At 36.6% G+C, this 144,179-nt stretch overlaps 2 protein-coding genes, 1 long non-coding RNA gene and 2 pseudogenes across 11 annotated transcripts; 4 read left to right on the top strand and 1 right to left on the bottom strand.

Annotated features, from left to right (window-relative positions):
- Window positions 1-33,130: 33,130 nt before the first annotated feature.
- Window positions 33,131-47,069, bottom strand: LOC129059500 (uncharacterized). The gene is made up of 4 exons (XR_008525442.2): window positions 46,660-47,069; window positions 39,058-39,126; window positions 36,425-36,518; window positions 33,131-33,316 (listed from the first exon to the last, which is right to left on the bottom strand). It is a non-coding gene; the product is annotated as an uncharacterized LOC129059500 (long non-coding RNA).
- A 67-nt stretch (window positions 47,070-47,136) lies between these two features.
- On the top strand, window positions 47,137-80,775 carry CCDC112 (coiled-coil domain containing 112). 7 transcript variants are annotated; one of them, XM_054555831.2, is made up of 11 exons: window positions 47,137-47,582; window positions 59,176-59,297; window positions 64,347-64,468; window positions 67,076-67,165; window positions 68,062-68,137; window positions 68,525-68,915; window positions 72,508-72,921; window positions 74,342-74,437; window positions 74,761-74,814; window positions 75,145-75,263; window positions 80,212-80,775. In XM_054555831.2, the coding sequence occupies exons 1-11, from the start codon at window positions 47,466-47,468 to the stop codon at window positions 80,252-80,254; spliced, it is 1,644 nt and encodes a 547-aa protein (XP_054411806.2). In that variant the 5' UTR covers window positions 47,137-47,465; the 3' UTR covers window positions 80,255-80,775. The 7 variants fall into 7 exon arrangements, with proteins under 7 accessions (XP_054411806.2, XP_003780600.4, XP_024103496.3 ...); XM_054555830.2 differs by having other exon boundaries at window positions 47,343-47,582; window positions 59,155-59,297; XM_054555834.2 differs by having other exon boundaries at window positions 47,537-47,608.
- On the top strand, window positions 47,929-55,084 carry LOC112133401 (uncharacterized; annotated as a pseudogene).
- A 169-nt stretch (window positions 80,776-80,944) lies between the features above and the next one.
- On the top strand, window positions 80,945-83,487 carry LOC103890695 (small ribosomal subunit protein uS5-like; annotated as a pseudogene).
- Window positions 83,488-83,607: 120 nt separating this feature from the next.
- PGGT1B (protein geranylgeranyltransferase type I subunit beta) lies at window positions 83,608-142,666 on the top strand. Of its 3 annotated transcripts, none has more exons than XM_054555836.2 (10): window positions 83,608-85,413; window positions 94,793-94,911; window positions 107,996-108,063; window positions 111,579-111,730; window positions 113,067-113,199; window positions 118,526-118,571; window positions 127,566-127,750; window positions 133,933-134,041; window positions 138,329-138,411; window positions 138,605-142,666. In XM_054555836.2, exons 1-10 carry the CDS (start codon window positions 85,274-85,276, stop codon window positions 138,632-138,634), a joined length of 1,065 nt encoding a protein of 354 aa, XP_054411811.2. In that variant the 5' UTR covers window positions 83,608-85,273; the 3' UTR covers window positions 138,635-142,666. The 3 variants fall into 3 exon arrangements, with proteins under 3 accessions (XP_054411811.2, XP_054411810.2, XP_024103396.2); XM_054555835.2 differs by having other exon boundaries at window positions 138,329-138,492; XM_024247628.3 differs by having other exon boundaries at window positions 138,329-142,666.
- The last annotated feature ends 1,513 nt before the right edge of the window (window positions 142,667-144,179 follow it).

Here is a 144,179-nt window from a genome sequence, read left to right as displayed (position 1 = left end):
ATTGTGAACATGCTGGACTAATAGATGATTCATGACTCACTCACTGGGCAGATTAGAGTGAGACAGTGCAAGATTTCATCATGCTACTCTGGACAGCATGAACAGTTTGAAACTTAGGAATTGTTTATTTCTGGAATTTTTCTTTTAATATTTTTGGACCTTGGTTGACTGCAGGTAACTGAAATCACAGAAAGTGAAACCCTGGATGAGGAGGGACTACTGTAATTTATATGAGACTGTAGTAAGTCAGTGATGCGTAGTATAATCACTAGAGTAACCACTAAATGAATAATATTTTTAAAACACACACACACACACCAGGAAGTAGAGGGGAAAAAATAGAAAAATAAATTTTTACTCTGTTCAACACAAGGCACGAAGGGGGAGAAAATGAAACACTGAACAAATGAGACAATTGCCAAAAAAGAGTAAGTTAGCAGATTTGATGAAAACATATCAATAATTTTTTTAAATTCCTGATCAGTCATATACTACTTATAAGAGACGTATCTAAAATATAAAGAACCAGAAAGGTTGGCAGTAAAAGAATGAAAATGGATTTACCATGTACACACTAACTAAAAGCTAATATAGCTATATTAATATTAAACAAAGCAGACATTAAAGCAAGCCAGTTATCAATTTATCGCCTCTCAGCTCCAAAGTCACCCTGAGATATGTTTTGCCACAATGGACAGAATTTCTTTAAGCATCTCTGCTTTTTTTAAAATTTAATTTTCTTTTATTTTAAGTTCCAAGATACATGCACGGGACATGCAGGTTTGTTACATAGGTAAACGTGTACCGTGGTGGTTTGCTGCACCTATCAAGTCATTACGTAGGCGTTAAGACTCACATGCATTAGCTATTTATCGTGAAGGCATCTCTCCTTTTTAAAGAGCATGATGTTAACTAAGCTTTCTCAGTGGACAATCCTAGAGGAACACTGCAGGAGGGAGGGCCTCTCCTGCTGCTTCTGGCTGCTCCACAGCAGGTCAGTGGTATTACGGTGAGGATATTTGGTAGAGCTCTGCCCCAGCTATGTGCCCAGAATGCCCGGTCCCCTGGTGACCTTGCAGCCTCAGCTTGGCCTAGGGATAACCTGAGCCACCAGGCGGCTCACCTGTGGCCTGGAAGATTTCCTTTTTCTTTTTTATTTCCTTGTAGGAAAACTTTTAATGAACAATTGACCATTATAGATTTTCAGCCTTAATATTTATTTTTTCCTATGTAAAACCAGATAATTAAAACAGCCTATCTCAAGTATGCTAGAAGACCATAGTATGAAAAAGAATAATAGTCATGTTTGCTCCTACTAGAGGGTTTCTTTCAAGGCCCCACTCCTTCCACATATCCACACATCCAGTTGCTGATCCCCTGCCCTGCCCTGCATTCCGAAGAGTTGCTCCCTGTTTTATCCAGTGAAATCTGGACTCCTTCCAAATTTGTCCTTTCTTGGATATTCTCCAAGCCCTAGGGTACCTTACAGGGTTTCTGCATATTTTATAGTCACTCTTATCAGAGCATAAAAGTCTTTACCAAGTCCATTCACTTTATTAAACTTCCACCGCTTAACCCACTGATTGGACTCAGCCTAATACGAAGGATTATGTCAAAGTGATGAAAGATCGTTCCACCAGGGAGATAGAACAATCCTAAATTTGTATTCAGGTAATAACATAACTTCAAATTATACCAAGCAAAAATTGCACTAAAAAAAGAAATTAACTAATTTATAATTATAGTGGGAAATTTAACATACCTCTCAATAATGGATAGAATGAAGCAGAAAGTAATATCAATAAGGATATAGAACATCTAAACAGCATAATTAACATATTTGACCTAATTGACATACATAAATAGTCCACATAAAGGCAACAGAGTGTGCATTCTTTTCAGGGAAACATGGAACATTTATTCAAATTGATAATATGTTAAGCCATAAAAGACACTTCAACAAATTTTTAAAATTTTAAAGGATTGAAGTCACTTATAGTATGCTTTCTGACCATAGTAGAAATAAGCTAGAAATCAATCACAAAAAGATAATTAACAAATAAAGATAATGAGAAAATAATACTTTGAAAATCAGCAATGCTCTTCCAAATTAGGGTTAACCTTGCGAGGGTTGGGGCTTATTCTAAACAATGCTGCTTTTGTTTAGTGTAGTTCAAAAACATTTGCATTGAAACTATCTTTGGATGTATTGGTGGACTCACCCATACTAAAAACACAGACTGATTACTCATAACTTGTTAATTTTTTTGCAATGTCAGATACTATTCAACTAGATCTATGCCCCACCCCTGGCCCTTATATCACAATAGTTAACACTGAGTGACTTTTGCATATTTACAAAAATGAAATACACACTTAAAGTATGACCGTTTGGTAACGTTAAGGATATTTTTTAAATGCTCTGCTTTCTCCATCTGGCCCCTCTATACCTCAGTGTTCTCACGTACAAAATAAGGGGGGTTGAACTGGAAGTTGCTAAGGGCTTTCTAACCCATAAGATTGTATGAGTGGATGAACTCTGTGTGCAAATATTCTATTTTAATAAGTACGTTGACGCCTGAACAACACAAGTTTGAACAGCATGGGAAATACATGCAGATTTGCTATCCCTGAGACAGCAAAACCAACTCTTCCACTTCCTCCTCCTCCTCAGCCTACTCAACATGAAGATGATGAGGATGGAGACCTTTATGGTAATCCACTTCTACTTAATGAATAAGAAACATATTTTCTCTTCCTTATGATTTTCTTAATAACGTTTTCTTTTACTATAGCTTATTTTATTGTAAGAATACAATATACAATATAAATAACATATAAAATATGTGTTACTAAACTGTTTAGGTTATTGATAAGCCTTCTAGTCCACAGTAGGTTATTAGTAGTTAAATTCTGGGGAAAAATCATAAGCTATATGCAAATTTTTGACTGTGTGGGTTGTTGCCACCCCTAATCCCTGTGTTGTTCAAGGGCCAACTCTGGTTGTGTTATAATATGTTACCTGTCAAAGCCATCAATTTAACTAGAGGTGAATGTAAAATCTTCATTTACATTGATCCTTGGTTGAGAAAAAAAAATTAAGAGTCCATGTCATTTTTTTTTCTGAAGCAGTGACAAATGCTTGAACTTTGAGGTGACTGAGGGATGAAAAAGTAAATTTTCCCTGTACAGGCATCTAGAAGGTACTGTGATCATGTGAAAATGTTGATGATGATGTTTAAAATATTCCTGGGATGAACTCAGAACTGGGTCATGTATGTTCTCAATATGGTGTAAATGTGAGAGGCTTTTCCTGGAACAGATTTCTGGTCATCTAATCTGACTTCAGCAGTCATATCTACCACCAGTCATCTCAGTAGATAATTTGAACATCATATATATTCCATTATATTTTCCTTTCCCTATATTAATATTATTCTTCAGCTAGATGAGTATGTTTTTAGTAGGAGTGAGGAGAACTCTCAATGAATACAATAAAGAAACACCAGTCTCTTTGGATTTTTTCTTGGCATTTTTAGTCTTATTTATTATTTCTGATAAAAATGACCAAGTATTTAAATGCAGCCTTTTACAGTTTGCAAATAACTCTTCTCATATTTATTTGGTACTTGGGAACACTGTGATGCACTAGAAAAATCGAGATGTTTAAGCCAGGAAGACTTGACTTTCAATTCTACTGTGGCTATGTACTTGCTCTGACTCCTTGGACTAGTTATTCAATGCTTCAGTGAATGTTTTTGACTGTAAGTAGCTGAAATCCAGTCCCAAACCAGCTTAAATGAAAAGGGAATTTGTTGTCTATTAATTGAAAAAGCCCAGAGAGAGAGCACCGCTGTCTGGTCATCTCAATCTAAAGGCTCTCTCCATCTTTCTGTGACTGCCTTGATTCTGCACTCCTATGTGGGTAAGCTCCTTCCTCTGACTGGGAATGAGATGGATATAGCAGTTTCAGGCATCACAGCTGCACACCGAGTATAACAGTACTAGTTACTAACATATTAAAATACTTTGGTACTAGTTGATAATTACCCATTGCCCTGAACCTGATGAGGGTTCCCAATATCCAGCCACTGTAGCATCCCCCGAGGACTTCCTTACAATCTAGTACATAAAGAGGCAATATATAAAATTCAGGAATCCAGGTAATATATGGAAGCAGGAATTTCAGACCCTGCTTCAGTATTATGTTCAGCACTTATTCTGGTAAGTATGTATCAAATATTGCTATCACCCTGCTGACACATATCAACATTCAGATGGAACAAGAGAGCCTATCTTTCCTTATGGCCCTATGAAAGAGTAAGAAAACTTTCCCCAATGTCTCTAGTACACTGTCTCCCAATTTCCTTTGCCCAGACTAGATAATGTTTCATTTCCTGAACAAGTCCTATGGCAAGAAGAATGTCATTCCCTTAGGCTCACCCCTTAGTCTAGAGGAGGGGACAACTGCTTTGCTAAGTGAGAGCATATATTTCTCTATGGCTCTATGAAACAGCAAGAAAACTTTCCGCAAAGTCCCTAGTACACTGTTTCCCAATTTCCTTTGTCCAAACTGGATAATGTTTCATTTCCTGACCAAGTCCTATGGCCAGAAGAATGTCATTCCCTTAGGCTCACTCTTAAAGCTAAAGGAAGGAACAACGTCTTTGCTAGGTGAGAGTAGATGAGACAGAATACAACTGAACAAAGGGAAATGGATACTAGGAAGGCAACCAACAATGTCCATTTTTTGAATCTCAGTATTATCATCTATAAGATGAACATACTGTTGTATAATTCACAACACTGTTATAAAAATTAAATGAGATAATATAGTACATTACTTAGAACAGAGTTTGGTTCATTGATTTTATAATAGGTGCTCAATAATTTCTGGTTAACAACAATAAGCACAATAATAATAATATTGCTGTTGTGAAGAACTGTGAAGTAAGTGGCTGAGACTTTATACCTTTCACTACCTTAACAAGTCAGCCTGCCATAGTTTAACAGATTCTAGAAAAAGACACAGCACACTTGGGTTAGAGATAAAGAACTTTGTCGCTCATACATAACATTAGCAATAGCCAGAGTATCAGCATCTTTTTCCCACCAGTTCCTTGAGCCCCATTTTCCACAGGGTGATTCACAGACTGTCGGGTGACATCTGCATATGTAGAGAGCTATATCACAGGAGAAGAACCCTTCAATAGACTGAGTTTATGTCCCTTCAAAATTTGTTTGTTGGAATCCTACCCCATAATGTCATGGTATCAGGAGGTGGAGCCTTTGGAGGTGATTCTTTGGGAGCTGATTAGAATGGAATGAGTACCCTTGTACTTGTAAAAGTGATCCCAGAGAAATCCCTTACCTTTTCTGCCATATGAGGCTATGATGAAAAGACAATGAAGAAGTGAGCCCTCCAAACACTAAGTCTGCTGGTGCCTTGATCTTGGAATTCCCAGCCTCCAGAACTGTGAGAAATAAATTTCTATTGTTTATAAGTCACCTAGTTTATGGCATTTTTTTATAGCAGCAAGAACAGACTAAGATGGAAGGCAAGTTTAAATCTTCTTACTTGTAGCATTTGACTAATTCTCTCCTAATGTAAGATTTACAGTGTGTATGATGTGTTGGTGGGGGACAAAATGTTCCTGGACCCACATCCACATAAGCAACATCTTAATAGATGATGTGAAACTTATTATGTATAGTCATTATCCAAGTCCCACTCACAGTTAAGTGTTCACCAATAATTGGCACAGCTCCGTCTGGAATGTCTGAAGAACATTAGTCTGTTTAGGCTGCTGAAGGTTAGCATCGGTTCTATCTTATGCATGTAAAACCCAAGACAGCTCTCAACTGGAACAAGATAATGTGTCCTCACCTTAAATTAAATGGACACTTAAGGCTTGAAAGAGTAAGAAGAAGGGAGGATTGGGGATATCCAGGAAGAGAGAAAGAGACTGTACAACAGGTAGGGCCACAGTTACTGAATCCTATTTACTTAATAATAAATGAAGAGATATAAAGTTTTCTGTAAATGTACGACAGGAATGGATGTCTACTCAGGTACCATGGCATGAGTTGAACTTTGCACCATCAGTTCTTGTATATGGGACTCCAATGAACTTTAGAGCCAAACAGATATTTCAGCCTCTGCTGCTTACAGGCTATGAGTGTAAGCAAGTTTCACAACATTTTTCTTACTTAACTGAGAAAATAGGGATAATAATAGCACCTACTGCATAGGGTCATTATGAAGAGTAAATTCTGAAAAGTGCATACCATAGAGTCTAGTACACATCATCAGTAAATGGTAGCTGATACACTTGTTTAAAAAACTTTAGTAGTGATTGACTTAATGATATATTGGGGAAAAACTTGCCCTGTCCTCCTATCTATATTTCTTGCCAGACACATGTAGGACAAAGGGTCACTCCATAAACCATCTGTGAGCTTTCAGTTGATCATCAGAATAATGAGCCATCCCCGAGACCAAGTGCCACCCCTGGGCCAACTAAGATCTCCCTGGGTAATGCGTCAATCCATTTCCCAGACTTTGTACAGCCATAGAGATGGTTCCCAGCTCCAGGAGATAGGTATAGGGTGTGATAATCAAATTACAGAAAGTTGGAGATTCATTCTGGTTCCACCTCTTATGAGGCTGACTTTACATTTCATCAATACCTCAACAAAGAGTTGTTGTAATATTTAAGGAAAGCATGTCTATAAATTTCCTACTTAGCACAGTTTCTTGCACATTATGCATTTGATAATTATTTATTCCTTACTTTCCATCCCTATTGTATTAAGGTGGAACAGATGTTGTCTCCAAGTTATTATGAAGCTGTCACTTTTGAGGGGCTAGGGAAGAGGAACAACTTCAGCAAACTTTAAACATTTTGAACTTCAGTGGGCATAAGGATCACTCAGGGAGCCTGTTAAAAACGCAAGATTGGCCCCACCCATAAACATTTTGACTAAATAAATCTGGGGTAGTGCCCAGTAATCTGTATTTTTAACAAGCTCTCTAGGGGAGTCTTCTGATGTAGACGATATTGTAATCACAAATTGAGAAATGCTGTCTGTGTCCAGTGCTGTTTTAGGCTCAGCTATCTACCTCATATTACTTATTTCTATTTTCTTTTTACCAAATTACACAATAAAAAATTGCTTTTAAAAATAAGATATAGAAAAATGGCAGAGAGGGTCATGGCCAGGGGAGTGGAGGGCAACTCTTCTCTTTTCACTTCAGAATCCTTACTTAGTTATCAGCTGACATATAAATAAAAGATGCATTTTCCAATGACTAGGAGACCCTGTCTTGGTTTTAGAGAAGATGAATGGAGGAATTTTCTGACTTTAAGGACACAGAAATACATGAAAGAAAAGGCTTGTCAAAGAATAATTAAAAGGATTTTTACTAGATAAAAAGAATATGGTTCATTAATATGGTCAGTGAGGACTCAAGTAATTATACGAGTAATTTTTATATGTTTTCAGGAATGAAAATTGACTCCAAGGTTCTAATTATGTTAAACCACAACATCAATATTTGCTGGATTTGGGAAGAGAAAAATCATGTGCAGATAAAATTAATAATGCCTTACCCTCTTCCATGATGTAATTAATGCACATGGAAGTAGGGGATGACTGTCAGTTCTTTTCTACAATGTAAGTTTGGGAACAACTTTGGCATGGTTGCAAATGCCCAGCTGGCTATTTCTAAGAAATGAAGTATTTGTATGACAGAGACTCTGTGTTCTTAAAGGAAGTTCCCTATTCATTATTCAGATCCATGCACATCCCTGGAACAGGTTCAGCAACAGAAGTTTCCATGCTTTAAGATGATGAGATATAAATAGTTTTGTAAGGTTGAACACCAAGATCATCTCATAATATTGAGAATGTTGCAATGTAGCTGTGAATCAGGTTTCAAGTTGTTGTACCATTTATTGGAAATAAAGAGTATACTTCTTTAACTAATTCATCCCTCAAAGGTCTAATGAATTTAATTGCTCCTATTTTGAGCCTGGCTTCAAACAGCACACCCATTTAATCTGGCTATATTTAAAGGAGGTGGGGGGATCATTAAATCACTTAAGAAGAAAACATTCAGAAACACAAAACTGAAAACAATGTTATTCTTTCTGGAGTCATCTTTCAAGAGAAGTGACCTGGAGGCCTGATATCTCCAGGCCATCTTACATTCGAAGGTGAACATGAAAACAGTAAAATAGAACGAATGACTTCTGGAACCAGGCGGAGGGAAGCTGATCTGCAGCCCAGAGAGGGAACAAGAGCCTTTCTACTCTGTCTCCAAAATAGACAATATCACACTTCCCATGCCTTCCTCCACAACCTTCCCAAATGCCATCACAGAGGACAGTTTGTACATGATGAAATTCAGAAAGTTTCCTACAATATTTTAAATGAAGAAATCTTTTTGCCAATTGTTTTCAATCTATAAAATAACTGAATTTCCATGCATACCTCTTCTTCTTTGCCTTCACATAGATATGCTGTCCAGCCATGTGTCCATCTTTTGCCTCCCACCCTCAGACTTCTTTGAACAAGAAGAGGTTACACTTTCAACCCTTTCCACTGTGGTCACTTACACATTTAACTTCCTACTCCCTCTGTTCAAAAATTATCAAAGGAGAGTGATGAAACTCAGAAAGCTGTAACACATCTTCAAGATGCACCACAATTACTCTATGCACTCATGAAAAGCATTGGATTTGAAAAGACTGGAAGAATAAGTAGCTGGTAGTTTAGGAGTGCTTATCATATGACTAGCCTTGTTCTAACTTATTTAATACCCACATCAGACCTATGTTTATTGTATTGATTTTACGGAGAAGTAAATCAAGGAGAAAGAAGGATAAGTAACTTTTCCAAGGTCACAGTTGCAAGGCTTGGAGCTAGGATTGGAACCCAGAAGTATGGTTATAGAGTCTGTGCTTCTAGCCACTATTTAAACAAGATTAACCGAACAGTTAAGACCTTAAATGGACTATGATGAATCAAAGTGGGGAAGCATAGAGCACTGCTGCTCTTCCTCAGGAGACCCAGCTTCACCTCCACCTGAGAACCCTCTGAAGTAGCTGACAAAATGTTAGGTGAGTCTCCTCAGACCTGGGCTCTGGAAAATAGGCCTCATTCTTTCCTAAAACCACGGGGTTCTAAAAGAGCAATTGTCACCACACTGAGCAGAAATGCCTCTAAGAGGATGCTTCATTGCCTTCTTAGGTGTCAAGACCCCCACCATGTATGTCCGGGTGGGGGAGGGGGTCACTATCTTCTGTCTTGGCTCCATGATCTTGAGCCTTCAGTCCCTAAAGCTGAGGTGCCAAAGCTCTACCTCCTCCATCCCTCTGGTTGGGCAGGAGTCTTTCTGAACTTTGAGGACTTCATGCAGATGGAGAGATTTTTCTCCTCTGCACAAACAGGACCCTCAAGACCCTAGTTGTGGCAATGAGAGGTGCTCACCAGAGAGTAAGAAGACACACTTCTGTTGGGACCTGGTCCAAATGGCTCTTGGGTACTCACCAAGTGACATAATCATCTTTCCTGCAGTCCGTTCTCTGGACACCTCCTGGACCACAGGTTCCCCTTTTTAAATATATCCTAGGATCAGATTCCAAGTGTAGAAAAGTGTGATAGGCTATAAACTTTTAATCATATATATGATCAAAAGTGTGTGTGTATATATATATATATCTATACTCCGAAAAAAAATGTACCGCTGATGCTTTTTTTCTACTTTTCCTTTCCCGTCTCTGTCTTTCTCCCACATAATGAAGACTCAGGGTAACTTCTGCTATTTGAGATAGCAATTTATTTTGCTTGTCTCTCCTCTAGTGTCTTAATAATAGTTCCTCTGATAATTTTTAAACTTAAATACAATGCAAATTTTGCTTATGTTGGACAAGTAGAAAATCATTTTTGCAGAAATAAAATCAAACAAAAAGTGCATATTTATATTTAAGTATGTTCATATCAACATGACAAAGAAAGATGATAAGTATATACCCCAGGCCATGAACATTTGTTATCTCAGAAAGGAGCATGAGAACAGAGGGGTAGCAATGGTAGTACTTTTATTATTTAGGTTTTATTTATGTATCTTTTTATTATTTCACTTGTTAAAGTAACATGCATTGTTTTCTAAATTAAATCAAAATAGAGAACATTTTAAAAGGAAAAAGTAGACTTCTCTTTCCAGGAAGCTGAAGTAAACACATTTTTCCCTATTCCTCTCATTAAGCGTAACTAAAAACTTTGGACATTATGTATAAAAGGAAAATAAAAAGACTCTAAAATGTAGAGAAAAGGCAGATCATCTAGGAACAACAGGAACACAAGAAGAAATTTAGTGTTGAACTCCTTGGGTTTTCCTTTTGTTTCCCAGACTTGGAACTGAAGAAGACAGCCACCCAGAAAAGTCAATGTATATACACAAAAAAAGGCCCAACAAAAGCCTGTTCTGTCTACCAAAGGACCAGGAAAAGGACAACATAGCAAGGCAAAAAAACTGCTCCCCTCCAGCCTAACTGTACAGAAAAAACTGTGGCTCCCTCACCCATACCAGCAAATATTGAGTGGGGTGCCCAGACTTCCACCTTCCCCAGGCTATAGTGAGGTTGTGTCAAAAAAGGCCAAGAAGGAAGCTGAGACTTTCATCCCTGCCAGAATATAACAAGCCTCTCCCACCATGATGTCAGTTGAGGCCATGTGGAAGCCTGTAATTCTACACTCAGAGGACGGTAGCAAGACATCCTCCTCCTCCCTGCTGGGCTAGTGTCAGAAGAGGCGTAGTGGAGAGTCAGCACTTTCAACACCACCCAGTGGTTTTGAGGCTAACCCTTTATACTTCCTTAAGTGGCACAGTATCAAGGGAACTTCTATCCCTCACAGCTACAGAGGCATCAATAGAGGCCTCATGGGAGTCAGAACTTCCACCCCTATGTAGCAGTAATGAGGAGCACAAATTACAAGGTGTCAACAAAAGCCAAGAGAAGAACCTGAATTACCCCACCCAGCAGTAATAAGGTAGCAACCCCCTTTCACTTTTGGAGCAGTGTCTGGAAATCCAGATAAAACACAAGGCTTAAATAAGATCCAGAGCCTTGTAACAAAATACCTCAAATTTCCACATGTCAATTGTACCAAACAGAGTTCAAATTCAACGGAAAAAAAAGCCAACACTAAGATGACAGAGATGTTAGAATTAGCTGATTACATTTTAAAGCAGCCACCATAAAAAAATGTCTCAGCAAGCAATTACAAACATGCTTGAAACAAACAGAAACTTAGAAAGTGAAGCAAAGAAGTCTGGGTGTGGTGGCTCATGCCTGTAATCTCAGAACTTTGGGAGGCTGAGGTGGGCGGATCACCTGAGGTTGGGAGTTTGAGAACAGCCTGACCAACACGGAGAAACCCCGTCTCTACTAAAAATACAAAATTACCCGGGCATGGCGGCAGGCGCCTGTAATCCCAGCTACTCAGGAGGCTGAGGCAGGAGAATCACTTGAACCTGGAGGCAGAGGTTGTGGTGAGCTGAGATCGCGCCATTGCACTCCAGCCTGGGCAACAAGAGCAAAACTCTTGTCTAAAGGAAAAAAAAAAAAAGGAAGTGAAGCAATGAAATAGACAATGTTAAAAAAAAATAGAAATTTTTAAAACTGAAATGTACAACAACATAAGTTAAAAAAAAAAAAAGAACAACTCAGTGAATCAGCTCAACAGCAGAATAGAGGAAAAAGAAGAAAGAATTGGTCGACTGGAAAATAGAAATTAGCTAATCTGAGCAACAGCAGAGAAAATATACTTTAAAATGATATTTGAGTAGATGAATATCCCAATTATCCTAATTTGATCATTACATATTGTGTACTTATATCAAAATAACTCATGTATCCCAGAAATCTGTACAATAATTTTATATCAATTTGAAAAAGAAAAAAAATGAACGGAGCCTTCTCCTCTTTAGTTTTCTAAATTATGTTTGAGGATTGAAGCAAAAATTATAACATTGTCTGGTATGATTCTAAATGTGTAAAACGGAAATACTTAAAACAACTATAAATGAGGAAGGATAAAGTCATGTAAGGTTTCTACATTTCATTCAATCTAGTAAAATGACGGTACCAATAGACTGTGATAAGTTACATAAGTAATGTTACTACTTACAGCAATGACCAAAAAAGCTATATACAGAGGCTCAAAACACTAAAAAACACTACAAATATCAAAATGGAATTCTAAAAATTTTTCAAGTAATCCACAGGAATATAGGAAAAGGAAAATGGAAACAAACCAAACAAAAAGGAAAAGAGAACAAAGAGGAAATAAAATATAGAATGGCAGACTTAGGTCTTAAGATATCAATAATTACATTAAATGTAAATAGTCTAAATATGTCATTTAAAAGACTGGCAGAATGGATTTAAAAACATGACTCAACTATATACTGTCTACAAGAAGTTTACTTCAATAACAATATAGCAGATTGAAAGTTAAAAAAAAGTATCACCGAGAAAGATACATCATTTGAACATTAGTCAAAAGGAAGCAGAAGTGACTATATTAACATCAAATAAAGTAGACTTCAGAGCAAAGAACATCATTACCAGAAACAAAGAAGGACACTTAGAGTAATCCACCAAGAAGACATATCAATCCTAAATGTGTATGTACCCAAAAAAAGAGCTGCAACAGAATCTAATCAACATTTATAGAACATGCCAACTAGTAACAAAAAAATACCCATTCTTTTCATGTGCCAACAGAATGTATACTAAGCTGGAGCACAGTGAACAAGTTCCATCAGTATTCTCAGGCCCATTCTGAGTCAAATAACAGACCTCAAAATATTTAAAAGGATTGAAATAATACAGAGTGTATTCTCTGTCCCCAGTGTTATCAAACTAGTGACCAATACAAGAAGATAAGGGGAAAATCTCTAAACATTTGGAAAGTAAGCAACATATTTCTAGATAATCCACAGGTAAAGGAAGAAGTTTTAATGGTAATTTTAAAATTACATTGACCTGAATGAAAGTGAAAATACAACATATAAAAATTTGTAGGACACAGCTAAAGCAGTGCTGAAGGGGAAATTTGCAGCACCAAATGCCTACCTTAGAAAAGAAGAAAAATCTCAAGAACCTAGAAAAAGGGGTGTAAACAAACCCAAAGCAAGCAGAAGGAAGCAAATAATAAAGCTATACAATGACTAAGCTGGTAAAAAAAAAAAAAAATGCTTATTTTTTGGATAAGGAGAAAAGTATTGTTTTTGGAAAATGAAATTAAACTACAACACTGAAATATTGGAATGAACTTAAGCTAAATTCTGAGGATTTGAGCCTGGCTTCTAAATTTGCATATACATTTCTAATCTCTATAAAAGCTCCAGCATGAAACCATATTGGTCAAGGAAATCAGCAAGTGCCAGGCAAAAAACTATGAGTTATGCTCATTTTTTTCACTCTCATTTATTTATTTATTTATTTATCTCAACTTTTATTTTAGATTTAGGGGATACATGTGCAGGTTTTTTACATGGGTTTATTGTGTAACGTTTGGGGTATGAATGATCCTGTCACCCAGGTAGTGAGCACAGCACTCTATAGGTAGTCTTTCGACCCCTGTTCCCCTCTTTCCCCCACCTCCAGTAGTCCCCAGTGTCCATTATTTCTATCTTTATGTCCATGTGTACCCACTGTTTAGCTCCCACTTGTAAGTGTGAACATGCAATATTGAGTTTTCTGTTCCTGTATTTATTTACTAAAGATAATGGCCTCCAGCTGCATCCATGTTGCTACAAAGAACATGATTTCATTCTTTTTATGGCTGTGTAATATTCCATGTGTATATGTACCACACCTTCCTTCATCCAATCCACATCGATGAGCACCTAGGTTGATTCCATGTCTTTGCTATTGTGCATAGTGCTGCAATGAATGTACAGGTGCATGTGTCTTTTTTGTAGAATTATTTATTTTCTTTTGTGTATATCCAGTAATGGGATCACTGGGTCAAATGATAGTTCTGTTTTAAGTTCTTTGAGAAATCTCCAAACTGCTTTCCACAATGGCTGAACGAATTTACATTCCCACCAACAGTGTATAAGCGTTCCCTTTTCTCTGCAGTCTCACCAGCATCTGCTATTTTTCGACTTTTAAATAATAGCCATTCTGACTGATGTTTTTACTCTTGTTCATGAGATTCATCGTATGGTTATTTACCTTACTGTGACCTTGCTGAAATGATACCTCCTCAATTCTAGGCCAGTGTGTTCTAAATGATACTTAAAGTAACTGCTATCACACATATTTGTGTGTGTGTGTGTGTGTGTGTGTGTGTGTGTGTGTGTGGTTTTAAGGAGCGCAGAGTTTAAAAGGCAAGAAAGAAATGGGAAGAAAGAAAGAAGAAGCTCCCTTGTACAGAGACAGAGGGAGGGGGGCTCCAAAGCTGAGAGACAGAACTCCACACTTAGCTAATATCAGCCAGCTATATTCAATGGCTGGAGGAAGCTGTGTCTGATTTGCATAGGGCTCAGGGGATTGGTTTGACTAGGCATGTCACTCACGTAACCGGCAAAAAAACTGGCCCTCCTACCCTAGCCTTTTAATATGCAAATGTAGGGCACCATGATGTTCCACACACGTGGGGATATGTGGGGGTGGCCATGCTGCCAGACACATGTGGGGGCAAGGGCAAGAGGACAGCTGTGGGAATCGCCATGTTGAGTGGACCCAGTTTCTTTTCTTTTTTTTTTTTTTAGAACAGAAAGAAAACTGTTTTATTGCACAATTAAACTTGAATGTGACATGCATCATAGTCAGTCTGCTTAAGAGACTGCAGAGACAGAAAGATGGTCACCAAAATTAGTCCACAAGTAGAAGAATTTACAGCACCATGTCATACATAGTTCATCCTAAATTCACATGGAGATTGAAGAGGCTATCTGTGTATGCTAATTGTTTATATTCAATGACAAAAAAACTTTTCACATCTTCATAACAGGAGGTAGTTTAGGAGCTTGAATCCAGGTACTTGCTGAAGGTAGGCTTTCACTCTGCTACAAAAATGGTTGAAAAGCATTCTATCCTTTTGGCTATTTACATTTTAGAGCAGTGGCTCTGTGCTCCATGGCATTGGGCTACAGCACTCCTGCTTGCTTTTTCCTGGTTGCTAGTGTCCTCTCTTGACTTCTATCATCTGCCACTGAGGCACAGCTTTGAGCACAGTTCAGTTTATGTGAACCACATTTCCCACAGCAGCACTCTAGTGTCACATCAGAGAGGAAAGCCTGAGCTGCAGGAGGAGAGCCTGCAGGCCTCGTGGGTAGAATTGCACCTTCACAATAATGGGAATGTGACCAGTGTTTCAGCCCCGTTTACCCAGTTTCTAATGACTTCCATTTGCATATTAAGGTTGCTAGCCCAGCCATGCTGGGTGGACCCAGTTTCCAACGACTTGCATTTGCATATCAAAAGTTGCTGGCCCGGGTCTAAGAGCCAGGGCTTTCATGCTAGAGAAGAGCTATAAAAGCATTTTCCAAGGACCCCTTTTTCCTCTCTACCTGCCTAAAATAATTTCTTAATAACTCCTACCTCATTTCCTGTGGAGATATCGCCCTAACGGCTGTTAGGGGGTTCTGGGCGACAACTCTATCTGGCTACTTCCTGCTGAAAAGGGGCATTGAATGGGGAACAGCATCTAAGACTTCTCCTGGGGTTGATCTAAAGGTCCTCAGAAGAACGGCGTGTCCATGTGTGGTTCAGTTTGCAGCACCATTGGGAGTTTGATTGATTCTAGGTGAGAAGAAACAATTCGAGTTACAGTATTGAGTATACAGGGTCCAAATATTAATACAAGATATACAAGCAAGAGAGGGATTAAAAAAGGGGTCAACCAATTCCATAAAGAAGACTGGAATTCATTAAATGAGGATTGTAGCCACTGGGGGCTTAAGTCGGCGTTTTCCCTGAGCCTGTCAAAAATTTTGATTTGATCTTTTAAGTACCTGTAGATTTTCCTCTTCTTTACTAGAGGTGTTAATCTAGAAGCAACATGTTTCATTTGAAAGTGCACAGGTATCTCCTCCTTTAGCCATAAGGACATTGAAGGCCTGTCTATTTTGCGTTACTACCGAGGCTAAAGAGACTATAGATTGCTGTCGTGCCTCTATGGCCCCTACAGTTTCCTTCCATCCTCATTGCATCATAACAGAGATATTAAGTATTGATCTTTCAAGGAGAGGTATGTCTGCAGACCAGAATAGACCTCTGGCTACAGAATTTCTCATCCATGGATTTTTCTAAGAAGGGATTGTCATGTGCATGCCCTCCCCAGTCTGCTCTTTCAGTTAAATCTCCATATGAGGGCATAGAAATGATAGGTCTTTTTGTCTGGTGTATTCGAGTTAGTGCAGTTTCTAGAAAAGAGCCTAAGTTAGGGATGTCCCCAGATGATGCTGCCATCTCAGTAGAACTTAAAAATAATAAGTCAGGAACCACTGCAACTATAGTACAAATTCCCTTCCACTTTCTTGGGAGGATTAAGTGTATCCAGGAGCCACCCTGAAAATATAGCCCTGTTCCTTGAAGAGATGGTTTTAAGTTGTGGCTTGTGAGAGACACTGGCAGATTTTTCTCATATATCAGAAGTTTTCCTTCTTTACATATAATAAGGACATCTTGGGATAAGGATAACCATATTTAGGATAGTCACTTACAGTGCCATTTGGAATTTGACATGCCAAATGAAAACAGTCCACCTGACAAATGGAGTTTCAAAAAATTAGAGACATAATATGCCCTGGCCAATATCTCAGATGATCCTTGTGGCAAGGGCTGTCGGTCCAGATGTCTCCAATTCGCCCACAGATTTGTAAGCTGCTACTATTAGCAAACATCATACAAGGGTTTGGAGTTCCATGAGGGGGCATGTTTGGAAAGGCCCATGTGTTATTCTTTACATTACAGTCAAGGTGGTTATTTAGAGCATGCCATTCCCATTGAGACTTCCAACCAATGGGAGCAGCTAGATTCTGAAAGCCCCCTACTAGGGCTTCCGATAGTTGTAGATTATGCTCATTGCATTCTCTTCCCCAAATCTTTGAATTTCAGCAATTACAAGTGTGATGTTACAATACTTGAGATCTCCCAAGTATGGTCCTTTCCTGTTACTTCTAAAGCAGAGGGAGGCATTTGCTATTACTTGGTCCACTTTTCCCAGCCTGAGGGTATCACACATATTTTTTAAACTATGATACATAATGAGACTAGGAATAAGCACAGTAAGGAATAATGCATTTACCTGAAATCTATTAATTAGAACTTTATTAAGTCTAGCACTTTGGTTGTTTGCAATAGTTGGTTAACTCTATGTTCTTAAAACTTTAATTTTTTAAAAAAAATCACACAATACATAAGTATATTCTATTTCTTCAAATTCAATCTACATAGAAGCATGTTAAAAAAGAATGTAATCATGGCTAACAGTTTGATATATATATATCCTTCCAGACAATTTTATATATATTTACACAAATATGTACATATATTTATAGATTTACATATAGAAAATTAACCACTGGAATTTAAGATAAGCAGAATTAGACTTTTAGGGTTAATTCTACTACTTTTTAAAAGCTTTTTTAAAGCTTAGCACAATATCATAGACATCTGTACATGCTAGCACAGGATTTTAAATGCCAGTAGTTTTTTTATTTCCCACTGTTGTAAACATATCACATGATTGTATCATAATTCATCAATCCTATAATGAATAACTTACTCATACTGTTTATGCATGTATACATGTATTTTTCTAGGGAAAATATATAGAAATTGATGTTTTCGTACATTGTCTCCAGTAAGTCACAAACTCCCCATAGTGTGTGAGTCTCATTTCTTCACATCTGGAGTCCAGCATCTCTGTGCTTGGACATATCAGAACAGCTCCCACCTCTGCAGCAGTCCTCCCCAGCAGTGGTCTGGGCTGCTGTGATTTCCTTTATCAACCCAATCCTAAGTTCTTTCTGTTTTTCAGGTAACTGTCAAAATTCCTAGTACATTAATGGCAGTCATTCTTGTTTTGTGGCATTATATGCATTTATTTATTTATAAAATATGTATTCTGTTAATTGAAAGGATTTGGAGAGGTAGGCATATGTGTTCAGTCTATCTTGTTCTAATCTCTTTTCACTCTACAAAAAGGAAAGATGAGTGGATCAGAATAGTCAAAAGAGAGAGACTTGCTAGGAATCTTTACATAGAAACTCTCTATGGAATCTTCCTCTTTTTAGGACCTCTGACCCTGAAAGCTGCCAGTGGGCTCTGTGAAACATCATCTGTAATGTTAGTTTTTCTGTTGAATGCCTCCAGCTGTGGGTCATGGGGCAGAGGACATAGATTTTTATATCATCCCAATGGATTAATGGCTCAAAATCTAATCCTGGCAGAGTGTCAAAGACTCACATCAGAAACGCAAGGGTGAAAGTTCTTTCTCTTGAACATGCATAACTTTGGGTTTGTTTTTTAAGTGTTGAATATATTTATCATATTCTTTTAATCTAAGAAGCCAAAAGAAAACCGCATGGTATAAAAGAAAGCAAGCCTCCAAAGGATACCAAATTATTTTGGAAGCAATAAAATCTACTTTAAAAGATTTGCCTATTTTAAAAAGCGGCTGGATGACCTCATGTTCCATATGAAATTCTCAAATCTGGACATAACCATTGTGTTTTCTATTTAAATCCCAGTACAAAAGCCAAGCAAATGCTTTGTGCAGCTTGTTTGTGCCTTGAACTGCCTCTGCTCTGATATGGTTTCACCTACTTGAATTAGGCAGGAAGGTTTCTGGACACAATATCACATTGAAGTCTGAATCTCAAAAATGTTGTGAAGCTGAGGGATTTTTTTTAGCCTGGTTTCCCAGTTTGGGCAGTCTTTTGCTTCTTTCTCCCAGCTGTTAACAACTTTCAAAATTTTAATTAAGATTTAGGTGCAAATGACAGACTGACTATAGTTTAAACTTTTACTCCTTTAAAAACACCTGCATTTTAACATCAATGCTCTAATTGTGGAATCCTGGTGTTAGCAAGCAGATGAGGAGCAGATGAGGTGGGACCCGTTGGGCACCTGGGACTTCCAAGTACTCAAGTAAGTGAGGTGTAACCTCCTTCACCCTGCTCACCTGGGTACCACTTCCATTTTCTCAACAGGACTCTCATTCCATTGCAGCCAAAAGGATAATGGTTTTGTGCCTCCTAGGTTCAGAGAAAAAACAAGAGTCAACAGGGCTTGGTGCAGGAGCTTTTTAAATATGAGCCCTTCAGGGGCCTCCATGGGAGGGAAGTGGTGAGAACAGGTGGGACTTACTCCTTCCCTACTTTATTTTTCAAAGAAATTCCTTGCTTTTCCTTTTTTTCAGTGTAAAATGTTTGACAAGGGGTTTGGGCCAAAAGAAAGGTGGAAAACAAAGATGGAGGAGTGGAAAGGATCTGGGTTGTAATCCTTGCTTCCTGGAGCTCAGATAAGTTCAATATGCAGTGGCTAGAGTAAGCCTCGGTGCTACATTTGGCCAGAGAAGACTGTACCCTATAGTTGCCTCCCAGCTCAGCCTACACATTTGTAAGAGAGAGAATGTGTCCATTCCATCTTCAAGACGGGAAAGATAATACAGATGAGAAAGACTCTTTCAGTGAACATGGAAAATGACTGTTGTAAATAACATGTTATATTTTAACTCCTCAGTCCTCAGTTTCCTCATCTGTGAAATGGTAATGCTGACAGTGACCTCACAGAGTTGTTGTGAGGATTGAGTAACATCTGCAAAACTCTCTGCCCAGTGTTTGGCCCACAATCAAGTGCACGTCAGCCATTGTCATTAAGTATCTGCCTTTCTGTATCACTCTCCAGTCTCTTCATGCATGATCCACTGCCTCCCAGCTAGACAGGAAGGGTTTGGGTGGCATATTTCTTATCCTAAATCTTTAAACTCCCATCTCCCCATGGCCCCCATTACAATGTCTGGCATATAGTGGGTTCTCAACAAATATTTGTCATTTGAGTCATGGATATTGCAGTTGATCATGGACTCTTTTCTTCTGCAGTCCATGAAATTGTGTCACCCGTTGTCCTAGTTTCTGTTTGCTCCTTATATATAGAATCCTACCTTTATTTCTAAGCACTTTCTGACTTTTTTTAAAGTTCCTGAAATTTGATCTTTTGATCTACCTACATACAATATAAAGGAAGAGAAGAGACAAAAATCAAGTTCTTCTGTGGTTTTTAAATTTTACTTTGAGCCAATCCAATAAGAGCTTCTCCTCTTAAACTGTATGATATTGGAAGAATCTTTTGGTTTCACCTTACTTATATTCTCTATTTATGAAAAGAGGAAAAAAACACATTCTGTATACCCTTGGAGTGCTACAGCTTTTTTATAAGATTGAAGAGGTAAACATCAATAAAGATCAACTACATAAAGTATATTCAATAGCAGAAAAACACTAAAAGGATTACATTCTCTTCCTCTATTAGGTTAATTTTACGTTAAAAATAAATCTCTAAGATGAATTTTGTAATTTACCAAGTGGTAAAATAAACAACTTGATTGAATTTTAAAATACACATAATAAATATTGCAGTTAATATTAAATAACAAAAGTGTTTTATTATTTAACATATACTTTAGGAAATAAATAGAAATAAAATGGTACAGTCACTCTGGAATACAATTTGGCAGTTTCTTTAAAACAACATGCACATACCATATGCTGTGGTTTGAATGTATCCAGCAAATTCCATGTATTGGAAACTTAATCCCCAAGTTTATATGATGATTAGAAGTGGGGCGTGGGGAGGTGATTAGGATTAGATAAACTCATCAGGATGGGGCTCTCATGATGGGACTGGTGGCTTTATAAGAACAGGATGAGATACGCGGGCTACCATACACACATGCTCTTGCCCTCTTGCTATGTGATGCTTTCCACCATGTTGTGACACAGCAAGCAGGCCCTCACCAGATGCCAGTGATATGATCTTGGACTTCTCAGCCTCCAGAACTAGAGGAAACAAATTTCTTTTCTTTATAAATTACCCAGTCTTAGGTATTCTGTTATAGCAACAGAAAACAAACTAACACACCATACAGCTCAGCAATTGCACTTTTGGACATTTATCTCAGAGAAATGAAAACTCATGTTCACACAAGAACCTGTACATGAATATTCATAGCAGCTTTACTCATAACATCCAAAACCTGTAAACAACCCAAACATCCTTCAGTGGATGAATGGTTAAACAAACTGTGGTACATCCATACCATGGAATATTACTCAGCAATAAAAAGGACAAACTATTGATATATGCAACAAGATAGATATATGCATAAATCTAACAGGAATTATGCTGAGTGAAAAATGCCAATATCGAAAGGTTACATAAAGTGTGACACCATTTATTGTAACATTCTTAAAATAACAAAATTATAGAAATGGAGAACAGATTAACAGTTGCCAGATTAGTGTTTAGGGAGGGGAGACTTAACTATTAAAGGATAGCATGAGGGAGCCTTGTGTGGATGAAACAGTTTTGTATCTTGATTATGGTCATGGTTATACTAATCTACACATGTGATAAAATTGCATAGGACTATGTACACACACACACACACATGCACAATTAAGGACATATAAAACTGGTAAAATCTGAATAAGCTCTGTGTGTTTTACCATTGTCCCTTTCTTGGTTTTGATGTTGAGCTACAGTTATGCAAGATAATACAAATGGAGGAAGCTGGATGAAGGGTACCCGGGACATCCCTGTCTACACACTTTTTGTAACTTCTCATGAATCTATAATTATTCACAATAGTTATAATAATTATAATTATTTCAAAGCAAAAACAAAAAATAATAAATAGAAGTTCTGCACAAAATACATTTCCATTGCACACAATAGTGTTTTTTCAAGCGACATATATAGAAAGGGAGCCCTATGGAAGTACAAATGATGTATACAGAGTGAGCACTGAGGGACTTTTAGATTCAAAAAAGTAATCCAAAGGACTTCCTCTTTGACTTAGCTTCTTAACACAGATGAAGTGGATTTTATCATAAAAAGTATGCTCTCTAAAATAATGTTAAACTTTAATTCCAAATGTTGTTATTAATCTTTTAAAAATCAAAGAGTTCCTGGCATGGCTGTTAAATAACACATACTTATCCATATTTTTAGAGAAAGAAAGTGAAGCATAAATGTTCTCACTATATGCATACAACATGCTTCAGAATTTCTGTTATCACAGAAATTCTTAATTCTCCACAATTCTCTGTATTTCTTTCCCTTTTATTGGGTCCTCGAAATAATCACATGAAGTATATAGAGGAAAAAACATAAGCAGAAAAACCACAGCTGATAATACTACCATTCTTCTAGGAACTGCCAAGGCCAACACACATACCCAGTCACAGGTGTTCACTGTAACCCAGAGACTTCAGGTATTTCCTCAAATATTATACCGAAAGGACACACAAATGCGGAGTGACTTGACAACTCCTCCAAAGCACGGTGCTGATACAAGAATTGTGCTGTCGGTTCATTTCATTCCCCAACATTTTATTCTCTAACAATCCTATGAGGTAGACATCTTACAGATAAAGAGACCAGATAAAATAAATGTGTCAATTAAGTCTACGGGTGACTAAGCATGGGCTAGCCCTGGCCCAGCCACATTCACAGTGAGTCAGTGCTTGGCTTCTGGAGCCACACTGTGTGAGTGTGAACCTCAGCTCTACAATGTCTGAGCTACACTGACTGGGGCCAGTTACATGACCTCTCTCAACCACAAGTTCCTCACCTGTAAATTAAAAATAATAATAACAATCAGGGTATTTTGAGGATCAAATAATTTCATATATGTCAGTCATGTAGATCAGAGGTCATCAAACTATGTCCTGTGGGCCAAATTTGTGGCCAAATCCCACAAATCCCACCATCTGTTTTGGGAAATAAAGTTTTATTGGAGCACAGGCACATTCATCCCTTACATAATATCTGTGGCTGCTTTCTCATTACAAGAGAGTTGAGTACTTGTGACAGAGATCATATGGCCCACAACACTGAAAATATTTACTATCTGGTCCTTTACAGGAGAAGTTTGCTGACACCTGATGGCTTGGCGAAACCGAAATGCTCAGTGTTTACTATTGTTCTTACTATTATTATAAAAGTTCACCCTGATGTCTTGGAGAACAAACCTGTCCCATCCATTAAGAGCCTGATACAGTCATATTCCAAATAGTTTATCCTTCCATCATAATTCTGAAGCCTCTCTCTTAGAAAATCCATACATGTTTTAGGCCTGTGTCATGAGGGCAGTAGCTTGGTAGAATAAGGCTTCTACTTTCTGGGAAAACTACAGAGTCACTTTAATTAATCATGTATAGCTGACCTATCAAAAAGTCTTGGTTTTTGGCACAGTTGTAGCATGGCTTTTCCAGGTGAGACAAACAAATATGTTTGCTAGGAATGCACGAAGCAATGGGCTGATTTTTCCCCTATTCTAGGTCATTCTGGGCATGTTCTCTGAGGATAGGAAAGGTTATTACCTAAAAAAGCCCTGCTATTTCTGGAAGTCAAGTGTAAAGATAAAAAAGAATAACGAGAGAGATTATAAACTAATCTGGATTCATAATAAAATAAAAATAATAATTATTTTACTGACCCAGGTAGAACTACTGGTTTAATTGGTGTCAGTGCAAAGTACAAGGCTAAAATGGATCTATTCTCCATACAGTATGCAGAGTAATCTTTGAAAACACAAATTGGATTGAAAACACAAATCAGATTAGGTACCTCTCTTGACTAAAATCTTTCAGCAGCTTCTTATTTTAGCATAAAGTCCAAATTCCATGATCCTGCTCTATTTGCTTCTCTGACCTTAATCTGCCATTCTTCTCCCCTCACTCCGTTGAGCCAAGCTCATAAGCCTTCTTTCATTCCTAGCACATGCCAAGCATGCTCTGCCTTCGGATGTTTGCATCTGCTTTCGTCTCTTCTCTCTGCCTGAAAGAGTGTGTCCCTACATCTTCACAGGGCTGACTCCTGTTCACATGCTGGTCTTGGCTCAAATGGCACTTCCCCAACCAACCTTCTCGCAAGACCACCCACTCACATTCTCCATCACATCTTCCCATTTTATTTCACTCATAGCCCTCATCACTAACTGAAATTATCTTGTTTCTTCATTTGCCTCCTTAATCTTTGTCTATCTCCCTCCATCAGTACATAAGCTCTATGAGAACCTGGAATATCTTCTTTTATATAATAGGTAGTTAATAAATCATCATTCAATGAATGAATGTATGAACCAGCAGGATTTTTACCCTACAACTATAAAACATGTCTGAAGTAGAAAATAAGAAATTTTTAGAGAAAATTAATTTAGATCAAAGAGCAATATGCAGTCAGAATGCAAAAAATAAGTGTCAAGTAGTAGAACTATTCAGAATGTGCTTTTGAAATGCGTTCTCCTACATGGGTCCTATCTCCTGTCATTTAGGCAACATACTTGGAAAGTCTATGGGAGGTATATTTTAACTAGTAATTACATTCTTTCTCGTCAATCTTCACCTACCTGCCGTTAAGGCCAACAAAAAAAAAATGAAATTCCCAAGTGCTGAGCTCACTTAGATACCTGGGGGTAATTTTTCCCTTCAATGTCTCTGGGATCATTGTTAAAAAGTCAAGTCCCTCTTTCAGAAGAGAACAAAAATCACTTATAAACACTCTTTTGAACATTTCGTTTATAGTTCCCTTTGTAGTTTTTAAAAAACACATGAGAAGCTATTAACATACAAAGCCTAGTAGAGAAAATAGCCTTGTACCTTAAACTAGTTCTCCAATATTTTCACAAAAAATAAAAATAGACTTGTCACATGGAAGAAATGATGTCATTTATCCTTGGAAAGACCTCTAACAGACATTCATCTGTACTGTTACTAAACTTAGACAAACACTCCACAGCAGAACGACAGACCTAAACAGCCCCTTAAGTTACCAACACACAGATGAACTAAGGCTGCTGTTCAGCAGACATCATATTCTTCAGGATCTGCTCCTAGGACAAAACATATCTCATGCATTAGGCAGTAGCACATGGATATTATCATTAAAAATGGACTCATGTGTACATACAATGTAAATGTATGCAGTTCATACATGTAAAAGGTTCTAGATTTAACTTTAGAGATGAAAAAGGAGGAAAGTTAAAATAATTTATTGAATTTACAGAAAAACTCTCATTACATTTAAATGAAAGACACTAGCCTGAATGCCAACCTTATTTTCTAGCTGAGACATTATTTTTATAGTTGAGTAGTGAAAATCTTTTAATCCATTTATTCAATTAGGTCTTATTAAGTACCTATTATGTACTAAGTGAAATTCCAAGATTGCACAGAGCTTATGTACTAGTGGAGGCAAACAGACAGTTATAAAGCAAGCGAATAAATTTAATGCAGATTTAAATCTGGTGGTTCTAAATGTCAAGCAAGATGTCTGAAATAATAGTCCTGACCAATCTTTAATATTCTTCGTGTAGATTATTTTATACCTATCTGGACAGATCTAGGAAACATTAACTCTAGCAAGAATTCAGAATTTCATTAAGATACAGATTCCAGTGAGATATGTGGGGCAGATGAGAAGTATGTCTTCTAGTAGGATTATATTTTTATTGAACTGAAAGAGGATTGTACCCAGATTTTACTGAAACAAATTAAATATTGGATATTTGTTCTAATCGTGTAACAAAATGCATTTTCTAAATGGAGTTTATAAAATAGCTTTTACCTATTTGGTGGATAAGAAAGATTAGTGTTCATGGAGCGACACGTTTTGTTGTTCGCATGGAGAGCATGCCCTGAGACCATCTCTAAAGAACACACACATACATAGGAAGACTCTGGGCTCTACCTGTCAACTGCACAGTCTCTGCCCAGTGCCAGGAACCATTACTTCATTTAAACCTTGCGAACAACCTGACCAGGCAGGTAAGAAAACAGACAGAAACTCAGAGAGTTAAGTGACGTGTGAAGATTCACATAGCTAGCAGGTCAGTGGGAGAGCCTAGATTTTAATTTAGGTCTGACTTTAGAGTCCATAAACATTCAACCACTTCACGGGATCTCTCAGTTGAGAAATGTCATTTAAATATAAATCTGAATCTAGACAGTATTATGGTCCACTTGGCTATTTTCCTAAAGTGAAGTGCCTAGATCCACTGGACAAACTCCAGAGCATTTGAAGAACTCATTTTGACAATGCCCAGAAAAGATATTTGGTCTTAGTGCTTTTGTTTTTCACTATGAGCCTTAATGCAAAAGAAGTATTGACATTGAAGCAGATTTCTGTATCACAGGAGGGCTCCTGGACACTTAGGAGGCATTTACACTAAAGAGGCTTCTAATTTAAATTTTTAACTAGGAATTATTTCAAACAAACAAAAAATAAAGCAAAATAACGTAACAGATGCCTATGTAACCACCTCCAAGATTAAGGAGATGCTAACTGTTGGGGTGGGGTTGGTGTGCATTTTAATGCACTCTAAGGTTTGGGAGCAGGAACTACTCATATCTCTTGCTGTTTTCTTCCTTTTGAGAGCATGCTTGCCCACAGGGTACATATGTTCTTAATTGCTTTCTGCCATGTGACAAGCTACATTTCAAAGGCCCCTGTGTGGGAGGGCTAGCCCTGTTGGTGACTGGATGAGCACTCCTGTGTATTTCTATGGGTCCAATATTTTGAATTCCAGATCTGAGCCACATTTGCATCATCTATTTAGCTAGTAATAAAGGTGGCATTTTGTTGTCCACCTGTCTGACTTTGACTGCCTTCTATTTGGTCCAGAACTTAGGTGAGAAGAAGGGTGCTATTTTGAGGGACTCCTCAAATTCCAACATTAAAATTTGACCATACTCAGAACTCTCCTTTTAAAAATGAATAAAAGTTAACATTATAGCTAAAGCTTTCTTCCATCCCACACCTCATTTTCTTCTTCTTCTTCCCCTAGGGCTACTCACTAACTTGAATGTATCCTTCCTATACATGTTTTGGTAATTTTACTGTATAGTGTTATGTCTGTAAACAATCTTATATTGTTTTATGTGTTTTACAATTTTGTAAAATGGCATCATCCTGCACACTTCCTTTTGAAACCCACCTTTTTCACTCCATGTTATTGTTCAAGTTTTTCCATGTTGATACATACATAGATCTGGTCATTTTAACTACTGTATAGTATTTCATCATATGAATAACCCACAGTTGTTCTTTCCCATTTTATCCTCAGAGTGAGCAACACTACAATTAATTTTATTGTATGTTTCCTTTTATCAGAATTTTTCAGTAGTAGATATCTAGATGAGTTAACAAAGACTAGCTGATGTGGTAAATAAACTCTGAAATGTCAGTGGCTTAACATAATGAAAATTTATTTCTCACTTATGTAAAGCCCAAGTTGATGTGGGGAACAGGGAGAGACAACCGTTTCACACGGCCATCCAAAGATCCAGTCTGAAGGATGTTCTGTCCCTTTTCAAGATCAGCCTGTTTGTCAACATCCAGCCAGAAGGTGAAGAAAAAGCGAAGATACACCAGCTTTTCAATCTCTCTGGCTCAGACATTTCACACATTACTTCCACTTACCTTCTATTGGTGAGAAACAGTAGTACACTTAAATGCTATCCAGCTAAGAAATATTGACACTGATTGGGCAGCCTCATTCCCAAGACAACCCTACCTGTGGAATGGGGAACATAAATGTTTACAGGATAGCTGACCATCTCTGCCGCAACACCTAAAAGTGGTATTGCTGGTTCTTTCAAAGAAGAGTTATTCACTATAAAGTTTTTATTCTCTGGCCTTTTCCTTGTACTAAAGGGTGTTGTTATAGGCTTGTGAGGTTCTTTGGCAGCAGAAATAGGTGGAATCACTACTAGCTTCTCTTTGTTCTCATCAAATCTGCTGGTACAAGGAAAGAGAGCCATTGTTGGTTGTTAATTGTTGGTGGTGGGGTGAGGGAAGGGTAACACAGCAGACTCCTCTCATTGTCACTTTCCCATACTTTGAATAAGACTTTGACAGAGCCTTCAATTACTGCAATGCTTGTGATCTCATTAGAAAAATCTTATTAAATCTAAAGGAATAGACCAGAAGAATATCAGATTGGTTTTACCAAAACATTATGCCAACAAAAGTTCCAAGGGCAGATTTTCTGAGGCCAATATAGCTAAAGAACTTCTTGGGCTAGGACAGAGATGTAGCTTGGATTCTTCCCCTATCCTTCCAAAACTCTGGCTTGCCTTTAGACCCTTGTGTACTCTCTGGTCATCTAACTGAGTGAAAACAGGAAACACAATCCTATTAAAAAGACCTGGGGATAATGTAAAACTAATCCTACACATATTTAGATGAAGTAAGAATTGGTGCCAAGAGGAGGGAAGGTATTTGGGAAAAATGGAGTTTTAAGTCTTTCTTTTAAAAAGAGGCTTTAAAAATACAGGGAAAACTAACAAATATCTCACTTTTAGCAAAGTACCTTCCAATCACCTATAGAAAGTCATTTTCTATAGAAAATCCCTCTTCCCACCTAAGTTCTGGACCAAATAAAAGGAAGTCAGAGTCAGATAGATGGACAACAAAATACTTTTCTACAGGTGATTACTATTTGACTAATTGCAAACGCTGCCACAATCTCTAATTATGGGTTGACATAATTAGAGTTGACAATTACATGAGACTAAGGAAAAAGTAACATAACTACAGTTAAGCTAAGAGATTGTCAGGCTCTCTCTTACAAATATTTTGCAGCCATAGTTGTGCTGATACAGAACTATCTCTAAGATATTTTTAAATTTAAAAAGCATGTGTAAACAGTGTATGTATTATGTAAATATTTGTGTAAAAAGAAGATATATGTATATATAAATGCCTACACATGTATTTGCTTATGTAGGAAACAATATCTCTAGAATTATTTTTTAAAAAAAAGAAATCTGTAACAATAGTTACTTCTAGAGAAGGGAATGGATTTCAAGGCAGGGAGGTCAACTAACTCATCACCATACACTCTTTTATGTTTGAATGTGCTGTATAAATGTGTGCATGTGTGTGTGAATGTGTTTGTGTATTTATGTTGAAGCATAGAGACGTACAGTAGTCAATTCCACACCCTACTGAGAATAGAGTTTCAAATTAAGGATTCAAGTCTGGTGAAAGTAGACATAGTTATCATCTGAAATTAAAGGGGAAGAAAAGCCAAATATTATAAGGCCTATCCTCAAATTGTTTTAAGTTAATGCTCCTCAATCTAGTTTTGGCCCCAAACACATTGAAGGATCCACATTGTTCAAGAACAGCCACTCCTCTTAAAGGTGAGTCTCAGTTTAGTGCCACATACTTTGTAGGTCTAGGACATGTAGCCTTAAACTTGTTCCAGGGGCCATTGGCAGAGAGGGATGGGAGGAGTAGAGTATTCCCAAAAATGTAATCACAGAAAGGTTTGCTTTAAAGGAACATATCCTTATAAAATTATTAAACATGCTTTTGAACCATTATTGTTTTTGTTCCCCTATTATAACTAAGATAATTTCTACATATTATTTCTCTCTCTCTCTCTCTCTATATATATATATATATGTGTGTGTGTGTGTATGTTCTGCTTAGTGCCATCTTGCCAGCAAATGCATTTTGCATTAAAATGCTTCTGATCAGCCTCAGCTAAATCCAACATAGGATCCTGTTTCTTTCCCAACCTAATCTAAAGGGTAGCATATGAAAACCTTGGGGAAGGAGAGGGGCAATACTATCCTTTGGTGATTCTGATACCAAGTCCAATTTAACATCTATACTTACTCATTCAGCCAGCCATTCTTGGTGAATAAATTGTTCAGAATCAAATATTAAACTGGTGGCCCATTGGGTCATTATAGCCTTCTACTTGAGGGGGAAATTAAACTGAATCAAAGAAAAGTTTCACGAGATTCTTCTCAATGTGCTAAAAGGAACAAAAACTACCATAACAATTCTAAGAATTTGTGATCCTAGTATAATACAGCCATGACTTACTGGGACATAAGTGAACACTTATAGAGTGACACTTTCCAAAGATTCTTGTGAGCTTTTACTTAAATTTTTCCCATAAATTTACTAATCACCCTTATCAAAAGGAAATTCATGACATAGCTCAATGCTAAGAGTCCAGGGAACAAAGTAAGGGCTGGAAATAGTGACCTGGTTTCACTAGAAATTGCAGGAAAGTACTGGTTTATAGGTCACTGTTTTTTTTTGTGCCAGAAATGTCTGACTAAATTAGGTTACATCCTGCAGGCCCTTCACCTGTCTCTCACGTAAATAACATTACCCAAGGGTGTCCTCTCAGTCCTACTCATGACTGGCACAAAGACATTTCAGCCCACATAAATTACCTTTTTTCTGGTTTTGTGCGAAACTTGGTTCCCCCAAATGGTTGTGATATGAAAATTGGCTTAAAGCCAAAGGTGAATGATAAAATAAAAAGGGCTCTAAAAGGGTACTTCTACATCTAAAATTCAAGAATTCTATGATTCTAGGATATAGTATAAAAATTAATGGAATCTGTTTCACATAAGCAAGCAGATTTAGGATTAGAAGCATGTCATAACTTGAAGGCAACCCAAAATTTATTTTTAGGCTACATGAATCTTTCAGAGTTCTTGATTTCAGACAATGAAAGAAACTCCCTTTAGCTAGTTTAGGCAGAAAAAGGAATTGTATTAAAGATTTTAAGCAGTTCTTGGAATCTCAGTGAGGGCTACAGAATAAACCATGGCTGCTCTGAGGCTGGGAGCCATATGCAAGTTACACAGCAGGATGGTTCCAGGGGGCACTCTATTGCTGCTGTGCCTGGGCACAGACAACCCAGCTTTTGCCCCGAGTGGTGGACACTGGAAACTCTGGCTAGAACCTCTGGCAACATCTCTGGAAGGTGGAGCCTCTCCCTCTATCTGCCATGATGGATTCTGTGAGGTGCCTCCCTCACTTCAGCATGGAGGTCTCAATCAGATGGGTCTAATTGGCAGAACCTGGACCCTAGATCCTCAAATTGAAGATGTCAGGAGAGTTTCTGACTTTATCTTTGAAGAACGGACTCTCAGAATCAGGAAACTCTCCAAATATAAAATGGGCTCAAAGGTAATGAGTGGCAATGCTCACTTCAAGTAGTATAACCTTAGCTTCCCCTGGGGACCTGGAAAGCCCGGGTCACATCTTCCTGAGGAGTTAATGCCCATGGGCAGACTCTTGACCAGGGGCATATGTAGAATGAAATGGACTGGCAGATAAATTGTTTTCCCTTCCTCTCCCCTGATGAGCTGCCTTGAGATGTAGAGTTCATTTGGCCTTACTGAGCACATCCCATGAGATGGAACATGAACTATACTTGTTGCCAACAAGAGGCTGACTCAAACTTCCCTCATGTTTGCCCCCTTTCCCTCACTTCTGTTTTCCTGGGAATGTAACTCCCAAAACAGATAGCAGCACATAAGCCTTTCCTTTAGGCTCTGGTTTCTACGGGTGCAAAAACATCTCATTGCAGATGCAAAGTATTCTTATTAGAGCCTTTGCCTGGTCTCTATGACAAGCTTCAATTATTTTTCCTAGAAAACTAGTAATAGAAGCTCATGACAATTTGTAAGACTGCATTTGCCATAACTGTCGTTCATACTAAAAATTTCTTTTCTACTATCTCTAGTTTTGTCTTATGTGCAAAGAAAGAATTATTTATTGGGGGTTCAGGTTGTGAGAGTGAGGGGTAGATGAATGAACTGGTCAGCTCTCTCAAATTCAATGAGAGTTTCCTCGCTGCTACATCAAATGGCATCATGCTTTGTTATAGCCATGCTGAATTTCTTCTAGTTCCCTAAACAAACTATTGTATATCATTTCTCTGTAGTGAATCCCTGCTGAAGACCCCCTCCCACAACTCTAATTTATACCAAATTGCATATTCCTATAATACCCTGTGCATTGTATTTATTTGGGCCAAACTGGACTTCAGCTATTGGTCTATTGACCTGTCTTCCCTAACAAGATAGCTGCTTGAGAGAAAGGACCATGCCTCATTTGGCTTTGTAGCCCTAGCAGCAAGCACTGTAACTGGCACATAATGATTGTCTGATTAAAAGCTGTTTGAATGAATAAATAATGTTTATGGAATAACTGAATTACACTAGTCAGGGTCCCTGTGCCATGTTGTGGCAGTGGCTAAAAAAAAATCTATCCAGCCGGGTGTGGTGGCTCATGCCTGTAGTCCCAGCACTTTGAGAGGCCAAGGCGGGTGGATCACGAAGTCAGGAGATCAAGACCATCCTGACTAAGGTGGTGAAACCCCGTCTGTACTAAAAATATACAAAAAATTAGCCGGGTTTGGTGGCAGGCACCTGTGGTCCCAGCTACTGGGGAGGCTGAGGCAGGAGAATGGTGGAGCTTGCAATGAGCCAAGATCGCACCACTGCACGCCAGCCTGGGCAACAAAGCAAGACTCCATCTCAAAATAAATAAATAAATTAATTAATTAAATAAAATAAAAAATCTATCCAACCCTTCCCTGGATTGAAGAGTGCTTCATCCTTCCACCCACCTGTGAGATACAGTCAATAATTACATTGAGCCATCCCAATTGAAAAATCCTGTAATTTCCCTAGGAAAGAAGGCTCAATGTCATGTTTTTGGTTGATTCCTGAGTGAGTGAGGATAATAAAAAAAAATTACTATTGAAAAAAAATAAGTGAAATGTATATACCTAGGACTTGCCTTAGATGACCAGTGTTTTTGTCATCTCCATCTCACTTCACCAATGGAACAAGAATAGTTATTAAGAAATGACATTTAACTGTTCCCATATTTAGAAGTTCTCTGTCCCATATATCTGAAGCTGACCCTCATTCCAAATACTTGTCCAAATATGTCCTAATTTTTAGTTTAGAAAATATATGCTTATTTATTTTTTCATGGATCCGTCTAACAAATTCAAATTTATGCCCAAGATGGGCTGTCTCAGGCACAAATATGCAATAGTAAATGGAACAAACATCATCTCTTGTAGAGTTTGCATTTGAATGGCGGAGGAGTATAAACATTATGATCTGTATTCAGGAAGTCTTTCCTTCAACAAATATTTATTAAGTGCTCCTATGGACTCCGTGCTGAATAGCAGAGATACAGGGGTGCCCCATGGAGGTTGTTCTCTAGAAGGGAAAGAATATTAATCAAATTATCACACAGATAATGAATTATGACAACTGTTATAAAGGGAAAAAATCAGATTAGATGGGGTCCAAATCTAGATGTGGGCGGAGGTGGCCAAAAAAGGCTTCCCTAGGAACTGACATTCGAGTTGTGTCAGGAAGGGAGGGTTAGAGGCTCCCTCCAGACATAACCACTAATACAGGCTAAGGGATGCTGGCATGTTATGAGAGCTAAAAAAGCCTAGGGTAGCTAGAGAACCAAGAAAGATGGAGAGAGAAGCAGGAAAAGTGGTCAGAGACCATATCATGCAGGGTTTTACAGGTCATTTAAGAAGTCTGTTCAGACACATTAGGGAATAACTAATGAAGGCTGAATGAGATTGCAGGCAAAAATTAGTTCGTGAACTTCAAAGTTGCTAGTATCTATTGTTTTGATTTATATTCTGGTATTGAGGTGTTTTTTTTAAAAACTATTTGTATCACATAGAAATGTGTAGCATTAAAAACTATTCTAACCATTTTTGCTAAAAATAATTATTAGATTTAGTATAAAATTTTGGGAACAATCCATTTAAGAAACTAAATGTCAGTTGACTATATTTGTGAGTCTTAATATGAAAGTAAATGTTTTTATTTATCTGCCAGGATTTCAACTGGTTTGCTCTTACTTCTATTACTGATATACTATAACAAGAACATTCTAATTTTCATGCCTAAAAGATGAAAATATTTTTTTCTTTTGGAAAGAATCAAATATGAACTGTATGTTTCTACTGTTGCTCAGGTGACATCTGGTGGATAAAAACTGAAATGCAATTTTATATAGTTTAAGAAAAGTGAGGTTCTCAAATTCCATTGGTAGGAAGTCATTAAAGAAGTTGAGCCTTACTGATTGATGATTAATTTTGCTTATACTTTTGGCATCCTATTATTCTCAGTAAGTAGAAATTGTGATATGAGATTTGATAGGAAGAACACTTCAGTGCTCTAGTAGATTTGGTAGGCTTTGGGTCCTGCTCAAACCTCTGGCAATAAGTAGCTAAATGGCCTGATTTAATTTTGTCTTTTTAGGAGTTTTCAAAGTGAGTAAACAGATCAGCTACAGATGGGACAAGAATCAAATTAATATCTGACTTCTCATTGACAATAGTAAATAGGAAAAACAAGAGAACAATATCTTAAATATTCTGAAGAGAATTTTTACTCTCTCTAGAGTTCTCTGCTGAGCCAAACTCTCCAATAGATGTAAAAATAAAGGCATTTTGAGATATGCATGGGTATGAAAATTAACCTTGCATGAGTTCTCTTTGAAAGGATTACTATTTAAAATGCTATCTTTATCATTTACTCAATTGTCAAATATTTCTAGTTGGGGAAAGTGAGTGTATTCCATTAAGTATTTATTAGAGCATGTCCCTCACTGTTATTGGTTTATTTTTCCTGAAAATTTCTGGATTTTTTCTTTCTTTTTATTGTAAGCTATAGACCAGCTTGTCTACTTAAAATATTTATGTTTTTGTTATATTCTTTCACATATTCAAAAACCATTAACAGTGAGCAGGCAGGCAAAGTCCTTTCCAGAATGGAGCTTACATTCAGTTTTTGTTTTTGTTTTTCACTATGTCAAATTGGGTCTTTATTTCTATTATGTTTTCTAACTGCTTGTTGTTTGTACAGATGAAAGTGATTCATTTTTTCACACTAATTTTGTACCCATCCATTCCACGAGTTCTCATATTGTTCACAACAGATGCATAATTGAGTTTCTTGGGATTTCCAGGTATACAATGATCTGTAAATAGTGATATTGTACCACTCTTCCAATGTTTATAACTCTTATGTCTTTGTCTTGTCTAATTGCATTGGTTAAACCTCCAGAACTACACCAAATAATAGTGATGACTGTAGATACAATTGTCTTGCTGCTCATTTTAATGGCAATGCTTTTAGTGTTTCCTCATTGAGCAGACTGCTGGCTTTTGGGAAATATCTATCTTTCCTCTTTTATTGTGATTTTTTAAAAATCAAGTATGGATGTTGAGATCTATTGAATGCCTTTTCAGCATATTTGGAGAAAATCATGCATAATTTTTTTCTCTTTTAATCATTTTTATCAAATTTCAGTTGCAGAAAACAGAAGAGGGTTTAATACAGGGAATTGGCTGCATATAAATCAGTAGAAAGCTGGAGGAGCAGGCTGTCTAGTAGTAGCTCCCGGAACCACACTGCAAAACTGGCCCACCCAGGGATCTGCCGCCTCTGTCACAGTCAGGAAGTCATGCTCCCATCCCACAGCTCGTGAGCATGTCATCTTAAGGTGATCTTGGAATGAGAGCCTGCCACCACAATTCTTAGCTCAGGAACACACCTTCTTATCTTTCACCTCTGGATCAGAAAACGGATAAAAGAACTACCAGCTCCAGAGTCTCACTGTGTCTGCTACAAGCTACCCCAGAAAAATGGCTGCCTCAGGTGCCACCAATTGTATTCTGAAAACAAGTTTCACACAAATGCATCTGTCTGATTGTCAAACGTAATTCACATTGAAGACCCTGGCTGCAAGGGAGCCTAGGAAATGAAGATTCTGAACTTTCCAGCCTTTATGGTATAGGATGTCATACAAAAGAGAGATTGGGGTAGATAGTGAATGAACCATGTTACTATACCCAACCACTTATTAAAATAGTGAATAATGTTAAATCATTCTTGAGACCATAGGGAAAAAATTCTTTTTCCCTTAATTATTTTAAGGTGCTGCTGGATTCTGTTTGCTAAAACTTTGGTGAACATTTTAAAATCAGTATTCATAAGTGATTTTTGTGCTGTCAGTTTCTAGTAACAAGTGTATGCTACTTTCATTAATAGAATTTGGAAGCTTTCCTCTTTTGCCTCGGCTCTGGAACAATTTAAAAAGCATTAGATGCCAGTCATGGTGGCTCACGCCTATAATCCCAGCACTTTAGGAGGCTGAGGCAGGTGGATTGCTTGAGGCCAGGAGTTTGAGACCAGCCTGGACAACATAAGGAGACCCCATCTTTACAAAAAAAAAAAAAAAAAAAATTAAGAAATAGCTGGACATGGTGGTGCAGTGTCTGTAATCCTAGCTACCTGAGGTGGGAGGATCGCTTGAGCCCAGGAGTTCAAGGCTGCAGTGAGTTGTGATCATGCCATTGCACTTTAGCCTGGGTGACAGAGCAAGACCCTGTCTCAAAAACAAAAAAATAACATTAGAGCCTATTTATTTCTTCCATAAAGAATCTGTAAGATTAGCCTGTGAAGCCCTCTGAGCCTGATGCTCTTTAGGAGCCTACCTCCTTGACAACTGTTCTCTTTTTATTTTTCTTGGACATTTAATATTTAATGTTTATATTTTTAATTCATCAATTTCAGTAAATTGTGTTTTCTTAGAAAAAGGGTTAATTTCACCTAAATGTTCAAATTTATTTGCAGGCAGTTGACGGAAATAGGCTCCTATGATTATTTTGTTTTCCTTTGTATCTTTTTATTATGTACTTTTGTGCTTTCTTAATTTTATTCTTGACCAAGTTAGCTAGTAGTTTATCCGTCTTGTTAAATTTATTCATTGGGATTACCATTTTTCTTAGTTTGATTTTATTATTTTCTTTTATAATTCATTTTTCCTTATCTCCTTTTTGGCAGCTGTTTTTTCCTCTATATTTTTTAGGTGGGTAGTTAATTCATTTACTCTTATTCTTTTGTATTTATTAAAACAATTATTGAAAACCACTGTTTCTTCTGGGGGTTGCTTTAATTATACTCCATGGATATTAGTATGTAGTGTTATCAATATTTTCTAATTAAGCTGCAATTTTGGTTTTGATATCATCTTTGATTCTAGATTTTAAGAGAGTTTTAAAATTCCAGATAATAGGGTCTTTTTGTCTTCTCAGTTGATTTGCTTTGTGATCAATGAAATATATTCACATTATTTCTGCTTTATGGCATTTACTGAGGATTTGGGGCCTAAATTTTTGTGAAACTGTTAGAAAAGAAGGTATAATCCTTGCTTTCAGTGCATAGAGTCAATATGTGTCAATTAGACCTACCTGATAAAACATATCACTTAGTCTACTCTATATTGAAACCCCACTCTTTATACCCTTCTTCAGGTAGTCTCCCCACAGCAGCCTTAAAGAAGAAGATCAGCAATTCTGTGACAGGTGTCTAACAGCTATAGCTCCAACCTCTGCCAAGGGAGTGAATACGCCTGCCTCCAATATTAAGAACCAAACCTAGCAGAAATATTGATAGGAAGAGAAAAAAAAATCAACAAGTCATTACCTCTCATTCATTTACACTGACTGGCAGCCAGGTCAAGCACATGCTTGCATATTTATATGCATATTTGCATATTTATTTGCATATTTATACAAAAACAAACCTCCCCAACTACACGCACTTTTTTGCTTTCTCTTTTGATTCCACCAAAGTTTCCACCAGGCACTTTCCTCAGACTGACCTGTAATACCCTAAGCAGTCTCAACATGGCCTGCTTCCATGCCCAAATCAGGGTGGGACATCCACCTCCTTGTATTTCTCTGTAGTAGGCAAACTGGTTTGGTATGTGCAGTCTTAATGCTTAGTAACAGCCTAATGTTAGTTGATTTTCCTTCCAACATGAACAAGCTATAAAATGTTTCTGTGCTCCAGATTACACCCATCACTAGACATTTCCTTTTTGTTATATTTTATAGATCCCAGTTAATGTTAAACTAACAGTATCAGTTGGGATTATTATATCTCAGACTATGTATAACAAAAATCCAAAAGCAGTGGTTGAAAAAATAGTTAGTTGCTTTTCTCACATAAAAAGCGATTAGAGGTAGTCAATACAGCTGTTAAAATTAGTGCATGATAATTGTGAAAAATTCCCAACATTACGTAAGTCCCACCCGTCCACTGATGTTTTATCATTTCTTGAAGTACATTTCTTATCTTCTATATTCTTGAAGTACATTTCTTACCTTCTGTATTTATATATAGGGACCTGGTTTTTATTTAAAATTCTCAAGCAAGAGTAAATAATTTAAAACTTATTTTGTACCTATGAGCTAGAAGTTTCTGAGAATTTTCCTGTAATCCAAGGAAATATGTAGAAAGATGATCTACTGTATGCATTTGATTTTCTAACTGTAAAATAAATGACTCTATAATATAATAACTGGAATAATTTTTAAATGGTAGGTTTGTGGTCAATCATATAGGTTTGAATTCTCAAATAAAGATACTCTATTGGGACTAAGTGGTGTAGTCATAAAACTATCATCCACATTGAAGATTTTTTTATTTCTCTGAGGATGGTCTGAGGGGCATAAACTGGATACTATCAGCAACAGAATAATCAACATCCATTCAAACACAATTGATTGTTTTGTTTTCTACTGGCCTCCAAGAAATAATTATTTTTCGAAAGAAGAAAAATAGACTTTGAGGGTTTGGTGGTTTAGGAAAATAAGTATTAATGATAAAGGCAGGTTGATGGTTGATGATTGGTTCTGCTGTATTTTAGCTATATTGTCTTAAAAAAATGTATTAACTAGGCTCTCAAAGTTAATTTATTTACACCAAAAGGAGATTATCAGTGTTAATAAGAATGTTTGACATATAACAGGCAATCAAAAGTAGGAATTATTATTTTTTAAATAAATATTTAAACTTTTTCCTTTTAGTATACCTGCCCTCAAACTATCTTATCTTAACAGCTACACTTGAAGACTCACGGTTGTTGCTGCAGCTGTTACAGTTGTTAAAGAATCCATCTTTTAGGCCCATCCTTGGGGAACTGTAATCTGTTAGAGAGTGTCTGGTTAGGGAACTCTAACATTACCAAGGAATTGTAAAATAGAAGCTAAATGACTGGGAATTATTTAAATAACTTTCTCTTTTTCATATCCAGAAATATAGTTTAAACAATAGAATATTTTATATGGAAATAGTGAAAAGTTGATAGAAGACATTCAATTGTTTTTACCTGAGAGAGAGAACTGTGGAGGGAGCTATCACCCTATATGTAATATCGCTTAGTTTGCATTGTGATTTCACTAGTCAGTGAAAAACAATTTATTCCTGCCTTGTCCATTTATACTGGTGAATTCTAGAGGGCACTGTAAAATCATCCATTTGTTGGTGTATTTGAAAGATTAATACAAATATTTTGTTATAATTAAGCCTTATTTAAAAATCCAGTCCCCAGGCATACGAAGACATTTAATTTTGTGTAACTCTCTGGAACAATTCCACCCATTTTTAGCATATTATTCTGCGACCTTAGAATGAATCAAAACTGTCTCACCATCTGTTCAATTTGCAATAGTGATCCTTATGTAAAATATTTGAAAATCACTAGTTGCAACACTGGGCAACAAGTTCATTAATTGGGTTGAACTTGTTTGGTTATAACTGGAAAATAGCCTCTTTTTTCTTCTTACTGATTGCTTTTTAAACTTAATCTGATAGATATCTCTTCCCTCTCTCAGATAATATTTTAGGTGGAGCCCATATATTTTCTGATCACCTTGAGTACTACTCATTTTCAGGCATTGAAACGTCAGCGTTGCCTAAATCGCAACCATCATATCATGTCCAACATAAAGCTTTTCCTTATTCCTGACCCAGAATCAGTAACCAGCAGTGGAGAAGAGAGGTAGAGGCTCTTCTTTCACTCTCCTTGACCTACCCCCTTCCTGCATTCTACACTCTGCTACTGAATACTTCAGGATCAAGGAAGGTTTGAGAAGCTAATGAAAAGTCAGGAATTGGTGACAGTAAATGTAGAGTATTTTTTTTTTCCAAAAAGCTGACAATGAAATGGAATAGAAAAAATAGAAGGCTGTGACTTGACTCACATATTGGTCATGAAACAACACTGAGTTATATGGTGCAGATGAGAGCCAGGCCTAAACAAAGTGATTCTAAAATGTTGAAACTACAAGGCTGGGCAAAAGCATACCAGAATAAATGTGAACAAAAAGGAATCACCAAAGAGTGATTTTAAATATAAGATTGAATTCAGGGCAAAAATAATTAAACAGGAAGTATACTTTACAATAATAACAGGTGTAATCCACAATGAAAATATAAGTTATATGTTCTATACCCTAAATAACGCAGCATCAACATTCATTAGAAGGACTACAGGAGATACAAGAAGAAAAAAAATAGAAACATAAGTATCAGAAGACTAAGACAGATTAAGAATTCAAAAAATTAAGTGAAGATTGGGAGGGAATACAATGATGTGCAGTAAAACTGACTATAAAATATTTTCAAATAGTATTTTAATAATAAGTAGACTTAGAGGAAAAATAGGCTTGTTCCCAAGCCTATTTTTATGAACTTTATGAACCAAGAAACAAGAACAATTAAAAAGACAGGTTGGTATGGCAGGCAATGCTAGCAACTAACCCACTCATGCTCATAATAACCCCAATAAAGTATATTTTCAGGATGCTTCATAGCTAGGAGTGGTTGTATGATTCAGTTATAGTCAATGATACCTAAGTGGAGGGCATTGGGTAGGAAGGACTCATAGGAAAGCTTTTTTAAATGTGGCAGTTCCGCTGTCATCCTCCTTTTGCTCTTTGCCTTTGTAGCAACACATTGCAAATGTCCTGCCTCTGAGTTCACCCATCCACACTGACAGCCTCCACCTGTGTCCACGCTGTTTTGCTTCTTGACCTAACAGCTTTCTCTAGAAGCTTGTTTAGCCATTGTATGGGCAGCCTATAAAAGCTGGTGTTTACTGTCCCCACAGCAACGCTCAACCAGTGAGGTTTGGGATTTGGTAGATAGATAACTCAGCTTTCCCACCCCTTAGTAGGGAAACTCTGAGGACAGTCCTATAAGATTCTTCAGAGGTCCCCAGCTGGAATGAGGCCCAGTTGCCCACAGCACTAACCACTAAAACACTCTGTGTTGGCTTTTCTCCCTTTCCTATTTCACTTTCTCAACACTGTCACTTGGCTTCTTGAGATCACCTCCCAAACAACCTACCTCCTGTACCCAAGTCCTTGTCTCATGATCTAATTTCATGAGAACCCAAACTATGACAGCCCTTTTCCTTCTTCCTGTCTAGAATGTAAGTCTGAGAATTGGATAGAAAGAGATAGCATGATATCTATTTTCAGAGAGTAGATACTATAAATGGAAACCCTAAGATAATCATTCTAAAAATAATATCAAAATTAAGAAAAATGATCAAAGTAGCAATAAAGAAAAGCGATTGTCTTTACATATTCAAAGAAAAATAAGCTAGAAGATATAAAGGAAGAGGAAATCCAGCTTACAGTTTCAGTAAATATTGTTAAACTCAAGAATAAACTTAAAATCTTTAATTTTCAAAGATGCAAAAGTGGACTAGAACAAATGTAAACAAATGTAAACATGCTTTGTTCGTGGATAGGACAACGGCACCTCATACACATATTAATTTTTTCCAAGTTAATAAATTTAATGTGATTCCAATGAAAATGTCAAGCTTTTTTCCCCAAAGTAGACTATTGATTCAAAGTGTCCATGGAAAATGAGCAAGCAGGGAAAGCTAAGAAAACTCTGGAAAAGAAGAATGAGAGAAACTCGTCTAATAAGCTATTAAAACATTTCATAAAGTCCTTATAATTTAAAAAGTATCTATTCATTAATACATAAGTAGACAGATGCAATGATAGAAGAGAATAGAAAAATTCAGGAGAAATAGGACAATTATATATGAAAAGTTAAGAGACACCAAAAATTATCACTAAACATATACTTTTAAAGAATAATGTTGAAATAACTGGATAGTCATTTGGGTAAAAGTAAAAACTGGGTCCATATTCCACACTGAATATCAGAATGAAATCCAAATAATCCAGATATCTAAATGTGAAAGGTGAAACCACAGAAGAAAACAGGAATTCACTTCATTATAAACTTGGAGTGAAAAACGCCTTTCTAGAGATGATTACAAATCCAAAAGCATTGAAAAAAATTATAAAAGACTGACAAATTTGACTATATAAAAATAAAAAGAACTTGCTCAAAGCAAAAAAAAGGAAAAGTCATAAAACAAATTTAAAACCTGAAAGAAATATTTGCAATTTATACCACAAAATATATCATAATCTCCTAATTAATAAACAGCTCTTAAAAACTGGGAAGAAACGTACCAAATACCAGTTGGGAAAAGATGTAAAGAGACAGTTAAAAAAAAAAAAACAGCAAGCAATTGTTCTTAAACTTATGAAAAAGGCTGACCTTCCTCATAATAACATAAAGGCATACAGACATCCCTCAGCAATATTGCAGGAAATATTACACACAAATTTAAGGTTTCCAAGTGCATACAAAAGTTATGTTTATACTATATTGCAGTCTGTTAAGTGTGTAATAACATTACATCTAAAAAAGCAATGTAACTACCTTAATTTTAAAATACTTTATTGCTAAAAATGCTAGCAATCATCTGAGCCTTCAGTGAATTATAATATTTTTTGCTGATGGTCTTGCCTCTATGTTGATGATGGCTGCTGAAGACTGGGGAGGCTGTGGCAATTTCGTAAAATAAGACAATGGAAGTTTGCCACCTCAACTGATTCTTCCTTTCACAAAAGATTTCTCTGTAGCATTCTATGCTTTTTGATACCATTTTACTCATAGTAAAACTTCTTTCAAAATTAAAGATGGAAGAATGGTCAATTGGTGGAGTAGTCAGAATACACACAACATTTATTAAGTTCGGCATGCCTCATGGTGCCCCAAAACAATTAAAATAGTAACATCAAACATCATTGGTCACAGATGATCATAATAGGAAACAAGTTTGAAATATCGTGAGCATGTTTTGAGAAATACCATCACATTACCAAAATGTGACACAAAGATGTAGTGAGCAAATGCTGCTGGAAAAATGGCCCAAATAGATTTGCTTGACACAGGATTACCACAAACCTTCAATCTGTAAAAAATGCAGTGCCTGCAAAGCACAATAAAGTGGAGCACAATAAAAACAGGTATGCCCATATTAAAATTACTGAGAGATACAATTTTTCATCTCTTTAGATTTTCAACAATCCAACAACTTAAATACTAAGATCTCAAGTAATAAAGAAGCAAGCACCCTCACACATTGTTAGTGGCAGTGCAATATGGTACAACTCCTATGGAGAGGAATTTAGCAATATCTAACTAGGTTGCATTTGCATTTAACCCTTGACCTAGCTATTCTACTGAAGATAATCACTTTCCCAAATATGGAATACTTATGAATCATTACTTGCAACAACAAAAGTTTAGAAATCACCTAAATATCTATTAGCAGATGACTGGCTGAATAAAATAATAGAGGATTATGCCTTTAATTTTTAAAATTTAAGAAAATTTCTGTGAACTGACATGAAGCAAGTTCCAGTATATATTGTTAAGCAAAAATTTCAAGGTGCAGTATATATTGTTAAGCAAAAATTTCAAGAGTATAATACATGTGTTATCAGTTGAATTGTGTTCTCGAAAGAGATATGCTGAAGTCCTAATCCCTGTTACCTATGAATGTGACCTGATTTGGAAATGGGGTCTTTCCAAATGTAATCAAGTTAAAATGGGGTCATACTGCATTAGAATGGGCCCTAAACCAGTGACTGGTATTCTTATAAGAGGAAAGTTTGGACACAGAGACACAGATATGTGTTGTGCAATGATGGAGGTAGAAACTGGAGTAATGCTTCTACAAGCCAAGGAGTCTCAAGATTGCTGGCAATCAGAAGCTAGGAGAGGGGCATGGAACAGATTTTCCCATTAAGCCCCCATGAAGAAACCAGACCTGCCAACACCTTGGTTTTGAACTTCTGGCCTCCTACACCATGAGAGAATAAATTTCTGTTGTTATAACCTACCCAGTTTATGGCACTTTGTTATGCAGCCCTAGAACACTAATATAATATGCTAGATGTTTTTGTAAGAAAAAAAAGAAAAATAAAAATTTATTTGTCTATTTACCTTTTTTTTTTTTTGCAAATGAAACATAAAAGAACCAGAAATTAACACAATTATTTACCATAGAGGATTAGTTGAAAGGCCATGGAGAGGATATGTTGGGGAGTAAGACTTCTTTAAACATACCTTGTCATAGTGTTTTTACTTTATACATGTTATACATAACTTACTTATTTTTTAAAAAAACTAAATTGAAAGGAAACAAAACAAAAAAGGAAACATTGAAATTGAACACAAATGTAATCAAAAGAACTGAAATATATATCAAATTGATTCCATAGCACATAGAGAAAAGGGTGATTTCAGAAAACTTCTGAACACAGTGCTCTAGATATCCAATGCAGGATATACTCTAAAAACAACAGGAAGTGCAAAATGATCTTAGGCTTCACTTTATTTTTAGTGGCAGTATTAAAATTGTAAAAGACCACTCAACTCAAATCGTTGGTTGACTTGTTTTTTTCCAAGGCTGCAAGATAATTCTGGACTAATAATTCAGACAGTGCTATAGTAACAGGGCTCATTTGGATAAAAGGTAATACAAAAATTAAAGAAGTTTTACCTTCTCAATACACCCAAGCGACTTACTTCCTCCTACTTCATACAGGGGTGGCGAGGTGGGGCCAACCATCTCCTCCCTCCAAATCTCCCAACTACCTTGTGCCGCAACCCATGTATGCAGGACTCTCTGGCCTCCCCATAGTCCCCACCCACTACATCCCTGTGTCAGAAGAGTCTGTGCTTCTATCAAAGACCAAAGCTCCCACTTATGCTCTGGACTCCATCAGCCTTACTTTCAAGAGGGTCTGACTGCCTCTGTCCTGCAGCATCAAACTTCTGTCTCCACTAGATAATTCCCAGCAGCATGAAAAAGTCCTTCTACTAGTCCCTACCTTGAAACACAACATAACAACAAAGACCCTCTTTGATCACACATCTTCCCCCAGCTACCACTTCATTTCTCTGATCACCTGCGCCACAAAATCGATCAAAATCATAGCGAAAAACACTGTTTCTACCTCATCACCTCCATTATCTCCTCAATGCAGTCAGCCAGGCTTTGGTCTCCCCACCCCATAAGCCCATGGCCTCCCTGTTGCCAAATACAACCATCATTTCTTTGTTACCCCTTCACTCAGCCTCTAGGCAGTGAACCACAACAGCTGACCATTTTCTCTTCCTCCTCTTTCTTCTTTCTTCTTCTTCTTATTTCTCCTTCTTCTTCTCTTGCTCCTCCTCCTTCTCCTCCTCCTCCTTCTCCTCCTCCTCCTCCTCCTTTTTCTCCTCCTCCTCTTGCTCCTCCTTCTCCTCCTCCTTCTCCCTTCTCCTTCTTCTTTCTTCTCCTCCTTCTTCTTCTCCCTTCTTCTTCTCCGTTGTTCTTCCTTCTTCTTCTTCTCCGTTGTTCTTCCTTCTTCTTCTTCTCCCTTCTTCTTCTTCTCCTTTTTTTTTTTTTTTTGAGACAAAGTCTCACTCTGTCACCAGGCTGGAGTGCAGTGACACGATCTTGGCTCACTGCAACCTCCAACTCCCTGGTTCAAGCAATTCTCCTGCCTCAGCCTCCCGAGTAGCTGGGACTACAGGCACGCGCCACCACGCCCGGCTAATTTTTGTATTTTTAGTAGAGTCGGGGTTTCACCATGTTGGCCAAGATGGTCTCGATCTCCTGACCTCATGATCCGCCCACCTCGGCCTCCCAAAGTGTTAGGATTACAGGCATAAGCCACCGCGTCCCGCCTCTTCTGCAAAAACTTCCCTCCACAGACTTCTGGTTTTCCTCCCTTCTCACAGATCTCTCCATATCAGTCCCCTTCTCCTCTTGTCCGTGGTCACCTTCTTGGAGTGGCCTAGGCTTAGTTCTCAGACTTCAATTTATACTCACCCTGGGTGAGCTCATTCAGTCTTATTTCAAATATTTTCTATAGGAAGGTCAAATTCGTATCTTTAGCTCTCTCTCTCCTGGGCTCCAGAGGCATTTATCCCGCTGCCTGTTTAATACCTGTACCAGGATGGTCTCTGGAGTCAGGCTGTCTAGATAGGTATCCTACTCTCTACTTGTGTGGCCATGTGATCCTTAACTTTATCACTGAAATGGAGATGATGATACTACCTACTTCATGAAGTTATTTGTGAGGATTAAATGCAAAAGTGCATATAAAGCACTTATAACAGCGCTGGCACAAAGGAATTGCTCAATAAATACCTATGTGTTTACTTGTTAAAGGTGAAGGAACCTTACCTATGTGTCTAATTCAACAATGAATTCCCAAGGCCTACAACAGCGCCTGACATATGCTAGGAGCTCCATATTGACTGACTGAATGAATCGATTTCTATAAAGGGGGAAAAGGTAGTACCTACAGAAATCAGCTCAGTTGCCACAGGTTGTCTTGACTGGAAGCGTCATCTGTGGCTTTTTTCCAACTTCCCAGCACTGTATTTTTGGAATCTGTCTTCTCATTGACCAAGTCCTAGGAATGCAACTGTGGCATTCCTGCCTCTAATATCTGGTTCTGTGGAGCAAGCTGGGTTTTTTTCTTTAAAAATCTAAAATATGATTTATTGTTAGAACCCATTGATAACGTTTTTCATTTAGACTCAGTCTCAGCAGCGCTAAGTAGAAACCTAGAAAGCGTATGTATATTAGGTAAAAATATGTATATATTGACTATAACACGAATAAAATTTAAGGACGATGTAAGACAATGAATTTTCTTGACAGGTATGGGACTGGGCTGGCAGAGCCGGTTAAGCGCCCAAAGGGTATATAAACCCGCGACAGGGCAGCGCGCAGCCCCCTCCCGCCCCGCCCCACCCCACCCCACCCCACCCCAGAACCCCAAACCCGCCCCTCCCCGGCATCCCGGCTCGGCCCGGCACCTTGCCCCTCCCTTGCCCCGCCCCTCCCCGCCTGAATCCCGGCCCCCGCCTCGCATTTCGGCCCCGCCCTGCACCCCAGTCCCGCCCCTCCCGCGCCCCCACACCCCTGCACCCCAGCATCTCAGCCCCGCCTTGCATCCCGACCCCGCCCTACATCTCGGCCCCGCCCTGCATCCCGGCCAAGCCCGCAGCGCAGGGAGCTGTCTGCAGACGCCAGGGTGCGCCTGCCACGAATCCCCAGGCACCGGTGGCCGCCGCGGCCCGAGCAGCTCGGCGGGTAAACATGGCCGCACTGACGACGGTTGTGGTAGCAGCTGCGGCCACCGCGGTAGCCGGGGCTGTGGCAGGGGCGGGCGCGGCCACCGGGACCGGCGTGGGAGCGACGCCAGCGCCTCAACAGGTAAATCCAGTTGAGGTAAACAACAGGTAAAACCGAGAGCTGCTCTGGCGGCAGGCGTGGGGCCGAGGGGCTGCAGGCCCTGGCTGAACAGGTGCCCTCTGCAGCGCCAACGGGAGACGGGAGGCGGGAGGCGCGGCGTTCGCCTCCCCTGCTCCGGGCCTGGCACGCGCCGGGCGTTGCTCTTTGTTGGCTTGTACGTTTAACAGCTTTTGCAGAGCCGCCTCCATGTGGTTTCGGAGTCGAGGAAGACCTGGGTGGGAACCCGGCTCTGCCGCTTCCTAGCCGCGTGATAAGAACATATGCTGTCGGCGACTCACTTTCTTCTCTAAAAATTGGGAATAGTAACATGCATCTCCCGAGCTTTGGACTAACGTTATGTCTGGGGAGCCCCTGGCACAGTGCTTGGTTGCAGGGGGACTCTGTGCTCAGTAATTGGTGGCAGCTCTGTTACTGTACCGGCGCTGGGAACACAAGGAGAAAGACAATATGGGATGGTCGGAGGCAGAGGTATTTCCAGTGATCGGCTTAGGACCCCTTTCTAGGTGGGGAGGACCAGGTATCTTTGTTCAGATGTTATCAGCTCAGCGAGACTTTCCATGATCTCCCTAAACTGATACGCGGCACACCCAGTCCCTGTTTCTGGTTTTATTTTTCCCCATAGCACTTAGTACCATATATTATATTACATATTTTGTTTCTATTGTTTATGTTTCTCCTCACACCCCTCACCCTCCCTCGCACCCGCATGAGAATGTAAGCTCCTTGAGGGCAGAAAGTATTGGAAATTTTATTCTTTATTGTATTCCCAGCACCAAGAACTATGCCTGTTGTGTAGTGCCTGGAACGTAGTATGCACTTAACTGAATAATTTGTGGATCAATATAAACCTGAAGGAAGGCTGTCGTGAGCTGAGGACAGGTTCCATCTTTTTCCTCCTTTAAGGAAATACAGCGTCTTTACTCGTAGACCTTCAGGAAATTCCACCTACGGCAAATTTTCTCACACATCCTCTATAATTCTCTTTATTATTCTAACTCTGGCCCAAGTATCTCAGGAAAAAATATAAAATATATAAAAATACATAATACATAAAGTATTTTTAAGTACTATGCTCAAAAAAATGTGTGACCCCATGTTGTTGGCTTTCTCCATCATTTTTCTAAATTCTTGTAGCAATGTTTTATCTTCTGATCTGCATTTCTTGCGAGTTGCCTAATGTTGTTATTGATGCACACTTTTGTGGTGTTTGCCTTCTCAGGGGTTGGATCAGATCACCTGTGGAGCTCTTTCAGATGTTTTATCAGTCCCCTAGAGGATATGTAGCAATGTTTGGAGACATTTTTGGCTGTCAGAGTGGGGAGCAGGGGGGTGTTGAGAGGCTGCTAGCATCTAATGGATAGAGGCCAGAGAACAGCCACCCATAACAAAAATCATCTGGTCCAAAAGTCAGTAGTGCTGAGATTGAGAACCATGGTGTATACTTTCTTACCACTTTAGTAGGGAAAGCAGAGCCTCATTGTTGAGAATCTACCTCAGCATAGTTAGGTAGAATTCTTCACGTGTGTTTGGGCTTTTTTAAAAAAACAAAACAGAATTACTGCATGCTATATTGTGATAATGTTTAGGAGTTTACATGTTATCCATTTTTGTACTTCCCCCAGCATCCCACACGCACATACCTATACACACAAATTCTACAGCCTAACACCGAACTTGAATATTTGTCATATGATTAAATGAACGAATATTCCTACTGATTTTAACCCTGAAACCAACTAGTATTTTCTTGAGAAGAGATAATTTTCCTGGTGGCAATCTCATGATACTAGAGATGTCTACCAAAATATCTAAAGTTCCTGTCAGCTAGGGCTTCTGTAACAAAATGCTACAGACTTGCTGGCTAAAACAACAAAAGTTTATTTTCTCACAGTTCTAGAAGCTAGAAGTTCAAGATCAAGTTGCCCTTAGGGTTGGTTTCTGGTGAGGCCTCTCTTCCTGGCCTGTAGGCAGCCACCTTCTCACTGTGTCCTCACATAGTCTTTTCTCTGTTACAAGAGGAGACAAAGAGATCTCTGGTGTCTCTTCTTATAGGAACACCAGTTCTATCAAATTAGGTCCCCACCTTAATGACCTCATTTAACATAAAGGCCCCATCTCCAGATAGAGTTATTTGGGGATCAGGCCTTCTACATAGGAATTTTGAGGGAACACAATTCAGTCCATCACAGTTTCTTTAAATTACTTTGGAGTAATTATCTCTGAAGTTTTAAAACTATTTTATACTGTATTTTATTTTACAATATCCTCAGGGCGTGGAATCTCATAAATTCCTCACTCATTATGAAAAGTAACTGTGTTACTTTTCCATGCTTTTTAATATTTGTGTATTATTTGTTCATAACCTCTCTTAGCTATTGCCTTTCAAAACTGAAGACCACAAATCTCTATCCTCCTCTCCAATGTCATTTCCTTCTTGTTACCAGCTGTTCTCTTGATCATTGTAGTTGTTGAATTATGACTTTTTTGAAGTATCTCTAACAGCATCACATTAGTGTGATGCTGGTTTTATACCAGCATAAGGCTCTGTCTTCTGTTTTGTTTCTAAGGTCCTTCCCTCTGATGACCTGAATTTTATGTTCCTTGGCTGCCTGAAATAACCCTTCAATAATAACTATTTTCACCCGTGACTATGTAATCTTACATCGTAAAAGGGACTTTGCAGGTGTGATTAAGATAAATTAAATACCTTAATTATCTGAGTGGACCTGGTGTAATCACAAAGGTCCTTATAGGAGAGACGCAGGAAGATCAGAGGCAGAAGTGGGAGATGTGATGATGGAAGGAAGAGAATGGAGTGATGTGAGGAAGGGGCCATTAGCCAAGGAATTAAGGTGGCTCTAGATGCTGGAAAAAAAGGTAAGGGGGTGGATTCTTCCCTGAAGCTTCCAGAATGAATGTAGCCCTACTAACACCTTTGTTTTAATTAACATTATTTTCAGTTGACAAATCATAATTATATACATTTATGGGGTACAATTGATGTTTTGATATATGTATACAATGTGGAATGATTAAACCTGGCTAATAATTAACATATCTATCACCTCACTTATTTTTTCTGGTAAAACATTTGAAATTTACTCTGTTATTTTGAGATATACAATACATTATTACTGAGTATGGTTAACCTACTGTGCAGTAGATCTCAAAACATTCCTCCTGTCTATCTGAAACTTTGCACCGTTTGATCAACTCCCTATTTCCTTCCTTGCCCTCCCCACCAGCATCTGGCAACTATTGTTCTACTCTGTTAGATTCCACGTGCAGTCTAAGTGAGATTATACAGGATTTGCATCTCTGTTTCACTTGGCGTAATGTCCTCCAGGTTCACACTTTGATTTTAGACTAGACCTCCAGAACTATAAGGCAATAAATTTGTGTTGTTTAAGCCACTGCACTTGTGGTGAGTTTGTTACAGCAGCAATAGGAGACACCAGGAAAGACCTAAGAAGCTCTCAGTCCTCATCCTTGTTTGTCTTTGAAACACTGTGCTGGCAGAAAGTAAATACTAAGGTAGGGTTGTAAACTGCCTGCCTGCATGTAGGAGGTATGCTTCAGCATGCATACAGACCCCCTTTCCCAAAGGTAGCAAAGGCTAGGACACATAGTGGTTTAATGCATCTAGGGAAATCTCTGACCAATTATTGGCTGACAACTGAGCTAACCAACCAGAGATTTCACTGCCACACCTGACCAAGACTACAGACTTTACAGAATTAGTTTAAAGTGACCAAACAAACAGCAACAAAACAAACCCTGCTAAGGGGAGAGAATCTCATTTTTGGAGTTGTCCATTATATTATTTTATATATCCAGTCTTTAACAAAATTATGAGACATGGCAAGAAAGTATGGTTCACACATGGGGAAAACAGTGAAAAGGAACTGTCTCTGAGGAATACTGGCTATTGGACATACTAGGCAAAGACTTCAAAACAGTTATTTAAATATGTTCAAAGAACTAAAGGAAACCATATCTAAAGAACTAAGAGAAAGTGTGGGAATGAGGTCTCATCAAATAGAAATCTTTAAAGAAATTAAACATTTAAAAAAGAATCAAGTAGAAATTCTGGAGTTAAAAAATGCAAGAACTCAAATGAAAACGTCACTAGAGAGACTCAGCACCAGATCTGAGCTGGCAGAAGAAAGTATCAACAAACTTGAAGATAGGTCAATTCACATTATCCAGACTGAAGAACAGAGGGAAGAAAAGAATGAAGAAAAATGAACAGAGTCTGAGATCTGTGAGATACCGTTAAGCATACTACCATGTGCATAATGAGAGTCCCAGAGAGAAAGGAAAGGAGAAAAAAGGAGGAAAACAGATATTTGAAGAATAATAGACTTCCCAAATTTGATGAAAAACATTAACCTACATATGGATGGAGCTCAATGAACTCTAAGTAGAATAAACTCATAGAAATTCATATCTAGACACATCGTAATAAACCTGCCAATAAATATGGACAAAAAGTCTTGAAAGCACCAAGAAAGAAACAGTTCATTACATATAAGGAATTCCTCAATAAGATTAACAGCTGTTTTCACATCAGAAACCATGGACACCAAAAGGCAGGGGGATGACGTAAAATAGAAAAAGACTGCCAGCCAGTTGTTCTTTGTACAGCAAAATTATTCTGTAAGATTGAAGAAGAATTTAAGACATACTGAGGCAAACAAAACCCAAAATAATTTATCATTAGCATAATTGCCCTACATTAAAAGGAGTCCTTCAAGCTAAAATAAAAGGACACTAGACAGTAACTTGAATCCACATGAAGAATAGTGTGAATAGAGTACTGCAAATATATAGGTAAATATGAAAGTCAGCATAAGTGTATTTTTGTTTGTAACAAATGTTTTTCAGAAAATAGAGGAGGAAGGAACATTTTTAATGAACATTTCTGATTCTGTAAGGCCATTATTACCCTGATACCAAAATCAAACAAAAACATCACAAGAAAGAAAAATACAGAATAGTATCTGTTATAAATACAGATGTAAAAATACTCAACAAAATACTATCAAACATATCTAAAAACATGAAAAAGATTATACACCATGATCAATTGCAGTTTATTCCAGACGTGCAATGTTGGTTTAATATATGAAAATCAATTAATATAATACTACATATTAATAGAATAAAGGGCAAAACTGCATAATCATCCCAAAAGAAGCAGAAAAGCAATTGACAAAATCCAACACCCTTTCATGAAGATAGGTCAATTCAGATTATCCAGTCAATAAACCGTCAGTAGAAGAGAACTTTCTCAGCCTGATAGAGGCATCATTAAGTAACGTATTACTTAATGATCAAATATGGAAAGCCGTCTCCATATGATCAGGAACAAGGCAAAATTGTCCACTCTTACCACTTTACTCACTGAAAGTTCTAACTAGGGCAGTTAGGCAAGAAGAGCAAATAAAAAGCATTCATATTGGAAAGGAAGAAGTAACATGATACTTATTCACAGATGACCTAATATATATTAAAAATTCTAAGGAATTCACACACACACACAAAAAAAACTTACTAGAAAACTAATAAACAAGTACAGCAAGGTTGCAGAATACAGTATCAATATACAAAAGTCAGTTGTATTTCTATACACTAGCAATGGAGAATTCAAAAATGAAATTAAGAAAAAATACCATTGATAATAGTATCACAAAGATTAAAATACATAGGGATGAATTTAACAAAAGAAGCATAAAACTTATGGTCTAAAACCTATAAAAATTATTCAAAAAATTAAAGGAGACTTATATAAATGAATACTTAATGTTTATGATTTTGAAGACTTCATTTTGTTAAGATGGCCATAATCCCCAAATTGATTTACAGATTCAGTGCAATCTCTGTAAAGATCTTAGCTGCCTTTTTAAAATTATTTTGCAGAAATGTACAAGCCGATCTTAAAATTAATATGGAAAATGCAAGGCATCCAAAATAGCCAAAACAGTCTTGAAAAAGAAGAACAAAGTTGAAGGACTTACACTTGTTAAATTCAGAATTTAACTTCAAAGCCACAGTAATCAAACTGTGGTACTGGCATAGGGATAGACAATAGACATATAGATCAATGAGAGTCAAGACATAAACCTACAGATTTACGGGCAGATGATTTTCAAAAGGGTGCCAAGACAATTCAATAAGAAAAGAATAGTCTTTTCAACAAATGTTTGGACAATTGAATAACCACCTACAGAAGCTGAACTACCTCACACCATATTTGAAAAATATCTAATCTGATCAAAGATCTAAATGTAGGTCTAAAAAACTTAGAATAAAACACAGGCATGAGTCTTCATGACCTTTGGTCAGTCAGTAGTTTCCCCTGTGTGACACCTAAAGCACAAGCAGCCAAAGACTAAATAGATACGTTGGATTCCATCAAAATTAAAAAACTTTTGTGCTTTAGGCCACGTGCAGTGGCTCATGCCTGTAATCCCAGCACTTTGGGAGGCCCAGGCAGGAAGATCACTTGAGGTCAGGAGTTTGAGACCAGCTGGCCAACATTGCGAAACCCTGTCCCTACTAAAAATACAAAAATTAGCCATGCTTGATGGTGTGTGCCTGTGGTCCCAGCTACTCAGGAGGCTGAAGCAGGAGGATCACTTGAACCGGGGAGGTGGAGGCAGAGGTTGCAGTGAGCCAGGATTAAGCCACTGCAAAAGAACATTATTAAGAAAGTTAAGAGATAAGTCAGAGTATGGGAGAAAATACTTGCAAATTATATGTTGATAAGGGTCTTACATCTAAAATATATGTTGAACAAAGTTACAAGAAATTTAGTTCAATTGTGATCGAATTGGCTTTTATTTGCGATTCATGAATTGGGGCAGCATCCCATTCTATAAAATAGAGTAAGAATTTCCACAGGGCATGACAGAACAGTGGGTTCTGTAAAGTAGGAACAAAAAACCCAGAAACAGTAGAAAAAAGTGGGGATCTCAGCCGCTGGGGTGGCAGGAGGAGTGGCAACAGCCAGGTAGCCCAGCTCCACAGAGGCTGACACACCAGGGCTTGCAAGCACTGAGCACCAGGCAGGCGCCTTTCCTGCTGCCAAGAAGCCCAAGCGGAAGGGTCAGCTCAGCAGAAGGGGAAGTGAAGGAAGAGCCCAAGAGGAGTTTCTTGCAATTGTCATCTAAACCTGCTCCTACAAAAGCAGAAATTAAGCCAAAAAAGGCAGTCATGAAAGGATAAACCCTCAGACACAAAGTGCAAACCGAAGGGAAAAGGGGAACAAAAGGAAAACTGGCCAAAGTGGCTAACCAAGAAACTAAAGAAGACTTACCTGCAGAAAACAAAGAAACTAAAACCAAAGGGAGTCCTGCCTTTGATGAAGGCTGAGGGAAAGAAGCCAAGTCTGTCTCGCAATAAAATGAATTTGGTTAAAAAAAAAAAAAAAAAAAAAGGAAGCCAGTCTGATTAATGTCGTCTACTGTGTCTTAGTAGTCCCCGTCTCCCTCCTTGTACAATCCAGAGGAATATTTTTATCAACTATCTTGTAAATGCAAGTTTTTTAGTCACTCAGGGAACAATTTTAAGAAGGAGGGAATCCCACCTCGTCCTGTTTTTTAAGTGTAAATGCTTTAAGAGGTGAAATCATTCGCTGGTTGTTTATTTTTTGGTACAACCAGAAAATAGTGTGGAATATTCAATTATGGGAGGCTTTGACTGTCTTGGGTGTCAGCATAGCATTTCATAGATAGGGGGTTAGTTCTTATATCTTCTAATACTAAGCATACTAAATGGCGATATGGAGTCACGGTCCTGCATTTAATGTCTTGAACATTTTAAATTACTTCCATTCCCATGTCATTTTTTAGTAGAATTGTTTCCTTATAAAAACCACTCTTTGATCATGGCTTTCCCTGTCAGAATTGTGTGCACTCTGTGACATCTTTGGTTATGGTAGTCCTATATTTTCCTAATAACATTGTTAGTGTGTTGTGAAAGACTGAAAATTAGAGTTTGTAGTGTATATGGTATTAAATTGGTTTGTAGTGTATATGGTATTAAGTTGCTGCGATGTATTTAACAGCTTATCAACATGTGAAGATACTGGTACTTGATCACCTCTTAAGGAAAATTTCCCTCCAAATTTAAGCTGGAAAGTCACTGGAGTAACTTTCAAAATTACATGGTGGCTGGGTACGGTGGGTAACGCCTGTAATCCCAGCACTTTGGGAGGCCAAGGTGGGCGGATCACCTGAGGTCAGGAGTTCGAGACCAGCCCGGCCAGCATGGCAAAACTCTGTCTCTACTAAAAATAGAAAAATTAGCTGGGCGTGGTGGTGGGCGCTTGTAATCCCAGCTACTCGGGAGGCTGAGGCAGGAGAATTGCTTGAACTCGGGAGGCAGAGGTTGCAGTGAGCCAAGATGGTACCAATGTACTCCAGCCTGGATGACAAGAGCAAAACTCTATCTCGGGGGGGAAAAAAAATGGCATTTTAGATTTTTGGTACCTATGTTAAAAATTGTGTGCAAATTGAAATGTGTGTGTACTGATTTTCAACACAACGAATAAAATCTCAATTATGAAAGAATATTTTGAAGCAAAAAGAAAAATAAAAGAAAAAAGCAGATTGGAGTTGAGCACAGTAGCATACGCCTGTGGTCTCAGCTACTCAGGAGGCTGAGACAAGAGGATCATTTGAGCCCAGGAATCCAACCTGGGCAACATAAGAAGACCCTCAACACTTTAATTTAAAAAAAAAAAAAAAAAAAAGGAAAGAGGATTGGTTAACATCTGTTTACTTCAGGTAACTTATGAAGGTAAAAGCGGAGAGGCTTTTCTTATTACTCGGACTCAGGTTGACTGGACCCTTTCTGATTGGTTGCTGTGCATCTCTTGTTTTCAGGAAAAATTGGTCAGTTGGGGAAATCTACCTCTTTCCTCAAAGTTTCATTTTGATCATATGGCACTTAGCATGAGTGACTCTATTTTTATTTTGTCTGGTCTGTTGGGGCCTACTGCAGGAGCTCTGTTCAAAACAATAGCCTCCCATAAAAGTTGAGTAACATAAATAACTGTTACAATTCAACAATAAATAGACAACCAAATTTTTAAAAAGGGAAAGGATTTAAGTAGACATTCCTTAAAAGAAGTGGCCAATAAGCACATGAAAAAAATGCTCAACATCATTAGTCATTATGGACTAATCAGAACCACTGTGAGAAATCACTTCATACCCATTAAGATGACTGTAATGAAAAAGACAGATAATAACAGTTATTGGTGAGTTTGTAGAGAAATTGAAACCCCCATACATTGCTGGTGGGAATGTAAAATGGTGCAGCCACTGTGGAAAACAGTCTGGCAATTCTTTAAAAAGTTTAAAATTTTGGGGCTTCAAAGGCATTATCAAGAAAGTGAAAAGACAACTCAGAGAATGGGGGGAAATATTTACAAATCATATGTCTAATAAGGGACTTTTACATCCAGTATATAAAGAATGCTTCCAGCTCAACAGTAAAAGGGCAATCCTTTTTGTTGTTGTTGTTGTTGTTGAGACAGTGTGTTGTTCTGTCCCCCAAGGCTGGAGTGCAGTTGTGTGGTTATGGCTTACTGCAGCCTTAATCTCCTGGACTCAAGTGATCCTCCCACCTCAGCCTCCTGAGGTGGCCTCCTGGTGGCCTCACACCACCATGCCTGGCTAATTTTTTTTTTAATTTTTATACAGACAGGATCTTGTTATGTTGCCCAGGCTGGTCTCAAACTCCTGAGCTCAAGCTGTTCTCCCACCTTGGCCTCCCAAAGTGCTAGAATTAGAGGCATGAGCCACCAGGCCCCACTATGCCACCCAATTTTTCAAAATGGGAAAGTAAAAAAAAATAGTTACTTTATGATCCAGAAATTCTGCTGCTAGGTATATAATGAAGAGAATTGAAAACATATATTCACATTAAAACATGTACACAAATGTTCAGATTAATTTGGCCAAATAATGAAAACACCCCAATTGTCCATCAGCTAATGACTGATGAGTAGATAAAGAAAATGTGGTAGACCCATATAATGGAGTATTATTCAGCTGTAAGAAGGAATGGAGTATTGATTCATGGTACAACATGGAAGAATCTTGAAAACATCATGTGAAGTGAAAGAAGTCAGACAAGGCTACACATTGTATGAGCCCATTTATATAAATTCTCCAGAATATGCAAATCCATAGAGTCAGAAAGTAGATTAATGGTTGCCAGGAGCTGGGAGGAAGGGGAATGGGGAGTGACCTCTAATAGGTATGAGGTTTCTTTTTGGTATGATGAAAATATTCTGAAACTGGATAGTCGTGATGGTTACAAAACTTTGTGAATACACTAAAAACCACTGAATTGTACACTTCAAACAGACATATTTTATGGTCTGCGAATTACATTTTGACTTAAAATATATTTCCTAGATTTAGATTTGCTACTTTGTTCTTTTTTGCTCCAGGAAATTTGAAGCCTTGTTTATTTTTCCCCTCATCCCCCACAACCCATTTTTATTGCTCAGCAATCCCTCTCGGTGATACCTCCAAAATACATTGAGTCTTCTTTTATTTTCTATCAGCCCAGTAGTCCTGGACACTGTCATTCCTTGTCTCTATAGCTGTACTAGGTACCTCATTGATCTCCTGCTTCCAGTCTTGCCTCACTCCACCCCTACACCTCCCATCAATTTACTCTCCAAAAGAATAGCCAGAAAATTGTTCTTAAAGAGTTAAATGTATCATGGCATTTCCCTGCTCAAAACTCTTCAATAAAATCCAGACCCCCTAAGTGACCTAAAATGTCTGTATGATCTGGCACATACCTGCCTCTCTACTTTCATCTCCTACCAAGATCTGCACCATTACTAATCTCATGACACAATTGGCCTTTCTCTGCTTGAACTCAGCAAAGTCTTTCATGCTCTAGGGCTTTTGCTCATGTGGAACCATTTGCTTAGAACACACTTTCCTACTGCTCCTGTCATGGCTGGCTTCAATCTTCCTTAAAGTCATCCCCTCAAATAGAACTTCTGTGACCATTGTAACTGAAAAAAGCAAACCCTTGCTCCGCTTTCTCCATCTGAGCCCTAATATTTATTTTCTTAATAGCGTTTATTGCAGCTGGTGGAGTTTTCATTTTATTGCTTGTTTACTCTTATCTCTTTAAATCTGTTTTTCCTCACTAGACCTTCAGACAGGGGCCATATTATTATAGATCATCATTGTTTCCCTAGTGTCTAATGTAGCCCGTGTCACTTCATAGTGTTCAATACATATTTGTTAAATGACCAACTGAATGAATTAGATTATTTTGCAAATAATCCCTGGATATTTAACATTTCTTACTCAGTTTAGCATTTTAAGATAGATATTCCTTCATTTGATAGATACTCCTTCTTCCACAAATGTACTTTTAAGAGTTAAGTGAGATTGGCCCCAAAATTATCCTTCAAGAAACTCAACTATTGACATTTTATCTCTCTGAAAAAATTCCACATTTATGTCTTACTATTTTCATTACTGTTAAGTTTTTCTTGTTCTCAATGCAGAGTGATGGCTGTTTTAGTACTTCAGGTGGAATTCGTCCTTTTCATCTACAAAACTGGAAGCAGAAAGTTAATCAGACTAAGAAAGCAGAATTCGTACGCACAGCAGAAAAATTTAAAAATCAGTAAGTATAAGAATATAATCTTCAAATAACATTACTAGCCATTTTATAATGGACAATAAAAAATTAATTCTACTCTACCCTACCTAGGCTCACATTAAGTTATAAAATTGTAATCACTAGCCTGTCAAATATAACAAGAGAAAGACGGGAGGTATGAAATAATAGGCTGTTTAATATAAAGTTAATTGTAAGTAGAGTTATTTCAATTTTCTTTATTTTTACAATTTTGAATCTGTGTATTTCAGGGGAAACAAAATAGCTGTTTCTTTAGATTTTATGTAACAAATAACAGACTTAATCTATTTTCACTTTGTAACTAAACGCCTGGTAAATGTTTTTGAGGAAGTGAATCGTTTTTGTGTTTTTTATTATGTATGTATGAAAGTGTTTTATAATGTTTTATAAATGACGAACATCATATATTTAAATTGCTCTTCTTCCTGTTTTACAAATGAGGATGTTGAGGATCATAGAGGATAAACATCTTTCCATAGGTTACATGGTTAATAAATGGTGTTTGAGGGACTCTTAGGCTGGCTCCAGCCACTCTGAAAGCCATTGTTCTTCTTACTAACCAGTGCTGTTCACCACCAAGCCTATTTGAATATGTGGGTGTGATCTCACTAAGGAAGACAGTGAATCATTTTAATGAAAAGTCTGTGCTCTTACTTTTTTTTGAGTGGCTTTTTAATTGATCTCACTTCCTTGGTTTCTGCTCCTTTCAGATCCATTTTGCCCCTTATGACCAAGCTATTTGAGAAGCTTCCATTTATTTTAAATTTTCAATATATATGAACTTTTTTTTTAAACAACCATTGATATTTATTGAATGTTCAATGTTGTCAGCAGTACCAGCATGTAAATATGAGGAATGTTAAAAAGAATTAGAACTCAAGGCACCCCTTGAGTTGAGAGCTTTATCAAAACATTGCTTTACCCTACAGTTGAGAGCTTTATCAAAACATTGCTTTGAACCTACATGGTATCAATTTGCCAAAGGACATGAGAAAAGGAGCCTATTATAAGGAATGGTCTCTGGATCAGAATTGGTGGCAGTTCTCTATTTAGAAATTCTACCAATGAAAAAGTGTACTGTTAGAATTTTAAAAAGCTATACCATATTGTAGCTTTTGGAGACTAAATTCTCATTGCATTTATATAATACTTTTGTCTTTTCCCCCAACTTTATTGAGGTATAACTGACAAATAAAAATTATATATGTTTAATGTCTACAGTGTGATGTCTGGATGTACACATACATTGCAGAATCATTACCACAATCAAGCTAATTAACATATCCATCACTTCACATAGTTATCTTGTGTGTGCGTGAAGGGTTGAGAATATTTAAGATCAACTTTCTTAGAAAAGTGAGCTGAGATTTTCATTATGTTAAGTGAAATAAGCCATACACAGAAAGACAGACAATGCATGATCTCATTTATATGTGGAATCTTAAAAAAGTCAAACTCAGAAACAGAGAATAGAATGGTGATTACCAGGAGTCCGGGGGTGATGAGGTGGGAGTGGGGATAATGGGGAGATGTTGGTCAAAGGGTACAAGTTATAAAATAGCAAAAATCTGGAAACCTAATGTACAGCATGGTGACTATAGTTAATAATAACGTATTGTATGCTTGAAGTTGCTAATACCTATATGTTTAGTATTCAGAATTTGAAAAAATACAATTCTTTAAAATTTCTAAAATGCATTACTCTAGATAGAATTAGATTTTAGGTTAGAGGTTCTGTTTTATGTTTCTTTCTAGATAGGGTAATGTCCACCAAATGGTTAATATCCACAGATGCAGCAACCAGTGTGTTTTACAGTTCTGAGCAGGCTTCTTCATCTGTTTTAGGGCATTGGAAAAACTCACTGAAAGAATATTAGAAAAACTCATTGTAAGAGTGTTTCTATCTAACAATTCACATAAACACAAACAAAAAACCACAATCTGTAATATCATTTTTTTAAATTTTTAAAATACGTAATATATTTACATGGTTCAAGAATCAAAACAAATCAAAGGGTACTCAGTGGAAAGTCTCAGTTTTACTCTTCATCCAAGCCACCCAGTTCCTTTCCACTCAGATAACCCACTAGTTTTAGTTTCTTATGTATCCTTCTCCAGATATTTTATGTGTTTATAAAGAAATATAAATATATATTCAGATTTTTCCTTTTTTGTATAAATGGTAGCATATTGTCCACATTGCTCTGCATTTTTTTAAGTGTATATCTTAGATAACAAGGAATTGTAGATTTTGCTAGGCACAATAATGGCATTATAGTTAGATAAGTCAAATATCAGTACTCTAGAGGCACACACAAAAGTTTGTTGGGGTGAAATTGCATAATGTGATGGATTTACTTGAAAATACTTAAGCTAAGCTAAGCAAAGCAAAGGTAGATGTAATGGATTTACTTGAAAATACTTAAACTGAGCAAAGCAAAGATAGATGGATAGATGAGAGGTAAAACTGCTGAATCAGGGTGAGATAAAATTCATATCATATGATGGGCATCAATTTACCATTCTGTACTTTTGAATATGTCTAACATTTTCCTACAAAAACTTTGTTATAAAAAGAGGTTATCTTAGAGATCTTTTCCTGTCAATACGTAGAACAGAGTACGACTGTATCATATTCCAGTATATGAATGTAATATGATTTATTTAACTTGCCCATATTTATGGACGTTTAGGTTATATTCAATCTTTTTTTAATAACAAACACTGCTGCAATTAATTACCATACCCACACAGGTCAACATTATTTGTTTGTAAGTATATCTTTAGGATAAATTCCTAAAAGGAAATACTGGGTCAGAGATAAATGAATTTGTAAATGTGATAAATATTGCTAAACTGCCCACCGTAGACAACAGTTCCACCAACGACGTATGAGAAGACATGTTTTTCTCACAGTTTTGTTAACAAAATATATTAAATTTGTGATTTTTTTTGCCAATATTATAGGTGTGCAGTGTTACTGTGATATAGTTTTAATTTGCATTTCTTCTATTGAGGAGGTTGTTTTCATTTTTGTCAACTTGTCTCCATTAATTAGCATATTTTGAATATCCTTATAGGTTAATATTTCTAATCCAGGAAAAACAGAAAGTAAGTTGAATTTCTGATGAACTAAAAACTGTTGAGTGATATAAAGTTGAAGCATATCCCGTGTCCATGGCAGACGTTTCTTTTTATCATAGTAATTTTCCCCATCTGCAACCAGAGCCTAGATGAACTTCCCAGTCCTCAACCCAGGACTCAGTCCATTAGAGTTGCCAGGTGGGACTGAAATCTATTTCATATCTTTATCTACCCATTATTTCTTCTCACAAACAGTAGAAGCTACCTAAACACACATGCTAAGACATGATCCCCTCAGCCTTTGGAGCAGTGGTGGGCTCTGGGGCAGTCTCATCTGTCTACCCCCATGTGTCTTATGAATATTAAATTTTTCTCTATGGGCGGTCAGATGCAGTGGTTCATGCCTGTAATCCCAGCATTTTGGGAGGCCAAGGCGGGAAGATTACTTGAGGTCAGGAGTTTGAGACTAGCGTGGCCAACATGGCGAAATTCTGTCTCTACGAGAAATACAAAAATTAGCCAGGCATGGTGGCAGGCGCCTGTAGTCCCAGCTACTTGGGAGGCTGAGGCAGGGGAATTGCTTGAACCAGGGAGGCGGAGGTTACAGTGAGCTGAAATCTCACCACTGCACTCCAGCCTTCGTGACAGAGCGAGACTCTGTCTCAAAAAAAAAAAAAAAAAAAAAATTCTGTATGTGTGGCAAAGTGGAAAAGATTGGGAAACTCTACGGTATAGATAGTTGCCTCTCAGGCTGTGTGAATTAAGTAAATGGCCAGCGATGCTCCACCACTTATTAAATCCAAGATTAGTGGAGAAATATTCATATTAATTTCCACCTTCTGGGAGAAAGAAACACATTAAGAAAATTAATTTTGGCTGGGCATGATGGCTCACGCACTTTGGGAGGCCGAGGTGGGCAGATCACTTGAGCTCAGGAGTTCAAGACTAGCCTGGGCAACATGGCAAAACCCTGTATCTATCAAAAAAAAAAAAAATTAGCTGGGCATGGTAGTGCGCCCCTGTAGTCCCAGCTACTCAGGAGACTGAGGTTGGAGGATTGCTTGAGCCAGGGAGGTCAAGGCTGCAGTGAGCTGAGATGGCACCATGGCACTCCAGCCTGGGTGACAGAGCCAGACCCTGTCTCAAAAAAAAAAGGTAACTTGAGAATTAATTTCTTTGCCCAATCAAAAAAGTTTCTCAGTAGTGTTTTATTTTGTTTTTGTTTTCTCTTAGGGTGCAAACTAACAATGAGAACTCCTTACTGTTAGATAGACTAAATTCAAGGGGCAAAGATGTGCTGAAAGAAGCCCTGAAGTAAATGTAGACAATAGTCATTAAATACCCGAAATTTCCTGTCTTTGTAGATGGTTAGTCTCTTGAAGTTTTAGTTTTATTAATAATATTAATAACTTGCATTTCCATAGTATACTTGTACTGTACAGAGATCTCCCACATATATTATCTCATTTGATGTGAATAATAGCCCTATTAGATAGTGGAGAGCTGTTATTATTCACGTTTTAGTGATGAGGAGGTTCATACCTGGAGAGGTTAACCATCTTGGCTAAGGTTACAAAATTAATAGTATCTACTATTGAAAGCAGTTGTCAGCAGTGATGGCCATTTTCAGGCTCCAGTGAGACTGAGTTGGAATCAATAGTCAAAAGCTTATGCATTTTCAAAGCAAATGTATATCCACATTTTCTTAAATTATCATTTTATGATTTAAATAGCAGTTCAAATTATAGTTGTTTTTGATTGAAATTAACTCTTCTAGCTATTATTTTGACTAATGTTTTGATTCCTTAGCCTTATTAACCAAAGTAATTATTTTTATTCCATAGATGAATTAATCCAAATATAAAATACTGATTATTGAGTGTCTTCATATTTTAAACTACTAAGAATATATTTAAATCATATTTATACTATTTATTTCTTTTCCTAAAGAGTAATTAACATGGAAAAAGATAAACACAGTCATTTCTACAACCAAAAAAGTGACTTCAGAATTGAACATAGTATGCTAGAAGAATTGGAAAATAAATTGATTCACAGCAGGAAAACAGAAAGTAAGTTGAGTTTGTGATGATCTAAAAACTATTGAGCGATATAAAGTTGCAGTTTTACCCTGTGCTTTGTCTTTGTGCATTGACTGTGTTGTGTTCTCTATCAACAGAGTCAGTTCTCTATTGACTGTGTTATATTCTCTGTATTTTAGTTGGTAAAATTTGTCTTTTAGGGACATGTGTTTATTCTTTCGGGTCACTATTTAGTCATACCAACTGGATTGTTTTCTGTTGTATGTTTCTTCCAATTTAAAAAGAAAGAGAGGATTTGGGGGATTTTTTTGGTTGACACACCACCAAATGCTATTAAAATTTCTTAAAAGCAGAGTGATTTCTGGGCTGTCTGATGTTAGCTCATTACCCTGGCATTGTTGAGTGAGCCCTGGACTCAGTAAGCATCCACAGATTCAAAGCTATAATTAGTAGTTGTATGAGGTGATCAAGTCAGATAATTGCATAAACCTGGGTTTCCTTGTCTACATTCTAAAACTTGTCATTTCTACCTCAGGAGAGCCTTACTGTGCATCTGATGAGATAATATACAAAAATGTACCTTATAGATAGATTGTACATGACTGTGTTCTTTTGTTTGTTATGAATATTAATCATCGTCAAGAGTGTACTGAATGTTACCCTTAAAGAATTTGAGAATATTTTGTTTCATTGTAGCGTTAGATTCTGTATGTTATAAAATCTTTATATTAAAAAAGCTGCTTAGCATTTCTTAAAGGAAAAATAATGGTTATCAAATAACTAAGCTTTATAAAATATTAAGACTTACTATGTAGAGATGAGACTGCTCGTGATACTCCCTTATCATCAATTAAAATAAATTCCTAGTGATTTTTTTCTTTCAAAATATAAGGTTGCACTATTTTTTAAAAGAAAAGATTACACTACTTTAAAAAGTTATCCTTTGTCAAGCAGTGGCAGGAATCATTTTCCTTCTTTGATACATTGAAAAACCTAGACACCCAGATTCAATATTTCTTTATTTCCCTCAGTTCTTTTGTAGACAACTGGGAGGCTGATTTTTCTATGTCTCGGTAATGCCAATAAGTAAAATTTTGTGCAAATTTTAGGTCACTTGATTTTCCCTTTATTATGGCAACTTTATTTGTACCAATCTATTTCCCTTTGTTCTATAGTTTTGCTCTTATTTTTTTAAGTTATTTTTATAAGTTTTGCTCTTATAAAGTGTAGTGTTACTACATTTTATGTTTTTCCTGTCTAGGAGAGTAAAGAATGCTTGTCTTAGCATAAAGATAGAGAAGTTTTCCCTTCATATATTACAGCTAAGCAGTAGAAATACCTATTCCTTACCTCAAATATCATACCTCAATTTTAGCCTGCATTTATGTCATATTGTACTTAAATGATTTGTCTATATATCCAAATGAATAAATAAAATAAAAAGATTATCAGCCCTGTAGTGATATTTTGGTAGCTGATCAAACTAAGGCTAAAATGAAACAACAAAAAACACTTTCCTAATTACTTTACTAGGGACGTTTCTTGACCTAAAGTTCAACAGTAAGACCCTACAAAGTAAATTACAAAAAGTTTCTGCCTTTATGGAATTCTTGAATTTTAATGAAAAACACAGAACAAGACAAAGTTGTCATATACGTATTAAGAGGTTTATTTTGGATATTCACACTGACTGCAAACCTATAGATAAACTTTTTCTTAAAAAATAATTACTTTTAAGGACTTTTGTACCAAGCCTTTGGTGCTTCGTGCTCATTTGTGGAAAAGTTGCAAAAACAAAAAAGAGAAGGGTGCATAAAGTACCCCAAGATAATAAAATAATAATACTACTATTATAAGAATGCAAATATTTTGACATTAGCCTGGTAATTTAAGTAAATATTAAAGTAAGATTATTCCTTCAGAAAAAAATATGAAAGAAGAATCCTTTGTGCTGATAAAGACGATTTGAAAACATCGTTGACACTCTCATTTACTTTTCAGGCTTTGTCGTGGGCCTAATATTTTACTCCAGGCTGGTCCTTTGATTGAGCTTGGCAACCTGTGGCGTAGTATACCACTGAATGATACCCGAGGCACCTCCTCAGGGCCATGCCAGTGATATCAATGAGTATCACCTGCCCCTTTCCTAGAGGATTTAGTTGGATGAAATTAATTCTCAATGGGAAGTTTCTCAGTATTCACAGAATTAACTAAATAGTTTTAATATTCCCACAATAGAGTTAAGACCAAATTCTATTTCCATAAATTATAACAAATTAAAAAGAAATGAAACACTATTAAAGAGCAAAACAAACTATGCTGAAACTGCTAATATTTACATCGAACACAATGTCCAATAACTCAATCTACACAGAGGGGGAAAAAAGACATTTCCTTAGCATGGGTTATAGTAAGACTTAGCCCATTATGCTTTTAAATATTGGAAGATATCGAAAGATGCTTTATTTAGAGCAAAGGTGCTTAAAGTATTAATGTTTTGACATAAATAACTATCTTTTGTTCTTTATTTAATTGCTCTTGGCTTTTACTAACAGTGATCACTCTTACATATAGAATCCTGAATTGTAACCACATTTGTCACATAATTATTTTTAAGTGCATACTTCTTCCTCATAGGAGCAAAAATCCAGCAACAATTGGCCAAAATACATAATAATGTAAAGAAACTTCAGCATCAGTTAAAAGATGTGAAGCCTACACCTGATTGTAAGTAAATTTAAATATTATAATCTTTCTTATGTGTTAGTATTTTCTATTTGGCATTAATGGAGCTAAATTCTACTTTATTGGTTAGGACTTAATAAGTTTATTAATGGAGCTAAACTCTACTTTATTGGTTAGGACTTAATAAGTTTATTAATGTAGCTAAACTCTATCGGTTAGGATTTAGTAAGTTTACACTGGAGAACTATAATCGGGCATTTCTGCATATATCTGTTAAAGTATTATCAAATCCTTAGAAATTATAAGGTAGGCCGAAAACATACTAGTGTCATTTACAGGATTGGGAATCTATGTTATACAAAGGTTTAAAAACAGCTAATTAAGGGGAAAAAAGATTGATTTCCTTAATCCTGTCCCAGCGTTTTCCCTTCATTTGCTTTTTGAAATAATTATCTTTGAGAGGCATTTCTAATACATAAGGAAAGGTTAAACTGATTTAGGACAAATGCTAGTTTTTGGAAAAAAATCCCACAAATTATATCCCTACCTCCTTGCTTACTGTAATATTCATTCCTGAGAATCAAAGCAACAAATTAAAGGGCTCAGGGTGTATGGACTTAGGAATCAGACAGGTGTTGGGTCAAACCTTTGATCTTTCACTTGTTAGCTATGTAATTTTAGGCAAGTTACTTGATATCTCTGAGCTTTCATTCCCTCAGCTCTAAAATGGAGATAATTATGATATGAGTATATAGGGAAAATGTCTGTAATCAGAAAAAATAGCAATCATAAAAATTCACTTTTGAGCACAACTTTCTTATGCCTTAGGCTAAGAAATATTTTAAAATTAGGGGAACATTCCTCTTTTTCTTCCTAATATTTAACTTTTAGCCATATGGGAAAATGGCACAAAATAATTTTCCATGTTTCTTTTACAGTTGTTGAGAAGCTCAGAGAAATGATGGAAGAAATTGAAAATGCAATTAACACTTTTAAAGAAGAGCAGAGGTTGATGTATGTTTTAAACTCATTTTAATATAAAATTATTGACCTTTATTTTTTAATAACTGGCCCCAGTAGGTTTTTGCATATAATGCATTCTGTTATTATGTATTTGAGTCTTATACAAAAGAAATACAATATCTTTCTTGTTCTCAGTTTTAGGTGGCTTTTCGTATTTAAAGTGAAATTTTATTCATATTTAGTTACTATAAAATCCCAAATAAGAATTTGAAAGATTGTTTTTATCTCTGAGGAGACTCTTTTAAGGCTTAAATTTATAAATGTTAGTAATGTGAAGCGGAGAAGATGATATAAAGAGTCTGGTATCTTAAATTTGATGGAAAATGAAGAGTTAATATGGATTGTCTTCTTATTCAAACTTTATTTTTAAAATTTTAGATATGAAGAGCTAATTAAAGAAGAGAAGACAACTAATAATGAGTTGAGTGCCATATCAAGAAAAATTGACACATGGGCTTTGGGTAATTCAGAAACAGAGAAAGCTTTCAGAGCAATTTCAAGCAAAGTTCCTGTAGACAAAGTAATACCAAGTACTCTTCCAGAAGAGGTACTAGATTTTGAAAAATTCCTTCAGCAAACAGGAGGGCGACAAGGTGGCTGGGATGATTATGATCACCAGAACTTTGTAAAGGTGAGAAACAAACATAAAGGGAAGCCAACATTTATGGAAGAAGTTCTAGAACACCTTCCTGGAAAAACACAAAATGAAGTTCAACAGCATGAAAAATGGTATCAAAAGTTTCTGGCTCTAGAAGAAAGAAAAAAAGAGGTAATAATTATAATAGCTATTATTCATTCTGTGTTTCTATGTTCTAGGCACTGTACTAAACACTTAACATGTCTCATTAACTTTACAGCAATCCCATGAAGTGTGTTTATAGTTCCCCTCCCCCGACAATCTAATAGAAGATGAAACTGAGGCATTGAAAGTTAAGTAATTTTGGCCAGGCACAGGGGCTTACACCTGTAATCCCAGCACTTTGGGAGGTTAAGGCGGATGGATCGCTTGAGCTCAGGAGTTCGAGATCAGCCTGGGCAACATGGCAAAACCCTGTCTCTACAAAAAATACAGAAAAATTAGCTGAGCATGGTGCCACGCACCTGTGGTCCCAGCTACTTGGGAAGCTGAGGTGGGAGGATTGCTTGAGGCTAGGAGGTTGAGGCTACAATGATCTGTGATTGCACCACTGCACTCTAGCCTGAGCGAGACCTAGTCTCAAGAAAAAATAAAAATAAAAAAAGAAAGTCAAGTAATTTTACCCAAGTAATAGAACAACATTTGGACTTCCTCATAGCCAAACATGTCTCCCTCACAAATAACATAATGGGACAAAAAGCCTCTGATTATGGGTCCAGTCCTCTGTATCCACTTCTCAGAAATGTGAGCAATCCAGATCCACTGAGACTTTTGAAAAAAGTCATCTTACCAGCAAAGGCCACATTGTTTTGAATAGAAAAATCAAGAGGCAGTAGAAAAAATGCTTTGACTAGTAAACATTTCTTTGAGATTTTTAAACTTCAACCATATTGCTTATTTTAAAGACTCAGAATGTTAGCTACCCCAGAAAAAAAATAACGCCTGATTGTGGCAGATACCTAAAAAGGTCCATTTTTACAAAAATATTACTCTGGCTTTCCATCAGATCAGGATTTCTTCACCTTGATACTATTGACATTTGGAGCTAGATAATTCTTTGTTGTGGGGGCCTGTTCTGTGCATTATAGGATGGCATCCCTGGTTTCCAGCGAGTAGATGCTTATAATATCTCTTTAATTGTGATTATCAAAAATGTCTCTAGCGAGATGTCCACTGGAGGGGAAAAATAGCCCCTAGTTGAGAACCACAGTAAGTCAGAGTCATTTTTTTTTTTTTTTGTAGAGTTCAGCGATGACGAAGTTTGACTTACCTGGTTTAACAAAAAGGTTGTGTTTATTCCATAGATGGTATACCTAAGGAGTATTAAAGAAATAATTGAGTCCATGTTTAGTCTAAAGTTTTAGAGGGAATAGCTGCATTTTTGTTGTTCTTGTCATTCCCATCCCTCCCTCCGGCAATAAATTGAATGTAGGGAAATTGACTTCTCGGGTTTTAAGAAAAATGTTTGAAACATAAGTCATTTGGGCTTTTTTCCCCAAGATACTGAAAACATGGGATTCTCAAAGTGGTCCCTAGACCAGCAAAATCAGCATCACCTGGGACCTTATTAGAACTTAGCAGGCTCCAACTCCAGACCTAATTAGAACTGTGAGGGTAGGGCCCAACAATCTGTGCTTTACCAAGTCCTCTAGTTTATTCTGCTAATGAAAACCACCTAAAGAAACAGACACACTGATTCTTGTGATAAAAGTAAACCATTCAGATTCTAGCTTATTTTCCTTGTTCCCATTTGCTCTATTTCCTGATATTTGGTGACTGATATATCATCAGTTTGATAGGATATGAGCAGGATGTAGGAGTGAGATAGAAGGGTTTGTGAAAGTGGAGGTGCCATTTACTGAAGAAAGGCATGTTGGAGGAGGAAAGGGAAGTTTGGAGGAAAATATCAGGAGCTCAGTTTTAAATCTACGGAGTTTTAAGAAGTTGAGTAGGAAATTTACCATTTTTATCTCCCACTTCCTTTAATATATCCTGTGTTTTTAATAAGTGAAGATATTATACTGACATTTTCAGACATGCTGTGAACTTTCTGGCCTGAATGCCTTTGCTTATCTTGTTCTCACTTTCTGGAACCTCCATTCTTTCTTTCCCCCTCCAATCCCAGCTTATCAAAATTGGCCCAGATCAGATGTTGCCTCCTCCTTGCCCACCCAAACATAAGTAACTTCCCTCAGGATTTCACTAACACTTACACCTTTTATATGATGTGTTGTGGTATGCCTGTGTTGAACTTCACCTAGAACAGTGCTGCTCAGACTTGGTCCATGGATTAAATATGGGTTTGCAAACTGTTACTGGTTTACAGTGGGATAAAATAGTTGCACCAGAATTAACTATGCAGTGAGCACTGTTTAGTTCAATTGACTTTTTTTTTTCCATAGAAAATTTTCACATTGAAAGAAGCAGTGCATTGATTTGCCTTTTGACACAAATTCCCGATATTTTTGCAGACTGGTATTTTGAGTAGCACTGTACTAGATGGCATTTGGTATAGTTTTAATATTGTTTCATTGTTGCCATCATATTGCCTTGTATATAGTATATATACATACCATAAAGATTTATTGAGTGGAATGAATGATATATCATAAAGAAAGATGAGGAAATAGTTTCTTGACTTGGAGGGAAGGTAATTCAGTGAATATGCCCTAAATGGCATGGAGAAGCCTGCTAGAATTTGAAATAATTTTTACATACCCATATGTAAAGACAGCTCTGTAGCTATTGAGCTGTTTTATTTATTTATTTATACATACTTCAGAAGCACTATGTGCCAGACGCTAACTCATTTAATCTTCATAACAACACTGTGCAAGAAATACTACCTACCACTTTATAGATGAGCAAAATGAGGACAGGGAAGTTTAGTGGCTCATCCAACGCCACACCTAGTAAACGGCAAAGCCAGGATTTGGTCCCAAATAGTCTGGCTTCAGTGTTCATGTTCTTAACCACCCTACTCTTTAATTCTTCTTCTGATATTTGACCAGATAAAGATCACTCAGAAAGTATTCTAAGTCTAGAAAGAGAATTTGAAAGCAGAAATGAGATGATTAGAGGAAAGGGATGTTGCCCATGAAAATAAAAGAAGCAGGTAGGCCTGGCACGGTGGCTCACACCTGTCATCCCAGCACTTTGGGAGGCCAAGGTGGGTGGATCACCTGAGGTCAGGAGTTCAAGACCAGCCTGGCCAACATGATGAAACCCCATCTATACTAGAAATACAAAAAAATTAGCCGGACATGGTGGCTGGCACCTATAATCCCAGCTTCTTGGGAGGCTGAGGCGGGAGAATCACTTGAACCTGGGAGGCAGAGGTTGCAGTGAGCTGAGATCGCGCCACTGCACTCTAGCCTGGGCAACAAAAGTGAAACTCCGTCTCAAAAAAAAAAAAAAAGAAGCAGGTAAAGAGGAGAAGGATAATTCATGAGTTATAGTCCTTGTGAACTTGGTGATTAAGAGAGAAAGAGGAAGGCCAAAAGGATAACCCATTATTCAGAGTTTTAAGAGACAGCAATTTTTAAAAAACAGAAGTAGAAAAAAATCGCATTGGTTAAAAATAAAACAAAGCTGAAAAACCTAAGCATCCAGCATCCTGCAATCAATATTCTTTCTAGAAAGATGGAATTGATGTATTTTAAAATACTTTTGGCTATTAAAAAACTTTTTTCTCTTGCTTTCTTTTTTTAAAAAAATCATTTAGTCAATTCAGAGTTGGAAAACTAAAAAGCAGCAAAAAAGGGAGGAAATTTTCAAGTTAAAGGGAAAGGCAGACAACACACCTATGCTTTTTCATAATAAACAAGAGGATAATCAAAAGCAAAAAGAGGAACAAAGAAAGAAACAGAAATTGGCAGTTGAAGCTTGGAAGAAACAGAAAAGTATAGAAATGTCAATGAAATGTGCTTCCCAGTTAAAAGAAGAAGAAGAGAAACAGAAAAAACATCAGAAAGAACGCCAGCGCCAGTTTAAGTTAAAATTACTACTAGAAAGTTATACCCAGCAGAAGAAAGAACAGGAAGAATTTTTGAGGCTTGAAAAGGAGATAAGGGAAAAGGCAGAAAAGGCAGAAAAAAGGAAAAATGCTGCTGATGAAATTTCCAGATTTCAAGAAAGAGTGAGTAAATCTATTTCCTAAATAATTTTTAAATGCTACACATGGAGGTATTACTTCCAAATTCAGTTCAGCAAAAATTGAGTACTTGTATATTGGACCTGTATATAGCATTAGTATACCAAAATGAGTAAGCCGTGCTCCCTAACTTCTAGTAGGTTATAGTCTAGTGGGAAAGATATGTGGAAGTAGGAGATTCCAGTATAATGTGTTAAAGAGTGTGGTGATTGAGGTATGGACAGAGTACTTAGGAGGGAGTACAGGGAGGGACACTACCACAGCTATGAGTGGCAGAGAGAAGGTAATACTTAGGTTGAGTCTTGAAGAAGGGAAGGAAAGACGAGGTCCTTCCTAGCAGAGGCAACAGCATGAATAGCAGCTTGAAAGAGTGTAACAGTATGGTTTGTGATGGAAACTATTAACACTTCAATATTCTTAGGGCATTAAGCAGGAGAGGGGAACCAACAGATGATGAGACTAGAAAGGTAGCCATAGGCAAGATTGAATGATTTGTCTTCTCTGCCAAACTGGCTGGCTTTACCATATTGATGACTTGCTTATTTGTTCATTTCCCCACCATAATGTAGGCTCCATGAGGGCATTAGTGGTGTGTTTGCATTAGTGGTGTGTTTTTTTGAGCATCCCTGTACCCTAGAGTTAAGTGCATTGTAGATGCTTGTCTTCTTAAAGGAATTGTGATTATTGCTGGGTGGTCAAATTAAAGGTGATTTTAAACAAACATATACAAGAAAAATGCTAATAAAGACATACTGGCAGAATTCATTCCAAAAAGTATTAAGACAAGGAAGGGGACTTTAAAATGAAAAAGGGTGCAAATGAGATATAATTTATGAATTGTTATGTGCATCAAAATATATAGCAGCAATGTTTGTAAAGCAAAAACTAAGGGAGGTACAAAGAAAAATAACAGACAAAAACACGGACAAAGCACATTAATACTGAAAATTTTAGTTCATTTATTTTAGTTCATATATAAAAATCTTCCTAAGTAACAAAAGTTCCCATTCCTCCTCATACACCCCAAAAATAAGCAGGACACATAATAAAAGAAAAAAATAAAACCCACAAAACAGAAAATATAAAATAATAAGAGAGATCTGAAATCAGACATATACCTACATTGATGAATGAAAATGGGCTTAACTCACCTATTAAAAGAGAGTTTTAGGTTGAACCTTAAAGTAAAACAAGAGATGCCTAAAATAAAATAATACAGAAAGGATGTGCATGTGTTACCATTTATATTCAGAGAAAATAAAGCTCTTAGTTAGGCTTTGTTGGAAAGAATTAATATTGAAGGAATATTGATAGGTAAGGTAATTTAATTTTACTTGTGAACAACTAAATTTTGAACAAATTCTAGTTCAAATGCTTTCTTAATGCTATGGGTTTTTTTTTTAAGGATTTACATAAACTTGAATTGAAAATTCTAGATAGACAGGCAAAGGAAGATGAAAAGGCACAAAAACAAAGAAGACTGGCAAAATTAAAAGAAAAGGTACTCTGCACCGAGATTATTTTCATTGTTATTATCCTAATTCCTTGATTTGTAAGGATACTGACATCAAATCTATTTCCTTTATATCTCACCTTATTTCTATAACATCTACTTTAAATTTCATACTTATTTACGTATTAGGAAGCATAACTTGGTACAATTTAAGCAACCATTATTTGAATTCTGTCATTTTACCTTATGAGCACCATTTTCTTTCACTCTGAATTATTGTTCCCCCTACTTGTCATTTAAAAATTTGTTTCTATATGAACCTCTATTTTAGATCAATGGCAGCTATGAGCATTGCTTAATCTCTCTTGCAGTACTCAGAGCTAAAGATGTTCGTGACCCTCATGGATAAAACGGAAGACTTATTGGTAGTTACTTATCCTAAATTTGTTGTCTGGCTGTATCACTAGCATACTTAGCTGCATTACATTTCTCTCATAATAGAAATAGAAAAATAGGAATAGAATAGAATAAAATAATAGAACTAAAAGAAATAAACTAACAGTTTATGAATAGATTGATGTAGTCTAAATTTTCTTTTAGCTATATGAGCCCAATGAGAAGTTTATTGAGGCTATTAATGGTTTTATTAGCCAATATCAACTATGTCTTTTAAAACTGCACTAAGGCTTTTACTTATTTACTAGTACAAACTGAGTTCGTATAATTAAATGGTACTATTTTACTTCTGATTACAGGTTGAAAACAATGTTAGTAGAGATCCCTCTAGGCTTTACAAATCCACCAAAGGTTGGGAAGAACGAACCAAAAAGATAGGACCAACGGGCTCTGGGCCACTTCTACATATCCCACATAGGTAAGAGTTAGAATTGGTGTTCATTTAGTAATTTAATTGCTGCATGTTTAAATTTTACGCACTTACTATATGTAAATTATATTTTTCATATATATGAAGATATATATGTTTATATATAAATGATTTTTACCTAAATCTTTTTTATATAAATATATAACATATATTTATATAATATATAAGAATATATAATATATATATAAATATACATATTTTTTCATATATATATATAATATATATATATTTGCCTTTCAGGTCACTTCTTTTTTTTTTAAAGTAAATTTAACCACAAAGGTTTTGTTTTGTTTTGTTTTCTTATTATTATTATACTTTAAGTTTTAGGGTACATGTGCACAATGTGCAGGTTAGTTACATACGTATACATGTGCCATGCTGGTGTGCTGCACCCATTAACTTGTCGTTTAGCATTAGGTATATCTCCTATTGCTATCTCTCCCCACTCCCCCTACGCCACAACAGTCCCCAGAGTGTGATGTTCCCCTTCCTGTGTCCATGTGTTCTCATTGTTCAATTCCCACCTATGAGTGAGAACATGCGGTGATTGGTTTTTTGTCCTTTCCATAGTTTACTGAGACTGATGGTTTCCAATTTCATCCGTGTCCCTACAAAGGACATGAACTCATCATTTTTTATGGCTTCATAGTATTCCATGGTGTATATGTGCCACATTTTCTTAATCCAGTCATCATTGTTGGACATTTGGGTTGGTTCCAAGTCTTTGCTATTGTGAATAGTGCTGCAATAAACAGACGTGTGCATGTGTCTTTATAGCAGCATGATTTATAGTCCTTTGGGTATATACCCAGTAATGGGATGGCTGGGTCAAATGGTATTTCTAGTTCTAGATCCCTGAGGAATCGCCACACTGACTTCCACAATGGTTGAACTAGTTTACAGTCCCACCAACAGTGTAAAAGTGTTCCTATTTCTCCACATCCTCTCCAGCACCTGTTGTTTCCTGAGTTTTTAATGATTGCCATTCTAACTGGTGTGAGATGGTATCTCATTGTGGTTTTGATTTGCATTTCTCTGATGGCCAGTGATGGTGAGCATTTTTTCATGTGTTTTTTAGCTGCATAAATGTCTTCTTTTGAGAAGTGTCTGTTCATGTCCTTTGCCCACTTTTTGATGGGGTTGTTTATTTTTTTCTTGTAAATTTGTTTGAGTTCATTGTAGATTCTGGATATTAGCCCTTTGTCCGATGAGTAGGGTGTGAAAATTTTCTCCCATTTTGTAGGTTGCCTGTTCACTCTGACGGTAGTTTCTTTTGCTGTGCAGAAGCTCTTTAGTTTAATTAGATCCCATTTGTCAATTTTGGCTTTTATTGCCATTGCTTTTGGTGTTTTAGACATGAAGTCCTTGCTCATGCCTATGTCCTGAATGGTAATGCCTAGGTTTTCTTCTAGGGTTTTTATGGTTTTAGGTCTAACGTTTAAGTCTTTAATCCATCTTGAATTAATTTTTGTATAAGGTGTAAGGAAGGGATCCAGTTTCAGCTTTCTACATATGGCTAGCCAGTTTTCCCAGCACCATTTATTAAATAGGGAATCCTTTCCCCATTGCTTGTTTTTGTCAGGTTTGTCAAAGATCAGATAGTTGTAGATATGTGGTGTTATTTCTGACGGCTCTGTTCTGTTCCATTGATCTATATCTCTGTTTTGGTACCAGTACCATGCTGTTTTGGTTACTGTAGCCTTGTAGTAGAGTTTGAAGTCAGGTAGTGTGATGCCTCCAGCTTTGTTCTTTTGGCTTAGGATTGACTTGGCGATGCGGGCTCTTTTTTGGTTCCATATGAACTTTAAAGTAGTTTTTTCCAATTCTGTGAAGAAAGTCATTGGTAGCTTGATGGGGATGGCATTGAATCTATAAATTACCTTGGGCAGTATGGCCATTTTCACGATATTAATTCTTCCTACCCATGAGCATGGAATGTTCTTCCATTTGTTTGTATCTTCTTTTATTTCCTTGAGCAGTGATTTGTAGTTCTCCTTGAAAAGGTCCTTCACATCCCTTGTAAGTTGGATTCCTAGGTATTTTATTCTCTTTGAAGCAATTGTGAATGAGAGTTCACTCATGATTTGGCTGTTTGTCTGTTATTGGTGTATAAGAATGCTTGTGATTTTTGAACATTGATTTTGTATCCTGAGACTTTGCTGAAGTTGCTTATCAGCTTAAAGAGATTTTGGGCTGAGACAATGGGGTTTTCTAGATATACAATCATGTCATCTGCAAACAGGGACAATTTGACTTCCTCTTTTCCTAATTGAATACCCTTTATTTCCTTCTCCTGCCTAATTGCCCTGGCCAGAACTTTCAACACTATGTTGAATAGGAGTGGTGAGAGAGGGCATCCCTGTCTTGTGCCAGTTTTCAAAGGGAATGCTTCCAGTTTTTGCCCATTCAGTATGATATTGGCTGTGGGTTTGTCATAGATAGCTCTTATTATTTTGAGATACGTCCCATCAATACCTAATTTATTGAGAGTTTTTAGCATGAAGCATTGTTGAATTTTGTCAAAGGCCTTTTCTGCATCTATTGAGATAATCATGTGGTTTTTGTCTTTGGTTCTGTTTATATGCTGGATTACATTTATTGATTTGCATATATTGAACCAGCCTTGCATCCCAGGGATGAAGCCCACTTGATCATGGTGGATAAGCTTTTTGATGTGCTGCTGGATTCGGTTTGCCAGTATTTTATTGAGGATTTTTGCATCAATGTTCATGAAGGATATTGGTCTAAAATTCTCTTTTTTTGGTTGTGTCTCTGCCCGGCTTTGGTATCAGGATGATGCTGGCCTCATAAAATGAGTTAGGGAGGATTCCCTCTTTTTCTATTGATTGGAATAGTTTCAGAAGGAATGGTACCAGTTCCTCCTTGTACCTCTGGTAGAATTCGGCTGTGAATCCATCTGGTCCTGGACTCTTTTTGGTTGGTAAGCTATTGATTATTGCCACAATTTCAGAGCCTGTTATTGGTCTATTCAGAGATTCAACTTGTTCCTGGTTTAGTCTTGGGAGGGTGTATGTGTCGAGGAATTTATCCATTTCTTCTGGATTTTCTAGTTTATTTGCGTAGAGGTGTTTGTAGTATTCTCTGATGGTAGTTTGTATTTCTGTGGGATCGGTGGTGATATCCCCTTTATCATTTTTTATTGCGTCTATTTGATTCTTCTCTCTTTTCTTCTTTATTAGACTTGGCTAGCGGTCTATCAGTTTTGTTGATCCTTTCAAAAAACCAGCTCCTGGATTCATTAATTTTTTGAAGGGTTTTTTTGGTCTCTATTTCCTTCAGTTCCGCTCTGATTTTAGTTATTTCTTGCCTTCTGCTAGCTTTTGAATGTGTTTGCTCTTGGTTTTGTAGTTCTTTTAATTGTGATGTTAGGGTGTCAATTTTGGATCTTTCGTGCTTTCTCTTGTGGGCATTTAGTGCTATAAATTTCCCTCTACACACTGCTTTAAATGTGTCCCAGAGATTCTGGTATGTTGTGTCTTTGTTCTCGTTGGTTTCAAAGAACATCTTTATTTCTGCCTTCATTTCATTATGTACTCAGTAGTCATTCAGGAGCAGGTTGTTCAGTTTCCATGTAGTTGAGCGGTTTTGAGTGAGTTTCTTAATCCTGAGTTCTAGTTTGATTGCACTGTGGTCTGAGAGACAGTTTGTTATAATTTCTGTTCTTTTACATTTGCTGAGGAGAGCTTTACTTCCAACTATGTGGTCAATTTTGGAATAGGTGTGGTGTGGTGCTGAAAAAAAATGTACATTCTGTTGATTTGGGGTGGAGAGTTCTATAGATGTCTATTAGGTCCGCTTGGTGCAGAGCTGAGTTCAATTCCTGGGTATCCTTGTCTTTCTGTCTCGTTGATCTGTCTAATGTTGACAGTGGGGTGTTAAAGTCTCCCATTATTATTGTGTGGGAGTCTAAGTCTCTTTGTAGGCCACTCAGGACTTGCTTTATGAATCTGGGTGCTCCTGTATTGGGTGCATATATATTTAGGATAGTTAGCTCTTCTTGTTGAATTGATCCCTTTACCATTATGTAATGGCCTTCTTTGTCTCTTTTGATCTTTGTTGGTTGAAAGTCTGTTTTATCAGAGACTAGGATTGCAACCCCTGCCTTTTTTTGTTTTCCATTTGCTTGGTAGATCTTCCTCCATCCCTTTATTTTGAGCCTATGTGTGTCTCTGCACTTGCAATGGGTTTCCTGAATACAGCACACTGATGGGCATTGACTTTTTATCCAATTTGTTTATTTAAAAATAAACAGTAGATAAAAGTAAAAGTAGTTCGGGTGCAGTGGCTTACACCTGTAATCCCAGCACTTTGGGGGGCCGAGGAGGGCGGATTACGAAATCAGGAGTTTGAGACCAGCCTGGCCAACATAGTGAAACCCCATCTCTACTAAAAATACAAAAATTAGCCAGGCATGGTGGTGTGCACCTGTAGTCCCAGCTACTCGGGAGGCTGAGGCAGGAGAATCACTTGAACTTGGGAGGCAGAGGTTATGTTGAGCCAAGATCGCGCCACCTGGGTAACAGTGAGACTCCATCTCAAAAAAAAAAAATAAATCAATCAATAAAGTAAAAGTAGTACCTGATGCCCTGTTAGATATTAGATTCATGTTAGTAGATGCCATTTTCTGCCTTTTTCACATTAATATTTATTTTTATAAGGAGAGTAGTATTGAAAAAGAATGAATGAAAGATTGATTAAGTAGATTAACTGATTGGTTTGTCTGTTAATCAGTTTGAGAGCTAGAGCCAGAAATAAAACCTTAATGAGGGTTGCAAACCTACATGCCCATATGAACCAGCCAAACAACATGCATGGTAGGTTATATATGTATTTTAAAGTTAGCATTTAATCACATAGGGTTTTTTTCTTTTAATTTCCTATATATTTACAATTGCTTTTCTCTTTTTCTCCTTAGGGCTATTCCAACCTGGAGACAAGGAATACAGAGAAGAGTATGAGATAATGAAATTGCTACTCAGTTGATAAGAATGTTAACATACTAAGTTATACCAGGGAGAGAGTGACTAACCATGTTCTTTAAATATCGATAGCTTAGTCAGATTGATTATTGTGCTATATTGTGAACTGAGAGGTATTAAGTTTCATGAGGCTTTGTCATTAGTATTCCTGCTTCTACCAAGAAGGTATTTAATATATGTGTTGGCCTATTATTGATGTAAAAGTTATTTAAATAAGTTAATGTTAGAAACATTATTCAATTTAAATACTGAAAACATGTCAAAGAGATTTTGTTTTTGTCATAGCATAGCAAAATAAATTGGAACAATCATACAATGACATTTTTTAAACTAAAATTTTGTAACTTTTATAACTTGGAGTTAAGTTAGCTTGAGTAACAAAAAGGTAAAGTGGTTTTTGTTTAGAGTTATGAAATGTTAGTACTTTTTCTATGTTTAACAAATTGGCAGTTTGTCAGTTATGACATTTTTGTGTAATAAATATTTTGTATTTGTTTGAAGCATGCTTTGTTTTATATAGAGAATATTTATTTTAAAAATATGTCTCTCATATACCCTATTAATTGTATTATTAATATAATCTTTTTGGTTTCCTTCAGCAATTCCAAATTTTCCTTCAGCCTTTCTGGATTTCACAGATTTATAAAATCTTTGTGTCTTTCACATCTTCCTGGCTAATGCAGTTTTCTTTTCTGCTTCTGTTTGCCTCAAAGTAGGAAAATTCTTTGTTCTGAAACATCGTCTGAAATAAGCCAGCTTTAGAATACTGTAATTTCTCTTGATGGCACTTAAAATGTTTTAGGTGGGGCATGGTGGCTCATGCTTGTAATCCCAGCACTTTCAGAGGTCAAGGTAGGAGAATTGAGGCCTGGAGTTTGACACTAGCCTGGGCAACACAGGGAGACCCTGTCTCTACAAAAAAAAAAAAAAAAAAATTTTAATTAACTGGGTATGGTGGCACACACCTGTAGTCCCAGCTACTTGGGAGGATAAGGTGGGAGGATCACTTGAACCCAGGAGTTCCAGGTTGCAGTGAGCTAGGATGGCACCACTGTACTCCAGCCTGGGTGAGAGAGAGAGGCCCTGTCTCTAAAATGAATGAATGAAGGAATGAATGAATAAGATCTTTTAAAGTTGTTAGATTAACATATTTGGCCAAAAGAGTTAGTTCTTAAATTTCTAAACTTTTATACATGAAAACACAATGTAATTGAATACAGTTCAACTTTTCATATTATAAAATATTCCTAACGTTATTTAATTTGTTCTCGTAGGAAAGATACTATATACATAAAAACACAGGAAATTTATTTCTTATAAATCTTTTTTTATCTTAGATAATCTTTATCTTTCATTGTTTATCTTTCATTGTTAATGTGATGCATTTAGGTTAAATGACTCAGTTGGAAATGTACTATGAGTAGCGGTCAAAATCTTTTCTTATTTTACAGTTAATATTCAAAGTAGATGGCTTCCAAATTTTAGAAACTGAATTCTGATTTGTACAGTTATTGGTGCAGAATGAGAAAATTGACATAAAAGATCCTTAAACAGGAGTGCTGGTTTTGTTACCTGTTTTCCAAAACTTTTTTGTAATGATTTGAAGTAGTTCAGAGATAAAATATAGAGGCTGAGTGCAGTGGCTCAGGTTTGTAATCCCAGCACTTTGGGAGGCCATGGTGGGCGTATCACTTGAGGTCAGGAATTCAAGACCAGCCTGGCCAACATGGTAAAACCCCATCTCTACTAAAAATACAAAAATTAGCCTGGTGTGGTAGTTCACGCCTGTACTCCCAGCTGAGGCAGGAGAATCACTTGAACCCAAGAGGCGGAGGTTGCAGTGAGCTGAGATTGTGCCACTGTACTCCAGCCTGGGCAACAGAGTGAGACTCCATCTCAAAAAATAAATACATAAATAAAACATAGAGCAAGATGAGGAAATTAAAAGCAAAACTGAGAAGCTACAAGATACAGAAAATGTTTCTTACATATTGCTTTTTTACGTGTTGCTTTTTGTTGCACTGAAATGCAGCTTTCAAATTCCTGTATCTAAGGTAAGCATTCTGGATGATGTGATTCTCATGGCTTTGTTTTTTTATTTTTATTTTTAAATAAAGAAAAGTATGGAAGTTCCTCTGAAGAAATCAGTTTTTCTAGCTGAATCTGAAATAAATGATGAATTTATTATATAGATCCTTTATATAAAAGATGTAAGATAAACACAAATATCTTCAGTTACAGAGTTCATAGAAGTTACAGGTTCATAAACAAGATGTCAAATAAATATTTCTTATACTGGTTTAAAAAGTACATTAGCTTTTTCTCTGAGAAAACACCAAATCACGGATGATGCCGGTGCAGCAGGGAGCCTGGGAGGCCCGGAGGCCCCAGGGTCCCTGGGATGGGGAACTGGGGTCTCGGCCGGCCCTGGGATGGGGAACTCGGGTCGCGGCCATGGACGGGGCCGGGGCCAGCCGCGGGGCTCGCCGAGGCAAGACCAAGGACAAGGAGTAGATGCTTGTCACCAAGCTGGGCTGCCTGGTCAAGGACATGAAGATTAAGTCCCTGGAGGAGATCTATCTCTTCTCCCTGCGCATCAAGGAGTCTGTGATCATTGACTTTTTCCTGGGGCCTCTCTCAAGGAGGAGGTTTTGAAGACATGCCAGTGCAGAAGCAGAGACGCACTGGCCAGCACACCAGGTTCAAGGCGTTTGTTGCCATCGGGGACAATGGCCACACTGATCTGGGTGGTAAGTGCTCCAAGGAGGTGGCCGGTGTCATCTGCGGGGCCATCATCCTGGCCAAGCTCTCCGTTGTGCCCATGCGCAGAGGCTACTGGGGGAACAAGATCGGCAAGCCCCACACCATCCCTTGCAAGGTGACAGGCTGCCACGGCTCTGTGCTGGCACGGGTCATCCCTGCGCCCAGGAGCACTGGCATCATCTCGGCCCCCATGGCCAAGAGGCTGCTGCTGATGGCTGGTATCAATGACTGCTACACTTCAGCCAGGGGCTGCACTGCCATCCTGGGCAACTTCGTCATGGTCATTTTTGATGCCATCTCTAAGGCCTACAGCAGGCTGACCCCTGACCTCTGGAAGGAGACTATATTCACCAAGTCTCCCTATCAGGAATTCACTGACCACCTCCTCAAGACCCACAACCAGAGTCTCCGTGCAGAGGACCCAGGCTGCAGCGGTGGCTACAACATAGGGTTGTACAAGAAAAATAAACTGAAGTAAGCCTGGAAACAAGAAAAGTACATTAATAAGAAATATAGAAAAAGCACTAAAGAAGAAATATTATAAAGTACCCATAATTCCAGGGTAACTTTTTCAAAAAACATACCTACATATTTTTAAATTGTTACAGTCATATAGTACATATTAATTACAATGCTATAATTGCATTACACATATTTTCGTACATTTCTACATAATTCAAACATTATTGTGTAATGGCTAAATAATATTCAATTATATAGATGTTCTATCATTCCCATTCTGTTATGTATATGCCAAAAATCTTGTATGGATAAAATCACTCATGGAAAGCCTTTTACCAACCTAGGAGGCATTCTATATTATCTCTGAATGAGTCCCACATCGCAAATTTTTCCTCTAGATTTGGATCAGATTGCTAGTCCTTGAGCTGAGAATCAGATGAAACATTTGGCTTCCCTAACTTAAGGGCCATGCTTATTAGAATTAATTTTCTGAGAATGTATACAGTGTCCATAGCTGATTTCAGTAAGTTAAACGTGTATAAGACTCCACTTTAAAAATCTTCAGGCATTTGGGGGTATGTGTGCTAAGTGAGAGATCTTAATTGTAATAACAGTGGAAACTCCAGACTGGGCATACCTGAAGGGCAAGGACTGTGAGCTCCGTATTTGTAGGGAAGTACAGAGGACAGCCTAGAATCCGTCTCTGGCTGTTTGTTAATGCGGTATTTTGTGAAGACATGCAGGAATACCTGTGAATAAGTAGTTAATAGTACCAAAAATTATTCAGAGCAGTTTGGATTGTTGAATAAGTGTAAGAATACCCCAGCCCATAGACTATAAGAATTACATTTTCTAAGAAAGCTAACAAAATTATACCCCAAATTTTATTAGCTAAGTTGATTACAGGGAACCTAGTTTAGTTATATTATTGGGTGGATCCCCCCACCCGCTACTGAGGAATGCCTCATGAACGTTTAAAGGGCATAGTATAACGGCTAAACAACTTAAATCCCTATTTTAGGAAAAAAGAACTAGAAGCATGTTTAATGTTTTTAGAATGCAGGTAATTGGAGAAGATGTTGAGTTTATTTTGCTGTTGCAGATTGATGCACCATTGATTCTTGATAACACGTCGACTCAAGGAAAGTAAAATCTGTAAGATTTGTAAAAGAATGACGCAAGCAGTCATATATAGGTATGAATATCCATGTTGTATATGTTTGGGGGCATTATACACAGATTTTTAAGTGATTCCTGGTATCCAGAAAGGATTAAGATTAGGAAAGTCCTGAACTTTTGTAGTGTCAATAAACATTTATTTCCGCTGGTTTTTCTTTTTGTTTCCCTAACCGTTCAGCTTAAAACTGGCCCTCCAAAAATCAATGTGTTAGCAAGTTTATACTGAACCATCCCCGTTTTCAGATATACCATCCTCAGGGAATTGTCTCAAAGCGAACTTGATGCTTTTGACCTTGCGCTTCCCAAGATAAAAATTCTGACGGAGGGATTTGTGGACTGGATTTTCACAAGGCCTGCGAGGTGTTTACAAGCTTCAAGGGCTTTGAGTAGAAAAGGTAGGGTCATGCGCTAGCTAGGGAGATATCGGAGAGAGGAAGTGCTGCACAGGACCCAGATGATAGCGGTTTCAAATACTGGCTTAGTCTGTGGCGGGCGCAGGTCCCCTCACCCGGCACCTCTGGGTCAGCACAGGAGGGTTCTTTCTCTCCGCGGGCACTGATTCCGGGTCGCGGCGGACGTCGCTTCCGGAGCAGCATGGCGGCCACTGAGGACGAGAAGCTAGCAGGGAGCGGTGAGGGAGAGCGGCTGGATTTCTTGCGGGATCGGCACGTGCGATTTTTCCAGCGCTGCCTCCAGGTTTTGCCGGAGCGCTATTCTTCACTCGAGACAAGCAGGTAACTCGTGGCACAGTCAGCCAGGCTGGCACAAGGCCCGGGCCCCAGCGGAAAGGCGCGGCAGAGTCGGACCGCAAACTGGGCGCCGGAAGGGGGCTGCGCGGCCGCCCACTTGGCACTGACTGGTTTCAAGAGGGCTTGAGGTTACCCCCACTCTCCCGCCGTACGGTGGGAAGGTCTGGAAGGCTGTACGTCTAGGGCTGTAGAATCTCCAGTTTCCTCCTTTTTCACTTCCCTTTTTTTCTGGCAACTCTGAGCTGCTTTTTTACCCCCTCCCATAGCCTGTCACTTTGCCTCATTACTTCCGAGTGTAAAAGGAAAAGGACAAAGTTTGTCGTCGTATTTTTAGATGAATACTTCTGTGCATCCTTGTCCTCTGTAAAGTCATTAACTCTTAATAGAGTGTCTGTATGGTGTTTTATGTGTAGGAGCGGCAGAGAACGTCTAAGGTCTTAGAAACTTTATGGGAACTATAAATCTAATGGTAGGCGAAAGAGGTGCGGTGTTGCGTGAAGCAGCCTGTTAAAAGTATTGCAATAGCTGAAGAGTGTGGTGCGGCAGAGGCTAAGCAACTTCATTTACTGTAAAAGCTGGGGATGAGAAGAAAGAAAGGAGAAGGCGATCTTTGCTCCGCATTGCTGTGTTTTGAAGTGAGGCTCAAAAGCTGCTTGAGACTGGATGGGAGGAAAGAGCAGCTTGTTTTTGCTGTGTTCTCTCCCCACGTTTTCTAAATTCTGAGTTGCTGGTGTATTTTGAACACTGCATGACCGGATCAGTTTGGGGAGCTTTGCAGATTACTTCTGCACACTTGGTCAAGAACTGCATTATGGTAGGTGCCAGAGTACAGCTGAACAAGACAAGCATTTGTATAGAGTTCTGTGCTATATGTTAGTGTAGTGGTCATAGAAGTATATAGACAGGCATGTACATAATCCAGATTTCTTTAGAGAGGCCTTCGTTAAACACCCTTCCTGAAGGGACCACTTCCAATGACCGCCTTACATTACGTATTTATTGGTTTATTTGTTTAATATCTTTCTATTACACTGGATTATAAACTTCACAAAGGTAACATTTTTGTCTATCTTGTTTATCTCTGTAGTTAGGACTGGGCTGCCCTGTCCAATCTGGTAGCCACTAGCCACATTTGGCTATTTCAATTTGAATTAATTAAATCAAATTAAAAATTAAGTTATTCTTTTGGTAGTAGCCACCACATTTCAAGTGCTCAGTTGCCATATTGGCCAGTGGCAATTGTTTCTGTTTCAACATTTGCAACAGCTTAGTCCTTTTGGTCAGCATTGCACTAGGACCTTAAATAGTACCTGGTATCTGAGAAGCACTAAGAAGTATTTGTTGAATAATGTGAGCTGAGCCCTGAAGGATGAACAGATTCTTACAAAAGAAAGAGTGAAACGTTTATATTCTTTCCTCCTCTCATAGGTGTTGATCTATTAGCAGAGCCTATACCTTCACTGAAAGTTTCAGATTTCCAAACTGAAAGATTATGATTGTAGTGATATGAGATGTTTTAAAATGTTGATAAATCACTTATATCTTAATAGGGATTAATTTTATGTGAATTCAAAGCGTTTGGATAAAAAGTCTTCCATCCTGTTTTTGTTATTGATACATAATGTGCATATTTATCGTATACATACACTGTTTAGATACATGCAGTGTATAAGTCCTGTGAGCTGATTAAATTGTGATTGTTAAACAGTTGAACTTTGCTTGCATCTATCACTATAAGTCTGTGATTGCATTTTCAAAATGCCAATGTGTTTGGCCTGTTCTATAAAATTCCAGCTTGGACAAATCCATATAGAATAATGCACATTGGCATTAAACTGTGTAATTCTGTTCACAGCATAAGTAAAACAGCACAAATTTTCTGACTTATTTAACTTTAGTATGAGCATACGATCGACACCAGGTGTTATATAACACCTTGGTGCATTGGTTAAGCAATATTGTATCCTTTATTGTCTAATGTTTGTCACATGAATAGAATTTGTACATCATTTTGGTTTTCTTATAGCCCACTTAACCACATTTAAGATAACTGCATATGTCAGTTTCTGTAGTGATTTTAAGTTTTTCTCTTTCCTAGCTCACAGACTTTATTTTCTTTAGCACTAAGTTCTTTTGTGGTGCATGTGATTCATAACTGACTTTAAAATGCTTGTGAAGAAACTCCAACGTTTTCAGCAGAGGTGACTGGTCACAAAGTTTCTGCTGATTTTTAAGACAAAACAGTACATTGGGCAAGCCACAAGTCTTACCTGGTATTGCAGTTAAATTCCACAGTCATTCATAGAGTGCCTCCCCATGTGTCTAGATACAGGGATACAGTGTTAAACTAATGATTCAGGTGTTCCTCTGTTCGTTTCTTTTTACCAATAGGTATGAAAAAGCTTTGAGAAGGCTAATATTAGACTGGATATTTAGAAACTTATTTTCTGATTCACCATTTTGGCAAAATTACTCTTATTTTCCTGTTTCTTTTAGCCTGACCAATAGGAATAATTTTTACTTTTCTAGGGACAATGACTTTATGAAAATAGAAAGTGTATTGTCTGCGGTTTCATCAGAGATTTTTCTTTTATATTGACTTCTTAAAATGATAGTTACTAGTTTATAATCCAAGGGTTGGGAGCTTTATCAATTATCAGGTTTCTTTGGTAAGTAGTTTAGGGAGTTTAGTGTGGTTATGAGTTATTGTTGCCATTTGTATTTGGGTAATAGGAATTAGAGTAGTCAAAGTAGTGACAATTTTCTGTTATTTTTACAGTCAGCTGTTCTAGAAGAAGGGTTTAGGCAGTTAGCTTTTATTTCACAAAGCATTTACAGTCTAGCTAGTCTTTGTATTCTCATGTCCCTGTATTTTCCCCTGTGTATCCTGCGTTGTAACCTCTCTGCTGCCTCCCATTCTGCAACTACGTTGTTCTTTCATTTCCTCCCTTACCTTTTTTTTTTTTTTGAGACAGAGTCTCACTCTGTCACCAGACTGGAGTGTGGTGGCGCCATTTCTTCTCACTGCAGCCTCCACCTCCTGGGTTCAAGCGATTCTCCTGCCTCAGCCTCCCAAGTAGCTGGGACTACAGGTGTGTGCCACCACGCTCAGCTAATTTTTTGTATTTTTAGTAGAGATGGGGTTTCACCATGTTGGCCAGGATGGTCTTGGTCTCTTGACCTTGTGATCCGCCCGCCTCGGCCTCCCAAAGTGCTGGGATTACAGGCGTGAGCCACTGTGCCCGGCCCCCTTATCTTAAATATATCACAGTCTAGCAGTACATCTTTCAAAGTGTAGTGGTAGGAGACTCTAAGTAATGACTTGTATGTGCTTATAAAAATGCACATACCTGGGCCCCTTCCCAGACCTTCATTGGATTTTGTGTGGGCCTTGGGAGTGTGCATTATAACAAGCATCTCAGGTGGTTCTAAAGCAGGCTAAAGTTAGAGACTGTTTGCCTTATAGAAGAAACAAATACACAGTTATTACAGCAGTGATTCCCAACTCTAATGTGCATGTGAATTACTTGGGGATCTTGTTAAAATGCAGATTCTGATTGCATAAGCCTAGGTCATTGTATTTTTAGATGAATACTCCTGTGCATCCCTGTCCTCTGTAAAGTTATTAACTCTTAATAGAGTGTCTATATGGTGTTTTATGTGTAGGAGCAGCAGAGAACCTCTAAGATCTTAGAAATTTACTTTACGGGAACTGTAAATCTAATGGTAGGTGAAAGAGGTGCGGTGTTCCATGAAGCAGCCTGTTAAAGTATATTGCAATAGCTGAGGAGTGTGATGCTGAGTGTGAGCCGGAGATGCTGCATTTCTGACAAGTGCTCAGATGATTCTGATATGGCTAATCCCCTGACTAGACAAAATGATTGTGATATTCTGAGGGCATTCTGGAAGTACCTAAGTAGCTCAACCTGAAGAGAGACAGGGACTAGAGAAGGCTTCTTGGAAGAAGTAACCCCAAAGCTAAATCTTAAAGAATGTGTTCCAGTGTTTTGTTGTTGTTGTTGCAAATGGACAATAAGAAAAATAAAGCTGGAGAAGTGAGTGTTGAGCAGAAAACTTCAATTAGTTCTCTAGTAGTGGTTCAAAATGTAAAGGGATATGGTAGGAATGTAATCTGAAGAGGTAGGCATGCATCAGATCATGGAAAGCTTTGTGTGCTTGCCTAGAAACATGAGTTGGATATCATGTAAGTGACAGGAATAGTCATTTATATAGTCATATATCACATGGTACAGGACCAGAACCAGGGAGACCAATGAGGACACTGATGTGGTAGTCCAGGAGAGAGATGCTGAGGCAGTGGAAGTAGGGCTAGAAAAGAGGGGATGAAGAAAAAGGAGGAGTCCCAGAATTCTTGAATTGGAACTACCATCTGGTCTGGAGAATGAAAGGCAAAAGGAGCCAGTTGAGAAAGGAAGAAGATGATTTATGTAATAGCACTTAACATGTAACCTCCTTAAGGTTAGGAAGCTTTATTCATTTTTGTCGTGACGTCTAGTATGTAGTAGGTGTTCAGTAGATGTTTCTTATTGAAAAAGTATGATAGTAGAAAAACTATTTTACAAGTTAAATAATTCCACAGATATCTGGTAAAAGTATTTACCAGATGAATCAGCCATTGAAAAATAATTATAAATGAAGAATAATGCTTAAAATTCCAGAATTTGTGCAGTCTTTCAGTCATTTGTTTCAAAGTATTATGGCAGCATCTATGTGCTAGTATTTTAACTTCATGATTAAGTCTAATGTATCCTCTAAGGCTCTCTCTTCACTGACATGGTTATCAATTTTATTTGTGTTCTTATTTCTTAATGTAGATGCTTATTTATAATTTTAGGTGCAATATGATGTAGTCATAGGCCCATCTGGTATCTAGGCAGGAATGTAGTCTATTGTTTAAGACACTTGGTAAAGGATGGGGTTGCACAGAAAGGTTCAGGACAAGGGATCCAAAGTTTGGGAATCTAGTCAACTCTCATAAATTAGTGTTTTCAATATATTTCTTATATCAGCATGACTAAGTTCTTTTTTCCACTGTCCAGACTATAGACTGTTTTTCATTCTTTTTTTTTTTTTTTTTTTTTTGAGATGGCGTTTTGCTATTGTTGCCCAGGCTGGGGTGCAGTGGCACAATCTTGGCTCACTGCAGCCTCAGCTCACTGTAACCTCCACCTGCTGGGTTCAAGTGAGTCTCCTGCCTCAGCCTCCCTAGTAGCTGAGATTGCAGGCGCCCACCACCACGCCTAGCTGACTTTTTGTATTTTTAGTAGAGACGGAGTTTCACCATGTTGGCCAGGCTGGTCTCGAGTTCCTGACCTCAGTTGATCCACCCGCTTTGACCTCCCAAAGTGCTGGGATTGCAGGAGTGAGCCACTGCGCCCAGCCTTGTTGTTGTTCTTATTTAATCTTTGGGGTATGCGTGTTCTTAAGCCTGGAATATTTGACATCTTTTGGAGACACTTAGGTTAACCCTCTTGTCTGTGAATTGATTCTTTGGTAAAGCGACTTGATTGGGGGTTAGGGGATGTTACTTTTTCATCCTTGTAAGATAAACTTCTTTTACATATTGTTCAGAGTGGGAGAAGAGGGGCGAACAGAAAGATATTGTTTGCTTATTTACACTTCTCAGGCTGCAGATTCAGATTGAGTTCTAGGGAAAAGAAGAAAGAGAATAAACAGATATTCTCTGAAAGAAGTAAAAATGTAAAAATAACTTTATTGGCTTGATTTTAGGTGCATGTGTTCGCACAGTTACCCCTCTATACACCTGTGCTGAGTCAGGTTGCCCAGCAGTTTATTCCCAAGTAGAAGTCATCTAGGAACCATAAAGCCCTACATTATACTATTTCTCTCGGAGGCCCACAGCCCAAAATTCCTTTGTGTTTTTTGTGGCTTGTTTTAATTCTCTCTCTTTCAGTTTTAGGACTACTTGAGAATTCTGATGTGATCGGAAGAGGAATGGTTTCCCAGACTATTTTAAAGGGGGCCAGATATTTGCCCCAAAGTGACTTATTGGTTCTGCCTGCCAAGCATTTCTGATGAGACCTCTTTTTATAAACATAAGCCATTCACCATAACTCTGTTAATCTCATAAAACTTATGGTCTCAACCTAAGTCTTCACCTATGAGTTGAAAATGCTGGACTTTCAGGAGCCCTTAATAATTATGTATGCAAGATTTTAAAATACCATCACATGGCTGATTTCTTGTATTTGATACGTACATATAAAGTGCATTCTTATCCAGGAGCAAATAACATGACAAACAGATCATTCAGATAACATACAGATAAGAGTATGACCTTAAAGCAGGTTTTCTCAACCTCAGCACTGTTGACATCTTAGGCCAGATAATTCTTGGTTGTATGGACCTGTCCTGTTCATTGTAGACATTTAGCAGCTGCCGTACCTTTTACCCACTTAATGCCAGTAACTCCCTCCTCCACTGTGACAACCAAGAATGTTTGATTATGATATATTATGTTAGGGGCAGTGTTCCCAGTAGAGAACCACTGTTCTCGAGCAGTGCTTCTGAAACCTGCCTGCACATTAAAATTACCTGAGAAGTTAAATACAAAAACAAACCCAAAAGGCCCAGACCCCACCTTACACCCATAGATTGGATTGTGAAGTAGGACCTTGATCTCTATGTTATGTTGGTGGTGTTTTGGTCGTTTGTTTTTAAGCAGGTTCTAATGAGCAACCAGGTTTGAGAAGCACCCCTGTGAAAGAATACCACTTTGGGACTTAGACTTCTTGAGTAGTTTTGATTGTCTAGTGTTGAAATTTTAAGTAAATTACTTGAAATTTTTGGGCTTTAAATTCTTCAGTTAGAAAATCAAAGAGATGGACTAGATCATTTCTGAATTTCTTAATTTTGAAAAAAATGCCAACTTGTTTTTATAGCCTTTGCATAAATTCTCTTACTACATAGCTTTTACTGACAGGAAGATCTTTGTTTTATCCATTATCCGACCTCAAGTCCTTCATGTTTTCCTCCACTTTTGTCTCTGTCTTCTTTTTGCCCTTTTCCTTAATAATGCTTTAATAAACTATATTAGTAGATGCTTAATTGTACCTGACTATAAATGTAATTATTTACTTTATGTATTACATCAAAACCAAAAACCCTGTTAGAGCTCTCCAGGAGGGTTGGATGTAGTATTGCAGGTCCTTTATTAGTTCAGTAAATATTTGAGTGCATACAAACAAAGTGGACCTTATCTCATGAGACATAATTACCACCAAGGGCAGTGATTTTCACACTTTGTTGCTATTATGTAGAGGTTTTTCCCATGTTCATTGTGTTTGGAGAAGCACATTCCTCTGGGGAAAATGGTTACAACCAAGAGTCTATAGAAAAGGCCTGTAGTGTTATAGACTGTGATTAGATCCTAAAGTCATTGTTACTCTTGTCCCTCCAAATCATGGCAAAGACCAATGATAATGGCTTCCATTTATTGAGTGCTTATTGTGAGTAGGTAAGCACAATAACTGTATAAGGTATAGTAATGATTAAAATAATTATTGGAAGCTGATTAGAAAAGTTTAGGTATCCTGCCCAGAGTCATATGGTCAGTCTAGTGAAATTGGCCAACTTGGAATTTGACTGCAGAGTCTGAGCTTTGAACTACTGTGCAACACTGCTTCCCACATAAAGGAGTTCCACTGCCCTTAATATAATCCTGATCTTACTTAGATAAATTACCTCTCTAATTCAAATAGATCTCAGTGTGTTGTTAGGATTAAATTGAAATAATATATGAGAAATATCCCAGCTCAGTGTCTAATACATGGTAATAGTCTCTCAATAAGATGTTTCCCAAATATTTATTGTTCTTAAGTGCACCCAAATCTCTGTAGTTTTAGTTTTTGCCCTTAAGCTTTGGTTGGAATTAAATTACTTCTGATATCTCCTCCTGTTATCTAATGGATGCTGCTAGTCTTTTTCCACCAGGGATCAGAGAGATAATTTGCCGTAAAAAAAAAAAAAGAAAAGAAATCACTATTTTCTCATCTCTCCTAAAGATAGTACAGATTGAGCATCCCTAACCCAAAAATCTGAGAGACTCCAAAATCAGAAATGTTTAAGCACTGACATGATGCCACAAGTGAAAAATTCCACACATAAGTACTTAACACTAACTTTGTTTCATGCACAAAATTGTTAAACTATTATATAAAATAAGCTTCGTGTGTAAGATATATATGAAGTTTAAATGAATTTCATATTTAGACTTGGGTCTTGTCCCAGTGGGGTATCATCTCATTATGTATATGCAAATATTCTAAAATCAAAAAAAATCTGAAATCTGAAACAGTTCTGGTCCCAAGCATTTCAGATAAGGGATACTCAACCTGTAGTACTATTCTAGATAATACTATTCTAGATGCACAGGAGAGAAGTAAATTTATTACATACAGTGGATACCTCAGGGCATTAAGGCTTAATTCTTTCTTAGAATCTTCATTGAAAAGGTTACAGAATACATCAGGTAGCTCTGCTGTAAAATTTTAGACCAGATAATTTGAAGTGTTAATTTATTACTATTAGTCATATGAATTGTTAGATTATGGAAATGATGTAACAATACTCAATCAAGCTATACTAGAGACTGCTTCTCAACATGAAAGGAATTATATATAACGAATTCTTTGTGTTCAAAGCAATCAGTAAGATACTGATTTTTATATGAAAGCACAGGTTTAGATTTCTGATTTATAGTGTACAGTCTTGGAGGGGGAAGGTTTTGCTCTATAGTTTTTCATTCTGCCAAAGAATGCTCCTCTCTGGGAAAATACAGTGTAAGTACATTTGTATTTTTTTAAATGTTTCGTATTTCTCAAAGCTTATTATAAACCTTTTCCCAAGGAGTCATGTTATTTGTTAACACCTTTGAATTAAGATATTATTCTCATATTCCTCCAGAATTAAATACAAGGTGTAAGTATAATTGATTCTGACAAATTAGTGAAAATTGACATTTTCGTATATTTCTAAGTCCTGTACTGTTTGTGCTGATTAGTTGTAGAGAATCCTTTTTTAAATCTACTTTAGCCTTCAATTTGGTAATATTCTGGCTTCAGTGGGTCTTGTTTGTTTCAATGGGGTAGGATTGGTTTCTTAACACCCAAATGTCCCCTTTTGAAAAATTGAAATAAAAGGCTTGACTGATTATTAAGTTACAAGAATATATATATATATATATTTTTTTGCTTTTGCAAGATGGAAGTATTGTTTAAATTATTGGAAAATTAAAATGATTTTATTATTTTTCTAGACCAGGAAGACTTCAGACTTAAGTGGTATGATAGTTAAGATAGAATTTTACATTTTTTTCTTTTAGGTTGACAATTGCATTTTTTGCACTCTCCGGGCTGGATATGTTGGATTCCTTAGATGTGGTGAACAAAGATGATATAATAGAGTGGATTTACTCCCTGCAGGTCCTTCCCACAGAAGACAGTGAGTGAGTTTTTAGCATTTTATTTTTAGTGTGACTAATTGTACCTGACATAACATGTGTTGGACTAGAAAATCTTAGTACTTACTTGTATACTGTTAACATATTTTATTTATCTGTGATTTCCTTGTAATGCAGCATTGCCATTCTGTTGAAATACAATACTTAACAAATCTGATCATAATCTGTTAAGAAAACAATTTAGAGTTATCTGGAATTTAACAGAGATTCACAATTGTGGCACCATACTATGTTGTATACTTTCACTTTGATGACTGCTTGTTGATTATTTATAGTCAGTATTTATGTTTGATTAGTTCTGTAGCATTAACTCTGTTTTTCATTCCCAACAATTCTTGTCTTTTCAGTGAAAAACTCTTTGCCATCAAAAAGTTTTCTTTCAGTTTCCTGGTTATTTTCCCTCCAATGTTTCATTAGCATTTTTAATGGTTTCTTAAAGCGCTTATGTATGCTTCAGTCATTTTTACACTTCTTAACACTTAAAAACTTTTGATTAATTAAATGAATTCTCAGCGTTCATAAATTACATAATCAACTGCAAATATACAAGTTTTTATAAACTCTGTTATTCACTCTATTAAGTATAAAATATCTAAGATAGATATAACTTATACATGTTATAAATTCTAACCTTAAAAACATCAAACAAACTCCTAGAAAATCATGCTTTTTTTTTTGTTTTTTGTTTTTGTTTGTTTTTTAGTGGTCACCACTTAGCTGTCTTTAAAGAGTCAGCATTTTGTGGTTCATTGGTTGGAGTAATCATATGTAAATCTCATCCAGTGAACTTTGGAGAAATAATAAGCTAAAACTTTACTTAGAAAGATTTTCTCTGTTTGACAGATGATCTTGAACATAGTTTGTGGGCTATTTTATTCTTGAAGTTCATAGTGTTTGTTTTTATATAACTTTTAAAATCTATGCCTATTTATAAAGTCTTATTAAAAAATGATTAAGTATTTTGAACTAGGTCTATCAGAATTAAATATATAAATATCTAATCACTTTTTTACCAGCCCCAATGAAAGCATGTGTAAGAGTTTGGTCAATAGTTACAGATCTAGCATGTTGACGAGTAGGATTTATTGAATTTCTACTAAGAGTACTACTCTTCTAAACCTGTAGAGAAGGGCTGTGACAAGTTGCAAGTTATGGTCCTCATTTTCCAGGAGCATGTGGCTGAGGCCACGTCTTAGTCCTAGTCATTTGCAAAATACATGTCATTTGTTGTTTTCCCTTTTTGCCAGGATGTTTTTTAATAGTTTAAGTGAAAGTCTGGGAGTTTTTAAACAGTTAATTATTAGACTGAGGTATGGTAGAATTATTACAGATTGTGCTTGGTTTTTTTTTAATTATAAGTACATGCCCAGTTTTTAAAGAAATGTATCTTACATGGTACAGATAGGAAATCATATACACACTGTGGCACATAGGAAAGCTATTCCCTAAGTTCTTGCCGAAATATATTTTTATATTATTTTTAAATTAGAAGTTTACTGAAACTCATACTCCTGAAATAAAATAGCTATTGTCTTTATAGAAAAGGATGGACCATAACACTTAATGAGAGAACTCAAGCTGTAGGTTATAGTTTCCAGACCATTGGTCACTTACTCACCATGCTTCCTACTTTCTGTCTTTTCTTCTATGTCCCCCCACTTTTAAGGATTATTTGGTGGCTCTGTGATTGAGAAATTTTTTGGTCTGTTCTTTAATAAGTGTTTAGTTCCCCCTACCATTTTATTTGTGAAATGAGTTTTTTATAACACTATTATATCTATGTTGTTTTAAAAAGCTACATACTTCTTCTCATTATTTAATCTTGTGTTGTGAGAGATTTGCTGTTACCTGGAGTTTCATATTATCCATAATAATTTTGTTTCTTACATAATCAACAGAATGGCTAAAAATGAAGAAGGTGGAAAATAACAAGTGTTCACAAAAATGTAACAAACTGGAACTCTCATTTGCTGCTAAAGGAGTTTTACAGCTGCTTTGGAAAACTATTTGGTTATATTTACTAAAGCTGAACATATGTATGTTCTATGACCCAACAGTTCTAGTGTATACTCAGCAGAAATTAAAACATGTTCCCCAAAAGATATGTTCTAGCATGTTTATAACTATTTTTTATAAGAGCCTAGAACTAGTAATTATACAGACTACCCATCTTCAGTATAATGGATAAAGTATACATTAGCATATTCACACCATGGAAAATGATACAGTAATGGGAATGAACAGTCTACAACTACATTCAGTTATTTGAATGAGTGCCACAAGCATGTTCTTGAGAGAAAGAAGTACATTGTATATCGTTCCATTTTTACAAAACACAAAAATAGGTCAATCCAGTCTGGGCATTTGGGGAGTACTAGAAGGAAGTGGGAAAGGCTTCTGGAGTGCTAGTCATGTACTTTTTCTTGAGCTGAGTGCTGGTTATACAGGTGAGTTTATTTTGCAAAAGTTCATGGAGGTTTTTAATTATTACAGGAGTACTTTTCTTATGTTTATTATACTTCAGGGAAAGTTTAAACATTTTTTGGAGTTAGAGTTGCAGCTCACCACTCCTTTTGAGAACCATCAGAATTCTCTTTCCCATTAAGCTGTCAACTCCATGGACTTCACTGGTTTGAAACCCACTGCCAGTTTTTTTCTTTAGTCATTGCTGCTTAAGTTACTTAAAATATTTTTGCCTCCACCTGAATTGCAAACTTCTGGAAGGGAGACAAGTGAATGTGTCTTCTATTTCTTTTCCCTCTCAGTGCTTATTGTGTATCAGTAGTTGTTAGATCTGTTAAATCACCTTCCCCTTCTCCAACTTTTTTCTCTTCCTCTTTTATATATTTTCACTTTTAGCCTAGGACCTTGTCTGGCTCTTCAAATATTTTCTAATTCATAAAGCATTTGCAAACTGATAGAATATGCTTTCTGCAACTCATGGGTTTGTATTTGTCCTACTTCGAGATACCACATAAAATCTAGGGAATTATAACATCTAAAAATGTTAAACAAAACCTGGGGATTATAAAGCAAAAATTTGATAGATTTGACTAAATAAATATTTAAATACTTTATGTAGTAAAAGATAAATAAGTGATGAATTTGCAGAAAATTCTGGCTTGTATAATATTAACATCGACTATAAAGAAAAAGATTCAGAAGAAAAAGATACATTATCCTTTAGAAAATGACAAAATGTATTAAGTAGTTAACAAAAGAAGTACAGATAGTCAATCAATACATAAAAAGATGATTAACCTTACTAGAAATCAGGGAAATTCAATCAAAGCAATGTTACAAAATAAATGTTCATCAAATGTGAAAGTTATGTAAACTATGGCCCAGTAAAGAATATTACGCAGTAAACAAGGTAGAACTCTATATATATACTGACATGAAACTGTCTAGCATATATATTAGATATGAGTTTTAAATTTCTTTTCAAAGAATCAATATGTCAGTATGTTCAGTTTTTTGCCTTCTACTTTATTTATTTATTTATTTATTTATTTATTTATTTATAGACTGAGTCTCACTCTGTCCCCCAGGCTGAAGTGCAGTGGCGGGATCTTGCTCACTGCAACCTCCGCTTCCTGGTTTCCTTTTTTTTTTTTTTTTAATGGTTAAATCTTTTTTTTTTTTTTTTAATTATTATTATACTTTAAGTTTTAGGGTACATGTGCACAATGTGCAGGTTAGTTACATATGTATACCTGTGCCATGCTGGTGTGCTGCACCCATTAACTTGTCATTTAGCATTAGGTATATCTCCTAATGCTATCCCTCCCCACTCCCCCCACCCCACAACAGTCCCCAGAGTGTGATATTCCCCTTTCTGTGTCCATGTGTTCTCATTGTTCAATGCTCACCTATGAGTGAGAATATGTGGTGTTTGGTTTTTTGTCCTTGCGATAGTTTACTGAGAATGACGATTTCCAATTTTATCCATGTCCCTACAAAGGACATGAACTCATCATTTTTTATGGCTGCATAGTATTCCATGGTGTATATGTGCCACATTTTCTTAATCCAGTCTATCATTGTTGGACATTTGGGTTGGTTCCAAGTCTTTGCTATTGTGAATAGTGCCACAATAAACATACGTGTGCATGTGTCTTTATAGCAGCATGTTTTATATTCCTTTGGGTATATCCCTGGTAATGGGATGGCTGGGTCAAATGGTATTTCTAGTTCTAGATCCCTGAGGAATAGCCACACTGACTTCCACAAGGGTTGAACTAGTTTACAGTCCCACCAACAGTGTAAAAGTGTTCCTATTTCTCCACATCCTCTCCAGCACCTGTTGTTTCCTGACTTTTTAATGATTCCCATTCTAACTGGTGTGAGATGGTATCTCATTGTGGTTTTGATTTGCATTTCTCTGACGGCCAGTGATGGTGAGCATTTTTTCATGTGTTTTTTGGCTGCATAAATGTCTTCTTTTGAGAAGTGTCTGTTCATGTCCTTCACCCACTTTTTGATGGGGTTGTTTGTTTTTTTCTTGTAAATTTGTTTGAGTTCATTGTAGATTCTGGATATTAGCCCTTTGTCAGATGAGTAGGTTGCGAAAATTTTCTCCCATTTTGTAGGTTGCCTGTTCACTCTGATGGTAGTTTCTTTTGCTGTGCAGAAACTCTTTAGTTTAATTAGATCCCGTTTGTCAATTTTGGCTTTTGTTGCCATTGCTTTTGGTGTTTTAGACATGAAGTCCTTGCCCATGCCTATGTCCTGAATGGTAATGCCTAGGTTTTCTTCTAGAGTTTTTATGGTTTTAGGTCTAACATTTAAGTCTTTAATCCATCTTGAATTCATTTTTGTATAAGGTGTAAGGAAGGGATCCAGTTTCAGCTTTCTACATATGGCTAGCCAGTTTTCCCAGCACCATTTATTAAATAGGGAATCCTTTCCCCATTTCTTGTTTTTGTCAGGTTTGTCAAAGATCAGATAGTTGTAGATATGTGGCATTATTTCTGAGGGCTCTGTTCTGTTCCATTGATCTATATCTCTGTTTTGGTACCAGTACCATGCTGTTTTTGTTACTGTAGCCTTGTAGTATAGTTTGAAGTCAGGTAGTGTGATGCCTCCAGCTTTGTTCTTTTGCCTTAGAATTGACTTGGTGATGCGGGCTCTTTCTTAACTTCGTTGTAAGGCAACCTTTTTCAATCACCTGCCCCACCCCGACTCATTCCGATTACCTGCTCCACCCTGACTCATTCGGGTTATCTGCTCCACCCTGACTCATTCTGATCTACCCTGACTCCCACCAAACCACTCACCTTGTCTCTCTCTTTAAATTAGCCAATCGAAATAAGTTTAGCCTGTTTGGTCTAACCCTAGCCAATAGGGGAACGACACAGCAGCAGGGGCCACCTGCGTCAGGTATGAGAACCTCTTCCCCTCCCTTGTCCAAGTGTGCACTCACCATTGCTCCATCTTTAAGGGCACACCCTTCTATAGAAGTAAATCGCCTTGCTGAGAAGAGAAAAGAAAATTTTATATTTGAGTGCTATTTCTTTTGTGGCACCAAAACTTTACTTATAATATATATGATTAAGTGATAAATTTAAAACATATACAGAGGTGCTTTAACAATCTGTGTATGTAAATGTACAGGAAAAACTCAGAAAGCATACACAGAAAATCTTCGTGGAGGGGGAAGTAGATGGAAACAGAGGTGGGGGATGGCAAGATAGGATACTTTACTGTTTTTCTACGTATCTGAATTGTTTGAATGTTTATTGTAAGTAAATATGTTTCAGTATTTAAAGTTTTAAACTAGAAAAATACTTAGCTTAACCTCTCTTCAAATCATACAAAAATAAAAACTAAAAGTTCATAGTTACACATAAATACTGATATTTTTGCTAATGGAAGAAATAATGCAATACATTATTTACTATTTTATAATTTTCAAAGCACTGCCAAATACATAATCAGATAGATTTATTCTTCACCTAATTGGCCTGTCCCAAGAAGAGGAAACTGAGAGGCAAAGTGATTCAGAGACCTGTCTGAAACGTCACACAGATGATAAGAGATAGAATCGGATTGACGTCTGGCACTTCTGACTCCAAGTTTCAATGTTGTTTTACTGTTTATATATATGGGTCCCTAGTGGAGACAATCATATTTGGCATATAAGGACATTGTGAATATTTAATTAAAATTAACCCTGGCCTCCACTTAACTCCAGGATTATAAAGACCCTAGTGGTTTCCTAGTAATAAGTGTATGGTGAGACCACTGGAGGATCGGGTCCTTCTCATTAACTTCAGGAGGGAAGTATTCGGGAACACAAGGGGTCAGGTTGGGAATTGTGTGTGCCCTTCTTTGAGGGCACAACCAGAGAATTTTAGACTTAGAACAGAGTGAGGACTATTACAGTCCATCATTTTACAAATGAGGACATTAAGGTTCAAAGAGATTAATAATTTGTCCACAGTAATACAGCTAGTTAATGCTAGAGACAAGATTAGAATGCAGTTTTCTAGTCCTTTGGATATTTTACTTATATGTGCTGATTCAGTGCAATAGGTGCTCTGTTTACCATGCATGTTTTTCTGTGCGGTACAGATTTTTCTCATGGGAACTCGGAGACTGTCTTATAGCTTTAAAGGAAAATCTAGTATCTGTTCCTTAATAGATCCCATGAAGTATTAGGATTAAGTGTTTGGAAACATAGATAAGAAGGTTCAGTATTAAAGGGTAAAACGTTTAATGCTTTTATTTTTTTAGTGGATTCTTCAGATTGCTCACTTTTTAAAAAAATAACACAGGGAAAGTAAGTATGGTTTCATGTGGCTAAGTCAAGCATGTTGCATATTTTAAAAATTATAAGTCATCTGTTTTGGAAATATTATAGATCAAGACATTTTGGCAAAAATAGTTTTACAGTGTTCATTTATATATCCAGCTTTCCCAGGTCAGATGTCTGGTAGACCATTCCACAGACCTTTTCACAGTTCAGCTGCAATTCTGAATTCTCAATTTGCTATCTTGTTGAGGGAAATATTATTAAGTCTCTAATCTCTGTGAAAGAATATCTCCTGTCTGCCTTTTCTTTAATTGGTGTAGGTCTATTTCTAAAAGAAATCTGTGAAATGTGGAAAATAGGTATATTTAAAAATTTTTTTTTAGCTATTGAATGTTTCATTTACCTTGTCTGGTACTTTCTTGACATCCTTAAGGAGTTGTGTAAGGCATGTCTTCTTACTAGGAAATTGTGTTTCTTGAGATTTATGCGGAATTATTTCTCTATCCATAAAATATAAACGTTCATTTTAAAATCAGAAAGTAGCCACATTCCTCACTTGAATTCTGTTTTCTTAGGGCAAAAACTTTTAAAATGAGGATTAGAAAGTTAAGAACATGAGCAAATCAGTTTTGAAATATATTTAAGAAGCATAATCATCATTAGTAGTATGGTGATATTTTGGCGCACGAGCTGTCCTAAATATAATTTTGAATGTAATTTTTTATTTCACAATACAGTTTATTGCTTTTTATGAAAAGCAACTCCCCTGATTAAGATGAACCTCTTTAAACTCTCAAACTTTTATATTCCACAAGTTTATAACCATTTTTTAAAGAATATCTAAATGTACTATCTTTCAGTGCTTGACATATAGTTGTTTTTATGAGCTTAATAGTAAAACACTAAGTTTTAAAGTGACATATGACTCAGTCATCAGGCAAGAGTCAGCTTAATAAATTTCTTTCATGTGCAAATGTGCAAATAAATGAATTATTCTTCCTTATAGTTGATAACTATAAATACATTATATTATCTAATAACATACCTCCTGCATACTTACACATAAACACACACACATATTACATCCATGTACATACTCCCATTTTTGCTACCTCTCTCATCTACCCAGTTTTCATTTTTCTTAAGTAACCTCAATTTTTATGATATAGTGCTATCTAAAGTACTTCTATTTAGCAGCATAAACAAGTTTGACTCTGTAGTTCTACAAAAGTATATTTACCAAATCAGTAGTTCTTGATTCTGACTATGTGTCAAACCGGGATTGTTTTTCTTTTTAAATACAATTTTCCAGGCCCTATCCTCATGCTTTTTAGCAGGCATGGGAGGGGAGATGCAAGAGGCATCTCTGTTTTTTCAAAATGGGCAATTGATTCTGATGGACAGCCAGACCACACAAATAATTTTCAGTTTGTTTTGCAACTGTTAAATAGGAACACTAGATGGTGCTGTTTGATAACCTGGAAAGAAATTTATACTGTACCCAGAGTATGCATTCAGTGATAAATTTACAGTGAATTGTGTGTGTATACTTTCTTAATTATCATGAAAAGGTATGCTTACTAGAATTCCAAAGGAAAGCACACAAGAGCAGACAAATATTGACAGAAACCACAAAAGAGTACCTAATAAACTTTTTTAAGTGGTGAATTTTTTTTTTTTTTTTTGAAATGGAGTATCATTCTGTCACCCAGGATGGAGTGCAGTGGCGCAATCTTGACTCACTGCAACCTCCACCTCCCGGGTTTAAGCAATTCTTCTGCCTCGGCCTCCCAAGTAGCTGGGACTACAGGCATGCTCCACCACACACGGCTAATTTTAGTACTTTTAATAGAGATGAGGTTTCTCCGTGTTGGTCAGGCTGGTCTGGAACTCCTGACCTCAGGTGATCCACGCACCTCAGCCTCCCAAAGTGCTAGGATGACAGGCGTGAGCCACCGCGCCCAGCCTAAGTGGTGAAAAATTTTAAGTGGTGAAAATGTTACCTCCTAATGAGCATCATTTTTTAAAACATTAGGATTTAAGTGTGTGACTGATAATTTAGTGAATGAGTAATTTTCTTGATTTCTTAGTTACTTCATCTTAGCTTTCCATAAGAAACAGTAGAATTCTCTTACTGTAGAATAAAGTATAAACTTTAGAATAAAGAATAAACTTCTTTATCCAGTTTCATAGTCCACAGGTGATTAAGAAGAGAGCAAAAAATATTACATTGTCTTTTCCCTATACTGTGACTGTGGTGCTTAAGATCCAAACACTTTTTTCATGACAGTATACAGTCTTTCTGGAAAAAAAAAGAAAAACATTTTTACTTTAAAAAAACTTTCCTTGATAAATTGCAACAAAAGCTATTAATTTCTTCCTATTTCACTTTTGATAAAGTATAATGAACTGATTTTGAATGGTTACTGTTTATTCAGCCTTGTTTCACTTTGCTAAGTACAATCTAAACATGTCCTTTAACCTTTACAAGAAGCCTGAAATATATTACTTGCAATATGTTATTGTTACTAGTTCAAAAATGGAAAAAACTGGCTCAGAGAGGTTGTTAATGCCTATAGAACTCATTGATAGGAAGAATAGGATCCTGAGTTTGATTCCAAGTGTCCATGCCATGATCTTCTAACCTTATATGGTAGTTTTAAGTATCGATATTTCTGCTGCTTTTCAGAAAAGTTATTTATTTAATCAGGCTAAAAACAGAAGTGAGCAGAAATGTCGTTTATTGATTTACCTCTAAGAAAATGAATAAATTCATTTATTTCACTCAGAAGCAGATATTTTATTGAACCACTACTATATGTCTGCCTCTATGTAAAACACCTGACAGAATTGTTTAAGTTGATGGGGGACTCAAGAAAGGTGTCCAGTTGCAAGTATAAATTCAGAACTGACAGATGGTATCAGAGCTGTCTGCCGTCAAAAGTAGAAATGGGATCACATTTTTATGGAGGACTGCTAGCAAATTAGTAACTTGAAAGGATACCCTTTAAAAAAGACAATCCCAAGAACAAAAAGAGAAAAAAAAAAGATTTAAAAATTTTTTAATCATACAGGAAAATTTGCCTTTTGATATTGCCCCTTATCCAACTAGAGAAGGATTAAAAGAAGTGGTGATAAAAGGATAGGCTGGGTGCGGTGGGCTCCTGCCTATAATCCCAGCACTTTGGGAGGCCAAGACAGGCAGATCACTTGAGGTCAGGAGTTCGAGACCAGCCTGGCCAACACGATGAAACCCCGTCTCTACTAAAAATACAAAAATTAGGCGGGTGTGGTAGCGCATGCCTGTAGTCCTAGCTATTCAGGAGGCTAAGGCAGGAGAATTGCTTGCGCCCGGGAGGCAAGGTTGCAGTGAGCCGAGATGATGCCCCTGCACTCCGGCCTGAGCAGCAGAGCAAGACTCTGTCTGAAAAATAAAAAGGATAAATGAATTCATAACTTAGAGAAAGATAACTTTTTATTTTTTTTTAAGTATAGCATTATGTACAATTTAGAATATGAGGGCTGTGTTAGGTAGAATTCTTTTTTTTTTTTTTTCTTTTGTGAGACGGAGTCTCGCTCTGTTGCCCAGGCTGGAGTTCAGTGGCACGATCTCGGCTCACTGCGAGCTCTGCCTCCCAGATTGGCGGCATTCTCCTGCCTCAGCCTCCGGAGTAGCTGGGACTACAGGCGCCCGCCACCGCGCCCGGCTAATTTTTTGTATTTTTAGTAGAGACGGGATTTCACCGTGTTAGCCAGGATGGTCTCGATCTTCTGACCTCGTGATCTGCCCGCCTTGGCCTCCCAAAGTGCTGGGATTACAGGCATGAGCCACCGTGCCCTGCCTGTGTTAGGTGGAATTCTAAAGATGTTGCCCCAGGATTTCTGTTCCCTGGTAATTCAGTCAAATACTAATCTGGGTACTGCTGTGAAGGGACTTTGTAGATGGGAGTTAAAGTTATACTAATCAACTGACCTTAAAATACAGAGATTATCCATAGGTGACATGTGTACTGGTGGGCTCAGTATAATCACATGACCAGCAGAAGAACACAGAAACGTTCATCATGGAATTGCAGAGAAAGGGAGCAGAAGAGAGAAGAGAAAGTCAGAGAGGGTCTAATGGAAAGGATTTGAGTGCCATTACTACTCTGAGATATGGGGCCCCTATATGAGAAATGGCAAGAGAGGATCTAGGAGCAAAAAGTCATACCTACCAGCAAAGAAATGGAGAACTCAGTCACACAACTGCAAGGAAGTTGATTCTGCCAGTGTCCTGAATGAGCTTGGAGGCAGATTGTTCCCCCAAAGCCTCCAGGTAAGGAAGGTAGCCCTGCCTACACCTTAACTTTAGCCTGATGATGCCTGTGTTAGACTTCTGACCTTACAGAACAGTAAGGCAGTAGGTGTTTTAAGTTGCCAAGTTTGTGGTAATATGTTATGGCAACAGTGACTAATACAGAGAACAAATTTCAGCCTTATTCATATCATCTCACACGATTAATATTATTTTGTTTATTCCCTTCCAGTCTTCGTTGATATGTGCCATTTGCTTAATTATAAACATAATAATGCACATTTATTTTTGGATCCTACTTTTTTGCTTAACTTGATCAAGTACATTTCTCTGTGTTGCTACATAGTTCTACTGATTATTACTTTTAGTAGGAATATAGTGTTTCTTTCAGTACATGAGGCATGATACGCTTAACCTGCTGGACTTTTATGGTGCTTCTAGATTTTCACTATTATTAAACTGCAGTGTGCATTTCTTCTCTCTCATACTTGAAATTATTGGAATAGATTCTCAGATATATCATGACTGGGTCAAAAGGATATGAGTGTTTTTATAACTTCTGTTATATATTGGCAAGTTTTAAGTAGCTTACCAATTTAAAAGTCCTTAGGATAAGAGAACCATAATCACTGAAATCATAATCACCATTAGTATCTTTTTTTTTTTTTTTTTTTTTTTTTTTTCGAGACACAGTTTCACTCTCTTGCCCAGGCTGGAGTGCAGTGGCACGATTTTGGCTCACTGCAACCTCCACCTCCCGGGTTCAAGCAATTCTCTTGCCTCAGCTTCCCAAGTAGCTGGGATTACAGGCAGGTGCCACCACACCCAGCTAAGTTTTGTATTATTAGTATATATGTGGTTTTACCTTGTTGACCAGGCTGGTCTGGAACTCCTGACCTCAGGTGATCCGCCCTCCTCAGCCTCCCAAAGTGCTGGGATTATGGGCGTGAGCTACTACACCTGGCTGCTAGTATCTTTTTAAAATACATTTTTCTCCAGTAGGGAGATGATAATTGGTGGAGAGTTTAAATTTAGTGGTTCCTAATTTATTCAAAGAATTAATGTATAAGCTACTATTTTAAGTATTTTGGGGGGATAAGAAGCTGGAAAAGTATAGTACCTAATAAAGAAGTAGGAGAGTGAAAACAGTTATAATGAAGTTAGTCATACACAAGTCATAATCTCTTATGAAGGTAGTTCTTCATATCAGAGACTATTTTTAGATCAACTCGATTTTTTTTATCTGCAGTGCATTTACAGTCTGCTGATACCGCATTGTTATTTTCTGCATCTATCATACTGATTTTCTAATAGCTATTAAAACCATAATTGTTATATAGTTGATTGTTCTTTCAAGTTCCCAACTTATATTCCATTGATATCTTGAGAAATGAAAATTTTTAGATAGAAAAAAAGTATGGATAAACATATTTTGATTAAGTAGAGAGAGACTAAGTGCTAACTTACAGTGTTCTACATACTTCAAAGCCAAGTGGATTACTGGACTCAGAACGAAGGTCTAGCTAATATGGAAATACAAAGTACGTATTTTCTCTGCAGCTTTAAACCTTTAGCTTGCTCCCATGTAAAGAAGCAATGAGTTAAAATAAAAAGACACTATATCCTATTGTGTTATTAACTGTTACCTTGAACATTCACTTAACCTCTGGGCTTCTGTTTTCTATTCTATAGAGAGGGGGATTGAATATGTTGATCACATAAAAATTGATCTGACAGGAGAAGTATGAAAGGACTTCATAGGCAGTGAGGTGGGCTATTAAAAAAAGGTATATGATAGAAATCATTATGTTGTCTGTGACTCATATGGAAATTAATTGTGGAAATTCCCATAAGCACCTAGAATGGACCTGGCACGTGGTAAGCATTCAGCATTAGCCAGCATGAAAATGGAGACTAAGATAGTCTGTTTCTGAAAGATTGTGTAATTAAGCTGCTTTAGAATCTGTGCAAAAATAAAGTGTACTTTAAATAAGCACATGCTTTTGTTTTCTAGGATCAAATCTAAATCGCTGTGGTTTCCGAGGCTCTTCATACCTGGGTATTCCGTTCAATCCATCAAAGGTTGGTTCTATTTGGTTCAGAAGGAAGCAGAAGGGATGTAGGGATATTTTAATAGAAGAGAAAACTAAGAAATTACACAGAAGAAAACAGGCTTCCAGATTTCAATGTGGCTAAATGTTGTCTAATAATATATATATTATAAACTGAAATCCTTTAAAGGAAACCTATGTCTACTTTACTTTCTCAAAGAAGTGCACTTTCTTCCAGGAAGAATACATACAGTACATAAACACACAGAAATTTCTATTAATTGTTACAAAAAATTGTCTCAGTGTCATACATCTGTGTGTAAAAGTTATTGGTGATTTCCTGAGTAAAGGAAAATAGAGCACTGAAGTGTTTTGATACTTGCTGTCTAAGAAGCCAGTAAACTTCATTGTGTTATAGAAAGACTCTACATTTAGCTCACATTTCTTAGGAATAAAAGAAAAAGCCCTTCTAAAGGCAGTGATTGAAGACCTAGGTAGTGATTATTTTAATGACTTTTATGAGAATATGCAGAACTTCTTCACGGTTGTATCCAAAGGCTTTGATACCAGCACATGCCAATATAAAAACAGTGAGTCCTAACAGAGGGAGGAGCTTTATTTCTTCTTCAAAGGAGCAGACCCAGAAGAAACTTTGTAGGTGTTCCATATGTACACAAAATACCAGTATTTTTCTACAGTAGAAAGTGGAGAAAAGCATCATTTTTTCTAAAGCGGCCTCACAACATAGAAACTTTTTCCCTGATGGGGCCAGCCTGCTTATGTAATGGTTATAAGCAAATATCTTGTTGGGCTGAGTATCCACTTGCAAGGTAAATGCAGAGCTACCAGTTTTTCCATAATCAGCTTCAAATTTTTGGAATAAATAGCAGTAATGTTGGAGAAGATGACATACTTTGATAGAGGTACTCCTTCAGCTTTCTTCCTCTGCCTTAAGCTGTAAACCAGCTTGGCTGTGTCAAGGTCATATGAATTTACCAGCAGGACTCCAATTATGGGTGCCCACTGCATTTAGCAGGGAATGAGAAAAAAAAGGATTCAGAAAATTTGTCCCTTTTCGTGCCTATCATATTTTCCAACTTAAGCTAATCCTGAATACAGGTAATGTCTTCATTTAGTCATAATGAACAGAATATTGTGCCACTAGTTATGATGACCATTATATAGTACTATACTATATATAGATGTCTACCTATATTTGTTGCAGTGCTTTAATAACATTACTTTTAAAATATTTTCCTTCCCCCAACTGACGCCTGCACCAAAACATTTTCAAAATAACAGGAGTAAAATTGAAGAAAAAGCCATTATTGCCCTTGGTTCACAGAGTCTCCTGAAACTCCTTTTTGGACCTTCATTCACCTGGACTCTGGTATCTTCTGGGCAAGCTAGGTCTCACTTCATGCTGTATTACGTTCATCTGAATTCTGGGTCGTAAAAGGAACTAGATATTCCAAGTGGTATCACATAGAGCCGTCACTAAGAGTGGTGGCTGAGCATCTAGGAGACAGATTAGGCCAAGAGAATGTGAGGAGGCACATTGGATTGTCCAGTACAATATATGAATAAAATATTGTCACTGAGTTTTCTTCTGAAACCACCAAACTACCTATGGACCATTCATTGACTTACCTGATAAATGCTTGAGACCTTCAGTGGCTGTAGAGCACTTTTTGAGAAACACTGATGGATCCTCCCACTATTCTCACAATTTCCTTTCACAAATCCCATGCTCTCTAGCAAATTTTGTGTTGTCCTTAATGTGCACCCCAGAATTTTCCTTCTCTGATTTGCTTTTACTTTTTCTTGTACCTGTAATACCTCCTCTTCATCTATACCTGCCCAAGCTACTCTTCTGCAGAAAAGAATTCCTATTTAAACCCATGTTATCATTATCCCTCCCTTATGACTGCTCATTACATTCTATTGTAATTATTTGAGTAGACTTATCTTCTGCTCTTAAGATTAAGGTCCACGTTTAATTTATGTTTGGCTTCGCTGCAATTCTTTTAACATAGCAGGTGTTTACTTTGAGTATCAAAAAGTTAAATATGCAATAGGAATTCTAAGAAGTCAGTTGTAAATGTGGAATAGGATAGCCAGGAGAACTAGAGCTTGACTTTTAAGGAGGAACTTAGAATGAAAGATGGAAAGATGGAAATTTGCTTGGTACATTTGTGACACCATATAAAGAACTGTGTATCTGGCCAGGCACAGTGGCTCACACCTGCAATCCCAGCACTTTGGGAGGCTGAGGAGGATGGATCACTTGATCTCAGGAGTTTGAGACCAGCCTGGGCAACATGGCAAAAACCTGGTCTGTACATAAAATACAAAAATTAGCTGGACATGGTGGCATGTGCCTGTATTCTCGGCTACTTGGGAGGCTGAGGCAGGGCAGGAGGATTGCTTGAGCCTTGGAGGCGGAGGTTGCAGTGAACGAGATTGTGCCACTGCACTCCAGCCTGGGTGACGGAGCAAAGCCTATCTCAAAATAAAAATGTGTATCTAAAGGTGGGTAGGTGGGGTGGGTTCAGATTATTATAAAATGGTAGTGAACACCATTCAAACTCATTCTGTGAGGAACCATAGAAGGTAAGTATGCAAGAAAATCTTACAATTCATGGGTGGTTTCAAGACCCTTGAATCTTGACTCCAAAGAACTAGTGGTCCCTCTGATATTTGCCTTGCACTTAATCATCATTAAGATAAGTAACAGCTTTTTAGACAGTAACTTACTTAATCGTCACAATAACCTTGTGAGGTACTAATATCTTCATTTTCTAGAATTAGGAACATTAAGCAAGCCAGTGAGAAATAGAACCAGGATTTTATGCCTTTCAATGGTTGTAAAAGTTTACATTTATTATAGAAGGCAGAGGAGTTTATTTTAATTGTATCGTTTTTTAGTTTCTTATATGGTGATCACTACTGTGGTATTTAATTTAGATTTGTGCTATATAAAATAAGTTTTGTTTTAGAAATCTTTTTTTCTGGAAGGCTGTATGCTTTTCTGACTTTATAAGACTTAAATTATAAGTGATAGCGTTGATTAAGTATGAAGTTTAAATAATTTAGCCAGGCATGGTGGTTTGTGCCTGTTGTAGTCCCAGCTACTCTGGAGGCTGAGGCAGGAGAATCACTTGAGCCCAGCAGTTGGAGACTGCAGTGAGCTATGATTGCACCACTGCACTCCAGCCTGGGTGACAGATAAGACCCTGTTAATAAAAAAAAAAAAAAAAAAATTCCAAAAAAATAAGTAATAAATAATTTGGTTTACCTGAATATCATAACTACTTCCATAATGCCTGAGATATCAAAGAATTTAAAAATTAAGTAGCCTGTGCAATCATATTCATGTTGAGACATACATAAAATGGAGATTTGTTTTTCTCAATAAGATATCTATACAAATCAGTATAAGCCACATTTAATTTTACTATTTACTAAAACCTTATGTTAGATTTCTTAATGAAATAAGTTTTCATTTCACTTCATTAATTAGTACTATATTAATTTTATATTTAGGCTCCTGGAACAGCTCATCCTTATGATAGTGGCCACATTGCAATGACCTACACTGGCCTCTCATGCTTAGTTATTCTTGGAGACGACTTAAGCCGAGTAAATAAAGAAGCTTGCTTAGCAGGCTTGAGAGCCCTTCAGCTGGAAGATGGGAGGTATGAGTGATTCTTTGTTACTTTTTTTGTAATAAACAAAAATATTTTGGAACTAAGAAATGGATACAATACTATACTAGATCTTTAGAGGATCATACTCTATTACAACCCCACCTAAAGCTTACAAGGTACATAATTAAGTGCATAATCAAAAAAGTGACCCAAGATTTCCTCTGTGAGTGAAAATAATAGTAATTACAATGGCCAAACACCTTTCTCATCCTTCTTAACAACAATGGGTACATAAATAAATGGTTGAATAATTTCAGGATTGGAATCTAATTTATGTTCTAGATGAAAAATTGGTATTTTGAAGTACGTATATATTTAGTCTGAACCTCAGTTCCTTGCTTTATGCTGATTAGGGAAGAAAGGGGTGAAAAATGAATATTATATTCCAGGGTAGGTAGTTTCCATGACATTTTTAAAGGATAGAAAAAGGAGTTCGTATGTTCATTAATATTTGGTGATTCACATGGTGTGTCTAAAGATGAATCTTCCTGGAGCTTTAAGGTAGAAAAAAATTTTTAAGTCTGAGAAGGGATAAAGCAATAGTGAAAAGGTTAAGGAAAAGACTGCAAACAAATCCTGCTGTGCTGTTAACTCTTTGCGCTCCATCTACTAATAGCTCTATTTTCCTGTCAGTGTTTTCAAAACACTGCTCTTGATGAGGGAAAAATAAATGTAGACAAGTAGAATAAATTGACATTAATTGGAAATGCTATGAAACTAAATATTTACTTCAACCAGTGCATATATGACTTATGTCTCAATATTTCAGTGTAGTCTTTGATTATTGCTTCCTTATTCTTGTTTACAAATACATACATAACATAGATTGCTGCCTCTCTACAACTAATACGTAAAATTAAAATACAATATGATCAATCGATTAAATGGTTATCTGTGTATACATTTAGAAGGAATTTCACATAGAAAAACTTGGGCTTGGAAATTTCTTACTACCCACTAGGTCTCAGGTTTTACCTTTTATTTTTTCTGCCATTCTCAAGCCAGTGTACTGCAGCTGTCCCTGGCTAGGATCAAGTAAGCTTATGCTGAGTAAGCATCTGGGAGGGAGTAACATGGTAGTGTGTAAAACCACCAAGAAGTGAAAAGTTTGTAGTAGAATGATGATTTAGAGAAAGTTTTATATTATTCAAGTTAGTAGTCTTATTTTTTATTGAATAATAAAAGTAGAATATTGAATAATAAAAGTAGAATAATCAACAGATTTTTCTGTGAATAAAGACACACAGGAGATGTTTCTAACCCCCATGCAAAAAAATCAGAGTCCAGTGTTAATAGAAAATCATATTGTTGTTATTATTTTCAGTTTTTGTGCAGTACCTGAAGGCAGTGAAAATGACATGCGATTTGTGTACTGTGCTTCCTGTATTTGCTATATGCTCAACAACTGGTCAGGCATGGATATGAAAAAAGCCATCACCTATATTAGGAGAAGTATGGTGAGTTCTGTTGATAAAATTGACTATTTAGGTTGTTTTTGCTGGTACATGAGGGCTGTATTATAGTGTATGTCTCATCTCTTCCACCAACAATTTGTAAATAAGAGCATTAAGATTGCTTTTTAGGTAAATTGTGTATCAGAACACAATAAAGAAATAATCTTAAAGTGCAGATTGACTCCTTGGCCATTAAAATTTAATATGATTTTATTTAAAGAAGCAGTATCTTTATAAGAAAGGGATTGGTCACCTTAAAAGAAAAAGAAGTAAAATCTGAAAGTCAAATATTGACAGCCTGTTCTAGCAGGAGTTAGTAGAGAGTCCTGACAAGCAAACTGGAAGATTATGTTATCTTTGGTGAGACTATTTCTCTAATCTTTTTATTGGCATTAGTAAGGAAAGCTTAGTCTTAGCCAGAACTATCCTTTGCTCTACTGTGTCATCTCTGTATAAAAGGAGAAATAAAACTACTGCTTCCCAGGTTTATTATTTCCCAAATATGAAGTTTTACATTTTATAGATTATTTTGAGGCTGTTAGAATATTTTAGGCTGTTAATTCAACTTTTCATAGGCAATATTTCACAATGAAAATGTCTGTGAGTTCCTAAGAAGAATGGAGTTGCATTTAAGTGAGTGTGTAACTGTGGATCAGATTTTTGTAGAATCTACAACAGCACAAATTTTAAAAAGCCTCTGGATACAGAAAGAAGAGACCATTAAAGGAGTTTTAAGAGGAAAAGAGATTTATGTTTGATAGGAGGGTGGGTGATAAGAATTTTTGGTATGAATAGTACAGAAGTAATACTGTCTTCTCAGTGCACTGTATTTGGAGATGCAGCAAGTTGATATGCCCTATGTCTGCTCACTTGGTTAAGGTGGCATATGCCAGAGTTTTCTCTGTAAAGTTAGTGCTTTTCCCTTTGTAATTACTGAATATCTTGTGGTGAGATACCTGGAGACTGTAAATATTCAGTGAGTCCCTAATCAAATTTTTATCCAATAGTGTTGTTAGTATGCATTGATGATTTTCCAGCTCTAGCATCCTTCCTATAAATATCAGTTAAAATTCTACTGTTTGAAAAAAACTTTCTCTCTGCATTTATTTATTTACTTATACTTACTTATTTATATCTCTATGGACTTCAGTTTCTTATTTTATTCAATGGGTTGTAATCTGTTACTGTCATTATTTTGATGCTCAGATTGTCCCAGATTAGGCCTATGGAACCCCTTTTAGTAGGCTCTGTGCCCTTTTGACATGTTACCCTCATTCTTTGAAGACCTCCTTGCTTTCTGGCACAAGATATTCCAGGTTTATCTTCTACTTTTCCATCCTCAGCTCTGGAATCAGTCATTTCTTTGAGGAGCCTTGGTTATTCTTGTTGGAGGATAGGGTTTAGAAACTAGAATCTGGGTGCTAAGTATGCTCATTGGTATTGCGATGTCATTACTTCTAGGCCTTTTCTCAGGCAGAGATAGGAAATGTATCTGTACATAGGCATCCCCTTACAGACACACAGAATCTGTCTGTCTGTATCTATTTATATATCTATATATTAAAATCATGAATCTATCGTGATGCCTCAAATTTCAGTCTTAACACCACAGGGCTCATTTTAACTTTCGTCCTTTCATTTGTGACTCCATTTCTGATAGTGACAAGCAATCCTGGCTCCTATTACCCAGAATACATTGGTTCTTTTTGTTTTGAGTCTGAGGGCATATAGTCAGAATACCATATTTAAGAAGTACTCCAGTTACTTATTTTATTTCCCCACTTTAATATGGTTATGTTGTCTGTTTGAAGTACAGTTAGGTTATTTGTTTCTCTTTGAATTCCATTTTAGGCTTTTCCTTCACTTAGCTCTCTCCTGCCCACAACTTTGTTGAGTTTATTTATTTACTTAATATGTGAAAAACTAATTTGGTTCTTAAGGTCAGAACTATACAAAAAGATATATACAGAGAAGTGTGACTCCTTGCCCCTCACCCTCCCTGTCTTCCACCCTCTTCTTAACTCCCGTACTTAACATCTTGTTCCCTGTCACCCTGTAGGTAACTATTCTCATTAGTTTTCAGTTTATCTTTGTTACATTTCTTATTGATGAGAAGATATGGATATTTTTAATGCTTTTCCTTTCTTCATAAGGTAGCATACCATACTCTTTTTTTTTGCTGTTTGGTTTTTTCACTTAACAATATAGCTTGGGAGAAAAAAAAAAAAATCAATACAATGTGAAAATTACTCCTTATCAGTTCAGAGAGATTTTTCTCTTTTTCTTATAGTTTCCTATTATATTACTCCACTGTGTGGATGTGTGGATGTACCATGGTTTTTTTCAGCTATTCTACATTTAGAACATATATTTTGCAATTACAAATAATGCTGTGATTAATAACTTTCTGCATATATATTTATATATTGTTATAGATACATCTTCAGGGTAAATTTTTGGTAGTGGAATTGCTTGATCAAAAGGTAAATGCTTATGTAATTTTATTAGAGATTGCCCATTTTCTCTCCATAAAGGATAGACCAGTTTGTTTTCCTACCAATATAGGAGAGTGCCTGTTTTCACATAGCCTCACCAATAAAAAGTGTTATACTTTTTTTGTTTTTACCTTTTTTTCTGGTAGTCGAAAAGTGATATTTCAGTATATTTTTAATTTTGCTCCCCTCCTCTCATGATTTTTCATTTTATTATTTCTTTTACTATGAGTGTAATTGACCATTTTCTTAACTCTAGGGCCATACAAATCCAGACTGCAGGCCAGAGTTAGCCTTTGGGCCATTGCTGACCCCTAGTTCTAGTCCATTATTTTGCATTTGCTTTTTTTTTTCCTTCTTTTTTTTCTTTTTAGGAATTCCATTGTAGTGTCTGTTCTTTTTTTTTGCCTGACCTTCTTTTCAGCCACTTTCTCTTTGACCTTTTAGACTTATTTATCTCATTTTTATTCTCTTGGATGTTTTCTCCTTTTTTCAGTGTCCCTTGTTGTATTTTCATTTGAGATTATTCTTCCTCAGTCATCCTGTAATTTAAAATTTATTTCTTATTTTGTCTTTTTCTTGTATTTCTTTTCTAACACTATTTCTCTTTTTATTTCTATTGTTTGTTCATCTGTTTTTAACTTTTAATTTCCTTTTTTATTTCCAAATGCTTGTTTGAGGATATGTATTTGACTGTGGAGTGCTACATTACAGTTTTCTTCTAATTCATGCCTATTTCTTGGGAGTAGAGGCAGATTTTCATATACTTAGGTGTTTGCGTTTCATTTGCTGTATTTTCATCTCAGAGTTACTTTGTATGTTAGTAATTTTTTTTTTTCTGGTAAGAATTCCTAGTTTAAGATTGTTCCCTTCATTGTAATTAAGTATGCTTTCTTTAATGGATGGCTTTTTTTTGTAGCTGGGGTTGTTCTATGATTTTTCTGGTAGGAAAAAGGTTCTCTTTTGTTTCCCAGGTATCTAAATTTTGCTTTTCTGAGCTTTCCTTTATCACCTGATTTTCAAAGGGCTTCTCCCTCGTTTTTTAACTTTCTTTACCAAAATTTTTACTCTTTGAGCCCTGCCACCTTGACTTGCACATTCTTTTAAGTGCCTTTCATATAGCCAGTGCAGTGTTTACCAGGCCTCTTTCTGAACAGGCCGTCCTCATTTTGCATAATAGTGCCATACTATAATGATAACCACACAAGCTGAAATCATACAAGGTGATTTTAATCATCAATGGGAAAAATTATGATTGTTTTGTGACCTTTAAAATTTTTGCCAAAACATTGAAAACTGTTCCTGTCAGTTGTAAATGTATGATGTTTTAAATAGTAAAATCAGTATATGGTATACTATAATTTAAAACATTAGAAATATTGAGAATATTGCCTTCTTCTCATTATATAAGTTATAAGATGGAGTATTTTTTCTGTGTCTTGCTAAATGACCACAATCAGTTTCTGTCAGCTTCCAACGTTGTGTTTTGTGTTTTCAGTGTTGTGAAATCTCTGAGAATTCCTTTTATGTGAAGTTTTTTTGCCCATAGCAGTTCCCTAGAACATCTTCATCTTTTTTTATCATAAGCTCTTCCCTTGCTTATAGATGTTTCACCTTCGCTTTGTTCTTCTGATGGTATATCTAGAGTCTCAAACAGCAATATTATCAACATTCCCGTAATAGCTATTTCTTCTATAACTCTAATTTTAAGTTCATACCCAGTGTTAATTCTTTTTATTTTTTTACTGCACTTTCATCTTTGTTGGCCAAGCCCCTCTTTCTGTTATGCCTTTTAATAAAACATCATGTGGGTTTATCACTGAGAGACAAAGAGCACAACCACAGTATGCTGTGTGTGAACTGAATAACATGAGCAATGACCAATTCCTAACAGATTGAAAAAGGTGGTATGATTGATCACTGATCACGATGCACATCTGTTATTTATGTATTGATTTGCAGAGTGAAGAGCCAGCAACGGAGTTTTGTACTTTTTGCAATTATGGTTAATACGCTGCTGTGGTTACTGAAGTTTGTTGTGTTACTTAGCTAAACCATGGCAACTGGAATGTGTGCATAAGAGAACTGTGCAAAGTGAGAACTGCCTGTATTTCTCATATTTAGGGTGGACTTTCTCTTTTAGGCAGTGATTTTAGATCAGTCTCAGAACTACTGTTAGCTCCCCTCCTCTCATGATTTTTCATAAATCACCCTTGCTGTCTGCAAAGGTGCGTAGAGTTGCAATAGACGGCTTGCTGGGATTTGATGTTTCTTTTTCTGTAGACAGGTAATCTGAAGCTTGAGTGTGTATTCTTGCTTTACTAAGGTTTGAGATTTCAAAGTTTTATTGTTCTTCTTCTGTTTTGATTTTGGAGTGTATGTGGGGAGATTCAAATGATGGTACTCAATAATGGCTACCATTATTCTCAATGACCCCAGACTGCCTCAGAATAGGCTTATTTAATGTTTATAATGTTCTATCAGTATGAAATCCTTACATTTTTCTCCAACTCATGTATACTTGCAATGGGAAAGGAGTAAGGTTTGGAGCTTTTATTGAGTAGAGATTGAATATGTAGATAACTTAAAACAATCTGTTCTCAGAATGTGCCTAGTGTATGCATTTAGTGATTTGGCTTGGTGAATAAGAAGAGAAAATCAGGTATTTGAAAGTGCCTAATTCTACTTCTCCATGGGGAAAAACGCATATTTTGGAAGATATAAAGGAGAAATAAAATTAGAAGAGACCAAAAAAACTTAGTGCAATGGCAACTTATTTATTCATTTATTATTATTATTATTTCCCTGTTAAACTGAACAATGTTTTTCTTTTTCAGTCCTATGACAATGGACTGGCACAGGGAGCTGGACTTGAATCTCATGGTAAGACATCTTAAATAAGTGAACATGTAGTTTCTTTTGTTCTCTTAGACAACATCTTAGTGTCTTCAGTATGGAGAACCTCAGAAGTTTTTCTCAACCCTTGGTGCAGCATAATTTTCTTCTTTGTCACTTTCCTGATTCTCTTTTGACACCATTTTGTCTATTTGAAGCCTCTTTGGTCAGTAATCATTCAGATATTATTCAGGCTGGGATGTTCATATGATGTTTTCTAGTAATCTATTGAAGTGTTATCTGCATGAAAATATCTTGGGATTGTTTCTTACTCTATTGTTAGAAAACAACAGGTTTTCTTTGGCATAACTCTAAAAGGCTAGACCAAATAAAGAATATTAAATATGAATGAACAAGTTTATGAAGAAATGAACATTTTTATTTACCTTCCTTAATAAAATTATTATTAGTAATGGTTGTAAAACATTTTGCTGCTTAGCTTGTATTCAGTGCAAACATTAATACAGTCTTTTCTTTCATGTTTTTTTCCACTTTGGCAGAACTAGAAAAATGATGTGATAGTCACTAAGTTTGTCAGCACATCAATAGCCTGAATTCTCTCAAGTTGAAATTTCCATTTGGAAATAAATAAGCTTCCATTCTTCTTTTCTAAAAAGAAAGAGGCCAGGTCATGGAGCCTCTCTGAGTGAACTTCAGTTTCTTCCTCATCACAGCAGTTTTCCATATAATTATTTGTTATCTCCATCCCTTTGCTAGCATAATGTAGCAGAAAGAACAGATCAGTGTTCTTGTCTCAGCCCTGACACCAACTGAGTGACCTTGGCTCCTCACGTAATTTCTCGGAGGGTTTCCACATCAACAGAGTAGAAAGAATTGCATCTTTCTTTACGATTGTTGTTAGTATTATAAGAGATATGGGGGAAAGTGGTTTGTAAATCATAAACCTATATAAAAAGATATTTCTAACAAATATTCCTTAACCCTATAGCCTTGTATATACTCTGGGATTTTGTCCTATCAAGTATTTCCTCCTCTTCTCACCTCTTCACTCCCTTCTTCAATTTAGGTAGTTGTAGAGTATGTAGGGGTATATAGAACACTGTCCTGGAGTTTCCTCTGAAGCCATACTATAATTATGACACCGTAGTTTTTGTGTGTGCCTGAGTCTCTGTGAGATGGAGGGTGGGAGGAGCTGGCAATAACAATTATGTTACTAGCCATTGCCACATGATCAAGAGGGATATAGTTATAGTTGTACAAAGAGGAAATCTGGTGGCTCTAAGAATTTCTGAGAAGACAGGATCTGGTGTTTACTATTGTAGGTGGTATTAATGTACACTCTGGCTAAGGAGTCACCTCACCTGTGAGACAGCTGATATTATTTCCAAGACATTGGGATTATATTCTCTGGAATATGAAACAGAGGGGCTGCCCAAACATGACACTGTCTAATGGGTCCTGTCAGGAAAAAATCTTCCTGAGTTATACAAGCCATGATTTTGAATTGGTATGGCTTGAGTAGGCTGTACCCATTAGGATCATCAGTGATGGGCTATAGTTCATGCCCAAAGCGTATATCTTCCTTCTATCTGTAAATTTGGCTTGGTAGGTTTTAGGCCTAAAGCCCTAGAGGAAGGCCTTTTAATCATAGTGTCACAGTGTATTTGTATATCTTAAATAGGTTATTATACCAAAGTATAGCCCCTTCAGCCTTTGGAACAACCAAGCAGGACCTGGGTATCTGGAGTCCCTGGTAAGGTTGTTTCTCGCCAGGAGCATTTTCCTCAGTATTACAGTATGGCCTACAAATACCAAATATTATAATTTTCTTTGTGTGCTATGAGGTTAGATAGGCTGGGAAGTACTACCCTAAAGGATTTTGGTTTAATTTTCTTTCCCCTTCTCATCACTATCTATACTAGCAAGTGAAACCTCTTTCTAAAAAGTAGTCCTGCAATTTGGCAACCCATCAAGTCATTGTGTTCTCTCTTTTTCTTTTTTATTGTTACTGTCTTTGGAAAAGTGGTCCAAATGTACTATTCACCTTTCTTCACAAATGACTTGTTCTGTAATTCTCTGTGTAAGCCTTCAGCAACTTAGGAAGTTTGTCTTTGAAAGTTATGAGTGATCTGTATTTCAAATCCAATATCTTTTTCTCATTCCTCATCTTATATTTATTGAAGCATTTGAGCTATTAACCTCCCCACTTCTTTCTTAAAACGTCACTTTCCACTTGTCCTACTTCCTCATGAATTACTTCTGGTTCCTTCACCATCTTTGTTTCTTCCTGTCACTTCTTTACCTCAGTTCAGCTTTCTTTTCTTTGAATAGTTCTTTCTAAATCTCAAGGCTTTTGTACATGCTGTTCCTCGTACATAGAATCTTCCTCCATCATCCTCCACCCCCAGCGTACACCTGGTTTTCTTTCACATCCTTCAGATCTTGGTTCAAGCTCCTGATTTAAAATTGCAAACCACCCAGATACACATGGAATATTTATAATAGAATTGCAAACCAACTACACATACACATTCCATTCTCTAACCCCCTTTCTAGATTTATCTTTCTCCGTATCACTTACTATTTTATAAACGACCTATGTTTTATCTATTTGTTTATTGTCTGCTTCTTCTCACTTAAACCTCATGAGAACAGAGATTTTTGCCTGTGTTACACACTGATGTATCCTCTACACCTGTAACATGCTTGGCACATAATTGAACAAACAGATGGTTCTTTATTAATTATCTCTGTGTTAATGGCACCCAAAACTGTGTTTCCCAATCTGTGCTGTTACTTCTGTGCTGCATAGCCCCCTTTCCATTTGCTTGCGAGGCATCTTTCTCGATATGACTTCAGTATCTCAAACTGCATATTTTTAAAACCGTCATTCTCCTCTTCAGCCTGTTGTTGCTGTTCAGAAATAACGTAGATTTATTGATTTTTAAAAAAATTTTTTTTGGCCTGGGGGAAGCCAGCAATCTGGAATTTTCAGTTTAATTTTAATCTCCTTTTCTGCTTTTGTTTTTAATTTGCCAGTTACACCAGTTGTCCTCCATAAATTAGCAACTTATAATCCCTGATCTACAGACTAAGGGGAAAATAATGTATTTATTAACCAGCTGCTGTGTGCCCACTACCATCTGATACTTTACATACAGTCTCATTGAATCCCCATATCAACCCTCTGAGAATAGACATTTTTGTTTTAGTCAGAACTCAGAGAGGTAAAACCACTATGAGTATTAAAGAATAAAGGCTGTAATAGAAATATGATTTTATACACAATTGTGGAAGAAGATGGAGAAGAACCTAAAAGGGGTAGTTGGAGAGTCAGGGAAAATCACTGACAAGCCTCCTGAAGCAGTGGCACAGGTGGACAAGTCAGGCCATGCAGGGAAATCTAGAAAGCCAGACACAGTCACCTGCCAGATTGTGACTGTGGTGGATAAGTCTGTGAAGGGCTGGTGCTCCTGCATCTGTATGTGGGCCTGACATAACCAGGGCAAGAGTAAGAAGAATTTGGATGCCAAGTTTATGGGAGAATGAGGGCAAGCTGGACTGTACCAGCATCACTGCCTTTGTTGCTTACCTCCTCTAACCATAACCAGGGTAATGAGTGCTATTTGACTTCCACCTTACAAGTCTCACACAGATTTCTCTAACTTTTGGCCATACAGGGAAGTGGGTCCTGGGGAACAGAATTCTAGCTTAGCCAAGTTGACACAGTACAAAACCACAATAATTATTGTTATTTCACTCAGAGAAGTCACTTGCTTAGTAGGCTTACATATCAGGTAAGTGTCATAACCAACTTTAAAACCCTGTGCTTGCTCAGTAATCTCATTCTGCCTACATTTAAGTCCCTTAGCTTATTCCTCTGTAATTTGATTCCAGTCTAGCTTTGTAGACCCACATCTGAGTGACCCCTTCCATGCGCTCTAGGTTGTAAGAAAACATACTCTCCAAACATTTGTACGTGGCTTTTCACCTCTGGACGTTGCTAATATTCCTTTTCCTTTGCTTGAAATGTTTCCTTTCCACCTGCTTCTGCTTGTTTCTCTTTTCATAACCGTCAGAGTTTAATCTATCTTTCTATACCTGTTTCCATGGGTTCAAATGTCACCTTCTCTATAAAACATTTCTTCATCTTTTGTCCCCCTTAGTTCTGAGCAATATTTCCCTTTTCTGTATTCCCATAATACTTCATTCATGCCATTTTTATGGTAGTTACCTCTGTTTATCTTTGCTGGATTGTAGTTACCTCTGTTTATCTTTGCTGGATTGTAAGCTGGTCATATATGTCTTATTCCATATGCCTTTGTACAATGTACTATTTGATGAATTAGTTGTCCTGTATTCCACTTTGCATCTCTTGCTTGGAAAGTTGAATTTGGAATGTGTACTTCTGTTAGTTTGTTATTAATTTAGTTTCTTCATGTGCCTTTCTCATTCCCCAATTTAAATATTATTTAATATATGTATATATTTTAATTCAACTACTCTTCTCCAGCTGTTGCTTAGCTTGGAGCCCATTTTTCATGAAAACTAAACAGACATATTTTATCCTTTTAGGCTGTGATCATCAAATGTAGTGATTCACTTTATCCCCATGATTCCCTTGAGATAGTACATGTTGAGTATCCCTTATCCAAAATACTTGGGTCCAGAAGTGTTTTGGATTATGGAATATTTGCATTATACTTACCAATTAAGCTTCCCTAATCTAGAAATCAGAAATTTGAAATGTTCCAGTGGACATTTCCTTTGAGTGTCATGCAGGCGCTCAAAAAGTTTCGGATTTGGGAGCATTTCAGATTTCAGAAGTTTGGATTAGGGATACTCATCTTGTACAGTTTTAGGGTAAAATGTTCCTTTTGTTTTGGAAGAATTGAATTTTCCTGCCTTGTTAGAGATAAAACTATTCTCGCTGCCCCCACCGCCACCCCCGCCAACTCAGGATTCATAATGCAGAAGTTCAGATAAATTAATTTGGTTCCATGATTCTTTTAAAATATCTCTACTTCTTAATTATAAAGATAAATGTTAAATCTAAATATTCAACTCCCTTGAATTTACTTCACTTGGCCATGGTGGCTCTGCCTGTAATCCCAACACTTTGGGAGGCCGATGTGGGTGGATCACTTGAGGTCAGGAGTTCAGGACCAGCCTGGCCAACATGATGAAACCCCATCTCTGCTAAAAATACAAAAAAAATTAGCCAAACGTGGTGGCACACACCTGTAATCCTAGCTACTCGGGAGGCAGAGGCACAAGAATTGTTTGAACCCAGGAGGCGGAGGTTGCAGTGAGCCGAGATCACACCACTGCACTCCAAGCTGGGTGGCAGAGCAAGACTGTCTCAAAAAAAAAAAAAAAAAAATGTTTACTTCACCTTTTTAATATGGTGTTTAATTGTAAAATGATGTACTTATTTATGTGCCTATTAACTTAGTTTTCTATTTTAGCTATATGATTGTTGACTACCTTAAATTTCAGAGGACATGGATTCTTTCTGATAACTTGGTACGTACAAGTACTAAGAGAATCTCTAAAACGGAGCTGGAAAACCTGTGGGAGCAAAATAAGTTATAACTATTACACTGTTAAAATATAAGTAGATCATAACATAACAGAGCTGAAGTCAGGAACACCTCCTTTACCCTGCACTTGGAAGAATTGGGGTAGGTTAAGAGAGAGTCTCTATGGTCCCTTTCATCTGTGATGTTTTATGACTGAGGTATTCTGCATATGCTAATTCTCCATATAACTGAAGCACATCACGTAGGTGGCAAACTTTTAACCATTTCAGATGAAAATCTTTCTTTTTCTTTTATTTGTGTTTGCCTTAATATTCTTACTATTATCCTTAAAGTTTTGTTCACACTGTATCTTCAACTAAGGCATAATGAGCACAGTTTCACCTTCTCTTGATGAATTCAAATCATAATAAAGAACAATTCTAGTATTGTACTTTTAATATAATGATATAGTATTCTTGAAATATTTTGAAGTGTGTATAGATCATTGATCTAACCCCATTTAGCCCCAAAAAGATATTCCATTTTAGTTGTTGTGCCTGTTTTTAAATAGAATTTTGTAATCTACTTATTATCAAGATGTCACTTTTCTTTTCTTCTTGTTTTTATGTCTGCCTTTAACACTCTTCCAACATACTACTACTTTTTTTTTTTTTTGAGACATAGTCTCGCTCTGTGGCCCAGGCTGGGGTGCAGTCAAGCGATCCTCCTACTTCCACCTTCCGAGTTGCTGGGACCACAGGTGCACACCACCATGCCTGGCCAATTTTTAAAATATTTTTTTGTAGAGACAGGGTCTCCTTATGTTGCCCAGGCTGGTCTCGAACTCCTGAGCTCAAACAGTTCTCTCACTTTGGCTTCCCAAAATGGTGGGATTATAGGCATGAGCCACCATGCCCAGCCTAACATAGTTTTTATACAGGGTTTTGTAACTAGTTTTTTAGAGATTTGTGTAAACAAGAGACTTTAGGAGCAATAGGCTTACCTGTTGGTAAATGAATGTTAAAGCATAGACTTTGTAAATGTTTCTGGCAACCCAGAGTCCAAACTTACTTCTGGAGTTACTATTTTCAAAATCTAGTAGTTTGGACAAAGTGAAGAGCGTTTTTTCTTTGAGTTGTGCCAGTTTGCATTAAGTAATCCTAATAAGTAGTTTGAAGAGTAATCCTTAATTGCCTCTTTTTACTTTTCGGGAGTTTGAAAGGTTATTTACTGTCTATTAGAGACTTTATATTTAATGATGTAATAAAACTTGAAGTCATGGCTTGGTTATCATGAAAGAAAAATTGAAACTAGTGAGTCATTTGAAAAGGAAATAAGATTACTAGTTGCTTAATAGAAATTATTTTAAAAGGTTGTAATAATTTTTTTTTTAGCTTTTCTTTTGATTCACTCAAGACTAACATAGATGTTCCAACTAATTCTGAAGATTAAATAGTTCTTAACTGACAGTAACACTTCTAATATGATAGCTACCTTGAGTTTTCTAGAGGGAATGCTCACCTTTCCTTTGCCAGAGAATACATTCAAGATTTGTAACACCAAAAGGAAAGTTAAGGCATGAGATATATTAGGAACAAGACATTTAAATTGCTGAAATTAATAAAAATCACTAGGTGAAGTCATAATAAATTGCAAGTATGAGTATTTTCAAATTGTTTGGAGTTGACAACAAATAGTGCCAGTAAAAACTGTTGTTTCTTTTCTTATATGGAAAAATAGTGACTTTTCATTTCACAAAGGAAAGTACCTTTGTGAGTGTATTAGTTTTCTATCGCTGCCATAATATTTTAGCACAAATATAGGGGCATAAAGCAACACAAATTTATTCTCTCCATTTCCGGCCAGAGCTGTACATCTGTGACTAAGTGTGAACCGAGACTTACAGGGCTAAAATCAAGATGTCAACAGGGCTGGCTCCTTTCGCCAACAGTGTCTCCAGAGGAGAATCTGTCCCTTGACTCTTTCCAGCTTCTAGTGGCTGCTGGCATTCCTTGCCTTTGGCTACAACACTCAAATCTCTGGCACCATAGTTGCATTGCCACCTCCTCTCTGTTAGTCTCATCTCCTTCTCTCCTCTTATAATGGCACTTGTGAGTACAATTAGGGCCCCATCCAGATAATACTGAATAATCTCCGCATTTCAAGATCATTTAACTTAATCACATTTGCAAAGCCTCTTTCTCCATATAAAGTAACATTCATGGGTTCCAGGGATTAGGACTTAAGTATTGGGGAGGCATTATTCAGCCTACGCAGTGGGTATGGATACGTTTTGAAGTAATGCTGTGCATCTGCTTTCATATTTGTTTTCCCTCTTTCCTACCGCACCCACCCCCAACCATTCTTTTCTTCCTTAAAATTCTTTTTTTTTTTATACTGTAAGTTCTAGGGTACATGTGCACAACGTGCAGGTTTGTTACATATGTATACATGTGCCATGTTGGTGTGCTGCACCCATTAACTCATCATTTACATTAGGTATTTCTCCTAATGCTATCCCTCCCTGCTGCCCCCACCCCACAACAGGCCCCTGTGTGTGATGTTCCCCACCCTGTGTCCAGGTGTTCTCATTGTTCAGTTCCCACCTATGAGTGAGAACATGCGGTGTTTGGTTTTCTGTCCTTGCGATAGTGTGCTCAGAATGATGGTTTCCAGCTTCATCCATGTCCCTACAAAGGATGTGAACTCATCCGTTTTTATGGCTACATAGTATTCCATGGTGTGTGCATTTTCTTAATCCAGTCTATCATTGATGGATGTTTGGGTTGGTTCCAAGTCTTTGCTATTGTGAATAGTGCCACAATAAACATACGTGTACATGTGTCTTTATAGCAGCATGATTTATAATCCTTTGGGTATATACCCAGTAATGGGATCGCTGGGTCAAATGGTATTTCTAGTTCTAGATCCTTGAAAAATCGCCACACTGTCTTCCACAATGGTTGAACTAGTAAATAGGAACACCTTTACACTGTTGGTGGGACTGTAAACTACTTCCTTAAAATTCTTAAGCTGACTAGTTGTAATATCTGTATATCAGCTTCTGACTTGTTTATGTTATTTGTGAAAACTTGTTTGTAGCTTAGGGTTGATGGAGCCTCAATTCATAAGCAATATACTGTCTTTAAGGGACTTAAAAATCAGTCTCAGGTGGTTGGGTCCTGGACAGGGAGTTAGCAGTCCCGGACTTTAGTTCCAAATCTGCCGTTAACCATGTAATTTTAAACAAGTTCCTTAATCTTGTTCCAAGTCTTACTTTTTTTCATAAGTAAAATGTTTCTTATAGCTTTATATTCTCTGTTTTATCAAATATTGAAGACTTGTGTTTAGTGGTTATTTTAAAATCTCATCTTTTAAATTTAAATTTATTTCACTATTTTGTAGAATTATATAACCACTTTTTCCCCTTGAACATTTTGTACTATTTTCATAAGCATCTAATTTGAAGTTTAAAACGTTGTGTGGTTTTGATTAACAGGAGGATCAACTTTTTGTGGCATTGCCTCACTATGTCTGATGGGTAAACTAGAAGAAGTTTTTTCAGAAAAAGAATTGAACAGGATAAAGAGGTGGTGTATAATGAGGCAACAAAATGGTTATCATGGAAGACCTAATAAGCCTGTAGACACCTGTTATTCTTTTTGGGTGGGAGCAACTCTAAAGGTAAGAGAAATAATAAAAAATGATAAACCTATATTCTGTGTTCATATAAATTGTGCTAAAAAGGTTTGATCTTTGTAATGTATATTAAATATTGTTAGGTTTAGGCTACTGGATTTTCTCTTTTGCTGTGCCAAAGCTAGTCTCTGTATGGTTTTTCCATAGAATTCAGTGATCTCTTATGCTGCTTGAAAATTTTCATTCTTAGAAAACTCAAGTAGCCCAGAACTTGAGTTTTATGCCTACTTAAACCTTACATAGAACATATTAAATACTTACTTTCTTGTGGGTATAAGGTAATAAAAAACTTGGAACTGACTAGTTCATATAAATCAGGGATCTGTCTGAAAATGATACCAGTAAAGATTTTTTGGGAAGGTATTAATCTTAAAAGACAAACCATGGGTCATTTCTTCAAAAACCATATAAGGACTTTTTTATTATTTATTTGTTTAAACCTTCTGAAACTCATCAATTGACATGCCAGCACATTTTTTCCCATCTCTACTACCTTTTAATATACCTAATTCCATAAGGTTATTTGGTCACTAAATACACACAAGTTTTCTATGTCTTAAAGTTGCCTTTTCATCTTTAAGAATTGTTACCTTGTTCTGATATTCTGCCATCTAACAGGAGTCTGTTAGAGAAGTCCATGTTTGTCTTCTCCATAATATCCTAATTTTTTCTCTTAAAATTTATGTATAAGATTGAAAAAAATTTGGAAAAGGATGATTTAAAATGATGACAGTAGTCTCCCTGTCTCTCCTCACTTGTAGTACCATTTCTCAGGTGCATTTCAATTTTTTTTGACTGTGGGAAATTTCAAGCATATTCAAAAGCAAAGAGAAAGGCATAACAACACCCATGTGTCCATCAACCAGTCTCAACAATTATCAACCCGAAGCTACCCTTTCTTCATCCATACTCTAATTCCCTTCAATTCACTGAATTATTTTAAAGCAGATCCCATATATCATTTTTATATTCTCTGGAAATTTTTTAATATAATCTCTAAATGAAAATAACTTTTAAAAAAAACAGAACCTTAGTGTTGTTATCACATCTAAACAAGTAGCCATAATTTCTTATTATCATTAAATATCCAGTGATTTCCTGTTGTATCATGTATATTTCCTATTGTATCACATCAAGAGGCATGTAATATCCAATTATCTCTCCTTTTAATCAAAGAGCTCCAGAGTTGAAAATATACATAGCACATCATACTTATCAGTTTAAACATTTGTAAGTATACAGTTCACTAGCATTAATTCCGTTTACAATGTTGTGTAATCACTACTATGCAAAACCGTTTCATTATACCCAACATAAATCCTGTATACATTAAACAATAATTCCCTATTCTTCTTTCCCCTCAGCTTGGTAACCTCTCCTCTACTCTCTGTCACTATGAATTTGTCTATTCTAGGTACCTCATATAGGTGAAATCATACAATATTTGTCCTTCTGTTTCTGGCTTATTTCACTTAGCATAATGGTTTCAGGGTTTATTTATGACATGGCATATATCAAAATTTCATTTTTTTAATGGCTGAATAATAATATTCCATTGTATATAAATACCACATTTTCCTTCTTCATTTATCTGTTGATGGTCACTTGCGTTGTTTTCACCTTTTGGCTATTGCAAATAATACTGCTAAAAACATGGGTGTATAAATATATATTCAAGTCCCTGCTTTCATTTTTGAGGGGTACAGTATGTATATAGGAGTGGAATTGCTGGGTCATATGGTAGTTCTTCATTTAACTTTTTGAGGAAATGCCAAACTTTTCCACAGCAGCTACAACATTTTATATTCCCTCTAGCAATGTATGAGAGTTCCATTTTCTCTACATCCTCACCAACATTTGTTTTTTCTGTTTGCTTTTATGTATATATATTAATATAATAGCCATCCTAATGGATCTGAAGTGTCATTTCATTGTGGTTTTGATTTGCTTTTTTCTAATGATATTGAGTGTCTTTCTGTGTACTTATTGGTCATTTGCATATCTTCTTGGGAGATCTATTCAAGCCCTTTGCCTATTTTTAAATCTGGTTTCTTTTGTTGTTATAAAGTTGTGGGAGTTCATATATTCTGGATATTAATCCCTTCTCAGATAGATATATGATTTGCAAATATTTTCTCATTCCTTGAGTTGCCTTTTTACTCTGTTGATGGTGTCCTTTAATGCACAAAAGTTTTTTGATGCAGTCCAATTTTATCTAAATTTTTCTTTTATTGCTTGTGTTATTGGTGTCATGTCCATAAAATTATTGCTGAATCCACTGTCATAAAGATTTTCCCCAGTGTTTTCTTCTAATAATTTTATGGTTTTAGGCCTTAATGTTGGGCCTTTCATCAATTTTGAGTTAATTATTGTATGTGATGTAAGGTAAGATCCAACCTCATTCTTTGACATGTGGATATCTAATTTTCCTGGCACCATATGTTGAAAAGACTGTCCTTTTCCGTTAAATGGTTTTGGCACCCTTGTCAAAAGTCAGTTGACTATATATATGTGAGGTTTGTTTCTGGACTTCCTATTTTATTCCATTGTTTTATATGGCTGCCCTTGGGCCAGTGCTATACTGTTTTAATTACTGTAGCTTTGCAGTAAGTTTCAAAGTCAAGAAGTTTGAGACTTCCAACTTTTCTTTTTCAAGATTGTTTTGGCTATTAGGAGCCCCTTGCAATTTGATATGAATCTGGTAATTGACTTTCCCATTTCTGCAAAAAAGTCTTTTGAAATTTTGATGGGAATTGCATTGAATCTGTAGATCACTTTGGGTAGTAGTGATATCTTGACACTGTTGAGTGTTCCTATCCATGAGCACAGGATGCTTTTCCATTTATATAGGTGGTCTTCAATTTCTTTCAGCAATGTTTTGTAGTTTTCAACATACAAATCTTTCACCTTTTTGTTAAGATTAAATTCTCAGTGTTTAATCATTTTAGATGCGCTTGTAAATGAAATTGCTTTCTTAATTTCCTTTTGGATTGTTCATTGCTAGTCTATAGAAACTATCAACTTTTTATGGAATAGTTTTAACAGGCATTAAGGATCATTGCTTAAATCAATTATGGCATTAAGAGGTTACAAAACAGTGGTATTCTTTCATTCCTTCTCAATTTATTAACTAGCATTGTTTTTTAAAGAAGAATTTTACCTTATCCTGAGATATACTTTGTACAGAGAAGGACACATAAATACCGAATTCTTTCCCTTAATAGTGTTCAACAAAATGAGTTGGTTCCCTACCATGCCCTCAGCCTTTCCAATAAAATATTAGATTTTAGAGTTTGGGTTTTTTTTTTGTTTTTTGTTTTTTTTTAGGATCATTGTGAATACGTAGATTTTAACATTTTTTAGTCATATATTACATGTATTAGTTATATATGACATATATATATATATATATATATATATATAAAAAATGCTTAAATTGTCCCATCTTTAGTCTATAGGAACCCTTTCAAGTTGTCCCAAGTCTTTTTTATTTGACATCAGTAGCTTTGACAGCTTTCTGAAGGCAACCACTTTTAAATTTTTTAAAAATGTTAACGCCGCATATCTACAACTATCTGATCTTTGACAAACCTGAGAAAAACAAGCAATGGGGAAAGGATTCCCTGTTTAATAAATGGTGCTGGGAACACTGGCTAGCCGTATGTAGAAAGCTGGAACTGGATCCCTTCCTAACACCTTATACAAAAATTAATTCAAGATGGATTAAATACTTAAAACATTAGACCTAAAACCATAAAAACCCTAGAAGAAAACCTAGGCATTACCATTCAGGACATAGGCATGGGCAAGGACTTCATGTCTAAAACACCAAAAGCAATGGCAATAAAAGCCAAAATTGACAAATGGGATCTAATTAAACTGAAGAATTTCTGCATAGCAAAAGAAACTAGCATCAGAGTGAACAGGCAACCTACAAAATGGGAGAAAATTTTCACACCCTACTCATCTGACAAAGGGCTAATATCCAGAATCTACAATGAACTCCAACAAATTTACAAGAAAAAAACAAACAACCCCATCAAAAAGTGGGCGAAGGACATGAACAGACACTTCTCAAAAGAAGACATTTATGCAGCTAAAAAACACATGAAAAAATGCTCACCATCACTGGCCATCAGAGAAATGCAAATCAAAACCACAATGAGATACCATCTCACACGAGTTAGAATGGCAATCATTAAAAAGTCAGGAAACAACAGGTGCTGGAGAGGATGTGGAGAAATAGGAACACTTTTACACTGTCGGTGGGACTGTAAACTAGTTCAACCCTTGTGGAAGTCAGTGTGGCGATTCCTCAGGGATCTAGAACTAGAAATACCATTTGACCCAGCCATCCCATTACCAGAGATATACCCAAAGGACTATAAATCATGCTGCTATAAAGACACATGCACACGTATGTTTATTGTGGCACTATTCACAATAGCAAAGACTTGGAACCAACCCAAATGTCCAACAATGATAGACTGGATTAAGAAAATGTGGTACATATATACCATGGAATACTATGCAGCCATAAAAAATGATGAGTTCACATCCTTTGTAGGGACATGGATTAAATTGGAAACCATCATTCTCAGTAAACTATCGCAAGAACAAAAAACCAAACACCACATATTCTCACTCATAGGTGGGAATTGAACAGTGAGAACACATGGACACAGGAAGGGGAACATCACACTCTGGGGACTGTTGTGGGGTCAGGGGAGGGGGGAGGGATAGCTTTAGGAGATATACCTAATGCTAAATGACGAGTTAGTGGGTGCAGCATACCAGCATGGCACATGTATACATATGTAACTAACCTGCACATTGTGCACATGTACCCTAAAACTTAAAGAATAATAATAATAATAATAAAATGTTTTAAATCTTGTGGACATTACCATGACTTTAAATCACAGACTGACTTCTTATCACCTTTAGACATTATTGATGATTCCCAACTATGAGAATTAAGATTTAGCCTCTCACTTTTCCAACAAATTGTTACCCGTTATATTTAGTTCTGAATCTTTTCCTCATCTTCTACCTTCCAATGCTATATAAGGTTACTTTTATTTTTATAATGTCAAGTTAGGAAACTTTCATATTTTTGTTCAGTATTAATAATCACATCTTTCAGCCTTTGCCTATAGGTTGATTCTAAAATTTAAAAACCAGTAATCAACACTTATTATGGGATAGTGAAAATATTGTTTATTGCTGAGCCAAGTGCAGTGTTAGTATTATAATTTTTTCATTTTTATGTAATGACCAATGTGCCACTGATGGAAAATATTCCTAACATCAAGATTCAAAAAAGTCTTTTTCCTTATATTTTATTAATTAAATCAATGTAAATGAATAAATTTGTTTCTTGTTTGTACCATAACTTTCTTATGAGTTTAGCTTTTCTTTTTGAGAAATAATGCTTCTTCATCAGTCACTAAAAGCTGTGGCTCTCTCTGGTTCATTAACGTATATTAAATTGCTTTGTATCATCAGAAATGTCTTGAACCCTCTTACCTACTGTGCACCTCATCTTGAACTTCACAGTATTATTTATTTATTTGTATTTTACTTTTATGGAATCTTGAGAGAAAAGCCAAGTACATGTCCTAAATCATTAAAAACTATATAGTTTTTTAAGTTGCAATCATTTTTCTTACCTTTTTCTTTCCTAATTAAAGAGCTATACTTTTTTACTATTTTCAAAACTGTCTGTAGCATCTGGTTAGTAATTTTTGTTTGCTCTTTTTTTAAAAAATATTTTTAGTTCCAATTACTACTAGTTTATAACTAATAGCTCAAGAGCTTATCATAAGAGTTAAAATATGGGTAGATAAAATTGTACTTTTTTAAATGACTGATTATGTTGAGTGGATTCGAGTTGTCTTTTGAATTTAGCTTAATGTGATTTAAAGGGTTCAGTTGGCCTGGTTCAGAAGAAGGAAATAGAGGGTTGAGAAAAGGAGAGTAGATTTGATAAGAAAATTTAAAAGTTAATGTGATTTACTAATTTCAAAAGTGCTCAAGGCCCCAGAGACTTGGTCTGAGCACCTTAGCTAAAGAAAAGCATATCTAAATGACACATATTTGAAATTTGAGCCAAAGGTTGATATGAGTTTTATGTCAGTAAATTTTTATTTGTCATGTCATTTCAGCTTCTAAAAATTTTCCAATACACTAACTTTGAGAAAAATAGAAATTACATCTTATCAACTCAAGATCGCCTTGTAGGGGGATTTGCCAAGTGGCCAGACAGTCATCCAGGTAATTATTTTCTTTGTGAATCCAGAACAACCTTTATTTCCTGAATAGATCTTCAAGCATCTTTATCAGAAAAGGCATATGATAGAAAATATATCCAGTTGCAAAGTTACATTGAATAATATTTTTTAAAAGGTATATTGTGTAAGCTTAGGATAAATTTAGGGTATTGGAGAGTATAAAGGAAAGAGTTTATTATCAAGATGCATGGGAATGGTGTGCATTTTTTTCCCAAATATTTTACTTAGTAATGTTTTATTTCATTTGCAGCAATAATGTAGATGGTCTGAATGGGTCCTTTTCAAAGAAGAGAATTATTTAACCCATCCAAAGCCATTAGGATTATTAGTCATGACTTGAGCTAAGTATAATAAATTACTCCCAATCCTGAAGGGAATCAGTTCTTACTCTTTTCAGAAGTCATTAAATAGGCCGGGTGCAGTGGCTCATGCCTGTAACACCAACACTTTGGGAAGTCAAGGCAGGTGGATCACTTGAGGTCAGGAGTTCAAGACCAGCCTGGCCAATATGTTGAAACCCCGACTCTACTAAAAATACAAAAATTAGCCAGGTGTGGTGATGCGTGCCTGTAGTCCCAGCTATGCGGGAGTCTGAGGCAGGAGAGTCACTTAAACCCAGGAAGCAGAGGTTCCAGTGAGCCAAGATTGCACCACTGCCCTCCAGCCTGTGTGACAGAGCGAGACTCTTTGTCTAAAAAAAAAAAAAAAAGTATTAAATAAAATATTTTAAATCCTGAATATATGTGTTTCTCACTTCCCATACTCTTGTTCTCCAAATTTCAACAGATTCAGACAATATAAATGGCATGGCACCCAAGGCCCTTCCAAAATTTGGCTCCTCTCCCACCTCTAGCATCATTCTGTAGCCTACACCTCACCCGACTTACGTTTTCACATCCAGCAAAATGAGTCTATATACAGCTTCCCTATAAAAATCCATTTAAGTGTGTGTTAAAAAAATTTCAAACACCCACACTTTTGATAAGCAAGTAGTTAAAGAATTAGTTACAAATATGAAAGTAGACACAAGGAATGATTGTTTTTGCCAGTATTGCAATAGAGTCGTGGTTTTTATTATCAGCCTTGAAAGTGCCTCATCAACTCATCTTCCATCACAGAACTGCTATGGTTGGAATGTGTACTTGAATCAGAATATAAATAAGGAGCTCATGAAATCATATTTTTGTATTTGAAATGAGCAGGAATATTTCCTTACACCCCTACTTGCCTATATTTTCATATAAAACATGCTTTCTAGGCCAGGTGCGTTGGCTCACACCTGTAATCCCAACAGTTTGGGAGGCTGAGGTGGGTGGATCACTTAAGGTCAGGAATTTGAGACTAGCCTGGCCACATGGTGAAACACTGCCTCTACTAAAAATACAATAATTAGCCAGGCTTGGTGGTGGGTGCCTGTAATCCCAGCTACTCGGGAGGCTGGGGCAGAAGAATTGCCTGAACCTGGGATGCAGAGGTTGCAGTGAGCCAAGATCACACCACTGCACTCCAGCCTGGGCAACACAGCAAGAGTATGTCTCAAAAAATAAAATAAAATAAATGGCTGGATGCAGTGGCTCATGCCTGTAATCCCAGCTTTGGGAGGCTGATGCTGGTGAATCACTTGAAATCAGGAGTTCAAGACCAGCCTGGCCAACATAGCGAGACCCCATCTCTACCAAAAATACAAAAATAGCCAGGCATGGTGGTGCACACCTGTAGTACCAGCTACTCAGGAGCTGAGGCAGGAGAATTGCTTGAACCCAGGAGGTGGAGGTTGCAGTGAGCCAAGATCTCACCATTGCACTCCAGCCTGGGCGACAAAGCGAGACTCTGTCTCAATCAACCAATCAATAGTAAAACATGTCTTCTTAGAGAAAGTGTACATTGCTTTCAAAGTCGTAAGCCAAAGTATGTTTTCAGAAGTTAATTTCTCAAGCAAAATAATATTTTGAAATTTTTGATATCTCTAGTGCCTCAAAACTGAGAATTATTTTGGTCTTCATTCCATGTTTTCCATCAGTGCAGGGTACTGTTTTAACAAATAATGGGAATAGGGAAATGACAGTCTCTTAGAAAACATTTCTTGTATAAACATACTTGAAATACATTCAGTGTTTCCAAAAGCTTTTTTAAAAGAAAGTTCTTGAGGCTTTTTCCGGAGAGATCAGTTGCTAACTTTAACATTTGTGTAAATATTTGGATGTACTACTTACTTTTTACAGATACATTACAATGTTTTCAGAGTACGCAATAGAAAGCATAGAAAGGCTTTGCTAAATTGAATTTATGTGTAAAGATCTGGTCCCAGAACCTTTATAATCATTTTAACAAGATTCTTTAAAATTAAGCTTATTCTTCATTCTAGTGAATTTAGTGGAAAATTTGACACAAAGGGATTTTATATACATTTATGAAAGAAACTTCAAAAGAATGACCTTTTATTATGGAGTAAATATATATTTCAACATCTAAAGTGCTTTATTATGGAGTAAACATATATTTCCACATCTAAAGTGCTTGTACGTTGCCACTTACAGATAAGGAGTTTTTTAAAAAAAAACAATTTGAGGCTTGAAACATTTGAGTTCTGATCTCATTGGCTGTTACAAAAATCTTTTTGAGAAAAAAATAAGTTTTATTTGTTACTTTATCCAGAGAGATTTTAGTTTTACACAGTTCTATTTTATGTTATTATGGGTGTATATTTTTTGTTGTACTTTTTCCTAGAAAAGTTTCCTAGTTTCTAGAAAACAAAGCTTAATGTTGCTTTGTACCCTTTGTAGTTTTAGAATAACTATATGGAATGATGTAATATTACAGGTGAAATCAAATTTATTTTTTATAGTCTGAAAGTCAAAGGAAAGTGAGCCAGAAGAAACCTAAGTATTTTCTGAAAAGGCCTAAAAGGTGATCAACATGGGCCTCCATTAGTTAAATAACATTTTCACAATGGCATTGAGTAAGCACAGCTATTTGTCATTTCTGTTTTGAAAAATAAGTGATACTCTTGTGAGTAAAGCTTTTTCTTTAACTCTTTTGACAAAGTTTGACGTGGTAAGATGTTTTGAGCTTTTTGTTGTGTTGTTTTGAGACAGGGTCTCATTATTTTGCCCAGGCTAGAGTGCAGTGATATAATCATGCCTCACTGCAGCCTCAACCTCCCTAGGCTCAGGTGAGCTTCCCACCTCAGCCTCCCGAGTAGCCGGAACTACAGGCACACACCACCGTACCTGGTAATTTTGGTATTTTTTGTAGAGATGGAGCTTCACCGTATTGCCCAGGCTGGTATCAAACTCCTGCGGCTCAAGCAATATGCCCTTCTCGGCCTCCCAAAGTGCTGGGATTACAGGTGTGAGCCACCACACCCAGCCTGTTTTGAACTTTAATAGCTCTTAAGGCCATAAATGTCAGCCAATTCAAAAATAGAGAAAAATTTTGACTGGTACAAAACTGTCTTTTTAATGTTCCTATAACTGCAAAGCTCTGAGCTCTTCAGAAGTCTGCATAAGACTCCTAGGCAGGAATGGCCATGTGATTTCATTGGCCACTTTAATAGAAGAGGATCGCTGCCCCCGAAAGATGGGAAACTAGTGAGCCAGTGCAGAATTGTCATGGTATGAGCACTCATATTATTTCAACCAAATAGAATGTGAGTTTGTTTTTATTGTCAGATCAGATATTTTTACAATGACTGACATTACCCTAAATAGGAGGATTAAATATGGCACAGCATTCCAGAATGGATTATTTTTGCCTAAGCTCCTGTTATTTAACACAGTGTTAGGATAGTACTGCATATGGTTTAGGAACTTTCAGAGGTAAAACGTGGAGCAAGGGATATTGCAACTTAGATTCAGAGTTTTGTTTTCGTTTTAAAGAAAAAAAACTTAATGATATAGCATTGAAGCTACTCGTTTCCATGTTCTCTAGTAAGCAAAAAGGGAAACTCCCCAAAATGAGAAGTCTTACATATGACTGCTGCTCCTCCTGTCTTTTAATCACAGAGGTTATGGACAGTATCAGCTCTTCAGCTGGAAACTGTTTTCCTTCGTTAATGATATTTTCATGATTAAAATATTTTATTTTGATCATCTGGGTTTTTTTTTAAATTGGTGTTTGAGACTTTGAGAAAGCAAATATTTTTAAAACTATATTAGCATTTCTCTAAACTTTCAATGGAGTGATGGGCTGGTAAATATGTGGCTAAAATATTCTGTAGAATGTGCAAGTAAGAATACCTATTATGATGCTTTAAATGCCTTCTTTTTAGATGCTTTGCATGCATACTTTGGGATCTGTGGCCTGTCACTAATGGAGGAAAGTGGAATTTGTAAGGTTCATCCTGCTCTGAATGTAAGCACACGGACTTCTGAACGCCTTCTAGATCTCCATCAAAGCTGGAAAACCAAGGACTCTAAACAATGCTCAGAGAATGTACATATCTCCACATGACTGATTTTAGATTGGGAGGGTGGGGGGATTTGTAGCATAACTGTAGCTCAAGTTTAAAAGCCATGTATAACCAAGTGTGCTCTTTTTTTAAAAGGTAGAGTCTTACAATCAAATCTCCTGCTGATGTCACTTTGGGATATGGTCTTGAGCCAGTAATCTTTATACTGGGTTTCAAGAAAATCTTTGTTGAAGTTTGAACCACAACTTTGTCGTGGTTCTTAAATGTTTATACCGTATTTCTAAGAAGTTGTTTGAGGCAAATTAACTGTATGTGTGTAGGTTATCTTTTTAAAAACTCTTCAGTGCAAATTGTATCTTATTATGAAAAGGACAAATTTTCAAGTTTACACTTCACATAGCATTGATAATCTTCAGGTGAACACTTAGTGATCATTTGAAAAGCTCACTGCTGATGGTAGAAAATTTGCTTTAATGAATTAAGTATCTGGGATTATTCTTTGAAAACAGATGACCATAATTTTTTTTAAAGAAGAGTGACTTATTTTGTCTTATTCTTAAGTAAAGTGTGCCAATTAAACCTGTGTGGCCTATATAAATGAAATTAATAACTTCATAGTAAGAATAAATAGGTTTAACTAATGTGATAGTTTTCTAAAAGGAGATTGTTTGAAGACAACTATTATGTAACTGAGGGAAAAGCAACTTTATGTGATTGTGAATGAGAAAGTTTTGTGCTATGTGGGTCATTTATTTAGACATTGCTGTGGTGAATACCAGTTGTGTTTGATTTTATTCTCAAATCATTAGTTGCCTTTTTTTTTTTTTTTTTTTTTTGCTTTCTAGGAAGAAAACAGTCTTTTTTATCTAGAAGGAAAGATACTTTGTGTTTTCATTTTTAGCCATTTGAATTTTTTAATTTGTTGCCCCCAGTGTGTTAGCTGCTCTAATTTCAAACTAATACTTTTCTAATTTTTTTCAAATAAGTAAAAAATACAAAAACAGAACCATTCAAACAGATTCAGTGGTGTAACTCTATACATGGTCATTTTTATTCTCATATTTTCAGGTAAGTGAAAGGGAAATGCGACCATTTAGAGGGTAAGAAATAGGGTTTTGTTTTTGTTCATTGTTTTGTTTTAAGTCTGTGAACTAGCTAATTGTAAAGGAGGTAGTATAAAAACTCTTCATTAGTAATTAATTTATCAATAACTCATATCCGTTACTTGCTCAGTGACATTCAGAACTATGAGTCTAGTACTGAAATGGGGAGAGAAATCTCTTCACTAAAGGAGTTGGCTTTAAGTTAGTCTTGGTGATAATAAATGTTGAAATACAAGTATCAGTATAAAAACTGGATTACTGGTATCACTGTTTAGGCATTGTAATATTTTAAATGTTATCTTTTTTTCTAAATCAGAGGAAAAAAATGTTCTGAAATAACAGTCCTTCCCAAGGGAAACACTATGTACTTGGAGAGATGATTCATTTATTATTGGCATGCTTAGTTTTAAACCTGAGTTTGCCAACTGTATGTTTTTTAATTAGAAATAAAATAAATCTTCTGATGGTGGGGGAAAAAGTAAGCTTAATAACAGATGTTATCCTTCTGTGAGTTATTCCAGTTGCTACTATTTAAATCCTGGCAGATGAAGACATCCATATCTCAAACTAAGTCATCTCTTAGACATTGGAAGTTGAAGTAGCATATATATAATGGCTTTAGGACTATATAAAAAGCCCAAATTGTTTTTTCTATATCACCAAGAAAGGTTAGAAGGCAATAAAGGTAGTAACAGTGACTGTATTCATAAATGTTAGAGAAAAATTCCAATCTAAAAGTATTTTATAAGGCTAAATATTTTGTAACTCCTTATAATTTAATACCATAAGATTATAAATTTTAGTATGCTTCTAATTGATATATTCATGGGAGAATTTCTTGTGAAACTTTATGGACTCATAAATGTTCACATTCCACAGCGACTGAATTGACCAGAAAATAGCAGGCCAGTGTGAATTGTGGAGATACTATTTCTAACTTTTCTAAATAGTTATTTACAAGAAAAGTATTTATCGATTAAATAAATTATAAGCAATATTTCACATATACACTTTATTCCTTAGGAGGAGTCATGTAATGAGGGAAAATATGAAGTCCGAAATCTCAAAAAGCTGTATTTCCTACTCTATACTTGTCTCCTTCCCGCCTCTTAATTTTGTGGTATTTTTTTTTTAGAAGGTAGGAGGAGGAGCTTTATTTTGAGCATCTGCATACAAATGAGATTAATCAGATCATATGGCATAATTTAACCTGTTTATCATTTCAGTGTTTTTAGATTTGATCTATAATATATATGTGTTATTAGATCTTTAGTTATTTATATTTAATCTAAATTCATATAGAAATCTTGCTGACAGTGATATATAATTTGAAAACTGTTGGACCTGATCATTTTTGAGAGACAGTTAATGAGGAGGTGCTCTGGAATCAGATGACCTGGGTTTAAATCCAAGATTTGCCAGTTCAGCAGCATGATCTTGGACCTAACTCTGCCATGGATAAAATAAGGAAAATAGGTAAAACCTAACACACAGGGTTTAGGATTAAATGAGATAATACAGATAAAGCACTTAGGATAGTACCTGGAATACAGCAAATTTCATATTATAGTTTCTTTATAATGATCATAAAATTATTTTTGTAATTAAAACCTCTCTTCTACAACAGAAAGAGGTCTTAACAGTTTAACCTCAGGGAAAATGATGACAATAGTGTTGTTTTCTAATCTCCCCATAAGAATACAGAGCAACTGGGATAGCCACAGACCCTATTACAACGCTAGATGACAAGGTATCTCTATGAACTTCAAAATACAACTAAGTGAGGACAAACCACTGAACCACATAGTTTCAGTATCTGTGGGAGGAAGTAGAAGGAAGGCAGCTGGTTTCTGACAGCTCTGCAAATTGGAGAACTACAACACTGCCCACAGTTTCTCACTACAAAGTGCCGTGGGCCAATCTAAGAACAGACACTGAAACTGGGAAGTGACTACAGAATCCCATTTGCAGATGAATGTTAAAGCAATATGATAAGGTCTGCTGACTGCATTAGAGCAGTCTGGGTTTTACACTGTGTACCTCTTGAAGCTTATGAGACAAAGCCCAGCACTGAGGACAAACTTCTAGAATTAGAATCCAAATGGGCAGGATGGGTAAAATAGGACAAAAGCAAGAAGATCTAGATAAGTATTGGGAAGAAAGGCCAAGATACAGAGACATTATATATATGTATTTTCATATATATATATATATATATATATTCTTTTAAATCACTGTGAAAATGGGAGCTCTAAGGCTGTGAAGTCATCCTAGAGCCACTCCTTCCTCCTAAAAGTACAGAAAAACTCATTTCAGTTAAGGGGAAAAAAAGAGTAACTGAGCCAGGATTACAGTCCAACTCCAGTCAAAGTTAGTATAAGAAATAAGAGAATAAATAGATCAACATCCTCACAGACAATGAAAGCACACTGGAAGGACATGACCACAAGACAGATAAAAACCTAATATTTGCCAAAAAATAAAATGCAAATATGACAGGAAATTTATAGTATTTAGTACAGTTATCAATAAAAGTAGGAAAAGGTAAAAACCAAATACCAAACACTTGGAGTAAAAAGAAAAATAAAGCAGAAGGAAGGAATTAATAAAAGCAAAAAATAATTACTAGTAGAAAACCAAAACAATAGAGGCAATAATAAATCTAAGTTGGTGATGGGTAGTGCGGGGAGTTGAGTGAGATAAACTACCAGCTAACCTATTTCAGAAAAAAAGGAGGAAGCACAAATACAAAAATTTAAATGACAAGGGGGAAATAGTAAAACAGGGAATTTGTTTAAATTGACTATTTTGAGCAATTTTACACAATAAATTCAAAAACTATTTTGAGAAAAATGCAAATTGCCAAAATTTACTCTAGATAGATAAAGTCACAACAAACCAATTACCATAGAAGAAACAAATAGTTAAAAGTACCCCTTACCAAAAGAAGCATCAAGCCCAGACTGTTACAAGGGGATTTCTACCAAACCTTTTAAGATTAAATAATCCCGTTCTTGCTTAAACAATTCCAGAGACTAGAAAAAGAATCTTGAACCTCACAGTGCCAAAAAAAAAAAAAAAAAAAAAAGAAAAACTCCTAAATTCATTGTATAAAATGAATGTAATAGCATTGGTTCAAAAACCTGACAAAGATTGTACCAAAAAGAAAGTTATAGAGCAATCTCATGAATATTAATAAAAAGTTTTAATGATAACATTAGCAAACAGTCCAACAGCACTTTCAAAAGGTAATCATGACTAAGTTGGGTTTATTGTAAGAATGCAAGAGTAATTCAATACTAGATAATCTGTTAATATTCACATTAAGAGTTAAAAAAAATCTTCATCTTTGCAGAAAAGACATGATAGAATTGAGCACTCACTTATGTTAAATATACTAAGTAGAAATTGGTGAATAATCTATTAACATTGTACCTCTACCTAAAAGCCAGCATCTTAAATTTCAAAGCAAAAGAGACCTTCCAGCTGAAGTCAGGAACAAGACATGCCCACTAACTCCTCTGCTACTCAACAATGTGTTGAGAGTTATAGCCAATGAAGTTAGACAAAATAAAGACGTGAATTGGAAAGGAAGAGGTAAAACTATTTGCAGATATGAATATGTATCTAGAAAGCCCAAAGGAACTTGTTGAAAAACTAAACAATAAAAGAACTTAGTAAAGTAGTTATTAAATACAATTTACATACAAATATCAGTAGGCTTCACCAGACACAAGTGCATACTTTGATTCCATTTCGGTGAAGTTCAAAACAGACAGCATTTATGTATGGTGTCAGAAATCAGCACCCTCTTTCAGTCACTACCTCTCTTCCCAAAGGTAAGCACTATCAAAATTACCATCAATTAGTTTTGTCTGTTTTTGAATTTTATAAGAGTGGAACCATACAGTATACATTATTTTTCAACTGGCTTTAACTCAGTAGGACTGAAAGAGGGTACAAGGGAGACTCTGTGGTGCTGGTAATGTTCTGTTTCATGATCTAGGTGCTGGTTACGTAGGTGCATTCACCTTATGAATATTTATCAAGCTTTATATGATTTGTGCACTTTTCTGTATGTATAATTATAGCTCAATAAAAATGTTTACTAAAAAGAGTAACAAGACTATATATATATATGTATATGCAAACCTAAACTAGTTAGAAGATACTTGAAGAGAAGACCACGTTTGTGATAGCGAAAGTAAAAAGAAAACTTAATGTGTAAATTTAAGACACATCTAAAATCTGTATGAGGAAAACTGAAAAAAACTCTTGAGAGGCAAAAATGTAGATTCCATCAAATGAAAATATACATGATATTCTTAGATAGAAAGACAACATCAAAACATGTCTTTCCCCACTTAGGTTCATTTATAAATTCAATGCCATTCCAATAAAAATTATATTGTCATTTGAGAGAACATACTAGAATAACCATGGAAACTGAAAAGAATTAGAGGGGACCAGCCATATCCGACACTAAAACATACTCTAAATCCTCCATGGCAGAAGCTATCAGGATTTTTTAAAGTGTGAACACTTTTTGGCCCAGATACTCTGTATCTATAGATTTAGCATAAAGAAACATGCAAATAGGCAATGAT

The sequence above is a fragment of the Pongo abelii genome, chromosome 4, assembly GCF_028885655.2.
Source record: "Pongo abelii isolate AG06213 chromosome 4, NHGRI_mPonAbe1-v2.0_pri, whole genome shotgun sequence".
In the NCBI taxonomy this organism is placed as follows: Eukaryota; Metazoa; Chordata; class Mammalia; order Primates; family Hominidae; genus Pongo; species Pongo abelii.
Note: the sequence above shows the minus strand (reverse complement) of the source record. Positions and strands in the feature narration are given on the sequence as shown.

Excerpts from the sequence above, each read along its gene's own strand:
- PGGT1B (XM_054555835.2), top strand. The coding sequence starts at position 85,274 with ATGGCGGCCACTGAGGACGAGAAGCTAGCAGGGAGCGGTGAGGGAGAG. Across the intron at positions 94,912-107,995 it reads GGTCCTTCCCACAGAAGACA|GATCAAATCTAAATCGCTGT; the intron begins GTGAGTGAGTTT and ends TTTGTTTTCTAG. Across the intron at positions 138,493-138,604 it reads CTAAACAATGCTCAGAGAAT|GTAGAGTCTTACAATCAAAT; the intron begins GTACATATCTCC and ends TTTTTTTAAAAG.
- CCDC112 (XM_054555830.2), top strand. The coding sequence starts at position 47,466 with ATGGCCGCACTGACGACGGTTGTGGTAGCAGCTGCGGCCACCGCGGTA. Across the intron at positions 67,166-68,061 it reads TGTGAAGCCTACACCTGATT|TTGTTGAGAAGCTCAGAGAA; the intron begins GTAAGTAAATTT and ends TTTCTTTTACAG. Across the intron at positions 74,438-74,760 it reads TGGCAAAATTAAAAGAAAAG|TACTCAGAGCTAAAGATGTT; the intron begins GTACTCTGCACC and ends TCTCTCTTGCAG.